Source organism: Podarcis muralis, chromosome 16 (genome assembly GCF_964188315.1).
Source record: "Podarcis muralis chromosome 16, rPodMur119.hap1.1, whole genome shotgun sequence".
Lineage (NCBI taxonomy): Eukaryota > Metazoa > Chordata > Lepidosauria > Squamata > Lacertidae > Podarcis > Podarcis muralis.
Genome location: NC_135670.1, coordinates 20,921,868 through 21,066,046, shown reverse-complemented (window position 1 = coordinate 21,066,046; position 144,179 = coordinate 20,921,868). Strand labels below are relative to the sequence as shown.

The following is a 144,179-nucleotide window of genomic DNA, read 5'->3' as shown; positions in this document are numbered from 1 at the left end:
AAAGCCAGGACTGTTGGGAAAGGGTTGTAGCTTGGCGGTAGAGTATCTGATTTGCAGGCACAAGGTCCCAGGTTCAGTCCGCAGCATTTCCAGGTAAGATGGAGAGCAACCCTTCTCTGAAACCCCAGAGAGTTGCTGCCAGTCAGTGTAGACAATGCTGAACTAGATGGACCGATGGTCTTACATGGTAGATGGCCCCTCCCTATGTTCAAGTGGTATAAAATATGCTTTAAAGCGGAACCCACAGATCATTTTTTTATGATCTTCTCAGCTTTTCAACCTGAGTCTCTAGAAAGAGCTTTATCTGATATCTTGGAGAGCTGCTGCCAGTCAGTGTTGACAATACTAGATGGGCCAATGATAAGACAGTTTCCTATGTCTTACAGGGAGGGCCATAGCTCAGTGACAGAGCCTCTGCTTTGCATGCAGAAGGTCCCAGGATCAATTCCCAACATACCTAGGTATGATATTTTTTGCATGAAATCCCGGACAGCTGCTGCCTGTCCGCGTTGACAATATTGAGCTAGATGAGCAAATGGCCTGACTCATTATAAGGCAGGTGCAGCTCCCTCTGTTCCTTTGCATTAAGTGAAGGGCTTATAGCTCAGAAACAGAGCAAGTGCTTTGCATGCAGAAAGCTCGAGGTTCAATCCCTGACTTGTCCTAGTAAATTAGGAACATCCCCTGCCTGAAACCCAACCGAGCTGCTGCCTGTCTGTGTAGACAATACTGGGCTGGATGGACCAGTGGTCTGACTTTGTGTAAGGCAGCTTCCTGGGTCCATTTAGGGGACCTTCTGCTGAGTCCGGGACATCAACCCCAAAGTTCTGCCCCAACAGCACCACCACTCAGTGGCATAAGGGGGGGGGGGGGTCACAGGGGCACAAAAATTCCACACCCAGTGCTCCCTCAATACATCTACGCATTGGTGGGCTCCGTTGAAAACTGGCTTCTCTGTGGGAACCAGGAAGTGACCTCTTCTCAGACAACAGAACAACTCTTCTTTTCTTATCTGTGACTGCAATCTCCTGGTTGATGCAGATGCCTTTAGGAAGTTGAATGTGCATGCGTATGCCGTTTCCCTCCTTCTACACAGCCCCAAGCACTGGCAACCCATGATACGCCACTGCCACTGCCTGAGTGTGCTCTACAGTCCACGAGCCTGGCACCTGCAGATGAGACTCTTAGCAGGAGGGTGGATGGAATTAGGAAGACTGCAACAAAATGTTGAAGCATGGAGTGCTTTGATCCAGGATACTCCAAAACAGATGCTCTAACCACTGAGCCACAGTCCTTCTCAAGCCTGCCTGGCTGCGATGGCAAAAACTCTTTATTACAGGCAAGAGTCCTACTGGCTTTTTTGTGTGTGTGCCATACTCCTCTGGAGTAAATGTGTTTTTGGAGAGCAGCTGTTGACAGAAGCGGCCCTGCGGTTAACGGTGAAGCGTGTGTACCTCTGCTCTTGCTGAGCTCAGAGGAGGGAGAGAGAGTTAAGCTTGAGCCTTGGAGGCCGCTCTGTGCGGAGATGTTAATAATCATTCACAGTTGCTCAGGCCTCCCTTGCAAAAGGGGAATAAAAAGCTCTGATTAATCGAGAATTTCAAGAGAAGCCCCTCCGCCCGCCCCCCTCCCAATGCCATCCTTCAAGCTCTTTAGATGTTTCTCTCTCCCCCCCCCTCTCTTTTTCTCTCCCTCCACTGACTTCCTTTCAAGGAATTCTGAACACATGAATGGAGAGAGAAACAGAATGAATGGGACACTTCAAAGAAAATGAAAACCATTACGAGGAAATCTGTTTATAGAGGGAATGAATGATTATGAGGGAAGATGCCGGCGGAGAGGGAGGGAGCCAATGGTTCACTTGCTGCACAGTTACTTAGCCTTGTGGTTCTCATCAATTGCTTTAGTGAAGTCTCCCCCCCCCCAATCCCGCGCCGCCCCCAAAAATCCTTTGTACATGCTGCATGTAGCCCCTTATCCATTTAGATGGCATCTAAACAGAGCCCTTTTCCAGCCCAAGCTGTACAATGGAGCCAGGAGTGACTGTAACTACCTTAAATATATGTTGGTGTCTGTGGTTTTCTAAATTATGGGGAGAAATGGGGGGGGGGTTAAAACTAAATTATCCAGCAAATTGTGCATTTGTCTGGCCTCATATTTTCTCTCTCCGCCCCCCCCCCCCGCATTCCCAATACTTGCTGTCATTTTGCGATGGCAGCATCCTAAGCAGCAGGGAGCTTGGGAAATGCAATTTCCCAAGGCAATGGGGAGAGGGGAAGTTACATTTCCCAGGGATACCAGTGTGCTATCATTTCAACAGGCACCAGGAAGGGAGGGAGGCAGGCAAGGCCTTCCTGCCAAGCAAGGTAGGTGGGAAGGTGGTGACGGAGGTAGCTACAGGGGCAGGCTTTGGAGAGAGGCATTTGTACCTAATCACATTCTTGATTATGCCCTCAGGAATGTGATGTGGTCTAAACTGGGCTCAGAATGCTGGGCATTCAACGGTCGATAGGAATCTAATGTATGAGCACAAGTAAAATTTTGGATCCAGACCATTGAGACATCTTAATAGGGTGCAGGTTGTACTAATGAAATGAGAGGCTTCAGTCCTCGTGGTTGACAGCGACTCTAGGCATCCTCTACCTGCAATCTATCTATGCTGAGTTATTTTTTCAAGGAGGAATGTGATTCAGTTCAGTGAAAGCTAGTTCATTTAGGCAAACAGAGTGCTGTCTCACTAAATGTCCTCATCCAGCCCTCACCTGTCTGCCTTCTTACTTCCAACCACTCCACTACAGTGGACACTCGGGTTGCGAACGTGATCTGTACGGGATGCACATTCACAACCCGCAGCGTTCACAACCGGCAGCGGCGCGTCTGCGCACGCGCGGGTTCCGATTCGGCACTTCTGCACATGAACAAAGCATGATTTAGCACTTCTGCGCATGCGCACCCGCGAAACCCGGAAGTAAACCATTCCGGTACTTCCAGGTTTCGGCGGGTCCGTAACCTGAAAAAACACAACCTGAAGCGTCTGTAACCCGAGGTATGACTGTACTTGTCAGCTTAGGACAGGGGTCAGCAAACTTTTTCAGCAGGGAGCCGGTCCACTGTCCCTCAGACCTTGTGGGGGGCCGGACTATATTTTTTGGGGGGAAATGAACGAATTCCTGTGCCCCACAAATAACCCAGAGATGCATTTTAAAAAGAAGGACACATTCTACTCATGTAAAAACATGCAGATTCCCGGACCGTCTGTGGGCTGGATTTAGCAGGCAATTGGGCTGGATCCGGCCCCCGGGCCTTAGTTTGCCTACCCATGGCTTTGGACAAAGATAGAACTTGTTGGCTCTGCCTGTCGTCGGCTCTGCTGCCACCTACTGTTGGCCTCCCTGCCTTCCACCCCACCAATGTAAGAGGAATGAGACATTGTGTTGACTTTTTCCACCTGCCTTGCCCTACTCTCTGGACCTAGGTGCCTTTCCCAGATCATTGCTTTAAGAACAGCAGAAGTCGCTAGGATGACAGATGAGGAGTTCCAGAACCTGGAAGTTTGTTACCGCGGCTGTATCTTTGCTCTCATTTGTGGCAGTAGAGAATAGCTTGTATATCACCTGCCAAATGTAACCACTAGAAACATGAGGAAGATGCCCCATGCCAAGTCAAACCTTGGGCCCACCTAGCTCAGCATTGTCTACACTGACTGGCAGCAGCTCTCTGGGGTTTCCAATAGGGAATCTCACCTGGCCCTACCTGGAGATGCTGGGGTCTGAAGCTGGGACCTTCTCAGTACTGGATTTACGTATAAGCTAAACAAGCTATAGGGAAGCAGATGGCGCTGTGGGTTAAACCACAGAGCCTAGGACTTGCCAATCAGAAAGTCAGCGGTTCGAATCCCCACGACGGGCTGAGCTCTCATTGCTCGGTCCCTGCTCCTGCCAACCTAGCAGTTTGAAAGCACTTCAAAGTACAAGTAGATAAATAGGTACCGCTCCAGCAAGAAGGTAAATGGCGTTTCCGTGCGCTCCTCTGGTTTGCCAGAAGCGGCTTAGTCCTGCTGTCCACATGACCCGGAAGCTGTACGCCGGCTCCCTCGGCCAATAAAGCGAGATGAGCACTGCAACCCCAGAGTCAGCCACGACTGGACCTAATGGTCAGGGTTCCTTTACCTTTTAAACAAGCTATATAGGGCCCCACTCTCTTGGGGGGCCCCAAAGAAATTAAAGGAAAAGCACTGGGTGTACATTTCCAAAGTATAAGATAAAAAACAAACAAAATAAAACCTACATACAGCAACAGTGTTTTGTTTTGTGTTGTGTAGGCACTGGCAGAGGAAGAAGCATGAGGGGGGAGTGCACTGCCCCCAGCAGCGCGATCCTGGTGGGGTGCTATCGTGGCTGCCCCCCCACCGCCCACACTGGGCACCACGCCCCTGGGACACGTGCCAGCCCCGCCACGCCTGCTCCCCACCCCCCAGTGCCCAAGTATGAAGCTTTGCCACTGTGTGTAGGCTCCTATGATGTAAGTAATGGGCCCCGCCTGTTAGCCTGCTCCCTAAAATATCACTGGTTTGCTCATTTCTATATATATGGTGCCTACATTCTGCATGTGCAAATGGCTTTAGATACCTATTAGGTCCATAAATTACCATATAGCATGCGTTCAACACAGAAAACAGCGACAATTTGTTGTTGACAAAGGACAGCTGGACATATAAAGGGCCCCATTACCTTCAGCAGCTTAGGGCCTCACCAAACCTAAACTCGGCCCTGGACCTTCTGCACGCCGAGCACATGCTCTGCCACTCAGCTGTGACTCTTCCACACTTGGGAGTGCTAACCTGGAACCTTCTGCATTCAAGGTACGCGTTCCACCCATCCTACTACAAAGATTTTCTTTCTAAGAAAAAATTGAGAAGGGGGGAAATCCTTTCCTTGGGCAGGCAGGATCCCTGCTCAACTGGCAGCGGGGGGGGGGGGGGGGGAGAGAGAGAATGAGGAGAGGCCTCCAAATGCAATAGGGGACTCATGGGTCTGTTGGGGGAGAGAGAGCGACAGCTAAATGGGGAAGGGAGAACTAACCCCTCGGAACAAACCAAAAATGTGTTTTGCATTCTGCTGGCACAGCCTCTGCCTCCCTTTGCAGGTAATAAAGAGGCCAGGTTTAAGAAAAAATTTTAAAGGAACACATCTTCTTTATATATGTTTATTAGACATGTGGAAAAGGAAAACATGTGGAGTGCAGATAACATTGCTCCCCCTAAATCTGCCCTCCTGCCGTCTCCTCTTCATTTCAGCCATCGATTAAGAAGGAAGGAGAAGGGTGAAAGGGGGAGCTTGTTATTGAGTCTGGAAATGAATGGGTTTTCTGGCGAAAATCTGGAAGGGGAGGATCCTAACTTTGGGGAGAAATGCTGGGTGCCTTTCCAACCCCCACCCTTTGGCTTCTCTGCATGCTTACTCATCAGTAAGCCTCATTGAGTTTGTTTATATATTTCTTTAAATTTATATATTACAATTAAATTAAATTAAATTGTATTTTAATCAACTTGTTTTTATTATTGGTTGTTAGCCGCCCTGAGCCCGGTGTAAAGGACAGCAGCCTTCTTATAGGGTTGCGTTAGTTCTGCAGCCATATGAACTTAACTGGGGATAAATGAAGAGGAGAAGATAGAAATGCAGTAGAGATAAATGTAAAAATATTAAGTTAAGCATGGGTCCTATTCCTACATACCTGGGAGTCAGTCCCACTGTACTCAGGGGTTTCTTACTTCTGAATAGATGTGTACAGCTGGTGTACATGGTTCTTCTCCTCCCCATTTCATCTTCACAACAACCCTGTGAGATAGGTTAGGCTGAGAGACAGGGACCAGCCCTAGGTCACCCCAGCACTTCATGGCTGAGTGAGGATTTGAATCCTGGTCTCCCAGGTCCTAGTCCACCACATACAGCTGTTGTTTGCCAAACTGAAGCTACATAAATCACAATTTCCTTTTTATCAGTTAAAAGCCTGGCCAGTTCATGTTCCTTTAACTGCAGCTTTGTGTACAGAAATCAGCATCTACGCCTTTCTGATACAGGGATAAAACAATATCGTTGGCCAATGGCAGTGGACAACGTGGCTCTTGAAGGCAGAGGAGCAAGAGTCAATTAAAAAGTTGGCAACCCTGCTCTCCTCATTCCATTCCTGCCCAGTGTCTAACAGGCCAGCCCACAAAATCCTTTCAGTGGCTCTGCCCCCAAAGCGTTATGCTTTTTGGTGGAGAATGAAATGTAAGCAAAGCCCTGACCTGATTAAACAGATCTTAGCTGATTAATCATATGAGTTTTAGCTCAATGCGGTCCAATCCTAGGATTTTTTTTTTTTTTACTCAGAAGTAAGTCCTGCTAAGTGGGACTTCCTCCTTAGTAAATGTATGAACAAATGTATCTATGTTCAATTAACTACTCAATCAAATCTGAACAAATTTGGGTGCTTGACTTGTGAAGAAATGTGTGCTTTTGAAGGAGGGAATTTTTGAAGATTCTCAGGCAAACTGGATAGAGAGGACCGCATTTTAAATGTAAGAGACGTTTAAAGTCCTGGGAAGCACATACTTGGTTTATGAAGAAAAGAACAAAATTGCAAAGCAGATAATTTAATTCTATGCATATATTTTTCTTTAAGGACATCTCGGCTGCCCCAATTTGATACACACACAGTCTATGGTGCTTACAATCTACAGTTTCCATGAGTATTCAATCTGCTTTTTCGTGAATCAAGACATTTTAACCATTTCCCATGCTAATGTTTACTCAACAGTAAGGCCCACTGTGTTCTATAGGACTTACTCCCAGGTAAGAACGTATGGGATTGCAACCTCAGCCTAAATGACTGAGCAGCAAACTTACCAGGGACTATATTCCCATGGATCTCAGTGAGTGGAGCTTACTTCCATGCAGACATGCAGTTAATGTTGCAGTCCTAAATTCTGGACTGTGCCCTTGAGTGTGTTGACTTATCACACCACACAGGTGTGCATTTTGACAGCTGAAACACAGTTCAGAAGGAGATTCTGCTTTTGAACTTAAGACTTTAGGGGAAGAGGGTTCAGATGCAATTTTAAAAATTCCAGAACCTAAAAGAAACAAACAAAAATAAAGTTATTGTTTGTTCATCCATGGACCAAAGTGCATTTGGTCAAGCAGTAATCATTAGTTGCAGGTAGACTATCTGGATTTTCCATCAGATGGGCATCAGGATTGTTTCCTTGGAAAAGGTATAATTTATTTCCTAATAATTGTCTAGTGCAGATCAAATCCAGAAGGTGTGTACTCAAATACAGTTTCTCTTACTTCCCACCAGAGGACTGATTCACTAGACTCCGTTCTGGATGAAAGGCACCACAATGAGTGTTCTGTTTTCGAACTTTTCTCATAAGGAAGGTGTCTCGGACTGCAAATAGAACCATTCTGACTTGAGAATTGTTGCTGTTGGTTTTTCCGAATGCATATTTTTAGATCTTGTGATTTATGTGGAAATTGTTCGATTTGGTTGTGCATTTTTTGATGTTTTATTTATTGCTTATGACTACTTTTGTTGTGTTGCAGTTATTTATTTATTTTGATGTTGTAAGCTGCCTTGTGCATGGTTTGAGCTGTGGAAGGGCAGCATACAAACAAAATTATGTATTATGTAGAGATGTACAATTTTGATCCTGACGCTCACCTATAGTCCTTGAGGTGGTTACAGTGCTGGATTTACGTATAAGCTAAACAAGCTAAAGCTTAAGGCCCCACTCTGTTGGGGGCCCCCCAAAAAAATTAAAGGAAAAAAACCTGGATGTACATTTCCATAATATAAGATAAAAAAGAAATAAAATAAAACCTACATGCAGCAACAGTGTTTTGTGTTGTGTAGGCGCCTATGATAATGGGCCCCACCTGCTAGGCTGCTCCCTAAAATACCACTGGTTTGTTCATTTCTATATATAGGGTGCCTACATTCTGCATGGACTGGTTGCATGGCAACATGTGCAAATGGCTTTAGACACCTATTAGGTCCATAAATTACCATATAGCATATATTCAACAACAAAAAACAGCAATAATGTGTTGTTGACAAAGGACAGCTGGACATATAAAGGGTCCCATTACCTTCAGTAGCTTAGGGCCTTATCAAACCTAAATCCAGCCTGGGATGGTTAGGACAAAAATAAATACTAATTAAAAGTTCTATTCTAAGCCCTAGAAGAAGGACCTTTTCCTGCATGAGAGGGTTGACCACTTTACTCAGTGACCCCTAGTCCCCTATGGCAATCCTAGGCAGGAAACCCCCATGGAACTCATTGCCACTTGATTGGGGAAGCGCCATAGCTCAGAGGTTAGAGCATCTGCTTCAAATGCTTCTGGTGGAACCTGAAATGGGAGGCTGTGTGTCTTTTTTTGGGAGGACGGGGGAGAAGCAGAGGCTGAACATTAGCAGATGGAAATGGGAAGGTTTGTAAGGAAAGTGGAATCATGCACTCCAGTCAAAACTCTGAGGTAGTTTGGGATTTTGCAGGCCCTGAGCAGAATTAATGATGTCTGGAAGGTTTGTTTTTTAAAAAAGAAACGAAAAAATTAAGGAACGGCCAATGACCAGTGTTTTATAAGAGTCATTATTTTCCAGCAAGTTCCGATTAACTCCGGCATAGCTGGAAGTCAATTTTTTTAGCAAAACAGAAATAAAAATGTGTCTGGACATCGTAGACATATGAAATATTTGTAGGGCCGGTTTTTATGGTTTCCATTCCTATACTTAAATATATTTAAATATATTCACTATTTAAATATTGGCTATGGGCGCGGGAACACCATATTTGGGAGGCCAAGCTCACCCAGGACTTTGAAATACTTCCTAAGACCAAGGGGGTTGCCTCCAGGTTTTTTGTCCCCTACTATCCAAATGGTTCATTGTCTCTGCCTCCTGTTTTATGAATTAACCCCTTTCCCACCGAAATCCCACCCCTTCCTCTGAAGAAGAAATAAAAGAGTTAAAATATTAGGAAGCAGTTGGACGGAATCTTGACTTCTTAAGAGTAGCTACTCCACAGCAACACCCAACCATTGGAACTCCCTGCCACTTGATATCAGGCAAGTAGTCGTCCTCTTTTTGAAGCCTTCAAAAAAATCTCTGTTTAGGCAAACCTACCCAGATATGTGTTTTAATTTGGTTTTTAGCTTATGGCTGATTTTAATTACTTTTTGAATGTTTTAAACAGCTGTTTTTAACTGACAAAAGCAGCATGCAATAGTACCCATCTCCATTTAGCCTGAGGACAGCAACAACCCTCTGAGGTAGGTAAGGCTGAGAGACGATGACTGTCTGAAAGCCACCTTTGAGAGTTCTCCAGGTGAGTGGGGATTTAAACCTTGGTCTCTCCCATCCAGGTTGGGGAGCCACGAAGGCTTGTTTCATAAAGAGTTTCCTTTGGGAGGACTAGAAATTGCAGGCTGCTTATTAAACAGGAGGAAATTTTAGTCCATCTTGAGATGTGGCGATGACCATTAGTTAAAGGTAAAGGTAAAGGGACCCCTGACCATTAGGTCCAGTCGTGGCCGACTCTGGGGTTGCGGTGCTCATCCTGCTTTATTGGCCGAGGGAGCCAGTGTACAGCTTCCGGGTCATGTGGCCAGCATGACTCAGCTGTTTCTGGCAAACCAGAGCAGTGCACAGAAACACCGTTTACCTTCCCACCAGAGCGGTACCTATTTATCTACTTGCACTTTGACGTGTTTTCGAACTGCTAGGTTGGCAGGAGCAGGGACTGAGCAACAGGAGCTAACCCCGTCACGGGGATTCGAACCACCGACCTTCTGATCGGCAAGTCCTAGGCTCTGTGGTTTAACCCACAGCGCCACCCGCGTCCCGACCATTAGTTAGATGGGTTTAAAAGCAGAGGCTGTGTTAATGAAGACTAGAAGTGCTGATTTAGTTAGCTGGAACCTCAATGTACAATAATCGGGAGTATTAAAGTGTTTGCATTTGATGCAGAAGGTCCCAGGTCCTATCTCCAGGTTAGAGATGGAAGAGACTCCTTCCTCAAACCCCTGAAGAGCTACTGCCTGTCAGTGTAGACACCACTGAGCTAGATGGTTTAACTTAATGCTGTGACTCATTATAGGCTAGTTACCCATGTTCCTATTTTACAGAGAGGGAGAGGTGCCTACAATTCCTGATCTATAGGGGCTGTCCATGTTTAGTCCCTGACTAAGCCAAAGCCACTCTGTGCATGCTCAGAGTTGCCTGTCTTCACTGTGATTTTGTGGGACGCAGCAGGACCTAGCCTTGAAGCTGGCAACGGGTTCCAGGACTTTGGCTGGGAAAGGGCCCATAGCTCAAGGGCAGAGCACCTGCTTTGCAGGCAGAATGTCCCAGGTTCGATCCCCAATGGCATCTCCAGGTAAGGTGGGGAGAAATCTCCTGGAGAGCTGCTGCCAGTCAGTGCTGACAACACTGAGCTAGATGGACCAAAGGTCTGAATCAGTAGAAAGCAGCTGTCGGATTCAGTTTGGCTGTAAAAAGAATGGCGTTTAGGAACAACAGAAGAGCCAGCAGGATCAGGCCAACAGGCCATCTAGTCAAGCACCTGGTTCTCACCATGACCAGCCAGATCCCTGGGAGAAACCAGCAAGCAGGACACAAGCACAAGGGCAGCTCTCCCCTCCTGCGCTTATTTCAGCAACTGGTATTCAGAAGCATCCATGCCTCCACAGTTGGAGGCAGAAAACAGCCATTGTGATAGCCTTCTCCTCCGTGAATTTGCCTGGTCCTCTTTTAAAGCCATCCAAATCTGTGGACATTACTGTCTCCTGCGGAAACCAGTTCCATAGTTTAACTGCACTCTGCAGAAGTACTTTATTTGGCGCTATGGGTTAGGAGCCTAGGACTTGCCGATCAGAAGGTCGGCGGTTCGAATCCCTGCGACGGGGTGAGCTCCTGATGCTCGGTCCCTGCTCCTGCCAACCTAGCAGTTCGAAAGCACGTCAAAGTGCAAGTAGATAAATAGGTACTGCTCCGGCGGGAAGGTAAACGGCGTTTCCGTGCGCTGCTCTGGTTCGCCAGAAGTGGCTTAGTCATGCTGGCCACATGACCTGGAAGCTGTATGCAGGCTCCCTCGGCCAATAAAGCGAGATGAGCACCGCAACCCCAGAGTCGGTCACGACTGGACCTAATGGTCAGGGGTCCCTTTACCTTTAATGTATAGGGAAGTCTTTAGTGCTTGATGTTGTCTTCATAGCTGTCAACATTTCCCTTTTCTTGTGAGGAATCCTATTCGGAATAAGGGGATTTCCCTTAAAAAAAGGGAAACGTTGACAGTTATGGTTGTCTTGGTTTTTTTTTGTTGGGAGCTGCCCAGAGTGGCTGAGGCAACCCAGTCAGATGGGAAGCATATAAATTTATTATTAATATTATTATTGTTGTTGTTGATGATGATGATAACCTTTAATCTGTCAAGATTCAACTTGGCTCTAAAAATAGTCACCAAGGTTTTAAACAATAGCAAGGTTTTAATAGCAAACAAACCAAACAAACCCTTATCCTCATAAAGGGTATTTGGTGGTGCTAAGAGCTGCAGATCTTCCGGTTAGTCTTAGCTGTTCAGGCTTGCATTTTTCCTCTCGGTTGCAAGAGGGCCTCATCCAGCTGATCTTCCGCCAGGGCTGCGGACCCAGATAAGGCCAGGCAGGCGGACCAGCCGCGCGCCCTTGAAAATAGGCCGCGAGTCAGTGTCAAGTGGCTGTTTCCTCCCGGTTCGGGTGTTCTTTCGCGGCCTGCGTTCGTCACTTTCGGAAGAAAGGCCATTGAGAGTGAGTGAGCTTGGTGGCGGCGGCGGCGGGGGTGTTGTTTAAATGTAAATTGAAGCCCCTTTTAAGGATCGCATTCCTGTTTGGCAAAAAAAAAAAAAAAAAAATTGCCCGGTTCCAAAACTGATGGGGATTTTAACGCGGGGAGAATGCAAGCTATTTTAAAAACAAGGACAATTTAGATATTACGGGTAGTGCGCTTGACAGTTTCAGCTCCCTTAAACATAGTTAAATATTGCTCATCCACCTGGGTGCTTAGCAGTCCTAGGACGGTTTTGCGTCGATCTAAGTAAGGTTTACTTCTAAATAAATGGATTAAAGGTTGCAGCTGCGGATGCTGAGGAAATATAGCTTTGTGCACAGCCAATAAAAAAAGGCATTTCTGTTGTTTTCCATAGGACTCTCCCTTCACCTCGATCAGAAGCCAAAATGGCCTTTAATTTAGCAAAATATACCATTTAGCAAAAAGTAAAGTGTCAACTTCTGGATTGCGGGGGCCGTGTTTTAAATTTACCTCTTTGCAACAATAAGGGAGTAAATTGGGCTGGATCGGGCGCAGCAAACAATCTCAGCGAAATCGGTTCTTATTTTGACGTCCAAAGAAACGCGTTTCAGGCCGTCGAGGACTTGGAAAGCGGTCCTAAGTCACTAGGGTGATTTTAGAAACCGATTTCAAGAAGTGGTTTTGCCATGCCATCACCAGTAATGTGCGCGCGCGCATTTCGCGCCCCCGCGCACGCCACAGCCGCGTTTACCCAAACACTTGAGTCAACACTGAAGTCAACGAGACTAAACACCCACTTTTTTTTTTAACACGCTTAGGGAGAAGTGTTTATTTTAGCGGAGGCCGCTTCCAAGGAAATGCGCGCGGGTCTCGGGGCCTTTGGCTGGAATCCAAAGCCCATTCACTCCCTTGACTCTATGAAACTCGAGGGGACGGCTCCAGGGTGCCGGTTTCTGTCCCGCTTCGGTTTATAGATCCAAACGCACCTGGCTGCGGTCGCGGAGTCTTTTATTTGGTCGGTAAAGGTAAAATAAAGTTTGCTAGGGCAAAGAGAGCGGGGCAGACAGGGAGCGCTTCTTTCTGTTGGTTGAGTGGTGCGTGCCTGCAATGTTATATATAATATTATATAATATATAAATATTATATATAATATTGTATGTTATAGAAATATTGTGTGTGTGATACATATGCGTAATAATAGGTGTATAATAATATGCACATAATAATGTGGGTAATGTTATACGTATATGTAATATATGTGCGTTATATCTATAATACATATGTGTAATATAGATATGCATGTATTTACATACAATACACGTGTGTGATAAAGATGTAATATGTCTGTGGCATATATGTGCATAATAATATGTGTGCAATATTATATGTATTATATATAGATTGTGTGTGTGATATATACTTGTGTGAAATATTCTTTGTAGGTATGTATAAAACTTATGTGTAATACAGACGTATATATGTCTCTATACATAATATGTGTTTGTAATATACATACGTGTGTGCGTTCTGTATATGTGTGTGTACGTATGTATACTTATGTATGTATGCATACATACATATATAAGCATTTATTCTTGTCTGTCTGTTACAAGCTCGCATCTCGCCCTTCCAAATCCAGCCACAGACGTCGGGGTTTTATATAAACTTTAAAGCGAAAAAAGATTTCTCGTCGCACTCCCAACCGCTGTCATGCCGGTTTTCGGCTAATCTTATTTCCCGTATTGTCAAAAAAGCTAATATTCTGGATGGGGCGGGGGAAGAAAGTGCCTGGCACCTTGATTTTCTTGTTAACAAACGGAATTCTCCTTCTTCCTGGGCGCTTTCGTACCCCACAGGTCCTTTTCTCTCCCCTCTACGTGGGAAAATAAAGCAGACCCACCCCACACCCCCTCCAAGCTCTCCCGGGCGCGGGGGAAGACTTGTAGGACGATCCGGAGCACGTTTGCTTAGACGTAAATCCCTCTGGGCTTGATGGGCTGACATCCGAGAAGACGGACGCTTTTTAACAGCTCTGTCTTGGGACGTGTCTCTCATTAGTCATTTTTTGCTTCCGAGGAAATGGACACAATATGGTTGCACCCTCTTCTAGAAGCTCACTCGTGGTTGGATCGGGCCCATTCCTTCTTCCTAGTAAATGGGCCTAGGATGACACTCTCTGAAAAGGCTTCAAACTATCCCTTAAAGCGAACCAGGTCGACTCAGAAGCATGTCTTATCTGAATTCAGTGGGGTTTACTCTAAATACGGTTAGAAGCACAACAACTACAATACAATACAATACAATACAATACAATACAATACAATACAATACAATACAATAGTGACAGCCTCAGGTAGATGCTCGGAAATAATCCCCCGTGGAATTCGATGCCTTTGGGACTTTTTAGCAGACGTACATAAAACGGGACTGTAAGTCTCCCTTTAGAACGGGCGGGATTTTAACACTGCTACACCCCATTCCCTCCGTGCACGCTTACCCGGGAGTCAATCCAGGGAAATTCAGCGGGTTTTATTTCTGAATTCCTATGGAAATGATGCACGGCCGACTGTCTCACGTAAATTGGGATTGTTGTCAGTGTTTATTAAGAAATAGCTGGAAATCGCTGAATCATAAAACTCTTTAAGCGGTGTGCCTAACAACAGCAACAATTCTTAGATTATTTTACGCGGTTTAGAGAGTTCTACGATTAGGCTGTTCTTTATTATTATTTTTAGAAATGTTTATAAACGGCCCAATCTTAGAACTTTCTAAGCAGCGTGTGTAATAGAATAATCAATTGCAATTAATATTATTATTTAGAGATGTTTATAAACAGCCTAATCGTAGATATCTCAAAGTAGGGCACCTAACAGAATAATCAATTATTATTAATATTAATATTATTATTATTTAGAGATGTTTATAAACAGCATAATCGCTCTCTAAGCACTGTTCGTAATAAAATATATTAGTATTAGTATTCCCAAAGGAATAGTGGGAATAAATAGACGCTGTGACGCCCCACGCATGAGGTTTACCTAAAAAAAAATCCAACCACCATTCCTTTCTGGCAGTACAAATTATCTGGGCTGAGAACAGTTACGTTCCGACATAATTTCAGAACTCCATAAAACGTAACCCAGCCGTCTACTCGGGAGTTTGCCAAAGCTGAAGAGGGGCTCTCCTCCAGCCAAGAGAGGGGAACGCCGATCCTCAGCATCGCAGGGGAACGGGGACGACTCTTGTAGTTTGTTGGTGGGAGGGGAATTATTAAAAAAGAGGGTTTGGTTTTATGGCAGCCGAACAGTAACAAAATATAGAGTGAGGGTTGACAAGGAGCCAGCACCGAGAAACAACACTTGTGTCTCTGGATCGTTTCCAGTGGAGCAAACGCTGCAGGGAGGGTTGTCTCCACCCCCCCCCCGCCCCGAAAGGGCTTCAAATTATTAGGAGAATTATGGTGTTCATATTGCAAAGTTGTTCCATAAACACGTGGCTCATAAGATGTTGCAGCGCGTTTCACTGGGGAAAGCCATTAGCTCAGGGGCAACGCATCTGCTTCGCGCGCAGAAAGCCCTGGGATCGGCCCCCGGCATCCCCTGTTGGAAGAGCTGCTGCCAGAGTGTCGGTAGTATTGAGCTTGGTCAGGGTTAGCCACTTTGAGGCTCTCCATCATCACCCCAAGCCAGCCATGGCATTGGCTCCTATAGTCAGGAGCGTGGGGCTGTGGCTGGCTGTGGAGCTGATGGAACGATCGGCATAGAGAAGGGACCTCACATAGGGAAGGCACCTCATTGGCTGCCCGGGAGCTGGGTGGACCAATGGCCTTCTGCCTTTGCAGAAAGCCACTTCCTGCGTCTCTGTAAAGGCAGCTGATTCGTGGTCACATACAGAGTGCTGTTTACTAGATAGTTAGTCCCACTCCAGGAAAATGGTATAGAACTTCTGAAGATTAGCATTGTGTTTAGCCATCGTGGCTAAAAGAATGGGATAAACCTTTTCATCTCAACCAGATTCCCTTTTCTAGATTCAGGTAGGTAGCGGTGTTGTTCTGACACAGTCAAAATAAAAATAAAAAAACTAAAAAATTGTCTAGTAGCAGTACACCTTATACACCAACTAGGTTTGTTCTGGTATAAGCTTTCCTGTGCATGCACACTTCTTCAGATTCACTGATTCCATTCAGATTCCCTTTTAACTCTGAAACTACAACTAATCCAGGATGCGGCAGCTAGACTGGTGACTGGGAGTGGCCACGGAGACCGTATAACACCCATCCTAAAGGATCTACACTGGCTCCCAGTATGTCTCTGAGCACAATTCAAAGAGTTGGTGCTGACCTTTAAAGCCCTAAATGGCCTCAGCCTAGTATACCTGAAGCAGCATCTCCGCCCCTATTGTTCAGTCTGGACACTGATGTCCAGTCCTGAGGGCCTTCTGGTGGTTTCCTCACTGCTAGAAGTGAGGTTACAGGGAACCAGGTAGAGGGCCTTCTTGGTAGTGGTGCCTGCCCTGTGGAACGCCCTCCCAGCAGATGTCAAGGCAATAAACAACTATTTTACTTTTAAAAGACAACTGAAGGCAGCCCTGTTTAGGGAAGTTTTTAATGACTGATGCTGTATTGTTTTTTATATTCGGTTGGAAGCCGCCCAGAGTGGCTGGGGAAACCCAGCCAGATGGGCGGGGTATAAACAATAAAGTATTATTATTATTATGTGTATTGGAAGGTTGGAGGGGACGGGTGAAAGGGGTGAGACACTTGTTTCAAAGGGAGCAGACAAGAGATTGGACATGCTGGCAGCTACACTCCCTGGCATGTGGTTGGTTTTTCAGGACTTTATCCTGCAAATTACCCACCTGTATGGAATTCCCCCCCCCCCCCGATTAATGACTAGGCAGGTGGTGCAGTTCAGTGACTTTAGACTCTGGGTAAGAACTGAAGAGGGACGTGGGTGGCGCTGTGGGTAAAAGCCTCAGCGCCTAGGGCTTGCCGATCAAAAGGTTGGCGGTTCGAATCCCCGCGGCGGGGTGCGCTCCCGTCGTTCGGTCCCAGCGCCTGCCAAACTAGCAGTTCGAAAGCACTCCCGGGTGCAAGTAGATAAATAGGGACCGCTTACTAGCGGGAAGGTAAACGGCGTTCCGTGTGCGGCTCTGGCTCGCCAGAGCAGCGATGTCACGCTGGCCACGTGACCCGGAAGTGTCTGCGGACAGCGCTGGCCCCCGGCCTATAGAGTGAGATGAGCGCACAACCCTAGAGTCTGTCAAGACGGGCCCGTATGGGCAGGGGTACCTTTACCTTTACCTTTAAGAACTGAAGAAGAGTTCTGTTGAATCAAGTAAAATGAATGCAATACCATTTACATCTGAGTAGGTCCATTACATTCTATGGGTCTACTCTCTGTATAACTTCATTTCATTTCACTTTTAATTTGTATCCTGCCTTTCTATATTACTCTGCAGTAACAAAATATACAACAGAGAACGCACACCTTGTGATAATCTGATCCAATACAAAAAGTCATAATAAAACATAACTTTAAAATGGAACGACTTCTAAATAAAGTAATATTCAATAATAGATTAGAATATAATAGTGCACAATAAAATTAACTCTCAAAACACCAGAGTGTAACAATTAAACAGAAATTCACTTTAAAATTACAATAAATAATTACTAAACCATGATCAATAAAAATAACTGCAAGTCGCTGTGCATAAGATACCATAATACAAAACCATGTAGAAGGATAAAACTGAGAAACAAAGACACACAATTTATAAACCTTTTTTAAAAAACAAAAAACTTAATTGGCTACAAGTCACCTTTGATACAACGTAATAGACTAGGGATAGTCTTCCTGTTGCTGTTGTTGGACTGTAACTCCCTTCGTATCTGCCCATTTTCCATGCAGGCTGTGGTTGATGAGAGTCAGAGTCCAACAATATTTGCAGGGGTTCAGGTTGGGAAAGGTCTCCTAGATCTATTATTCATTCATTTCATTTTAATATGTAACATCAAAACACAGTAAGAATCCCATAAAACATTAAGCAGAACATTAAAACAGGAATGCTGAAATTATGCCTGTGGGCTGTTAAAATGCTTTGTGGAAAGACAGAATGACCCGTGCTCACACGCTAAACTACAGCTTGTTGAAGCAATGCTTTGAAAAAAAGACATTGTGGCCCATGTCCACATCCAAAACTGTGGTCAATCTTAACTTCAGCTTATTGAAACAATGCTTTGGGTGACACAAGTGCAAACCTGAACTGCAGTTAATCTTATGTACTGTTTCTTGAAGCAAGGCAACTTCACAATTTGTGATTTGTAAGCAGGTAGAAACTTCCTGTGCTCCTTTCTTGAAAGGGAGTATTAAAGCCAATGCATGCAATACAGAGCTCTGCCACAGGCACAATTTTCTCTCTCCTGGCAGACTGCAGAGTCTTTGTGTAGAGCTCATGATGGCCATATGGAGCCCATGTCGCCCATCCGCAAAGGTCTGCCTGCCTCGGGCTCTGAGAGTCTGCCAAGGTCATTAAAATGTTCCCCAGCCCCCTAAGGGCGGACCTGTGCCTATCCACCAGCCTGCCTGCCTTTTATCTAGCCCATATACCAGGCTGTTTATACATTGCAGACTTCCTCCTTGCTCGAGCTGGGAAGGATGAAGGTCTGTTTCCACCCACGTTCTTACCAATGACCCTTTCCTAGATCAGAGGTTGGAAGTATAAAGCCAGGATAAAAAAAAAGGGGGGGGGGAATGTTGTGGCCTGTGGGCCTCTTAGATTTAGAGAAAAGGTAAGCAAGAGGTGACATGATAGATGTTTTTTAAAATAACGTATGGCGCGCAGAAAGCAGATAGGGAGAGATTTTTCTCCCTCACCATGCTTGAACTTTGGGACTTCCATTGAAGCTGAATGTTGGAAGGTTTCAGGAGAGATAAAAGAAAGACCCATTCATGCAGTGCATAGTTAAATTATGGAGCTTGCTCCGGCAGGAGGCAGTGATCCATCAACTTGGATGGCTTTAAAAGAGGATTGGACAAATTCATGGAGAGGAGAAGGCCACCATTGGCTACTAGGCAAGATGTCCATGCTCTGCCTCCATGGTTAGCTGCCTCCATGGAAGCAGAGCTTCCTCTGCTTCTGAATAACAGTTGCTGGAAATCTCAGAGGAGGGGAGAGGGCTCTTGTGTGTGTGGGATGTGAAGCACAAGAGCAGTCAAGTACAACATTCCTAGAGTGAACATGTTTACACATGGGGAGGAATGTTTGTCCAGCCAGCAGGTAAACTTCCTGTTTCCTTCTGGGCTGGGGCAGACTTCCTCTGCATGTGACTAGAGGTGGGTGTGGCCTCACCTGTGCAGGTAAAGACAAAAGCACAGGGCACGGCAGCCATCTCTCTCTCTCTGACTACACGCATCAAAGAAGCGACATCTGCTTAGCCAAAGATGCTCTCTTGGCTTCCAGCCAAGAGAGGACAAAGGGACTGTCTAATTATGAGATAGTTTCCAGGTGTATGTTACTTTTCTAAGCTACGTCTGCCTTCTGGGATCCGATTGTGAACAGAATGTGAGTAAACTCTTTTTATACTTTTATAGAAGACTGTGTCGTGTCTTATCTTTTATGAGGGAATAAGGGGGAAATAGGGATGCGGGTGGCACTGTGGGTAAAAGCCTCAGCGCCTAGGGCTTGCCGATCGAAAGGTCGGCGGTTCGAATCCCCGCGGCGGGGTGCACTCCCGTTGCTCGGTCCCAGCGGCTGCCAACCTAGCAGTTTGAAAGCACCCCCGGGTGCAAGTAGATAAATAGGGACCGCTTACTGGTGGGAAGGTAAACGGTGTTTCCGTGTGCTGCGCTGGCTCGCCAGATGCAGCTTTGTCACGCTGGCCACGTGACCCGGAAGTGTCTCTGGACAGCGCTGGCCCTCGGCCTCTTGAGTGAGATGGGCGCACAACCCTAGAGTCTGTCAAGACTGGCCCGTACGGGCAGGGGTACCTTTACCTTACCTTTAAGGGGGAAATACCAGAGCAGTTATTATAGAGGCTTTAGCGAGCCTGAGCGAACGCATCTGCTGTGAGCTTAAAAGGGGGAATGTTACTCTGCTAAACTGTGAACTTGTTTACACAAGTTGGAAAGGCTTTAATCAAACAATATATCCTCTCCTGCATCCCTGAACATCCTGCTTGCCGGTTTCCCACAGGCATCTTGTTGGTCACTGTGGGAACAGGATGCTGGACTAGGTGAGCCATTAACCTGATCCAGCAGCAGGTTCTTATTCTTATGTTCTTGAATATTTCTTTTAGGGGCTGTTCTGCCATCTATAACTCAAACCTAGAATAGGCTATCTCTGATAGAAAAAATGTATGGTGATTGGCTATCACTGAGAACATACCGTAATTCAGGCATCCCCAACCTGTGGCCCTCCAGATGTTTTGGCCTACAACTCCCATGATCCTTAGCTAACAGGACCAGTGGTCAGGGATGATGGGAATTGTAGTCTAGAACATCTGGAGGGCCGGAGGTTGGGGATGCCTGACATAATTCATAACTTAAAAGTGATAAAAGGAACAGAAAAAACTGGATATACTGTAGTTGATGCAATGTGGTTCCTAGAAATGAAACTACTCTTAAAAATACATTCTCCAGAGCAGCTTTGCAGATTTGACTATCCTGAACAGAATGGCTTGAACTATATTCTTTTCACTGGGAATGACTGTTCGTGATGGATAGAACAACCTTTTTGTTGTTGTTTGATGCTAGACATCAGGATAATTTGTGTGTGTTATTGCACACTATGTTGATTTAGAATGGGATACCTCTTAGGGGTGGGCGGAAATTATCTTAACGTTGCAGATTTTTGTAATTCTGTTTTAAAAGAAACAATCATAGCTATTAATAAAGATACCAGCCCAAACATTCCTTTAATTGGGTTGTGGGCTTTGGGGGTGGGGGAGAGGGAGGAAGGATCTCATTGATGGATGCAGTGTTGCCGTTTATCTCTCAGCGCTGTGCATACCAACAATTATTCAACCGTTCGCTCTAGTAAGTAGTTAGGAAGATGTTAAGAAGAGATAACCCTGAGCAACCCGTCTCCTTTTATTCTAATCCGATTTACTGAAATCAGGGGCGCTTTGACAGAGACCCAACTAGACATATCCATGAGCGTCTGTGTACCAAACGTTTGGACTGCTGGTTTTTTTTTAGGGTCGCCCGGGTCAGGTAAGTTCAAAGCATCACCTAACTTTCATCCAACTTCTGTCCGGCTCCACCATGCAATGAGACTTTCAAAACACCCTGATTCGAGGAAGGTTGTTTCCCCCAAAAAGCAGCTAATAATTATTTGGTGATAATACTCCCTTTCTAGGTACATGCTGCTCTTTCCGCTCCTACGATGTAAAAGAAACCCTCTGTTGTGATTAAACTCAATTTTTTGGGGTGGGGGGTGGGCTCTCATTTGCTGATATACCTTGTGGTCCAGCAATTTCAGACAGCAGCTTTTCTTTGAAGTGTTTTTGTTGGCAATATTGCTGCTTTGAGGCCAGCTGCAGGGGTTCCTGGGAGACTGAAATGCTCTCTGAGCAGACTATTTTAAAAAAATATATCAAATTAGTACACATTTATTCCCTCCTATAAGGAGACTTTACTTTTTCTTTTGCTGACAATAGCAGATCATTGTGTGCCATGCATTTCTTTATTTAAAACAGAGTTAGAGAACCTTGTTTGTTTCTGTTTGTTTGTTTGCTTGCTTTTCAAATTTATATTCCACCTTTTTTCAAAGGAGCTCAAGAAGGCAGTGACATACAGTGGTACCTCGGGTTAAGTACTTAATTCATTCCGGAGGTCCGTTCTTAACCTGAAACTGTTCTTAACCTGAAGCAACACTTTAGCTAATGGGGCCTCCTGCTGCTGCCAGGCCGCCGGAGCACGATTTCTGTTCTCATCCTGAAGCAAAGTTCTTAACCTGAAGCACTATCTCTGGGTTAGCGGAGTCTGTAACCTGAAGCGTATGTAACCCGAGGTACCACTGTAGTGTGGTGGGGGCAGAGAGGCAGTGGCTCTGGGCACAACACCTGAGAGGGACACAACCAGGTGCCCCCATAACATGCTCCCTCAATGTGGCTGAGCTCCTATCACTTTCTAGAGCTGCAGGAAGGCAAGCTGCACCTGGCCCAGACCTTCAGGGCTGGGACGGCGTCTCCTTCTTCATGTGGCCAGTGAAAGGACACTTGTGCCCCTGGGCTGGACAATGAAGCTGGGCTGGCTCACCCTTTCCTCCATGTGAGCTCTGAGTCCCCCCCCCACCTCCACTTCAGCCATCCAGTCTACCAGCGGGACATAACACTTGCTCTGCCCCAGGCACCAGCAACCCATGCTATGCCACTGCAAGGAGGCATACATGGTTCTCCTGGGCTCCTCATTTAATCCCCACAACAAACCTGCAGAGCAGGTTAGGCTGACGGACAGTGACTGGCCTGTTCACTCAGTGAGTTTCATTCATGGCTGAGTGGGGGTTTGAACCCTGGTCTCCCAGGTCCTGGTATGACACTTTGACTGCTACACCACACCATTTCTTAGTCGACATGCTGAGGAGCGTCCTGTTAGTTGGCTATCCCCCACCCCCAGATAAAGTGTCGTTTTCATTCATTAGAAATATAGATATCTATTTTTGCAGGTGCAAATTTATGCACAGTTACTAGGAAGTAATTCCCACTGTGTTCAATAAGACTCGCTCCCTAGAAAGTGTGTTTGGGACTGCAGACTGACACAGCACAATCTATACATGTGCATTCAGAAGTGAGTTCAACGGGCTTTACTCTTAGATAAGTGGATAAATGGCCTTAATCAGTTAAGACCCATAAGAAACATGCAGTGCTTAGACCGCTTTCTAAGAGAGAATACTACCACCATGTTAAGCCACAGCTGAAAGAATTGCACTGGCTGCCAATTACCGTAGCTGCTAGGCCAAGTTCAAGGTGTTGGCACTAGTGTATAAAACCTTATACAGCTCAGGACCAGGATACCTAAAATATAATCTCACCCCTTATACACCCAAGTTATCATTGTATTCTGCTGGAGAGGGCCTCGCACAGGTACAGTGGTGTGGTGGTCCAAGGTTGTGGAGTGTTCAAATACCCATTTCTATTTCTGCAGCAAGGTCCCTGCCTCCAGCTAGTAGCCATCGACAGCCCTCTCCTCCATGAAGATGTCTAATTCTCTTTTATTGCTGTCCATGTTGCTGCGGGATGTAATCCACTGGGAGCAGTAAAGTACAACATTCCTTGTTTTCCTAGAATGGACATGCAAGGGGATGTTTGGTCCAGCCAGTTAGAACTTCCTGTTTCTTCCTGGGCTGGAACATCCTTCTTTTTGCATGTGACTAGAGGTGGGTGTGACCTTACCTGTCCAGGTAACAAGGACAAGGCATACTGCCACACTCTCTCTTTTCCATCTTCCTTTTGCCGTGTGAACTGCTGTGACTGCCAGTCTGGGGTAGATCCACATGTACATCTTTATAACGAAGTCAGCCTTCAGGGATCACACTGTGCTCTGCCTGATTACTTACTCTTTTATTTACTTATGAATAAGACTGTGGTGTCTTTATTCTTTTAGGAGGGACTCAAGGGGTCTTACCAGGAAAATATTAGAACATATTTCAATCTGGACAAGCCAGATCAAATTGCATATAGTCAGAGGCTTACACAAGCCTGCAACCAGCTGTCTGCTGTGCATGTAAAAGGGGAATGTAAACTCTGCTAAGTAAAGAAACTTGCTAACGCAAGTTAGGAAGGATGTTAATAAACAATATATCCTCTCCTGCCTCCCTGAACATTCCCACAGTTGGTGGCCATCACCACCTTCTGTGGGAGTGAGTTCTAGTGTTCAATGATGCACCGCATGAAAAAGTGCTTGATTTGATCTGTCCTAAATCTTCCAACATTCAGCTTCACTGGATGTCCATGAGTTCTAGAATTATGAGGGAGGAAGAAAAAAGTTTTCTCCTTCCACTTTCTCTGTGTCGTGCATCATTTGATAAACTTCTATCACGTCACCTCTTACTTCCATTTTTGTCTGTGGGATGTAACCCATTGGAGCAGTCAAAATACAGTGATACCTCGGGTTAAGTACTTAATTCGTTCCGGAGGTCTGTACTTAACCTGAAACTGCTCTTAACCTGAAGCACCACTTTAGCTAATGGGGCCTCCCGCTGCTGCCGGAGTACGATTTCTGTTCTCATCCTGAAGGAAAGTTCTTAACCTGAAGCACTATTTCTGGGTTAGCGGAGTCTGTAACCTGAAGCGTATGTAACCCGAGGTACCACTGTACAACATTTCTTGTTTGCCTAGAGTGGACAGAGACAGGGGGATGATGATCCAGCCAGTTGAACTTCTTGTTACACCTGGGCTGGAGCATCTTCCCCCTGCATGTGACCAGGTAGGTGGGCGTGACCCTTGCAGATCCCACAATAGGTCCAGTCATGCAGCCACCTTCCTCTCTTGATGCTTCCTCTCTTTTGATGCCTTTTCTTCTCTTGGACTGCACTGCTGGGTCTCTGCCAGCAGCACATGGGCCCATCCTTACAAGGATGTAAGCAACACTGTATTTGTAACTGCAATCTAAAGCCTGCCTTCAGGGATCCATCTGTGAACTGAATGTGAGTAAACTTCTTGTTACTTTTAAAAGAAGCTTCTTGTGTCTTTATTCTTTTTAGGAGGGATAAAAGGGGTCTTACCAGGAACAAAATCCAATCTGAGCAAAGTCACATTGGATTGCTTAAGTATAGAGATTCAAACGAATCTACCAACCAGCTTCCTGCTATATATTGGGCGAATGAACTCTGCTGTATGACTCACTAGCGTGAATTGGGAAAGATAATATTGAATCAATATATCCTCTCCTAGTATCTACAACATTCCCACATTGTCTAAACTAAAAAGTCCCAAATGCTGCAACTTTTGTTGATTGGTTCCCCACAATGATAGATATCGTGTCCTTGTAGGACTCTGTCCACCAGGTCTATAAAGAGAGACATGGAAGAGTGTGGGTGCAAATCCTTCATCCTTGTCAATTTATGACAGCTAATCTAGGTGCACCAGTCTGGCAAGGGACAGACACACCATTTTTTACAAAAAGGACATCTGTGTGGATGAAATGGGCTTTCAGTAGCCTGGCATTCAGCACGTCAACAGATCTCTCTGTGTGTTGACCTTGTGGAGCAGCTGGTGGCTATGCCTTCACAACCAAAGCTGTCTCCCTTGACAGTGGGTGCCTTACCTGCCTCAGGCCTCAATTTGAGCAAACAGCTGACATGGTGCTGGTGTGTGGACAGGACCAGTCTGAGTGAGAACGTGCTGGCAGAACCCAAAGTCAAAAAATATCTGATCTAGAGAGACAACCCCTACTTTGAAATGCTCGTTTTTCTATCAGGAATTTACCCCTGATGACAGGCACAACTTAATACAGGTCTGTGACTGTGTCATAAATGACTGATGGACTGACTGACTGACTGACTGATTGATTGATTGATTGACTGATTGAAGCCATAACTATTTTGCTATCGAATCCAGGAAGAAAGGGCTCTTCTAGGTGACATGTTTATTGTGCATGCATGCTGTCTTGCTTCCACAAAGTTTGTGCAGAGGTTAGACTATGCCTGATCTTTATTGTGCTTTATGATTTGCTTGTGGGGAGGTTATACAGCAGTGAGTGTTCATCCTGAAACCATCACGATTTGCTTCCGGGGTGTTTATATGCTTTTGGATCATTTGTTCCTCCCCAACTTTTTGCTGCATCACTTTCCTAACAGCATAAAGTCTGTGTCTTTTTTTTTAAGTGGGCTTGTTGCACTAAGAAAACGGGCCACTTTTTAATGGTGAATTGTGCTAGCCTAAATTTATGGTATATGCTTGACTCTCCTCCATCAAAATAGCATGTGTTTATTGTTTGTTAGCTGCTTTGAGTCCCAGATGTGGTGGAAAGTGAGCTCTTTTTTTTAATGAATACATTTCCTTAGGGGGGCTTTGCAACAGGGCAAAGGGGGAAGTAATATCATTGATTTTGGAGAGTTGAAGAATTTGTGTTATCCAGACAAGATAGTCAAAAGGGTCTGGGGGACGCACTGCCCTCCTGCGACTGCGGAGCCTCCTCAGTCTTCTGAATAGGACACTGAACTTCCCCCTCCCCCCAAGTCCTGTCCTGACAGTAGGGCTGGGCCATATATGGTTTTCAACATCATGATACAGCACCAGCTAAACATTGTTATATACTGATATATCACAATGTCTGAAATAAGGATGGAACGATGTAGAGCCATTGGCTGGCTTCACATTTCCCCACGCATCATGATTTTTGCATCACACACACATATTACTATTGCTGGTTGTGTCCATCTTCTCTAGATTATGGTTTCCCATTTTATTTTTCATCAAATGCAACTCTGTGAAACAAAATACACTGAGAAGCAGAGAAGTTTCTCGAGAAAGAGAAAATGGAAAATATTATTCATCTGGTTAATTATGTGTTCAACTGAAATGATTTTTTTTTCCATCCCCAAAAACAAGTAGGCGGAGCAAAGAACAGCTCTTGGACCATTTTGTTCCTTCTTAGAACAAAAGGGCTGTTTTGAAAAATTTTGAATACATTTCAAGTGCACATCAAAGGATTCTGTACAGATGGTTTTGCAGAGTAAGATTACACCTCATGCACACCTCAAGCCACAATAAATCTGGGCACCTTAGTCTTTAAGGTGCCCCAAGACTCTTTGATGCTTGAGCTACAGCAGACTAAAGTTGCAAGCTAGCAACCCTATTCATATTTACGTAGGATTAAGTCCTGTTGGACTCAGTTGGACTTACTGGATTTACTTCAATGTGGATAAGATGAAGCAAAATGATAGGTATCCCTCTCCAAATCTATCAGGCTTTTGCAATGCCCTTTGTAATTATATGTGCTTACAAATATACAGATTGAGAAGGCATTATGGTGGCACAGTAAGAAGGACCCCTGACCATAAGGTCCAGTCGTGACCGACTCTGGGGTTGCGGCGCTCATCTCGCTTTATTGGCTGAGGGAGCCGGCGTACAGCTTCTGGGTCATGTGGCCAGCATGACTAAGCCGCTTCTGGCGAACCAGAGCAGTGCACTGAAACACTGTTTACCTTCCCGCTGGAGCAGTACCTATTTCTCTACTTGCACTTTGATGTGCTTTCGAACTGCTAGGTTGGCAAGAGCAGGGACTGAGCAACGGGAGTTCGCCCTGTCGCGGAGATTTGAACTGCCGACCTTTTGATTGGCAAGCCCTAGGCTCTGTGGTTTAACCCACAGCACCACCCGCGTCCCAACAGGGACTGAAGCAAGCACAAATATCCTCTCCTTGTTGGGTTTTCCTTGGGAAGCAATTCCATAAGCATGACTCCACCACAGAGAAGACCTTATTCTGTGTGACTCAGGAATGGAGGATTTCCGACATGAGTCTTTCCCTCTCTGAAGATATCATGCACTGACTAAAGATTTTCTGCATGTAAGGTTTATGCCCGTGGCTGAGCAAGGATTTGAATCTGGGTCTCTTTCTCTAAACTCTGATCATGGCATTACACTGGTTCTCAGAGGTCAGCAAGTGGGGAGATCATGTCTGAGAAAGTGTTCATTGACTCTTAGCTGCTTTTCCATTTACCGTAGATGGAAGAGAGGAGCTCTTCCCTGCTTTTAAAAAGCAGGTAGGCATTGCAATTCGTTTTTATTTACTTTTTAGGAAAAGGGTAAGGAAGAAGTGGCATGATAGAAATTTGTCAAACGTTGTATGGCATGGAAAAAGTGGATAGAGTAACGGTTTTCTCCCTCTCTCTTACCACAAGAACTTACGGTCACGCAATGAAATGGAAAGTTGGAAGATTCAGGACAGATAAAATAAATCACGTTTTTTCATGCAGCACATGGTTAAACAAAGGAACTTGCCAGTGGCGTAGCAAGGTCAGGTGGTACCCGGTGCGGAAAATTTCCAAATTGGAATTATTATTATTTGCCTGCAAAAATGGTTTGACTTTATTTCATATTTTCTTACAAAGGAATGTGGATTCTGGGCCTCTGATAACAAGTAGGCGACTGTGGATAGATACTTAAATCTACAGGATGGATTGTGTTTTGGCTTCTGTTATTTTATTTATAGCAAGGAGATTGCAATCTACCCCCACTATAAAAAAAAACCTGGCAGTGCTCTACCCATTGGATTGACCAAAGTTGTTGAGCTTTTTTGGGGGAGCCAAAGCTGTTGAGCGATGAGCAGTCCGCCCTACAGCTGAAGGGGAGCCAGCAGACAGACCGTTTTGGCAGCAGGAATACCGCATGCACCAAAGCCAAAGTGTCTCTCACAGACGTTTGCTGCACAGCATTTTGTCACCCCCCTCAGAGGTGACACCTGGGGCGAACTGCCCCCACCAACCCCACCTTGCTCCGCCCCTGGAACTTGCTCCTGCAGGAGGCACTAAGATGCACCAACTTGGATAGCTTCGAAAGAGGATTGGACAAATTGATGGAGGAGAGGGCTATTGATGGCTATGAGCCATGATGGTTATTCCCTGCCTCCATAGTTGGAGGCAGTATGCTTCTGAATACGAGTTGTTGGAAACCACAGGAAGGGAGCGTGATCTTGTGCCCAGCTTCTGTTTGTGGGCTTCCCATAGGTATCTGGTTGGCCAGATCCAGCAGGCTCTTCTTCTGTTCTTTTGGGGCCAGATCCTGGCCTCAGTGTCTCAGATTCCCAGTCTAAGTTCCCAATTAATTTACTCTTGCATTCTTCTATGCCCATCTCTTCCGCCCACCAATTTGCAAAATGGAGTGTATTGGTGATAATTGCCTATTCCCCTAAAGACATCACAAGGATTCCTATCATAAAGCTTCCTTGTGAATTATCAAGAAAGTTGGAAAGAGAACAGGGGGTGGAGTGATATTTGCCCCCCCCCCCATTTTGTGGCATTCGGGGCTAATGATTGCTCTGCTCAGATATTTTCATTACGGCCAACCACAATTGCGGTGTGTTGGTCGCTTCATAATGGGCCATTTGGAATTATTTAATCCCAGAATCTGGCAGGCTCTGGTTTCAAGGCATCCATCTAAGATGCCCAGCTCCTTCCAGCAAGCCTGCCCTATTAGCTCCATTTGTCTATAATAGCAACCAAATGTCTTCAAATACTCCAGTGCCATTTTTATTATTATTTCTTCTTCTTTTTTTCTTTTACAGCTCTTGCAATAAGCCTTTTACATGTTAACTTTTGGCCTCTCGGAGTAACCTCTTATTTAAAATCAGCTTAATTGACTTTACCAGACTTTGGCTATTTTTCATTTCTTCCTAGAGGGCTCATTACTAGAGATGGATGTTTATAAACTTGAATCACTTGTTCCCCCTGCTGCTTTCCTTGCTGCTCATGTGATCACACCCTCCTGCTAACTGCTAATAATGTTTGTTGCTCTTTTCTGAAACCTTCCCCAACTCTACAATATCCTTTTTGATGTGGTGACCAGAACATGAGATACAACCCATTATGTCTACGTGCTTTTAGACATTTTATTTCAATTTTTAAAAATTTCCTTATGAATACAGTGGTGCCTCGCAAGACGAAAATAATCCGTTCTGCGAGTCTCTTCGTCTAGCGGTTTTTTCGTCTTGCGAAGCAACCCTATTAGCGGATTAGCGGATTAGCGCTATTAGCGGTTTAGCGGCTATTAAAGGCTTAGTGGCTTAGCGGCTAAAAGGCTATTAGTGGCTTAGTGGCTTAGAAAAAAGGGGGGGGGGAGCGAAAAAAATCGCAAGCCCATAGGGAAATTCGTCTTGCGAAGCAGCTCAAAAACAGAAAACCCTTTCATCTAGCGGGTTTTTCGTCTTGCGAGGCATTCGTCTTGCGGGGCACCACTGTATTTTTATATTGTTTTAAGTAAAACCGTTTCATGGTATACAACCATTAAGCGGTAAATAATTACTGTTAAATAAATAAATAAACAGAATAAACAGTACAGTGGTACCTTGGTTCCCAAACGTAATCTGTTCCTGAAGTCTGTTCCAAAACCAAAGCGTTCTAAAATCAAGGCGTGCTTTCCCATAGAAAGTAATGCAAAATTAATCCGTTCCGGGCTTTTAAAAACAGCAATTTAACATTAATTGTACTATCTAATGAGACCACTGAGCCATGAAATGAAAGCAATAATCAATGTACTACACTATAAAATAAATAAGACAGTGTTGTAGATGATAAAAATTAAAATTATTATTATTTTCTTACGTGCACTGATGCTAGTCTCCATTTCTGCGGTCACACAGTCAATCAATCAATCAATCAGTAGCTGAACTGGGTTCCACACAGTCACAAAAACAAATCACAAAAACGAAGTCACAAGCCACAGTCACAAGCCAGTCCCATAAAACAAAGAACAAGTCACAGTCAAAAAACCGAAAAAGCCACACAAACAAAAACGCAAAAAAATAGCAAAAGTGAAAGCTCCAAATATCACCTCTGTCTTGCGCGGGTGCTCAGGACTCAATAGCCAACAGACTCAACAGGAAGCCTCTGATTAGCAGCGGAAGTCTCGATTTACAAATGGAACACACTCAACAGGAAGCGGAACATGTTCTGCTTCCAAGGCAAAGTTCACAAACCAAAACACCTACTTCCGGGTTTGCAGCGTTCTGTTTCCGAGTTGTTCATAAACTAAACTGTTCTAAAACCAAGGTACCACTGTAATTAATTAAAACATTTTAATGGCTTAAAAGTGTGGCCCAATAAATCACGCAGTAAATGATGATGATGAGTGGAAAGTGTGGAACTGGGGATGGAGGCAATATGCCAAGTGCTGGGAATCGCAGGTGTGTGGATACTGCCCTTGTGCCCTGGTCCTGTTTGCTGGTTTCCCACTGGTGTTTGGTTGGCCACTGTAAGAGCAAGTTGCGGGGAGGGAAACCCCTGGCGGCATAGAAAGTTTGCAAAATTCAATTTTAAAAGCTCTTTTTTATTATTCTTATTCAAACCATGTGTTGGCAGGGGTGTGCCTACCAGATGCTTGCTTTAGCAGATGATTAGCATATCGTTCACTATGTTGGGCACACTGCTATATAATGATGATGGTTATTTGTTATTTTTTAAATGTTAATTACAGTACAATAAAACGAACTTTAAATGGACCGAAAAGTGTCATTTGGCAAAAACGCTACAAACAGTTTCCAAGAAAACGTCAGTGTAAACAAATTTTTGGTTCTGACTTCATCAGAACTATTCGTAATGAACAATGTAAAGAAGCAGAGGAATGTAACCTGGTGCCAGATCTCCATCCTGGTGTTCGAAACTTGCTCCTAGAAAAGCAAGCATAGACCAGGGGTGTAGAACCTCAGGCCTCGTCCTCAGGACTAGAGAGCCAGTGTGGTGTAGTGGTTAAGAGCGGTAGTCTTGTAATCTGGGGAACCGGGTTCGCGTCTCCGCTCCTCCACATGCAGCTGCTGGGTGACCTTGGGCCAGTGTCACTTCTCTGAAGTCTCTCAGCCCCACTCACCTCACAGAGTGTTTGTTGTGGGGGAGGAAGGGAAAGGAGAATGTTAGCCGCTTTGAGACTCCTTAAAGGGAGTGAAAGGCAGGATATCAAATCCAAACTCCTCCTCCTCCTCCTCTTCTTCTTCTTCTTCTTCTTCTCCTTCTTCCCAGCTCATGGTCTTCACTGATCCTGCTCCCCATACCTTAGTAGTCAAATGGTTTTGCCTGGCTTCTGGAATATATCCTTGGACTGTGATCATTGTAATTACATCAGAGTCACGGGCTTTCTATAGGTAATTACGGCATGTGAATTAATATTTTGCAGTACTTCTTTCATTCCAGTTACAATAGCGGGCAGATTATTGTGAGCTTCTATCTGTTGCATTTGCATCCCTTCTGTTTCTCTAATGAGCTCAGGGTGGTGTGCGAATGGTTCTGCCCATCCCTACTTAATGCCCACAACAACCTTGTGAGGTAGGTGAGACAGAGAGACAGCGGCTGGCCCAAGCTCGCCCAAGGAGTTTCATGGCTGAGTGAGGATTTGAACCCCGGTCTCCCAGGTCCTAGTCCAACACTAACCACCACACCACACTGGCTCTCATATTGTGATGATGTTTCTTTTTAATTGATTCTTTCCCTCCCTATGTATACTGTAAATATGTATTTCTGTTCCTTTTCTCATTCCTTCCTTTCTGCCTATCTAGAAACTTCAGCCTCTTTTGCCATCTATTGATCTATTTTAAAATACAACTTATTAAAGTCGTCGTCGTCCCCATCCCCCAGCAAAAAAAGCAAATCCCAGATTCATCTATATGATGCTGGTCCAACCAAACTTCTAAGGAGAAAAATAGAAGACTTTCAAGCCTTTTGTCTGTATTGTCACTATAGTTCTTCAAGTGATAGGGGAGAAGGAAGGAAGGAAGGAAGGAAGGAGAGGAAGGAGGGAAGGAGAGAGAGAAGGGGAAGAAGAAGCGGAAGGAGGATGAGGAGGGGAAGGAGTGGAGGAAGGAGAGGGGGGATAGAGGAGGAGGAAGAAGAGGAGGAAGGAGAAGAGGAAGGAGGGAAGGAAGGGGAGGAAGGAGGGGAGGAGAGAGAGAAGAAGGGGAAGAAGAAGAGGAAGGAGGATGAGGAGGGGGAGGAGGAGGAGGAAGAAGAAGAGGAAGGAAAGAAGGAAAGAAGGAAAGAAAGAAAGAAAGAAAGAAAGAAAGAAAGAAAGAAAGAGGATTTCTGTTCACATAGAATTATTGGCCTGGTTGGCAGAAATCGGTTCCCAACCAGCAGCCCCTCCCCGCCGCCCAGAGCTCAGCAACCCCTCAGAAGGTGTGACTTGGAGCTCGGCGGTGGGGCGTCCAGCGCAACGAAGCTGGAATGCGGGCACTCGTGTGAAGTGATTGTTGCCAGAAGCGCCTCGACGTCTCCGTCCCGCTGTCCTGGAGCGGCGGCTCAGTGGTCCCGTGGTGGAGCTGCGCGGTCGCTGCAGGTCGCTAGGCTGAGAGAGGGGCTGGGAGACCCCCTTATCAGCCAAGACCTCCTCGGGCAGGGTCCCTGGTCGCTACAGCCGGAAGAGGGGCCGAAGGAAGGAGCGAGCCGGAGAGGCTGTCAGGAGGGGAAGCGGTGGGTCCTCCTTCACCTCGGCGTCGCGGGTCCGCGGTGCTTTCCTGTCCCGGAGGTAAAGCTCTCTCCGTCTTGGAAGGGGGCGTTGGGTCGCAGGCGAGGCGGGTCTGGACACCCGAGTCGCGGCTGAGGAGTGATGGCTTGTTGGCAGAAAGAAGACCCTGGAGACGGTTCCAGCCTAGGCTTTGACAGGCAGCGTGCTTGGTGGGGAGGGCAGTGGAGGGGCGGAGGAAGGGGGAGCATTCCTTGCAAGCCCCTAGTCCGCTGGGGGTCTGTGCGCCGCTGCCATCTGGGCTGCCTCCTGCCTGAAACCCTGGCGAGCTGCTGCCAGTCAGTGTAGGCAGAACTGCGCTAGATGGACCTGTGATCTGAGTCGGGAGAAGGCAGCTTCCTCTGGGCCTGTGGTCGGATTCGGCATGCGCTAAAGGTGCTGGTCACGGGCGTAGCCGGGATTTATTGGAGCGGCAGGCTTTATGGGGGGGTGAGGCAGAACCGAGTTACCCGCGAGACTGCGACACAATTGGTCAGTTAGTTAAGTATTTTTATTTATTTACAGTGGTACCTCGGGTTACAGACGCTTCAGGTTACAGACGCTTCAGGCTACAGACTCCGCTAACCCAGAAATAGTACCTCGGGTTAAGAACTTTGCTTCAGGATGAGAACAGAAATCATGCTCAGGCAGCGCAGTGGCAGCGGGAGGCCCCATTAGCTAAAGTGGTACCTCAGGTTAAGAACAGTTTCAGGTTAAGAACGGACCTCCGGAACGAATTAAGTTCTTAACCCGAGGTACCACTGTACTTGATTTAGGGGAGCAGATGTCCCCCTGTACGCCCATGGCACTGGTGTAGTTTGCTTGTTGCTAAAGCATCCATGACAGATGGCCATTCAGCCTCTGCCTAAAAACATCCAACGAAAGGGAGTCCACAACCCCCCGAGGGAGTCCATTCCAGTCCATTTTGCTGAGTTGGAGTCGTGAGGGTGTGGCGGTGTCTACGACAGAAAACATAAGCGCTTCGTTTGCATTCTTGTTGCATTTAAATCCGTGGTGTTAATTCGTGATCCTGTTGCTTCAGTCAAATTTTATTTGCTTACCCGGCCGGAGATCAGTCAAATGAATTTGCTGAGAGGAGGGATGTACATTGAAATAGAAAATGAATGTATATAACAGGCTCGCTACATTGAAAAGAGTGCACCGCCCACCAGCTGAGATGTGCGCCCGCGGACACACAAACACACACGCCTATCCAGAGGGTAGCTGGAAGGAAGGCTGGCGAGACGTTGCCAGTAAAATTGTTCCAGGGCTGATCTTCTACAAGAATAAGATGCGTGTGTTCCCATTTGCTATTATGTTGATGCTCAGATTACTGCTTGTGTTGGCGTAGAAACTCAGCAAGGCTCCATGCTTACCATCCAGCAAATATTAACTTAGGTAACGCGTGAAATCCCGATGTTTGGGGTTGAGCGTGAGAGAAGTGTTTTTTGCCCTACTGTGATCCTAAACTTGCTGCCTTATTTTATTCCCCACCATCTCTCAATCTGTATTTTTCTGTGAGAGATCTCTCTCTTCTTTCAAGAGCATCGCACTGGGTATTTTAAAAATATTTTTAAAGGGATCTGTAGCCTCCTCGGGGCATCCAACCAACCTGCCTGGGTTCATCTGGTTATCTACAGAATCATGCTATGACGATGATCAACCACAATAGCCTGCTTCGTATAAAAATGCGTTTGTATATCATACATATCATAAAGGTAAAGGTAAAGGTACCCCTACCCGTACGGGCCAGTCTTGACAGACTCTAGGGTTGTGCGCCCATCTCACTTAAGAGGCCGGGGGCCAGCACTGTCCGCAGACACTTTCCGGGTCACGTGGCCAGCGTGACGAAGCTGCTCTGGCGAGCCAGCGCAGCACACGGAAACGCCGTTTACCTTCCCGCTAGTAAGCGGTCCCTATTTATCTACTTGCACCCGAAGGTGCTTTTGAACTGCTAGGTTGGCAGGCGCTGGGACCAAGCAACGGGAGCGCACCCCGCCGCGGGGATTCGAACCGCCAACCTTTCGATCGGCAAGCCCTAGGCGCTGAGGCTTTTACCCACAGCACCACCCGCGTCCTAATACATATCATACATAATTATAAAGCAATGAAAGAGGCTTGCGACACCTTGAATAAATACTTATTATTTATCACATTCATATCCCACCTTTCCTCCAAGGAACTCAAGGTGGTGAACATAGTCCCCCTCCTAGAATCGTAGAGCTGTAGAGTTGGAAGGGACCCCAAGGGTCATCTAGTCCAACCCCCTGCAATGCAGGCATCTCAGCTAAAGCATCCATGACAGATGGCCATCCAGGCTCTGCCTAAAAACATCCAATGAAGGAGAGTCCACAATCCCCTGAGGGAGTCCATTCCAGTCCATTTTACCCTCACAACAACCCCGCAAGGCAACTTAGGCTGAGAGTGTGTGACTGGCCTGAGGTCACCAAGTGAGCTTCATCACTGAATGGGGATTTGAACCCTGGTCTCCCACGTCCTTGTCCAGCACTCTAACCCATGGGTAGGCAAACTAAGGCCTGGGGGGCAGATCCAGCCCAATTGCCTTCTAAACCTGGCCTGCAGACGGTCCAAGAATCAGTGTGTTTTTACATGAGTAGAATGTGCCCTTTTATTTAAAATGCATCTCTGAGCTATTTGTAGGGCATAGGAATTCGTGATAGATAGATAGATAGATGATAGATAGATAGATAGATAGATAGATAGATAGATAGATAGATCAGTGTTTCCCAACCACTGTTCCGCGGCACACTAGTGTGCCGCGAGATGTTGCCTGGTGTGCCATGGGGAAAATTCGAAAGATTTTTTTTTTTTTTTGTAAAAGTCAAATTAGGTCCTAATCTATCCCTCGAGCGCCTCTTGTCCGTTATTGTGACGCATGAAGCGTGTTCCCGCCCGCTCCCCGCCCTCCCTTGCTTCTCTCTCTCTCTCTGTGGCGTTCTCCGCCGCTTCCTGCTGGGCATGCGCAGCTCGCCTCGCGCTTCCATTCCGGCCCCTCCTTCCCCCGACTACCCCGCCGCTCCGTTCCTTTCTCTTTCTCGCGTGTCAGAGAGTGGCGGCGCGAGCGCGGCGGTTCCCTCAGGGCTGACGGAGGGCTCGAGAAGGAGGAGGCAGGACGTGGAGGCGGAGAAAGCGGCGGCGGCCACCCCCCACCTCCGGCTCGAGACCCGCGTAGAAAGCTGAGGGGGAGAGATAGATAGAGGTGGGCGGCGGCGGCGGCGACCACGGCCAACCGCCACAGTAGTTGTAGCGGTGGCGACGGCGAGCAGGGACTCCCGCTCTCTCTCCGTCGTCTCTCTCTCTCTCTCTCCCGGGCCCGTCCGTTGAGTCTCCCGCGCGCCTCGGCTACAAGATGAGCATCGAGATCCCGCCGGGTCTGACTGAGCTGCTGCAGGGCTACACGGTGGAGGTGCTGCGGCACCGGCCGCCGGACCTGCTGGCCTTCGCCACCGAGTACTTCGCCAAGCCGCGCTCTCCTTCCTGCCTCGCTTTGCTGCCTCCTCCCCCCCACCCCCAAAGCTTGGAGGTTCCCCGGCGCCGACCCGCAGGTTTGACCCCCTTCTCACACCTGTTCGCGCTCCTTGCATGGAATGGGGCGGATGGGGAGGAACGGGGCTCGCTGCTGCCTCCGCTCGCCCTCCCCCCCTCCGCCGGCGGTCCCGCGATTCTTGGCTTTTTGGCGGTTGGCACAGAAGGAAGGCAAGGGGGAGGGGGAAAAATTGAATCTTACACTTTCGTGCGTCCCTCCCGGCGTGACGCTGCGCGCTGACGTCACGGGGCTGTAATGGTGGTGTGCCTCGAGATTTTTTTCATGAAACAAGTGTGCCTTTGCCCAAAAAAGGTTGGGAAACACTGAGATAGATGATAGATAGATGATTGATTGATAGATAGATAGATGATAGATGGATAGATGATATAGATAGATAGATAGATAGATAGATAGATAGATAGATGATAGATAGATAGATAGATAGATAGATAGATAGATAGATAGATAGATAGATGATAGATAGATAGTCTGGCCCCCGACAAGGTCTGAGAGACAGTGGACCAGCCCCCTGCTGAAAAAGTTTGCTGACACCTGCTCTAACCATTGTACCACACTGGCTTTCATTGTGTGTTCCGCCTCTTATCTTACCGTACCTCACACGGTTGTTTTGAGGATAAAATGGGGAGATGGAAAACCATGACCCTTGTGCACCTGAGGAAAAAGGTGAGATATAAATGCAACAACAGTCCCCCTTGGTAGCTCCTCAGGGGAGGGGGGCGCAGACCAAGAAAGGACCTTCTCTGTGGTGGCCCCTAAGCTGTGGAACTACCTCCCTACAGAGGTGCATCTAGTACTTTCATTATAGAGCTTCCGGAGGAGGCTGAAGACACACCTCTTTACCTTGGCTTTTGACACTTGTGGTGCATGTTTTTGGGAGCAACCTTATTTTTACGTTTCCAAGTTTCTTTAACATGCTTTTAATATTGTGTTTTAATGTGCTGTAACGTGTTCTGGGACCTCAGGGTGAATGACAGGCCAATAATAATAATAATAATAATAGGTAAAAAGGTAAAGGTAAAGGACCCCTGGATGGTTAAGTCCAGTCAAAGGCCACTATGGGGTTGCGGCACTCATCTGCTTTTAGGCCGAGGGAGCCGGTGTTTATCCACAGACAGTTGTCTGGGTCATGCGGCCAGCATGACTAAACCGCTTCTGGTGCAACGGGACAACGGGACAGAAACCAGAGTGCACAGAAACACCGTTTACCTTCCTGCCACAGCAGTACCTATTTATCTACTTGCAGTGGCGTGCTTTTGAAATGCTAGGTTGGCAGGAGCTGGAACAGAGCAATGGGAGCTCACCCCATCACAGGGATTCGAACTGCCGACCTTCTGATTGGCAAGCCCAAGAGGACCAGTGGTTTAGACCACAGCACCACCCAAGTCCCTACAAAATAATAATAATAATAATAATAATAATAATAATAATATGCCCTTCCAAAAGGGGAAAGAAGTATATATTTTCTCATATTTGCATTAAAAAATGCTTTCGTTGTGATGTGGTGGGGCTGGTAATCTATAGCAGGTGTTCCTATTTGGAGAGAGGCAAATGTCTCATTTGGAGACTTCCCCCTTCCACACCCTCCCCAAATGGAGAGCAAGGATATTATGAATGGCCTTGCCTGTGCAACCCTTTCATTGAGGACAGCTCAGCTTCCCCTTCCTACCCAATAAGTCATCCTGAGTTTTGTAGGCTGGGTGGGGGAAACGGGTTGGGAAACACAGTCAGATTTTTTTCCACACAAGTGGGCCTTGTTGGTGGGGAGCCCGTGACGGTGTCCAGGGGCATTCTGAGAAGAGGGCTGTTTCTTATTTCATTTTCATTTTCCTTTCATTCCTCCTCCCGCCCCAACAATGAGAAGAGATAAAAGCCTCCCCTGAAACCTGCGGCGTATAAAATATCTTCGATTGGAATTCCAGAAGCGCCAGGATATTAATGGGAGGCTTGTGATTCTCAGGCATGAATGGTGTGTGTGCAAGACGTATGCAGAGCAATGTGGTTTTTCTATCAAGATCCAGAAGGGTAGCTGTCTCAGATTCCAGCAGTGCGAGAAGGAGGGCTCAGTGTGCGGCAGCGTGCCCTGATGAAGGAGCTTCTGGGAAAGGACCATTGCTCAAGGGTAGAACATCTGCTTTGCTTGTAGAAGGCCCCAGATTAAACCCCTAGCGTCTCCAGGTAGGGCTGGGAAAGGTGCCCTGCCTGAGACCCTGGAGAGCAGCTGCCATTCAGTGTAGGCAATACAGTGGTACCTTGGTTTGCAACCGTTTTGGATTACAACCACTTTGGATTACTACCACGTCAAACCCAGAAGCGTGTGTCCCTTTTTTTTTATTACAACCCATTTTTTTGGATTACAACCCATTTTTTTGGGGGGGGGGAGTCCCCATTGGTGAAAGCGCGCCTTGGGTTACAACCTGTTTTTGTTTGCAACTGGACCTCTGGAACGGATTATGGTTGCAAACCAAGGTACCACTGTACTGAGTTAGATGGACTGGTGGTCTGACTTAGTATAAGGCAGCTTCCCATAGGAGCCCAGGTTCCTTTGTCTCCCCCCCCCCAATAAAATATTTGAGGGGGCTGTACGCCCCAAGGTTGTTGGGCATTGCCATTCAAATGGTAATGTGCCACCAATCAAATGGTGCGTGTATTGTCAAATGAAATGTTACCTTCAGTTGGCTAATACCACACAGAGACACACAAGTGCAGGTTGGAGTGTGGGCCAGGATTGCAAACATTAAGGACAAAAGGCTACAAAGAGTCAGAGATCTGTTTGATGTTTCTGTGCACACAAAAAAAGAACAGTGATCAGGTTGTACAATCAAAGTGGATTTGGTGCTCTGGAGTCGTGTACAACAAACTCACTCTTCCTGCCCCCCACATGGACTTTTCGTGAGAAGGACAGTGATGGGAGGATACACCAGGAAGCATGAGATAATAATTGTGGTTTTTTCCACCAAACCTGTGGGAATGTTCAAGGTGGCAGGAGAGGATATCTTGTTTATTAATATCTTTCTTTACTTGCGCTAGCAAATTCCTTTATGTAGCAGAGTTACATTCCCCTTTATATATGCACAGCAGATAGCTGGTTGCAGGCTCGTGTAAGCCTCTCACTATTATACAATTCAATCTGACATCCAAGTTTCAAGATCTGGCCCTCCTTGAAAAAAGTTTGGACACCACTGAAACTTGTTTAGCTTATATGTAAATCCGGCACTCTGTGTACACATGAAGAGCACTGCTATTCTAGAATACACAGCATTAACATAAAACAACCAACAATTATGCGAGATAGGGCTTACCTGAGCCCCCACAATACGCAAGTTGGCGCCCCTGCAACTTCCTATATAAGCAGCAGCTGCCACCAGAAAGCAGTAGAGGTGTTTCTACAGCATCTGTGTCCCCTCCAGGTTGCTGCGATTTGGCATATGTGTGTGTTTAAGTTTTATTTATTCATTCATTTGTTGCATTTACATCCCACCTTTTTCTACAAAGAGCTCAAAGGCAGTGTCCATGGTTCCCTCGCTCTTCATTTAATCCCCACAACAACACTGCGAGGTAGGTCAGGCTGAGAAGCAGTGACTTGGGCCAAGGTCACCCAGTGAGCTTTGTAGCTGATTGGGGATTTGAACCCTGGTCTCCCAGGTCTCCTAGCATGACACTCTAACCACTATGCCACACTGGTTCTCATTGTGTATCCTGAAGCATGTCCAGCATCAATCCATCACTGATAGTGCATTAGTGATGGACTGATACTGGGCCATCTATGCAATTCTCTCCTTTGTTAGTTGTTCTGTGATGCTTCCCCAGTGTTACTGCTGTATTGCCACCTGGAAGGGGCACCCTTGCCTTCGTTAGGCATTATCATCATCATCATTTATTATTTGTACCCCACTCATCTGGCAGGTCTCCCCAGCCACTCTGGGCGGCTTCCAACAAAGATTAAAAATACATTAAAATGTCACACATTAAAAACTTCCCTAAACAGGGCTGCCTTCAGATGTCTTCTAAAAGTCTGGTAGTTGTTGTTCTCTTTCACATCTGATTGGGAGGGCGTTCCACAGGGCGGGTGCCACTATCGAGAAGGCCCTCTGCCTGGTTCCCTGTAGCTTTGGTTCTTGCAGTGAGGGAACTGCCAGAAGGCCCTCGTCATTGGACCTCAGTGTCCGGGCAGAACGATGGGGGTGGAGACGCACCAGGCAAAAATCTTCCTCTTTAATCAGGCCTTTGGCTGTTTGACACCCAGTGCCCTTTTAGAATGTGTTGGGGAGGGGAGTTTGTTGGGTTGTTTTTATTCTTATTGTGTATTTTGTGTTTTTATATTGTGTTTTTATGTTGTAACTGCCCTGAGACCTGTGGATATAGGGAGGTATACAATATTTAATAATAATAATAATAATAATAATAATAATAATAATAATAATAATAATGCAGAAGCAAGACTGAAATTTAAACTGGTACATTTGCTATATGAAGGGAAGGTTACAGGATTTCAGCAGGAAGCTACAGGGATATCAGCCCCCAAACCTTTGCAGCCACAGGCTTCACAGAGAGGTTGCATTTAATCACCCTAATATCATCATCATCATCATCATCAACATTTAATATTTGTACCCCACCCATCTGGCTGGGCCTCCCCAGCCACTCTGGACGGCTTCCAACAAAGATTAAAAATATATTAAAATGTCACATTAAAAACGTCCCTGAACAGGGCTGCCTTCAGATGTCTTCTAAATGTCAGGTAGTTGTTTATCTCTTTGACATCTGGTGGGAGGGTGGGTGCCACTACCAAGAAGGCCCTCTGCCTGGTTCCCTGTAGATTTGCTTTTTGCCGTGAGGGAACCTCCAGAAGGCCCTCTGCTCTGGACCTCAGCGTCTGGGCAGAATGATGGGGGTGCAGACACTCCTTCAGGTATACTGGGTCGAGGCCATTTAGGGCTTTAAAGGTCAGCATCAACACTTTCAATTGTGCTCAGAAATGTACATGAGCTCAAATAATCATGAATGCACAATGGAAAGGACATCTGGAGGGTTTCTCTTTTAGTAGTGCAGGGAACGTGGAGACAAGGCATATCAACAGCTGCTAGCCAAGCTGGCCATATTTTACCTCCATTATTGGAGACATTATGCTTCTGAATACCAGTTGCCGGGAATTGCAACTGGTTGCTATTGCAATGGTGTCCTACTTGCAGGATCCCTACAGGCATCTAGTTGGCCATGGTGATGACAGGATTCTGTAACAGATTGGTCATTGGCCTGATACAGCAGGCTCTTCTCATGTTCTTACTGTGGACTAGAGACATGTAGAAGCAGCAGCGGCAGGAGGAGTGGTGACATCAATGCACACATGCCTTGAAGGTGCAGTCCTAGCCACACCATCCATTTAAAGCACATCCAATGCAGATTTAAAGCACATGACTTCCCCCTCCCCAAAAAATCCTGGGAACTGTAGTTTGTTAAGGCTGGGAATTGTAGCACAGTGAGAGGGGGAATCACAGTTCCCAGGATTCTTTGGGCGAAGGATGAACTCAGTGGGACTGCTGTCATCCAAAGGCATTCCATCTGTTTCTAGGACCTGAGCATTTATCCCTCCAACACCTTGATTTGAGCAGAATGGACTTCTCTCTCTCTCTCTCTCTCTCTCTCTCTCTCTCTCTCTCTCTCTCTCTCTCCCTCTTATTTTTTCAAGATTTTTAAAATAACAGCATTTTCCCATTCATCTTAACACCAAATTCATCTTGTCTGACCCCACCCCCCGTTTTCCAATTTTTTTTACGTTTCTTCCCCTTGCATATAATTGATTTTCCAATTAATTTTCAGTTCTTATTTTTTCTCTAAGATATCCAGTTACCTCATAAATGGTACACCAATCCTGCTACAAATAATCTATACATTTTATCCAATCTTGCTTGAATTTCTTCCTGTCTTGATGCCTGATCTTCACGGTGATTTTTGCCATTTCGGCATAGTCTATCATCTTGTTTGTCCATTCTTCCTTCGTTGGTACACCATCTTCTTTCCACTTTGGGGCAAATAACGTTCTAGCAGCCATGGCCGCGTACATAAATAGTCTCTTTCCATTCTTTGGAATTTCTTCCCCCATTATTCCAAGCAAAAAAGGCTTCTGGTTTTTTTATGAAACGTTATCTTAAACATTGTTTTTAATTCATTATATATCGTTTCCCAGAAGTCTTTTGCTTTTTTACAAGTCCACCACATGTGAAAAAAGCACCTTCATTGTCTTTACATTCCCAACATATTTCGGAGGAATGGGCAGAATGGAGTTCTGGTCTCTATTAAAGTGCTAATTATGAACACAAAAACACAAAATGAGCCTGCTGGATCAGGCCAATGGCCAACTAGTCCAGCATCCTCTTGCAATGTCTACCTAAATGTCTATGGGAAACCTGCAAGTAGGACCTGAGCACAGGAGAATTCTCCAGCAGGTGATTTCCAGCAATTGGCACTCAGAAGCAATTGGTTGGAGACACAGCATAGCATTGTGGCTCATAGCCATGGGAAGCCCTCTCCTCCATGGATTTATCTAATCATCTTTTAAGGACATCCAAGTTGGTGGCCATCACTACCTCCGGTGGGAACGAGTCCCATTATTTCACTGCGTGAAGAAGTCCTTTCTTTTCTCTGTCTTGAATCTTCCAAGATTCAGCTGCAGCGGATGTCCACGAGTTCTAGTGTTACGACAGAGGGAGAAGAACTTTTTGTCTATCCACTTTCTCCATGCCGTGCATCACTGTATGAACTTCTATCATGTCGCCTCTTACTTGCCTTTGCTCTAAGCCAGTGTTACCCAAACTTGGGTGTCCAACTACAATTCCCATCATCCCTCACCACTGCTCCTGCTAGCTACGGATGATGGGAGTTGTAGTCCCCAAAAAACAGCTGGAGACCCAAGTTTGGAAAACACTGCTCTAAACTAACAAGTCCCAAACGCTTCAACCTTTCCCCATAGGGAAGTCGCTCCATTCCCTTGACCATGTTGGTAGCCCTTCTCTGAAATTTCCCCAAGTTCCAACTCTACAATATTATAGAGGCTTACTTGGGAGGAAGCGTCGCTGAATGGAGCCAGGCTCATTTCCAAGCGTGCTTAGGATGGCGACTTTTTTTTACTTTAGGATGGGGGCTTGTTTGCTTAGCAATTTGCTACGGGTGAGATCCGGGAGAAGAGCCGGCTTCGTTCTTCCCCTTTCACTCAACAGCCTCCATTTGCGTTAATTTTACAAATTTGAGAAACAGAAGAACAAGACCGCCCGGCTGAAACCTCTCCAAGGGCATTCTCCCAAGGCGCATAGCTGTCAACGTTTCCCTTTTTTTAAGGTAGATCCCCTTATTCCGAACAGGATTCCTCACAAGAAAAGGGAAAAGTTGACAGCTATGCCCAAGGGCTGCTCGCCGGAAGGGATTTTTCTGGACGTTGAACGTCGGGTTAGCAAAGAATGTCACCGGGTTATACAGATAATTCGTCTGGTTAAAGCATAATTTGGGGGCTGGGGCATTCCAGGGTTTCGACCCTTATAAGCACCATTACTTGAATATGAGTCCCACATGGAACCCAGTGGAACTGCTCAGATGAGACTAGCATTTTTACCCTGGTCTTTGGTACCTGAGATATTAGTTTGCAGGACCTACTCCTATTCCTGTGAATGTCATATTTTAACCGTTTTTAATTGATTTTTTAAAAATTGTCGTATTCTCTCTTGGGACATGCTGATGAACGGCGGGTAATAATGAAAATAGTAGTATATAATGATAATAATTATTATTTTTCCTGTACTTAGAAGGAAAGAAAGCCACCAGCTTACAAACTTGTGTTTCTGAACTCAGAGGAACTTGCTCCCGAGTAAATGTGCGTAGAATTGCGTTGCTGTTTCACTTCCCCTCTATTTCGTCATTCATTACTTATTTCAGATTTTCAGATTTCGTTTCCCTGCGCTTCATTTCAGAGGCTGCCTTCTTAGCACCCCTTTCCTGAAATCAGGGGAGCGTCCTAAAAGGCTAGGGAGAGCTAAAAATTCCTAATTACCCATTCTGTAGCAATCCAGGCACGTAGACCAGGTATACAGCGTCCAAACATTGCTGAGCCTGTGATCCTATGAGAGTGCGCTCCAACGGACGCAATGGGCTTTACTTCCGAGTAAACGTGTGCAGGATTTTGCGTCCCGAAAGTAGGAACGTTCTATCCACCCTGACTTTTAGGCGCTGTGCAAAATGACGACGACAGATTCGTGCAATTCATTTTTCCATCCTCTCTGCGATTTGCTTAAGCGCATTTGGAACAATTCCTGTAGCTGATATTAAAAGACAGAGATCATATAAATCGTCCCGAGTTTCCAGATGTGGAGGCAAACTTTTGTAGCGCGTATTGATTTAGTAGATTTATTGATTTAGTTGTTCTTTAAGCCCCCCCCCCCCCAATATTATCTGCGATGGGTATTGGGGGAGGAATGCCCATTATAGTAGCATACGTAGTTGAGGGCTGTGTTTTTGGGAGTTGGGGGAATTGTCATCAGAATTATGTCGAATCTTTTTTCTTTTTTTTAATGGTCCCGTTATCTATATGCGTATGACTCAGATGCAAGACTAAATTTGCAAAGGGTGGTGGGGAGAGAGCTCTGAATTACCGGTAGTTGGGTGATACTGTTCAGTAAACCCAGCAGAGCTGAATAACTCTAACAATCGAATTGTGTGTGCCAAGATGTTCTGCGTGCCATTAATGTGCAGGGCAGAAAGATATTCTATTTACCATTGCTTCGGTTTGACCTTTGCAAATTCTGCAAGTTTCCGTGTCTCTCTGTGTGTGTGTGTGCGCGCGCGCGCGCGCACTAGTAGCGGTTGCACCCCTGCTATTCTGCTCCCCAACCCCCTGCCACTCCCCCACATTAACCCCCTAGATTTTTCCCCTCCCACCCCATGCAACTACTAAGCTCGCTTTTCACCTTCCCGACACTGTTCCTGAAACTACTACTCTCTTGTGGTCTGCAGCCCTGCTTTGCTCCCCTCTTTTCACCTGCACCCCCATTCTCCCTGTCCTTTCATGTAAACACCTCTTGCGCATAAATCACCCCTGTAGCAACCTCCTGCGCGTACCTATGTGTGTATCTCGTATGTATTATCTGTAGTGATAAAACCTTAATTTTCTGCTTGAAATGACCACTTTTGTCCGTTAAGGCGAACGGGTTTTCGAGTCCCTAGAAATTAAACTCCCTTTCAGGGAGCTGAGAAAGGCACATGGGGGGGGGGGACACGACCATACCTGGCCCAGGGATTTCCTCCAATACATGTTCATCTCGCTCATTATGCGTGCTCGATTCATCCAGCTTTATTTCAGCGGCTCGTTCTATCATTGCCCATTATTACTATTAACATTACCATTCAACACCGTCGGCGTCTATAGCTCCTCCTGGTCGCGAGAAACTTCCAATCCTTATCGATCAGGCACACAGTTAAGACTCAGAAGTAGCTTCCCCCCAAGAATCCTGGGGCTTTGGGTATTGTAGCTCTGTGGGGGAACTACAGTTCCCAGAATGGTTTCTTGGGGGAATGCGTTTAAAAGTGCATTGGACATGCTTTAAATGATTGGCGTTGATCTGCCCATAGCTAAAGTGAAACATTCTTAAGAGGCAATCTAGTGGAAATGTCAAGCAAACATGAATGTGACCGCCGTACACTGGAATCACCGTCTTTCTCCTAGAAAATAACAAGTCCTTCAGTGGTGCTTCGGCCTGGGTAAGGGGACATTTAAGCCACAGAGTTAAAAGTGCATTAGTGAGCGTGGACAGTGCTGAAGAGCCGAAGGATGTGCAGGACATCTTTAGACAGCGTATTTTGCGGAACATCCTCCAAAACGGCTACCCTTCCCTATAGAACCTATATAGGATAACGGGTTCTATTGATTGATTGATTGATTGATTGATTGATAATAGGCACAGCCCATTCATGTCTAGCAGAAGGACATTCACCCGCGTAAGATTTTTATTTTCTTTTTCCTTAGAAGGGGGCCGCTGGCGAGGAAGAATAGCTACATTATTTATGTCAAAAATTCCCAGTGCATGTATGGAGGGGAAAGTATCCCCCAAATTCCCTATAACCTCCTCCCTGACCCCTGCATTCTTGAGCGCGAGCGCACAAAATATTAGACGGACAAAACCTTTCTCTTTTTTTGTACCCAGATTGAAAGCAGAACTTGTTCTATGGATATATTTTTTTTGGTTTTGAAAGGAAAATAATACGGCCTGGGGGGATTGTTGTATGATTTTATGAAGCCATAAATACTTGAATGCCCTCGTACACGACCAGAACTTCGGGATTACGTGTGTGGAGGGAAATGTGGGGCAGTGGCTGGTTTTGTAGTGGGAAAGGGGGGCTGGCGTAAAAAAAGGTTATCCTGTGTAGGCTATTAAATTGCAACTTGATCCGGGCAAGCGTCCTCTTCCCCCTCTCCAACCCGCCCCCACCTCCCTGACCGGGCTCAGTTCTCCGAGAAGTTCTCCTCCGCACGCCCTATTTAAATGAAGGCTCGGGGGAAAGTCCCGGCTCTTTTAATGAATGGGTTCCGCTTTCCGCCTCGCGTTCCTGCTTGCAGGGGCGCGCATCGACTCCCAAACCAAACCTATGCAAGTCCATTCGTTCATGCCATAGAATAATGCCCCCTGTTGTTGTTCTGCTTCTTCGTATTCTTCCCCCACCCCACTCCCAATTTATTACCAGCCCTTCACACTCGGGTCCCCTACGGTGGGTTACAACAATTAAAAACACAACGTGAATATTTAAACCCAGTGTGTTTACGCGATATGGATAACAGCTTAAAACAATTCAAAGGTACAAAAATAAGGTAGCATTTATACAGTGTAAGGTAGATTAAGGGCAGATAAAAGAAACGACTTCTTCGCACAGCCTGTGGAACTCTCTGCCACAGGAGGCAGTGGTGGCCACCAACTTGGATGGCTTTAAAAGAGGATGGGGAAAATTCATGGAGAAGTCCATCGGTGATGACCAGCCATAAGGGCTATGATCTGCTTTCGGAGCCAGAGGAAGTAATGCTTCTGAAAACCAGTTGTTGGAAACCACAGGAGGGGAAGAGTGCTTTTGTGCTTGGGTCTTGCCTGAGGTCGTCTGGTTGGCCACTGTGAGAACAGGATGCTGCACTAAATCGGCCATCGGCCTGATCCAGCAGCCTATTCTTTTCTTATTAGTAGCAGTATTTTACGTGTAGTATTAATAATAGTGGTATTAGTAGCATTATTTTAGGTGGTGAGGACTACGGTGGGAAAATCATAACCGAGATGGTGGGTCTCTTTTGTGAGAGTAATCTTCCCACACACACAAAAAAAATACCCCTCGGTGTATTATCGTTACTCTTGCACCTTCATATCACTATTAATATTCTCTTTGGATAGGCTTCAAAGAGCGGCAGCGGAGGGTGGGGGGGGGGGAGTTTGGTGGTGCCCCCTTCTTAATTCTCTTGTGAAATTCTCTCTTTGCATCCCGCGATGAAAGAAAGCCCCGCTTGTGTTTGACATCATGCAAAGCTGCTCGTTTGGATGGAGGCGGCGGTGGGGGGGGGGGTTGTTCTTTCTCTCGCCCCCCCCCAGCCTGTCACTATCACTTAGGTAATGTTTTTCCTCGCGATGGATTTCGCTGGAGATTAATTATTCCCTTCCAATCCGCCTTCCTCACCAGCTGGGGCGTTATCTGAAAGCAGTACGCAGCGTGTGTGTGCTGTGGGGGGCGGGGCGGGACGTTACCTCCCTCCCCGCAAGGAGAAATAAAATTTTGTTACTGAATGCTCCAAGACCCCTAAGGCCATATTCATGTTAGCCCTATGATAGAACTTTAAACAGTCATGCCTCCCCCTCAAAGAATTCTGGGAGCTGTAGTTTATTAAGGGTGCTGGGAGTTGCCTGCAAGCCCTTAATCCCCCTCACAGAACGACAATTCCCAGAATCCCATGGTAAGAGGCACAGGAGTCAACTCCTAGGGGCTGATAGTTCTTCGGGCCCCCCCCCCTTAAAATATTTGAGGGGAATGGACCCCTCCAAAGTTGATGGGCATTGCCATTCAAATGGTGTGCGTGTACCATCTCATGTGATCGATTATGTGGGGCAGGGCTTACCTCCCCCCCCCGCCCGCCATATTTTATTCAGGTTGGCACTTCTGGGAAGAGGAATAGGTTATTAAACCACTCTGAGAATTATAACTCTGTGAGGGGGAATAGGAGTCTCTCAGCACCATGGGCGTAGCCAAGGGGGTGGGGTAGAGGGGCAGTTGCCCCCCTAAATCAAGTATAGTGGTACCTCGGGTTACAGATGCTTCAGGTTACAGACGCTTCAGGTTACAGACGCTTCAGGTTACAGACTCCGCTAACCCAGAAATAGTACCTTGGGTTAAGAACTTTGTTTCAGGATGAGAACAGAAATCGTGCTCCGGCGGCGCGGTGGTGGCAGGACACCCCATTAGCTAAAGTGGTACCTCAGATTAAGAACAGTTTCAGGTTAAGAACGGACCTCCAGAACGAATTAAGTTCTTAACCCGAGGTACCACTGTAAATCAACAAAAATTCTTAACTAACTGAGGTTCTGCCCCCTAACTTAAAGCCTCCCTCCCCCCACATAAATCCTGGTTACGCCCATACTCAGCACCCATAGCAAACTACAACTCCCAGGATTCTTTGGAGGAAGCCATGGCTGTTTAAAGCCCTATCATTCCTGCCCAGAGGAGGCAAAGGAAGTGGCCGCGCACAGAGAGTCCTTTCTAGTAAGTTTAAGAACTCCCCTTATACTGTACTAGCAAAGCATGCATTTGTGATTCGGCTGCAAACCCCACACTCCTGAATGCTTTTTGCTTGGCTGGAATGCGTCCTTGAACCCTGATGGTGCTTCTAGATTGCCTGGATGGATGGAGGATAGAGAGGGTTGTCTGAGGGTATGTCGAAATTAACCTACTTATAACAAGGTAAGATCTATATGCATAAGATCTCCATCCACTTTTGCTCTGGCCCCGCCCACGAATCCCATGTGGCCCCCGTGAAGTTGCATAGAAGGAACTGTTGTGGGAAAGTTCAGGGTGGCAGGAGAGGATATATTGTTTATTAATATCCTTCCTAACTTGCGCTAGCAAGTTCCTTTACTTAGCAGAGCTTACATTCCCCTTTTTACATGCACAGCAGATAGCTGGTTGCAGGCTTGTGTAAGCCTCTCACTATTATACAATTCAATCTGCCTCAGATTGAATTGTACATTCTTGGTAAATTCCCTTGAATCCCTCTTAAAAGAATAAATAAGCCACAATATCATTCAAAGTCAATAAAAGAAGTTTACTCACATCAGTTCACAGTTGGATCCCTGAAGGCAGACTTAGTTACAAATATGTACATGTGGATCTACCCCATATGGGGGGATAATCCCAGTGCTTCTGCTAGCTGAGAGCTAACAGAGCAGTCCTAGCTAAAAGCTGGTCAAACAAGGAAGTAAAAAAGAGAGGTGTGCTCCGTGACTCGTCCTTTTGTTACCTGGACAGGTTAGGTCACACCCACCTTCTATCACATGCAACAGGAAGGATGCTCCAGCCAGGAGGAACAGGAAGTTTTGACTGGCTGGACCAAACATCCCCTCGCATGTCTTATCTAGAATTACCAGGAATGTTGTACTTGACTGCCTCTCATGGATCACATCCCACAACTATGGCCCTCAAGCTATAAGTAGCTTTCCCGATCTTGCTGTAAACCACCACCGCACAGGGGAATGAGGTTCGTTAATGGCAGAACTGATGTCACCCACCCCTTAAGCAAAATTAGTCCACCCACGGTGGGGGGAAAGAACAATTGTCTGAGCCAAGGACTCCTATTAATGACAGAGTGTCTTGGCACGTGTCTGGAAGGGCTCTGGCACATTCCGGTCCCTTTGATCACCTTTCAGATAACAGAATCCTAAATGGATGCCTTCCTTTGCACCGGGGAACAAAAGCATCAAAAGAGAAAAGAAGTAAAAATAAATGTATGCAGGACTCCCTCCATCCCCCCCCCCTTGCAGAGAATGTACCAGCTGTTCCTGTGCACTTTAAAAACAAAACAAAACAAAAACAGCCACTTTATTGAACTCACATATAAACCTCACCTCTGTTGCAAGGAGCACTTTTGCAATTTGAAGGGGGGGAACCAAAAATAATAGGCCTTGTGTCAGTTTCTTGGCTTCAAATCCAAGAAACTCTCGCTGTGTCTTTTCTAACCACATCTTGTACACTTGCCTTGGAAAAAGGGGAGAGGAGGGAGGAGTGTGGCTGGAGTCTGGAGGAATTAAAAGAGAAATGTTTATATCTGTTCTCTAATGTGGGCGGCCTCCTCTTAAGCTTGGGCCTTTGGTTTCTGCTCCTGCACCATTTGGGTTCTTTATCTCTGCCAAGATCTTACCTTTTCTGTGTTCTTGGTCAAACAAAACAAAAAACCCCCACACATGCATAAAAACATGAGAAACAGTCCTAGGACCTGGAAGGTAAAGGGTAAAGGGACCCCTGACCATTAGGTCCAGTTGTGGCCGACTCTGGGGTTGTGGCGCTCATCTCGCTTTATTGGCTGAGGGAGCTGGTGTACAGCTTCCGGGTCATGTGGCCAGCATGACTAAGCCGCTTCTGGTGAACCAGAGCAGCGCACGGAAATGCCGTTTACCTTCCCGCCTATTTATCTACTTGCACTTTGACGTGCTTTCGAACTGCTAGGTTGGCAGGAGCAGGGACTGAGCAACAAGAGCTCACCCCGTCACAGGGATTCGAACCGCCGACCTTCTGATCGGCAAGTCTTAGGCTCTGTGGTTTAACCCACAGCGCCACCCATGTCCCAGGACCTGGGAGACCAGGGTTCAAATCCCCACTCACTGGGGAGTGACCTTGGACAAGCTACTGTCTCTTAGTCCAACTCACCTCGCAAGGTTGTTGCAAGGATAAACCAGGGAGGCAGAATGTTGCGGTTTGCAGCCATGGTTAGCCTTCTCCTCTGTGCATTTGTCCAGCCCTCCATGTTGGTGGCAGTCACTGCCTCCTGTGGCTGTGAGTTCCATAGTTTAGCTGTGAGTTGCATGAAGAAGTACGGTATTTTGTTTTATCCGTCCTGAATATTCCAACATTCAGCTTTGCTTGAATTTCCATGATTCCTAGTGTCTTGAGGGCCACTTGCTGGGGAAGACTGGCTTAAGCTTGCATGGACCACAGTCCACGTCGTCTGATTCATGAAGCACAATCCTCCCTTTTGAAGGCTGTTCATGTAAACCAGGGGTGCCCAAACTTTTTTCATAGAGGGCCAGATTTGATGAAGTGAACATGCGTAAGGACCAACCAAAGTTGTTGAGCTTTTTTAAGGATTTCCCCCCAAAGTTGGTGAGGATATTGGGGACCAGATTAGGCCCCCAGAATGGACTTTGGACATGCCTGATGTAAACCAAGATAAACGAATGTCAAAGCTGAGAGTTGGATGTCTGAAACCCTGCAGAGTCGTTGCCAGCCAGTGTAGACAATATGGAGCTAGGAGGGCCAGTGGTGTGGGATGTATTATCACTGCAGCAGTCAAATACAACATTTCCTGTTGCCTAGAGTGGACACACAGGGGAATGTTGCTCCAAAGAGGGAGGACTTCCTGTCCTACCTGTTCTGGAGCATCCTCCTTCTATGTGTGACCAGGTAGATGGGTGTGACCATAGCAGACCCTATGAAAGGGTTAGTTACGCAGCCATCTTCCTCTTTGGCTCTTTTGCTGCTCTTTCCCTCTTTTTGCCTTTTTTTCATTTTCACCTTTCGGATTCCTCTCTGCTGGCTCTTAGCCAGTAGCACATGGCTCATCCTTACAGAGGATGGAAGCTACGAGGTAGAAAGTCTGAAGCCTAGCTCAGACTTCTTTTCTCTACAAATGTAACTGTAATCCACAAGATAAAGCCTTCCTTCGGGAAATAATAATAATAATAATAATATTAATAATAATAATAATAATAATAATTTATTTCTTCATACCCCGCCCATCTGGCTGGGTCTCCCAAGCCACTCTGGGCAGCTTCCAACAAAATATTAAAATACCGTAATGCATCAAACATTAATAGCTTCCCTATTCCCTATTCCCTTCAGATGTCTTCTAAAAGTCTGGTAGTTTTTGTTCTCTTTGACATCTGGTGGGAGGGTGTTCCACAGGGCAGGCGCCACTACTGTGAACTGAATGTAAGTAAAGTTTACCACTACTTTCAAAGAAGGCTGTCATGTTCTTATGATTTTTAACAGGGAAATATAGGGGAAATTTACCAGGAACAATCCAATCTGGACCAGCCAGACTGGTTTGTTCAACTTATATGATTCTAGCGAATCCATCAACTTGCTTCCAGACAAGGGAATGTGCTCTGCTACTTGCTCACTAGTGTGAGTGAAGAAGGATAATATTTAATCAATGTATCCTCTCCTACTTTCCTCAACATTCCCACAAATGGTCTGATTCATAGGAGCCAACTCCTAGGAGCTGAGGTCCCTTTGGTCCATTAATAAAATATTTGAGGGGGCAGGGCCCCCCAAAGTTGATGGGCATTGCTATTCAAACCGATCTTGTGATCAACTATGCAGGGCGAGGCTTACCTGCCCTCCCCACCAATATTTTATTCAGGTTGGTAGGCCTGGCCTGTTTCAGTATGAGATGGCTGCTTCTCATGTTTGTAATTCAGTGGGTAGAGCATCTGCTTTGCATGCAGAGAGTCCCAGGCTCAAGCCCCAGCATCTCTGGATAGGGCTGGGGACCCCCTCCCCCCGCCTCTCTTATTTTCATCCTCAATGTCTTAGTGTGGTTGCATTCAGGGAAAGGCATGGCGCTCTAAGCAGGGATTCATAGGTAAGCTCAGCTTTTGTTGATGCATATAACGCCTAATGCAATTGAAATAACTGCAGTCATAATGGGCTCTGCTGGACTATATGGAACTGGCGGAAATGACCGGCAGAATCCGAGACCAGGGAGAAGAGTCGGTGGAAGAAGATTGGAAAAAGTTTAAAGTCTACTTACAGAAATACTGTAATATTAATGAATGTTAGAATGATGTTGGATAAGAAGTTAAGTGGTTTTTAGCTATAATGCTATAAGGAATATGAAAAAATGGATTATTAACAGGTAAAAATTTAATGTTATAATATTTTGAGATTAAAGATTAGGATAAACAAAGAGGGAAAGGATTTGCTGAACTAACAAATTGAACTGGAATACAAAAAAGGGAGGTGTGAGGAGGTCCGGGAAACAAGCAAATGAAAGATAAGTAATGGAAAGATGGAATTGTTTTTAACTATTTTTATTTTGTATTTTTCTTTTTTCTTTTTTCATTTTGTAATACTTTGAAAATCTTAATAAATATCTCATAATGGGCTCTGCTATCCCCTGTTTCTTTTAGTAATGGAGCATAGAGAAATTCATAGAACCTAGAGACTTTCAGGATAATGTTAAATCTTATAAAAGGTTTGCATTACAGTGGTACCTCAGGTTACATATGCTTCAGGTTACATACACTTCAGGTTACAGACTTCCCATCCCAGAAAAAGTACCTTGGGTTAAGAACTTTGCTTCAGGATGAGAACAGAAATCGTGCCCCTGCGGCGTGGCAGCAGCAGGAGGCCCCATTAGCTAAAGTGGTCCTTCAGGTTAAGAACAGACCTCCAGAACGAATTAAGTCCTTAACCCGGGGTACCACTGTATTGTACACTGCCTTATTGTAAGTACTCACAGATAAGAAATTGACTTGCTTCCCTTGGTTGTAAGAGCACAACACACACAATTTTTTATTTTGCTACTTTTATTGTAAAAGTACTGTATAGCTTTGACATTCTCTGTCTCCTTTGGCTGTGGAATACAAAGCAGCAGACCTGCCTTGCGGGCAGAGCCCAGACTTCCTCTAACACATCCGATCTGGCTAGACGAGGGCCGGACCCTCATTCAGTCCCACCTCACTCCGGTCTTCCTCTTTCCTCGTTTTCCCCCTCTGGAGAAAAGAGGAGGGTTTGATGGATCCCCTGACCTGCCGCGGCCCGCAGGCATGAATCAAAAAGGTCTCAAAGAGCGGGTGGAAAGGTTAGCCTGACCCTTCCTACCCGGCAGGGCGCCCTCCTCCCCTTCCTCTTCTCCGCTTTGCCCCTGCAAACCCTCAGCCTTGTAATGGGCTTCTAATGAAGCCGGACTAGAAGCTTGATCTGTTTGGTATAACGTCACACCTCGCGTCGGTTTCCCTCGATGATGGGATGGGGGGCGCGGGGCTGTATGGGCTTCGTGTGCGGTTGAAGTTGGGGTCGTCCAGGAGAAGGGGAGGCCTCTCAACCTGTCTCAAAGCCTGTTTCCTCAGAAGTGTGTCCCAAGTGGGTAAAGTGGTAAATTGAATTCTAGAGGGCAGGAGAACTTCATGGAAACCTCCGTAGCAACGTCCCTTTTGAGACTAACACCGCAGAGAACTCTTAAGCCACTTAAGAGTTCTCTTAAGCCATGGCTTCTTTCCTGTAAAGAACCCTGGGAGCTGTAGATCAGGGGTCAGCAAACTTTATCAGCAGAGGGCCGGTCCACTGTCCCTCAGACCTAGTGGGGGGGCCGGACTATATTTTCAAAAAATAAAATTAAAAAATGAACGAATTCCTATGCCCCACAAATAACCCAGAGATGCCTTTTAAATAAAAGCACACATTCTACTCATGTAAAAACACCAGGCAGGCCCCACAAATATCCCAGAGATGTATTTTAAATAAAAGCACACATTCTACTTATGTAAAAACATGCTGATTCCCGGACCGTCTGCTGGCCGGATTGAGAAGGCGATTGGGCCGGATCCGGCCCCCGGGCCTTAGGTTGCCTACCCATGCTGTAGATTGTTAAGTGTGCATCTTACAGAGCATCTTACAATAAGACAGTCCTTGACCACAGGCTTGCCATCTAAAAGACACTATATGGAATTAAAGGGGATTAGGAGGAGCGGGGGGAACCCTCAGGTACTAGTTTGTTGTTTTGGAGTTTTTGTAATGGAATGCGTTCAAGGAGGATCTCGGTCTTGCAGTCCCCTCTTTCCACTATTCCCAATTCCATCAGGCTGCAGGGAAGGGAGTGAAGAAGAGCAGGGGCATCATTCACTGAAAGAACAGTCCCTTCAGGCTGTTCCTCTTTCAACTTTGACCTAGCAACAGGAATAATAATAATAATAATAATAATAATAATAATAATAATAATATTAATGTAATTATTAATTTAATATTATTAATTTATTATTTATACCCCACCCCTCTGGCTGGGCTTCCCCAGCTACTCTGGGCAGCTTCCAACAAAATACAGTGGTACCTCTGGTTACAAACACCTCAGGTTACAAACACTTCGGGTTACAGACTCCACTAACCTGGAAGTAGTACGTTGGGTTAAGAACTTTACTTCAGGATGAGAACAGCAATCGTGCACCAGTGGCACGGTGGCAGCAGGAGGCCCCTTTAGCTAAAGTGGTACCTCAGGTTAAGAACGGTTTCAGGTTAAGAACGGACCTCCAGAATGAATTAAGTTCATGACCAGAGGTACCACTGTATTAAAATACGGTAATGCATCAAACATTAAAAGCTTCACTAAACAGGGCTGCCTTAAGATATCTGGAAGAAAAGGGAAGCAGGGCCACTGCCACTCCATTGCCTTAAGGAAGTTCAACACATGTACTACACATCTGCTACCTGAGGCAGCTCTCTCCCTGTACTCAGTGATAGAGCCGGTCCTGTGCACCTGCATGTGTGTCACTGGATTTCTTTACAATCCAGCACTGGGCATTTGATGAGTGGCCTCAAATGCATCTTGTGCATTACGTCATTTGTGCCTTTAACAGAGGAGGTTGCAGGCAGGAGAAATTGTTTATGTGGTGTAGTGGTTAAGAGTGGTAGACTCGTAATCTGGCAAACCAGGTTCGCGTCTCCGCTCCTCCACATGCAGCTGCTGGGTGACCTTGGGCTAGTCACACTTCTCTGAAGTCTCTCAGCCTTACTCACCTCACAGAGTGTTTGTTGTGGGGGAGGAAAGCAAAGGAGATTGTTAGCCGCTTTGAGTCTCCTTAGGGTAGTGATAAAGCGGGATATCAAGTCCAAACTCCTCCTCTTATGCAAATGAAGCTGCTGGAAGTCAAAACAAACTGTAGCAGCCCCACCCCATCGGCCACGCCCCCTCACTGGACCAATGCAATCCCACTCCCTTTCAAATCAATGGGAGTTTGGACCATTTCATTCTATGGAAATAGGCCTCCGCCGTTGGCCAAAATTATACAAGTCTCCCAGAGTGCTTTCTAAGCAGTCAGGAAAAGCAAGGAGACTTCTCTGCACTCTGTTCCAATAGATTTCCTGCTTCCTACATGATGGTTTGGGAAATCAAACCATCTCAAAAGGCCATTTGTTTCTGTTCAGAAGCCAAACACCACGATTAGCCAGCAATTGCTGAATGAGTGCTCCTGAAAGCTTTGCTTCAGTTTTAAATGGAGCCAGAAAGATCAAAATGATGGACTGGGCAGAGGGCACAATTAATTCCTACATCCCACATTAAAATGTGGATTTAATCAGATGTCAACTCAAGTCCTTCCAGCTATCTATGTACACCAATTGATTCAAGATGGCTGTCTGTGCTAGGTCATCAGTACTTAAAAACATGGATATTTTGAAGGTTCTCCAAGGGTTACAACACAGGATCGTTCAAGTCTTGCCACTGAAGCGTGAATTGCATCTTCAGTATTGAAGTAATAGGGTGTTCACTGAGCATTATTATCCTAAAGAGGAGTTTGAGAGCAAACCCTGCCTACAAATCAATTGAACTTGTTTCAAAGGCCTAATAAGACTTACATTTATAGTCAACAAACCACTTTTCTGCTTCTGTTGTTATATATATATTTATGTTGGGCTTGTTTTAATTCATTCATGTCCCACATTTCTTCCATGATGGAAACCAAATCACAAGCATGTTTATTTTGAAGGGAGACCAAGAGAGTGCAATAGACCTTTCAAATAAGTATTCTTCAGTATTGGGTCCCCAGGTGTCATGGAATCATAGAATTGTAGAGGTGGAAGGGAAACTGAAGATCGTCTAGTCCGGCCCCCTACGATGCAAGAATATGCACCCGTCCCATACCAGGATCGAACCTGCAAACTTGGCGTTATCAGCTCCACACTCTAACCAACTGAGCTATCCAGTGGTGCCATTGGACTACAGCTCCCATCATCCTTGACCACTGGCTAAGCTGGCTGAGGATTATGGGAATTGCGGTCCAACAACCTCTGGGACACCAAGGTGGAAGAACACTGTTGAATCCAGACCTCTATGTTCAGGACTGCATGACTGTCTTCTAAATGCTTACTTGGAAGTACAGTGATACCTCAGTTTACGAACTTAATCCGTTTCGGAAGTCCGTTCTTAAACCAAAACCATTCTTAAACCAAGGCATGCTTTCCCTAATAAGGCTTCCCGCCGCAGGTGGCCTTCCGCCATTCGGATTCTATTCTTAGACCAGGGTAAAGGTCTCAAACCGGGACACTATTTCTGGTTTTGCAGAGTTCGTAAACCAAATCGTTCTTAAACCAGACTGTTCTTAAACTGAGGTCCCACTGTAAGGTCAATTCCAGGCATGCTTATCAGAGAGCCACTGTTGTGCAGTGAGAGAGGCTGTGTGGCTCTTACAGAGTTGTTGGGAGAGAAAAATTAGGAGGGGGAGAACCTTAGGCAGTATCCGCTCTCTGGATACTTGAGTATCATCAGTCTTTAGTGTCATCGGCCCAATTCTGTGGAATCTCCTGCCAACAGAGATTCAGTGAGCACCTTCTGTGCCAACTTTTGAATGCCTGCTAAAAACCTTTTTGTTCTCCCAGGCCTATGCAGGCAATTGCGAATACATACTCCACAAAGGCATGTTGATGTATTTAATTCCATTTTGCTTTTAATTTTGTTTTTAACTTTTTATGATGTCATTGCTTGGTTTGGTTTTTTTATGTTGCTGTAAACTGCCGTTTTTTATATATATGTATATGTATATATATATATATATGATGCAGTGGTATATAAATATTGTTATAAATAAATAAATAAATTCAGACAGACATGCACACGCAGAGCGTCAAAGATCAGGGGGAAAAGCTGAGCCAACAACATTTGATGAAAACTGTGCAATGAAGGTGATGATACCACACACACCTCTTGCAGGGGGCAGCAGTGTATTTCTACAACTTAATCTTCCATATAGATAAACTTTATCTTTCTGGAGATTGTTTTAAACAATTGTTTTTACCAAGCAATCTATACATTTTCTAAATAATACCATTCACCACCTTTATCTTATTTGAGGAAAAGTGGTATATACATATAACAAGTAAACATTGATTTCTTGCATTTATAGCTCACCTTTTTCTCCAGGGAGTTCCAAGGCGGCATAAAACCATCTCCCTCTTTTCAATTAATCCCCACAACAACCCTGTGAGGTAGGTAGTGACTGGCCCAAAATCACCCAGTAAAAGTTTCATGGCCCAGTGGGGGTTTGAACCTCTCCCAGGTCCTTGTCTGACCCTCTCACTATCATACCAGACTGCCTCTCTAAATAAACAAACAACCCTATTTAATCAAATGGGATATTTCCCAGTAAAGATACATAGGAGGTGGGTGGCTCTTAGCTGGGACATTTACAGTAACACTAACTCAAGTGATGTGTTGTGGGTTGTTGTTCTTTTTTAAAGTGGCTTGTGAAATGGGTTGCTCACCCTAAAATCATGTTTAAATGAGTGACCCAAGTGGGGAATCTGCACACCTCCAGATGTTGGATTCCATCTCCCATCTAATAATAATAATAATAATAATAATAATAATAATAATAATTTGTTGTTTATACCCCACTTATCTGACTGGGCTTTCCCCGCTAATCTGGGTGCCTCCAAACAGAATATTTAAATGATAAAATATCAGACATTAAAAACCTCCCAGTACAGGGTTGCCTTCAGATGTCTTCTAAAAGTCAGTTGTTTATTTCCGTGACAGCTGATGCGAGGGCATTCCACAGGGCAGGCGCCACTCCTGAGAAGGCCCTCTGCCTGGTTCCCTGTAACTTCACTTCCCGCAGTGAGGGAACCACCAGAAGGCCCTCAGAGCTGGACCTCAGTGGGGGTGGAGATTGTAGAATGATCCACATGTACATATTTGTAACGAAGTCTGCCTTCAGAAATCCAACTGCTGTGTACTGATGTGAGGAAACTTGTTTTAATGTCTTTAAATGAGATTGCTGTGTCTTTATTCTTTTAAGAGGGATTAAAGGGAATTTACCAGGAACTGTACAATTCAATCTGAGACAGACTGAATTGTACAGTAGTGAGAGGCTTACACAAGCCTGCAACCAGCTATCTGCTGTGCATGTAAAAGAGGAATGTAAACTCTGCTAAGTGAAGGAACTTGCTAAGGCAAGTTAGGAAGGATATTAATAAACAATATATCCTCTCCTGCCACCCTGAACATTCCCACAGACATGCTCCTTCAAAATTGTAATCCGACAACATCGGGGGGGGGGGGTGTTCACATGTCCCTCACACTGTCCTGTACACAAGAGTACATCTACTGCTTTGTATCCAGTAATATGCAATAACTCCTGCCAGAACTGAAATCCACATGGGATCTTTCTTTCAGACAGCTAATGCAAGAGTTGTTAAAGGCCAAACAAAACACAACCATTTTGATAAGGTATGGTCCCCATATATCAACTCTGTAAATAGATATGACATTAATGTAAGACCTCCAGCCACTCATGCTTACTTATGGAGAGGCTGTGTCACGGGTAGTTGAAGCTTTGGCAATGTATTCGATGATTCACTAATTGGACAGTGTCCTCACTCACATTTTTTCTTATACGTGACTGATATAAGCCTGTAGCATTGTTATCTTACTATATGTTATCTTACTATAAAATTAGATAAATTACATTTTAAAAAATCATCCCCCCAAAAAAAACCCCTCCATCCTACTCATAAACAACATTGCAAGTGAAAATAGTTTTATAATGAATGTGAAATATGCTGATGACGATATTATTAAAATGAATCATTTATTTAAATTGTCCCATTATGTTGTGGAATAGATTAGTATCAGACTGTGACTTGTAATGATATATTGGAACTGATTTTTGCTGTTGTGTTGTTGTTGTTGTGGACTACCCTGGGTACATTTCTGTGGGGAAGTGGCATACAAATTGTAACAACAACGACAACATTGGTACTTAGCTATTTTGAATTCCCAGGAGGAAAGGCAGGATGGAAACTCCTTAAATAGAAAAGTAGCAAATAACACTTCAGAAAAGCAGGTACAGAGATCATTCAGAGAAGGGAGTTGGGTTGCTTTTGTGATTCCAATGAAATGAACTGAGTTGGGAGCCAAGCTAGAATATTATCCCTCCTCTGTGGCTAGTAAATCCAGATGTAGATGCCTTGTAACGATTGTCAAAATTGCCTATTCATTTTGTAAAAAAAATGACATTCTGAGGGACCATAGAAATGACACAGTTTTTAGTAATATTACCTGGCAGGGTGCTGTGGAGCACACCCCAAAGGTGCGGAAAATTTCCCCCACCTGGGCTAGGACAAAACAAAGCAGGTTGGTTTGGCATCTGGAAGTAGTGTGCTTAAAAGCCTGAACATCTCAGATGTGGGATATCTAAAATAAGACAGTCAAAACCAAGTACTTCTGATTGCTAGAGAGGACACATAGAGGGAGGAAGTTGGATCTGACAGGGTCTACAGGAAGTCCTCCCTGTGAGAGCCACTCCTACTCTCCAGCCAGGTAAAGGGGCACAACCTGGTCAGTCGCCCGGCCTGTGCTCTCTCTCTCTCTCTCTCTCTCTCTCTCATATCCCTGCTATCCACTCTCTTCAATGCTTCATCAATGACTAGGGATTTGCTGAGTCTGAGTCACAGCTCAGACTCCAATTCTAATCTAATCTATAATATATGTCTGTAACTACTTTTTAAGCCTGCCTCAAGACTCCTACTCTGAAACTGAGTGAGTAAATCCATCTTTCCTTATAAGAAGACTGTTTTGCGTGTTTATTGTTTTAAGGGGGAGAAATGGGGGGAAATACCAGGAAATGCAGTCTGCAGTAAAGCACCCTGGCTTTCTTAAATTAAAAGGCTAAAGCTAGCTTATCAACAGCATCCTTATTTTTTGCTGACAAAGGGATGTACTGTGCTGAACTCACAAACGCGAGTAAGGAAGGATAACGTCTAAGAAATATATCCTCTCCTAGTTTCTATACACGTCCTTACAACTTTCCCCCACCTGGGCTAGGGAGAAACAAAGCAGGCGTTTTGGCGTCTGGAAATATTGTGCAAAAAAGCCTCTCAGAGACTGTGGGGGTGGGTGGGGGGTAGGGATGTCCAATTAGGGACCCTTGGGAAGAAGGAGGAGGGGGAGAGAAGAGAAACCCAGATAAGCTTGGCTTTATCAGCCTATAAAAATACCACTTTCACTTATCTGCAGAGCGCTTTTCTCTCTCTTGCTTTCTCCCTTCGCAGCTGCAACAAGCTGGGGCTTAGATTGCAGAAGGGGAAGAGGAAAGCTGGTGGGTGGGTCTGACCTGACCATCAGATGAAGGTCCCTCTCAACATCAGCCAGACTGGAAGTTCAGGAGTGGTTTTTAAGTCAGGGGATCTAATTAAGGCTACTATATAGTATGGCCAATGCACCTCAGGCCACATTTTTTGTTGTTGTTTAGTCGCTTAGTCGTGTCCGACTCTTCATGACCCCATGGACCAGAGCATGCCAGGCACTCCTGTCTTCCACTGCCTCCCGCAGTTTGGTCAAACTCATGCTGGTAGCTTCGAGAACACTGTCCAACCATCTCGTCCTCTGTCGTCCCCTTCTCCTTGTGCCCTCCATCTTTCCCAACATCAGGGTCTTTTCCAGGGACTCTTCTCTTCTCATGAGGTGGCCAAAGTATTGGAGCCTCAGCTTCAGGATCTGTCCTTCCAGTGAGCACTCAGGGCTAATTTCCCTAAGAATGGATAGGTTTGATCTTCTTGCAGTCCATCGGACTCTCAAGAGTCTCCTCCAGCACCATAATTCAAAAGCATCAATTCTTTGGCGATCAGCCTTCTTTATGGTCCAGCTCTCAGTTCCATACATCACTACTGGGAAAACCATAGCTTTAACTATACGGACCTTTGTTGGCAAGGTGATGTCTCTGCTTTTTAAGATGCTGAGGCCACATTTGCACCATGGATTTAAAGAGAGAGGAAGTGTGGTGTACTGGTTACACCTAACTCTTAAATTGTTCGTGATCAAGTTGAAAAGCACAGGAGAACTTCATTTATTCCTACTCTCGGCTTCCCGTTACCTAACCAAATTCCTGACTTCTCTTCTTATCCTATGACTGCTAAGCTTACTCAGGAATCCTTCCTGAGGTCTTTTGTCGAAAGCTTTTAGAAAGTCCAAGCCCAGGAAGCCAACCAGATCATCTTTATCAGTCTCAAACTTGTTTATCCTGCACCTTTTCCTACGGCCTCCATGTGGTTGATAGCAATGTCATCCCAAGGCCTTGGAAGTATGTGGTGGAGGAAATAATTGAGATCTGCTGCAGCCCCATCCTGTGCATGTTTACTCAGAAGGAAGCCCAGATGCAACCTAAAAAGAGAAGAGTTGAGCTTTCTCCTCCAAGTAAGACACATATTGGTTGGGTTGACAGGGACCCAGCTAGGCCCCTTAAGTGATTGTTGGAAACTTTTCAGTTACTGGTTTCAAAGTCTTTTTGGGAAAGGTAGATTCTCACCAGATGAATGAATGAATGGCTATTTATGCATGGAGAATATCATTCCTATATGCCCATTATCCAGTTGTGAAGCTTTATCGACACATAAAGCTGCACCAACCACGCACAGGTACCCACAGGTTTAAATCAAATGGCTTGAAACAACAGAGCAGCATTAAAACCAGCAAGGGGGGGTGGGTGGAAATGGCCCCGTTTTCAGGGGGAGAAGGAGAGGGGGAACTGTGTGTCTATAAAATATTGTGTGTGAAAGCAGTGTGTGTATATAAATAAATCAGTATACAATGCCTGATTGGTCAGGCACTTCAGCTGGCCTGCTTGGCACTTAGAAACTGCTGTAATTTTAATCCCTGCAAAATCCAAGTTTAAACAAATTGCCCTCGGACCCCCTTCGAATCCTCGACCAGTATGAATGCAGACCACTGGAGCACAACGGTTCACAGTCTTGTGTCTCCCTGTTTTCACACCCGTTGTGGCTCAGCAAAAGCGTTTTGGAGCTTGAAATTATTTTTTTAAAAAGTTTATTGTCGTTGTATTAGTGATTCATTAGAATGCAAATCTTGGGCAAGCAGTTATTCTCATCTCCCTTTTATTTTCAGTAGACAAGCAACCCGTTTTTCACCCCTTCTAAATATCTATTCCAGTAAGTCTTGGAATGCTCTTTCCTTCCACTTCGACCGAGCACCACAACCAGAAACTATTTTTTAAAAAGCAAGCAAACTGCTAACACCCCGATCCTGTCTAGGACCTTCCTCTTAGTTGCTGGAAGCATGAGAGAATTAATCCCCGCGCCGGTTTCATTTCAGAGTGGTCTTGGATGGCGTTGAGGACATCCGTCGTGCAAACCACTGCACGTTGAGGACAGGAAAATAAAATCGAGCTACTCTTTTTACGATCTTTGGCTCAGCTAACGTAGCTCCTTTCCCCTCCAGCACGGCCCATATCGCTTTAAGAAAGAAGGGGAAAATGTCGACAAACTTCCTTAAACTTTGCTTTTGGACGACTCTCATGGCGAGAGAAACTCTTCCATCGGGGGCTACTGTTCAACCCTGAAGAGCTAGATAATTATTTTACCAGTCCTTCGATCGCCGCTGCCATTTTATCCCCGTAGACCAGGCATAACTCTCTCCTACAGATGTTTTGGGACCACAACTCCCATCATCCCTGACCGCTGATCCTGTTAGCTAGGGATGATGGGAGTTGTAGTCCCAAAACATCTGGAGGGCCGAGTTTGCTGTAGACCGCCGAGATCCCTAATAATTTGGGTGATAGTGGAGATTTTGGGGGGGGGGGGGCAGTTGACCGGAAACCTTAGATTTCCGGGTATGTTATTTATCTGACAGGGATGAAATCGGCTCCCCTCTCCCCAGCGCCAAATATGGGCAGCTTGTGACTTTGAACTGGGGGGGGGGGGGTATTTAAAACAAAAAACCAAAAACTTGAGCACTTTCCATAGGTGACTGCTTTTATGTTGTATCCTGTTTAAAGAGGACAGATAGATGGGTGGATGGATGGATGGATGGATGGATGGATGGATACCAGCATAGCGTATTTTGGCATATGCCAGTAGATGTCTGCGGGAGGTAGGTTTCCCCTTCACCTTGTGGGTTTGGGGATCTTGTGGATTAGACTCCATGCTGGTATGGTGGGAGCTGGATCTCTCCAGAGTTTAGCTCCAGAACCCGATGTCCCTGCCAGTTTCAGTTTGTAAACGCCTCCGGGCAAAGACCTGCCTTCCTGAACGCTTGTCTTTCCTCCTCGTCGTCCTGTTCATCAAGCTCCAGGCGCAGCGAGGACGCTATATAAATAAGGACCCCTGGGCTGGGTTCAGGTGATGTGAATTGAGCCTTGGTCCTAATAAAAACCCATGATGAGGCGACGAGTTTCGCTGTGACTTCGTCTAAGCCCCCGTTGCTTTCCAGTGGCAACTGCGCTCGGCCACTTTACTCCGGGTGGAAACGCGTTCAACCCATAAAATCTGCAAACAAGGAAAGGAATAAAGCAAAGCCTCGCCCAACCAGGGCTTCAGGACTTGGGGTGGAGAAAGAGAGAGACAGGCTAACTATGAGGGTCTGAAGTTTTTTTACTTCCGGGGTGTCTTAGCAACTTTTATCCGTTTGAGGAACTGCACCCGGAGACCTAGCCTCTTTCTTGCTCTGTGAGAAAGAAGACGCTTTAAAACGCCTCTGCGAGCTCGCCCGCTAGACTAGCCTGCTCTCTGGGTCCTCCCCACCCCCGTCCAGCTTTCCTGGAAGGCCTTAGAAAATTCTTTTCCAAAATTAGCAACCCCAGGCAGCGACCTGCCCCCCTCCCTGCTTATTTCGTATATAAATAAGCAACATTCGGCGATCAGCAATTATGAAACTAATAGGAACCCCGACTGTCGTCATTGGGATCAACGGGCCACATTAGGCTCGTTCAAATTAGACCCTTAAATATTGCTACGTGTCAGTCAGGTTTATGACCTTTGCGAGATCTTTCCACCCTCCCAAGACACACACACACACATGCCTTTATGCGGTGCTCGGGCAAAGCCAGCTGTTGATAGGTATGTAGAACTCATTTAGAACCAGACTCGCGTTTCCCTTCAGGAATATGATTGCAAAGCGACCCGGAGAGGCCGCAGCATCCCCGTCGGGGCGGCCGGGAGCCGGTTTAACTTAGAAGCAGGGAAATGGGGCAGGCAGCATGGGTCGATGTGAGGAGGGGACAAGGAAGAGAGACGTGGCTTGCTCTTGAATTTTGGGTTGTAATTTGAATTTTTGTCCCCTGGACGGAATGGAGAGGGGAAGCTTTCCAGAAGGCTCCCGTCCCGTCGATGAAACATCGTACGTGTTGTGTGTAGGGGGGAGAATAAGAGAACATCAGCATTTGAAATCTGCCAGAATCGCACTATATTTTGGGTGTGAGCGACGCCCTCGGGTTTGTTTTTTTAACAGACGGTGTGTATGTGTGATTTGTAGTAGCCAAAGTTCCCATTCTCCCGTTTGAGCGTCATCTGCTCCACTTTTGCGCCCGATCCTAATGCTGTGATCAGCGAGGCAGGTTACCCCCGTAGGGCACAGGTTTGTCTAAAGCGCCGTAGGTTCTGTTCTTTTCTCCCATCTCCCCACTGCATCGAATTCTTGGATCGCACTTGTGGGGAAGGTCTCGGAGGTTTTTCATGCCGGAGGTTCTGGGTTCAAATCCTCGGTAGGCCCGGGAAAAGACACCTGCCTGAAACCCTGGGCAGGCGTTGGCAGTCAGTGTTGGAAACAGAGCGGCAGAGCTTTGTGAACTGCAGAGCCCCTAGCCATGCTTACTGGGATACAAGTCCCACTAAGTTCTGCATTTATTTGCCTTGACTTCAGTTGCGCTTAAACTACAATACCTTCTTGAACGCGGTTAGAGTCCCGCTAAGAGGCAGTGAAAAAATGGAGAGAGGGGTTCGAGTCTTCCTCTGGGCTACGACTTAGCTCAGTGAGGGGATCTTGGACCGATCTCTTCCCTTCCTTCTCTCTCTCTTTCCTCTACCCCACCTCGCAGGAGTGTTATGTGGATAAAAAGAGAGAGCGACTCAAGGACTCCTCAGTATAACATTGTATATTACACACATTGTTGCATATGTACTATTATTACATATGTAATATTGCATATTACACACACATATTGGCAGGTGTCCTTAGGTAGGTTCTGCTCGCTATCTGCATTAGGGGTGTGTATATTTGTGTGTGTGCGGTGATAATATTGCCTGCCATACCGGGTTTTTTAAAGGAGCGCTTTGGGGATGTTAGCTGCACCAGTGCCAGGCGTTATTTATTGCATTGGGGGCAAAATTATTTTATTCGTTGCTTAGAAACAATCTCCCTATTTAAATTAGTTCTGGGTCGGACTGGGGACTTGCAATATATAAAAGAAGCACAAATTATACCAGCAAGAACAACAACAGCACCACGAGGGAAATGCAAATTAGCACGAAATGTCGGTGGGTTCAGGATTTCTGTTCAGGACAACGTGAGAGGCTGCCGATTTCCCCTTTGCAAATGAAAGACATATAAAAAGCCCGTCCTAAATAAGTTGGGCCCAATCTGCCCGAGACGTTCTGCTGCGCAAGTCCTATTTGGGAAAGGGAGAGGAGCCGCCTGTTCACTTCAGTAGAGCTTGCGCAGGAGAACTCCCCGCTGGCTTGTTCGCCTTAGATCGCTCCCAGGGATTCTAGATCCAATTTTATTTCCAGCGATACATTCCAATTTACCACCCACGATTTGCCCCCAGCAGACAAAAATCCAATTTATTTTGTGTAACTAAGAGAGGAATTCCCGTCTCCCAATTCACAAATGCGGGGTGTGTGTGTGTGTGTGTGTGTGTGAACCCCAGTGATACCATCTTAAATCCATGGAAAACGCGGGGGGAGACCCCATACCTAAAAATGTTTTAACGGACTAAACCATAAATGCAATGTGATATACGTTTAAAAGTCTCTAATGCGCAGCTTACTGAGCAATAACGAAGAATACTGCCTGAAAACGCCAGCCCCCCCCCCCCCCCCCAGTGCCCAATAGCTTCATAAATAAAAGGATCATTTTATGCACAATGAAAATTTGCAAGATTTCTGCAGGCTGGCTATTCCCACTTTGTGTAGTTTTTAGGGAACGATCCAGAATTTTTTCACCACCCCATCATCGTGCCCTTGGGTCCTAGACGCGATATGAAAGCGCACCCCTTCGATTCAGTTAATTGACCCCTCGCCATTACAGCCCCCAGTCCCCGCCGCTCAGTCGAGTCCTCCTAATTTTCCGTAAATAAAAGTGCTCACTTTGGCCTCCTCGACCTTATGTTAAGAATCGGAAGGCAGAAACTCCAGTTCAAGGGTTAGGAAGAGAGGGAGCCACGTGTTTCTCCCGCGAGCAAGTAAGTATGGGTGCCAAAAACTGTCAGCCTTGACCGGAGAGACGGTCCAGGAGCCTTTCCTCAGAAACGCGTCCTGAGGTCGCAGTACAAGGACTTGGGAGGTTGCTTCCAGGTGGGTGGAAGAGCATCTCTTTTGCATGCAGAAGGTCCCAAGTTCAAAGCCCCGATGGCATCTCCAGGTAGGGCTGGGAGAGGATTCCTATCTGAAACCCTGGAGAGCTGCTGCCAGTCAGAACTAGATGCACCGAAGTTCCGACTCAGTATAAATTTGTCCCTAGAGTGAAATTTGCTTCCTGTGAAAACGCGCGCAGGATTTCGTTTGCACGTTTTCCAAAAGGAAGACAGATTTGTGAGTCTAAGAAATCGCTAAAACTCCCTCGAGATTAAAATAGGACAATGCCCCCCCCCCCCTTATCACATTTCCAAGACAGGTGGAAGCGTCCTGGGCTTCTGGGCTTCTAGAACACGATGATGCTGATGCAATGGTTGGAACTGAGGTTTAGGCTGCGATCTTCACCCCACTTTACGGGGGGGTGCCCCACTGAATTGAAGAGGACTTAACTTCCGAGTAGACGTGGTTAGGATCGCGCTGTTACTAACGCTTGCTGATTTGTGTAATACGTGCACCATTTTTCTTTGGTTTGATTGCTATGCTGCTCTTGCGCTGGGTCTGGAAAGCCGCCCCGTGCTCCAATCCGGAGGAAAGGCGTCCTATAAAAACTCTGAAACAAACAAACAAAAACAAGGGGCTCAAACCAGCTTTATACACATTGGGGGATATTTGGATGTTTAGTAACTTTGTGTGTTTGTGCAAGAGAGAGAGAGGTGCATTTTGTGTTCCAAAAGCCATAGTTTGGGATGGTGAAGACTGTGGACACCCTGAAAGCTTACTCAGTCATTTTGCTCGCGTGATAGCTCAACCGTCATATCAAAGCAGAACCGCTGAAACTGATTAATTCCAATGCATCAACTCATGACCAAAACCAAAATGAAAACTCACCCATAGTCCTAATTTGGATTCCCGTCTACCAGGGCTACTACATTTGCTATTTGACCATAAGGAAGAACCCTTTTCGGATTTCCCACATTTACACAGAAAGTTTGCTCCAGCCAGCAAATTTTCTCCGCGACTGACCGGGAGCGCGCGGGGGGGGGGGGGCGTGTGTGTGTGTTTTGGTACACAAACAGGACCTCGGTTATGTCTTTGAACCCCGACTTGGGGGTGCGCAAAGGCCGAGTCGATGGAAGTGGGGAGGCAGTTCTCGAAGTTTGGACGAGATTTCTGGGAACTCTTTTTGTTTTAAATGTTCGTGGGGGAGCAGCTTTATGACGACGATTATCTGCAAATGCCGACGTTATTAGCTTCTTATTATATAGGCAGATCGAGGCCAGCGTTGTTCCAATATGCAGACTAAAGCTTTTTGCAATTTCTTGTGTATATTATTTGTAAAGTGCGCCGAGGCAGGGGGGCTCTCTTCCTCAGATTTCAGCCCACCAAAAATCTTGGCCTGTCTAGCAAAAGTGTTGGCCATTCCAGGACCGGAGGGGTGGGGTGGGGGAGGGAGGGGAAGAGCAGAAGAGGAGGGGGAGGGGGAAATGGCGATTTCCCTTTTAAGCTGCTGGGTCTGGCTTTCTAGTGATTAAATTTTTCCTGATGTGGACTGGACTTATGGACAAATGATTGAGAACACTCCTTCGGGCGCCAAGCGAGAGCCGCCAGTGAGGGTCCGGGGTCTTTTATCCTCTAGAATGCTCCAGGGAGGAGGAGAAGGGGGGGGACACAGAGAACCCCTGGCACCCCCCCTCAGCAGCCTCCCCTCCCCTCAGCTTGCTCTGACTTTGCGAAGGGGGGGGGTTCTCCCCGCCCCCACGCTCTCTCCTCCCCCTCCTCATTTGCCCCGCATTTCCTGCTGAAGTCGTAAACTTTATTTGATTTACCGTGATTCAATGAACCTGCTTAAACTTAACATGTGTTCCGTCTTGTTCCCCCGGCCTATTAAAAACAAACCCTCCCCAAACCACCAGCGACTCGTGGGGGACCCCAAACAATCCCTTGTTGAGTGCGCTTTTAATAAGATGGAGAGAGAGGAGGAGAAGAAGAAAAAGCAAAACCAACAACAAAAAACCAACAGCCACTCAATATTGTCGAGAGGACTAGTAACCTGGCTGGCCTGCGGCAGAGATATTAAAAAATAAACAAGCAAGCGCTGGAATCAAAGAGTGTTTTGGTGTTTGGCTTATTAGCTTGTTTGGCTTTGGGTAGCAGCGATTACTCAGTGGGAAATGTTGACAAAACTCAGGCTGGTGGGGAAAAAGAGCCACGGTCGTGCTCCTGAAGTTCCCGCACCTCTCGCTCGCGGACACTAGGGGCGCCATTACAAGTTTCAGAAGAGAGGAATTGGGCGAGATCTATAGCAAGGTTCGAAGGCCCGATCTTGAATATATTCAAAACCTAACTTTTGTATTCCAAGGAATACAGCTTAATATATTCTGTGGTGGTTCCTATGGACACATGGACTCTTTTAAATTAGTCAGCCCCAGTTGGTAGAGCGTGAGACTCTTAATCTCAGGGCTGTGGGTTGGAGAAGATTGCAAAGGGTTGGCGTTTGTGGTTCCTTCCAACTCTACAATTCTATGAACGTGCACCGAGTCAGCCCATTGGTCTTTGCAGCCCAGTATGGTCTACAGTGGCTTTCCAGAGAGCTTCAGGCAGAGGGGCTGTTCCCAGCCCTACCATTGGGAGCTGAACCCAGGACCTTCTGCCTTCAAAGCAGATGCTCTACCGCAGAGCTACCGCCCTTCCCCCGTAGGAGGGAGAAAGGTATAAGTAATAACATTATGGTTATTATTGTCGCTTTGGGTTGCCTTGGGCAAGATAAAGACTAACAAATTTAATGAATGAAATAATAAAAATATGAGACGTCACGTGCACTCATGGTGCAGGAATAATAACAACTCATTGTAATCGGGTATATTCTCAATCCCAAAATAAGAATAATTCCACATGTTGGTCGTGGTGGGGGAAGAGAATCTCATTCTCTTGGCCTCGCTTTCTATGTTACACATACAAATTTGTCCATTTCTTTTTACCCTTTTAGAAAAAGGGAAGTGTCTAGGACACCAATCGTATTCAAGCCTCTTTTGGGATTAAGTCCTATTACACCGAAAGGGACCTACTTTCGAATACACAAACCTAAAATCGGGTCTCATCTCCGGAATCCCAGGATGGGAACGTGCAATTGAAATCATTGAACGCCGCCCCGGTTTTTTTTTTAATTTTGTTTTGCTTGGTTTTTCTTTATGAATTCTTTTTCAATGAAAATTCTGGTGATTGACTTCTCACAAATAAATAAATTATGAAATATCCGTAACGATAATAATGGAAATTCTGAGAAATTATGATTGACCTTAAGAGTGTTTTTATTAGAAATTCATATATGCGGCCTTGGCGGGAGAACGTGCCCTAGACGGTTTACAACAAAAGAAACAAATAGGAAATAAACTTTCTTTCTTTCTTTCTTTCTTTCTTTCTTTCTTTCTTTCTTTCTTTCTTTCTTTCTTTCTTTCTTTCTTTCTTTTCAGGAACTTTCGAAGGAAATCTAGTAAAAGCGTCCACCTTGAACCCAGTTCTAAACTAGGGAGCGATACCTGTGTCCAGCGCAGAGAGATCAAGTATTCATGTGGGCAGTGGATCCGTTTGGGTACCTTTGATTCGGGGTTGGTAGAGAGCTGGCTAGCTAAATCCCTCCGTAGGTTTGAAACCAGCCTCCTGGGAAGAATAATCCCATTTTGGAAAATGGGGTTGCGTTTAAGCAGCGGTAGAGGGAGCGATTCGGCCGGATCCAGCGAAGTTCAACGCTTTTAAGCGCCTGTTTAATTCGGTCATTTTAAATCTATGGGATTTTAAAAGATGTAAATCTTGGCTAGATGGGGGAGTAAAGATTCCTGACTAGGTCAAACAAATAGATCAACCTCGAGTCCTTATTTCACGGCGACTTGACTCGGGGTGCCAGGGATCCCCAAAAACCACCGCGGCTTGAGTTCTGGAGTTTCATTTGAGGGAGCTGATAGGCTCTTGTACTTTTATATCTTGAAGATTTAAGGGAAAGGGTGCAGGACAGATTCTGCCTAGTGGATCTCCAAGCACAGCCCCGGGCCTGTTTACTTCCACGAAAATTTGCACGGAATTCCACCCTGTCCCTAATAGTGAGACTAGTTGTTCGTTTTGTTTTTCTGATTCTTTAATCTTCTCATCTGCGAAAATCCCGCCCCCACCCCGTCCACATTTAAGGTTCCAGGGCCGCTCTCGTTTATTAAGACTTCGGGAGCAAAATTGCGGGCACACACATTTTTCTTTATCTTATCTCCAAGCCTCTGTTTACTCTCCTTGCTTTTAACCGATGGATTAACTGCCCAGTGAAGATAAAATAGAAGAATCAATTTAACCGCCTACCCCACGAAGCAGAGGATATTTTGGAAATATCTAAGGGAGAGAAGCGGTCGCCGTTGCCACAACGTCCCCCCACCCTCTCCCCCGTTAATAAAGACATAATTTAAAGATGGAAAAGTCCTTTTTCTACTTTTGAAAGAGATAACTCAGGCGAAGTTCGCAAAGAAGGATATTAGCTATGGACTCACTTCTCATCCTGAAATAGCGACAGTCTGGGAGCAACCCCAAGTACCAGATCTTTGCAATCCACATGTTCGCAATTTTTCGCTCTCTTGTGGATTATTTATTTATTTATTTATTTTTATTTCCAGGTATGCTTGAGATTTCAGTGCATATCGGGTATTCTAGCTATGCCTGTTCAGAAAGAACTGTTATTGAATTAAACGGGGCTTTCACCCAGGTAATCTGAGTTAGGATCGCAGCCTAAATTCTCTCAAGAGTGATCAAGCCCCATTAAGCCCAGAGGACCCTACTTTGTTTAGGATCCGACTGGAAAGAAAACTCGGGATGGTCTTAGGACGGTAACATTAACAACTTTATACGCTTGTATATTTCACTGAAGATCGAGGCATTTGCTTCTAAATATCAGAGCCGCAAAGACTGGCCGATTAATCGGCTGGGTTAATTGGTTTTAAAGCGAATCGACTAATGGGATGCTCCTAGAAATCGGACCAGAGACGCGGGGTGGAATTGGGACAGCAGCAGCAGCAACAACAAAATCTTAAGTACTTGCAAAACTTCAGGCAGCGAACACCATATTTAAAGGAGACACCGGCCCTTTCTCCTACGTCGGAAAGAAAGCATCTTTCAAAACTGTTTTCCACGATGCGCGTGCACAATCGACAGATCAGTTGATGGACACGATTGTATGAGGTTTATTTCACCAGGGGACACACCGCACTTCTAAATCTCTCTTTTGCGGACTGGAAAACTTTTTAGGATCGGGACGCCAGGGGGACAGAATGGCGAGAGCTGTTTCCTGCTACTCCATCCTTTGAAGGAGAGAACCTCATTGAATAAAGCGGGACTGACTTCCTAATAAACTTGCACAGGATTTCGCCGCGTAGCTAGCTATAAAAGGAACAAATAAGTTGTCCGCTTTTTTGTTTGTCCACCAGAACTCTTAAGAGAAATCCGTTATAATATTTATGAATTGTTTTCAGTCGCTGTTTACACACACACACACACACACACACACACACACACACACACACACACACGAGTTTACCCTATCAGTTCATAACGCCAGATCCGCTCCACAGCGATGTTCAACACAGGACGCCTGAAGTCTGGGCAGTTTAACGGGTGTCCCAAACGCTCTTAGAAAGCGCGTGTGAGATTGGGGAGGCCACGCTTGTTCTCTGTGAAGTTAGATCCGTGGTGGCCCGTTCACACGTGAAAGCCATCACTCGATCTTGTGGTCTTGGGGGGTGGGGGGATGGACGTGCCCGTGGGTGAACTAAGCCCTGCATGGCTGAAAGACAGGCAAAGTTATTTCTGGTCTTTCCCTCCCCCCACTCCTCGAATCTATTTCCTCCTAAATATTATCAGTTTCGACGTATATTTCGCCATCCGTGTTGGGGATCTTGTGGCCCTCCAGATGTGGTTGGATTCTGACTCCCATTATCCCTGATCACTGACCTGGGGCTGATGAACAAGTCAGAGTCCAGCAAACATCTGGAGGGCCAGTTACACCCACCCCGCTGCTTTAAAGGAGAGCAGCCTTTGTCCCCAGGAGGTTACAGCCTTAAACTCGCCCTAGGAGAAGGCCACAGAGGGGTGCGGAGAAAAAGCGAATCCCACAAGGGAGCAGTTCAGTGACATGTGCTTAGGACAGCCGTCTTCTTCCTTTGCCCTAGCAAGAGCCACCCCATCTATTGGTGAAGGGTAGTGGAATGGGCCTAACATCCCAGGGCTCGCTTTAGTTTGTTCACTATTATATTCCGCCTTTCTTCCAAGGAGCTGGAGGCGGTATACATACAATTTCCTCCTCCCCATCTTATCCTCACAACAACCCTGTGAGGTAGGGTAGGCTGACAGAAAGGGACTGTGGGCCAAGGTCACCCAAGGAACTTCCTGGCTGTGTGAGGACTAGGACCCCGGTATCTCAGGTCGTAGTCTAGCACTCTAACCACTACACTACACTGCCCCCCCCCCCCTCTCTCTCTCTCTCTCTCTCTCTCTTGAACGAAATAATCGCGACGGGGGAGCTTTTGCCTCACACCCAGGCCCCCTACCTACCCCTCCACCCAATGTCATTACAAGAGGACAGCTCAGTTGGTTAGAGCGTGGTGATATTAAGGCCAAGGTTGCAGGTTCGAGCCCCGTATGGGACGGCTCTATATTCCTGGATTGCAGGGGGTTGGGCTAGTCTACGTGATCCTCAGGGTCCCTTCCAACTCTACAGTTCTGTGAATGAAACTCTATGAATGAAGAGCGATTGCTTGTTGGAAAGGGAAAGGGAAGGCAAGCCCCGGCCTACACCCCTTTCATCTGAGTCCGCGAAGAAGGGGCTTATCTCGGCTTGGGTGGGGGGTTCTACCCCACCACCCTCTCTAGGTGGCGATCGGGCGTTGATTGACGCGATGTTTGGCAATTGCAGATTAGCATGGCCCTTCTGGCGTCAATGAGAGTTCTCTCGCCCATTAAGTAATTGATTAAGGAAGGTGCGCGAAGTGAGGGTGACGTTAGCGTGGGAAATTTGTTTGCTTATTTGTTCGCTCATTCATTTATGGTTTTGCCAGCTGAGCTCCATGCGAGACCAGTTGGCGTCCGGTTGAATCTGAAAGGATGCCGCTGTGGTGTACTGACCTAAGTGCCCGGAGAGCGGGGTTCGAATCCCCACTCAGCCACGAAGCTCACCGGGTGACCTTGGGCCACGGACGCTGCCTCTTAGCCTTGCTTGCATCGCAGGGGTGTTGTGAAGATAAAGTGGGGGGGGGGGAGAGAAACTTTGTACGTCACCCCGAGCCCCTTGGCTTGGAGGAAAGGTTGGGGTATCAATGCAAGCATAAATAATACAGTGGTACCTCGGGTTACATACGCTTCAGGTTACATACGCTTCAGGTTACAGACTCCGGTAACGCAGAAATAATACCTCGGGTTAAGAACTTTGCTTCAGGATGAGAACAGAAATCGTGCAGCGGCAGCAGGAGGCCCCATTAGCTAAAGTGGTGCTTCAGGTTAAGAGCATTTTCAAGTTAAGATCAGACCTCCAGAACGAATTAAGTACTTAACCCGAGGTACCACTGTAACGATGCAGGTTTTCTCGCTGTGTGGGAGGAGAGCAAGTTTTGGAGGCCAAGAAGGGGTAGCGAGGAAGAGCTCGGTGACACTCGAGAAAGTTCATCATCTGACACCGCCATTGGGACTTCCGCTTGCTTTGCTTCTTCCCTTGGCAAAGGGATGAACTGACCAAAATCCCACATTTTGAGGACACAACTTTTCTCCGGATTGAGTCACTGGAGGTTGTGTGGTCGTGGTCAAAAACCAAACCCAAAACACTCCATGAAAATGGAAGATTAGGTTGAACCCTGAGATGCTAGCTGTCTACCTACAAGGAGAAGTTGCTTCTCCCCTCTCAAAAAAATAACCCCTCGCCCCTGCAGGGTGGATTTTGTTGTTTTTTAAAACCTCTTTGTTCTGTTTTCCTAGTAGTATTAGAGTTTGCTCTGTTCTTTAAACAACAGAACATAGGAAGCTGGCTTGGGCGCACTCAGACCCTTGCTCCATCTTCACGGACTGGCAGAGGTTCTTCAGAGGACTGAACCTTCAGCATGCCAAGCGGACGCCCTAGTTAACTAGCTACCTCTCTTCACCCTTGGGCTCATCTAGTTCACTATCATTGGCCCTAACCGGCAGCGGCTCTGCAGGGCTTTCAAGGGATATTCCCACCCTCGTCTAGACATGGCGGGGATCGAACCAACGACCTTCTAGATGCTCTGCCACTACGGCCCATGGGGAACTTTGCAGGGGCTGTTCAACACTGGAGACCTGCAAAGTGAGGGGGCTTCATTTCAGTTCGTCCTAGACGAGCGCCGCAGAGGAGCTGGGGAAGAGACAACAGAAAATAGCAATCGTCCTTCTGCCTTTATGCCTGGGGGAGAAAGCGCTCAGCAACTTCTTCACGAGAAAGAGAACTAAGTTGTTTCTACTCCGCCTAAATACAATATGCTCTTTCTAAACGCAGGCGCTATTAAGGCCGCGCTGTTTGCCTTTCAATTTCGCGCAACCCTGAGGTGTGTGTGTGGGGGGGAGATTAATGGACTGCAAGAGAAAGGGGGGGGTGGATATTAAATGGGGTTTTCATCTAAGAAAAATAAAAAAGCACCTGAACTAGCTGTTTAAAAATAAATAACTTTTTTTTTAAAAAAAAATGTGTCCACCTGTTTGTGACTTTAGAAACTAGAGGCCGGGTAAACCTACCGCCCGGTTCTTGAGTCCCACAGCAATCCAGTTCAAAACCAGTGGGGTGGGGTATTTTTTGGGGGGCGTGTTAGGGTTAGAGGTGAGGGAGGTGAGGAGAAGAAATTCTCATTTCCTTCAAAGCAGCGTCTGACGTCAAACAGTTTCTGTGTTTATTTATTTGTGTGGTGTGGTGGGGGGGTGGGGAATAAAATAGCGACTGCAGTCAAACCCCACTTTTTAATGTGAACCCAGGGCCGACCTACCAACAGCACCGACCCCTGGGGAAAGCGATGGCCCCGATCCAGCTAAAAGCAGGCCTGTGTCTAAATCAATTCACAGGGAAGTAAAAGCCCCTTTAATAACGGGGCTTTCGACTCGAAGAGACCCTGTAGGATCAGGCCGGACGTCCCATCGATATCAATGGAACAAGATGACTTAGTCCGGCCCCGTTGGCTTCACCAGAACGGCGGAGGGATACCCTGAAGCGTCTTACTTTGCACGGCTATCTCAGGGCAGTTGGGTGAGTTTTGCTCCCTGTTGAGTGAGTGTTGGGTCTCGCTTCTAGGCGGGCCTGCTTTCAGCTGGATCGGGCCCACCAGTCGCCTGCTGAAACTCTTTCGGGTTCTCAGATGTCGCCTCTGGCTTGCATGGCATATAAAGAAAACTTCACGGCGATAAATATAAATCGAAATGCAGAACGAAAGAGAAGGACTCCCCCCCCCCCCCTTTGATTCCCTGACCAAGAAGTAAATCCCGCTGGTTTGAATGGAATTGATTTCCAACCAAGACGGCAACGCCCTTTTCATTTGAAAGCAAAGCCCCATTGAACTAACTGGGTACTACTTAACTCAGGCTGCAGGAACGCTAATAGGTGCAGTCCGCAATAGTTTCTGAGCAGTCTTAAAAGTCTCATTCAGCTCAGTAGCTCAGGGAATCCTAGAAGGGTAAATATTATTATTATATTCTTAATAATAAATATGGTTAGTTCATAATAATTAATTGATAATATTAATATTCTTTCTGAGCTTTGGGGATACATTGCAATCCATGATAATTATTTCCCCTTAAATTTCGAGTACAATATTTCCCTGTGTGTGATGCGTGTGTGTATATATATTAAGCGTTTTTGTAAATGCTGCCCATTGAGAAACAGCGGTGCTGCAGACTTTTTTTGTGGGTTCCAGGCAGAGTAAGAGGAAGTGAACCGCTGAGAGGGAATTTCTCTCTCTCCGCCCCCATATATTCACTTTCCTTTTAACAGCTTTGTACTTTTAACAAATGCAGATTTATTCACCCACCCACCCCAAAAAAGAGAGAGATAAACCTGTGTTACGAACTGAGTTTTCTCTAGCTGTTCGGTAGATTTAATGAAGCCTTCGCCGCTTTGCTATTTACTATAGTACGATGTGATGAGGGTTTCTCAGTCTGGGCAGGTACCTGAATCTGCAGGAAGGGGTGGAGAACAATAAGACCACATTTGTCAGCTGCGGTGAAAATTAATGGAACTGTTCGCAGCAATGAGGATCCTGGATCCAAGCCTCCTGTGCAGTAAAAGAAGATTCATTGCCAAAACATAAGGTGTTTTCTTTTTCCCCTTTAAAAAAAAATATTTGGAAGATTCTGAATCTTTCAGGTTCAGCGACAAAGCTCTAGGGTGCAAAGTGAAGGAAGAAAACCGGCGATATACTGAGGGCACACTAACTAGGGAACAATCCCCAGTGGGCCTGACTTTTGAGAAATAACTACCAGGGTTCTGCGGTTAAATGGCCCTATTTTAACAGATGTGGCTCTCCTCGTCTTGATGTCACTCCCCCCATTTTTATGTAGTCAAAACTGTATGGGTGGGATCCTCAACCCGGTTGCACGGATACGGTCCTCGTGGCAATTTCTCAGATGTTCAGTTCCGCCGATTTCGTTCCCCAGCACTCAGGCCACTGGGCAGGCGGAGAGAGGGGTCAGCAAGCCTGATATTGGAGTCGTCATGAGGACTGCTCCGAAGAACTGAGGTCGGCCTGAGCTGCCCTTTTGCCCATTCATCCACCGAAATAGGAAGGAATCCATCCAAGTCGCCCGGTGTCAAGGATCGGGAGCAATCCTGCAACCCCTTAAGAGCCAGCTCGCCTGGCGAAGGACTCCCCCCTCCACGAGAGCAATTCCAGCTGTCGAATATGTCGCCTTGTGCCCCCCCCCCACCTCGGAAAAAGTAAGCCCAACCGATTTCAAGGAGAGAGGATATGCTTCGGGTTGCAACTTTGCAAGATCGTCAACTGCTACAACGGTGGAGAGCAGAGGAGAATTAGAGCGGGCGGGGGGCACTGAAAGAAACCAGAAAATTTCTAGGAAGAGGAAATGAACCATCTGCTTTTTCCTCCTTCGGTGTTTCTTGGGACAGTCGCTTCTGCCCCAGAATTTGTCCTCTGGTTAGGCAAGGGGGATAAATTCTGCATGCTTTCCTCGGATTTTATGTTATTATCAATAGTTTCAATTCTTTCGTTTTAAGTCTAACCTCTGCCCTGTTGCTAACTTCTTTTTTTAAAGCGGTGTTTTGTTTTAACATTGCTGTAAACTGATTCGGGCTGTCTATTTTTGTCCCCCCCCCAAACCCCCCACAACCGCAGTATATATTTATCTGAAATAATTAAATAACCTGCACTTCAAATGAAAACTCATTTATCAGGACAAAAGTCAAAAGTTCACCTTTTAAATACAGTTTTATTTCTCTTTCACACACACGCCACCGTAAAAGCATTTCTTAAATGTAATTTCCCGCCCCCTTCGCCCCAAATAGATATCGATTGGGGAGGAAACAATACAGACGTACAATCACTGCAGGAAGCTATGTTGGTCCATTGTGTGTGAGAGAAGCCCGAACTTACAGCGCAATAAGTTACAAACATTTTCGCAGAAGTTAATTCTGTTGTGTCCTATAGGGCTTTATTCCAGGTGTGTGCTTCGGATTAAATTTTTTTAAAGATAATTATTGCCTTGGTTAGGAACAACCAATCGCAAGGTAATGAGAAGTCCAGGGTTTTTTTTGTTTGCTTTTTTACTAAATCCCTTCGGGCTGAGCGCATCCTAGAGTTTATGTCCCGTTGAACTCAAAGGGACTTCTGAGCCAGTATGTTTAGGATCGAGCTGAGTGCTTATTGGGCTGTTTAGCTAGGAGACCAGTCATCCACATATATTATCTAGTGTAGGTTTGCTTTAGAGTAAATGCTTTCGAGGGTTGCAATAAGAAACTCCCTTGTTTCGGGAGAATTCCTCAGAAGCAAGCCCCACAGAGCTCATCGAGGCTTAGTTCTGTTTGTGTTACGGATCCCAGCCATAGTTCTATGGATATTTGCCTGGGCAAATATGGCAATTTAATCAAAACTCACTTATATTAGATTTCTATTAAAGAACCCCTCGTCGTGATGTTCTGCCTACTTTACCAAATGAACACAGAGGACCCTCTCCGTTCAATGCTTTGCAACATGGAAAGCAGTAAAACATTTTCTTTATTTTCAGCCATAAGAAACTGGGGGGTTCTCTTTGCAATCAGGTGGGGGAAACGTTGGACACGATCTAGGTCCATTAAAGGGACCAAAGAAACACACAAACACACACAAATCGTCAGCCTAGAATATAAAGGTTGGCCCATCACATATGCAAGAGGAGGGGACCGGTCCCTAATTACTGGGATGACTTTGTTCTGAGAATTACCCAGGCCTCCAATTTTTAAAGGGCCCGCAGGAATATTTCTTTTTTAAAACACCCACCCACCCCACATCCTTATGAGTCAATTATCAACGGGATGGAATAGGAAGACAAGCATCCTTTGAAGCGAGGACACGCAGAGAGGAGACGGATTGCTCTCAGTCGCTCCTTGCGGCCGTTTTGTTTGGGGGGGTCTTCACCTGATGCCCATCTGCAACTCTGAGGTGCTTCACTCCCTCCGCCTACCGCTTCCCCCCAGCTCCACACCCCCAGCAGACTGGTACTCAAGCCCCTCTGATGGGCCTTGTCTCAAATTCTCAGCCGGAAGCCCCTGACTGGATCCAGCCGGCCAACAGAGGACATCAGCACCTCAAAGCCGGTCTGGAAATGGGGATCCCTCATGGATCCGACTTGGGATCCGGGACTAAGGAAGGGATTTCTTCCCACCTTACCCCGCTCTTACCTCCTAGCTAGATCCTGAAGCGGAATCTTCCAGTCTTCCCGGTGGACCTGGGTTCATCTCGTATTTTATTTTAGTCCCCGGCAACCATTTCTTGCACTCCCCAGCGCCCCCCCCCCCCAGTCTCAATTCCTGCTGGGGAAGGCATCGCATTTCTAGCAAGCTGTGCTGGCAAAAGGCGAACGATTGCCAAGGCCAGCTTGCGAAATATCTGCAAGAGAGGGGTTACAAAAATGTAGATGATAAAAAAAAGCAAAACGAAACAAAAATATTCCCCCGTCTCCATTGACAGTAAATTTGGGGATTGGGGACCAGGAAAGAAAGGAGGCTATAAGGTCAGTATTCTTGCTCCCCAGCCCCGGAGAGATCAAAGTGCCTGCGATGTCAGGTCTACCCAAATATCACTCTGTGTGTGTGTGTGTGTGTGTGTGTGTGTGTGTGTGTGAGAGAGAGAGAGAGAGAGAGAGAGAGAGAGAGAGAGAGAGAGGGAGATGGGCTCCTGAGATCGGATCTGCCCAGATCGCCTTTGCAAGATGCAGCTCTTCACGCTCCCTATAATATATAGAAACAGGACAAGCCATGCAGACGCATCATGCGGTTTAATTCCACCACAAGTGCGGTCTAGCGATACGGCCAGTTGGCCCTCCATCTAGTTCACGAGAATCTGGGTTTTCAGTCCTCCATATCTCCCCCCACCTTTTCTGCCCGCTTAGCACGCCCCCTCCTCCTTCCAAAAGGGCTACATTCCTCCCAATTGCAACCAGCACCCCCCCCCCCAGGAAAAAAAAATTCCAGAAGACGAAGAAGAAGAAGAGGGGGAAACTGACTGATGGGGATTTAAAGCAGAAGAACACAAATTAACCTTCCATTACTGCTGCGCTCAAGCATGACAAAGGGGCCGGCTGCGTGCGCGGTGACGTCTCCGTGTCCTATAGGTGCAGGCGCTGGTGAGATAGGAGCGATCGCCTCGAACCCGCTTTATTTTATTGGAGTATGGCTGGTAATAAACAGTAATATTTAATTTGTCAGAGGCCACAAATCGCTCGCGAGGCTGGGGAAGCCTGTCTCTCTCCTTGACAAGATCCTGGAAGGGCGCTACCTCCGCAGGAGATTCCCCACGAATCTTTTTGGTCTTGTTTGAACCTGGAGCAGCAGGGACAGAAATCGTCGTGGTCGTCTGCGGCGTCTTCAGGTCTGCTTCGGAGCCCTTGCATAGCTGGTTTGGGTTTCATAAGGTGAGAGATGGTCCTTTTAGCAGAGTTTTTTTTGGGGGGGTCGGTCTCTTCTATGCTGCAATGGTGAATTTTGGTGTGTGTGTGTGTGTGTGAGAGAGAGAGAGAGAGAGAGAGAGAGAGAGAATGTCGTATTGTTACTATTTTCAGGATGTCCGGTGGTTGATGATGGGACTGACCCGTGCCAAATGAACGGTCAGAATCCAGTCAGAATTGTAGCGCCCTGGATTCCCATGGATTGCAGTGGGGGCGAGATATAAACACGTAGTTTTGCCCCTCTGTCGGTATAGATGCCTCGAAACATCCTTCTCAGCGCCTCGATCGTGCCTATCGATTTTAAATATATACATATATAGATATTGTTTATTGATTTTAAAGATGGTCGTGCTTATACAGTAGATGTGTTGCATAGAGTCTAGTTTTGAGAAAGGAGCTCGTAGCTGGAGTCTCTGGAAGCAGCCTTTGGACTTGAAGTAGGTTTCAGCCGGGCCGAATATAGCTCAGGAAGGCAGGCCGTGTGCCTACGCGTGGTATTTTACTCAGTGTGCGTGCGTGTGCACCTCTATACCCATAATACACGTTCTCTGTTTGGGCTGTGATTTGGGTTGTCTTTGTTGAACGACAGCTGCTGGCCTCTGTTCTTTGTGGAACTTCGTGCACACAGTCGCCCGTGGTTTAAGTTATTTTTCCAGCTGCGGGGCTATCTGCAAGATTTGTAGGGTTTGCTGAAAGTTTGGAAGATATAAGCAAATCTCAGAAAGAGCCTCCTCTTTCAAAACTGAAGGAGGTTTGAAACATAGGCGCGCATACAAACGCACACCCGCACACCAACATAATAAAAATCCAAGGCATTTTGTATATTGAAAATGTGCTGTGGAAACAATACAGTAATCGATAATATCTATCTATCTATCTATCTATCTATCTATCTATCTATCTATCTATCTATCTATATCTATCTATCTATCTATCTATCTATCTATCTATCTATCTATCTATCTATATCTATCATCTATCATCTATCTATCTATCCATATATCTCTCCGGATATTTTTCATGAACAGAGAGGAAAGAAAGTTGGAGGTTGATTTAGTTTCTGCATCAAGCTCTAACTCGATAGGCTAAAATTCATTCCTCCAGAGTAATTCTGCCGCGAGCGGAGAAATAAAATCCCACTGATTTTCACCCGGATGTAATTAAAATATAGTCTACATAGAATCCATGGAATTTCCCCCGGACGAAACGTTGCCTGGGGTTTGGCCAAATGTTCGGGCGGTTTCTAAAATGTGCACTACATATACCAGTTTAGGATTCTCTTTCTAAGTCGTTGTTGCTGTTCTTGTGTGTTACACAAACCAACACAATATTAAGGTGGAGTTGTGGATTGTATACACACACATACGATCAATATACAATCATTTTTGCATACATATATACGCAAAACGTGAGTATTAAAAGCACAAACTCTATTATCAGGGGTACTAATCTATAATGATACCAATCTATAATGCATGATACACGAACGTATACGCACGCTTTGCAACATAATGAGTGTTAATACATGTGGTTCTGGTATATGATATTTTAACACATTAGAAGGTGAGCTGAGAAACGCATGGCAAAGTCTCTGCTTATGTGCCCGCAGAATAAAAACAAGAAGTGTGTATATTACATGCCTTACTCTCATGCTCAGGGTTTTTATTTTGCAAGGCATTATGTGGGTGCAGTATCCTGCAGCCCACGCTGCTTTTCCAAGGGATTACAAATGGGAAAGATTTGCAATCGGGTCCTAGCAAACTCCACAGAATTCCTCGCCCCTCGAGGCTTGACTGATCTCCACTTTCAGCCCCCCCAGCCCCCGCTTTTACCTCCAGCTCGAAAAGCGATCCAAGCAGATCGCGCCTTATTGGACGAGATGAACTTTCCAGCGCTAAGTTGAATCAGTGTTTGAATTGCAGCGAGGCTTACAGCGCAATCCTATGCCTGCTTCCTCAGAAGTAAGCCCCACTGACTCCAACGGGCCTTTCGCTCGCCTTGCCTAAACTGTAATGTTTACTCGGCAGGAAGCTCCACTTTGTTCCCTGAAGTTGACTTCTACCTAGGTGCGTGGCAACCTAATCCCCAATTTATCGGGGGAGAGAAAGTCCAACGGTCTGCAAATGGGGCACTCTTTGAGTTGGAGAGGCGCTGAAGCTCTCGGTAACCTCCAAATTCCATTTTAGAGAACGACATGGAATCATGCAAGAAAGCGGAGGCAGAGCTCAAAGAGTGCTAAATAAAGATCCTTTATACCAAACTCTTTTTTTTAAAAAAAAAATAGTAATAAAAAATGACCACACGTGGCTATTATCAACCTGGTACTCTTCAGATTCCAGAAAGAGCCAGGGAGGCTGTTTATCCTCGCTTTGACCTATTCAACTTTACCCTCAAAAATAATACATTTGAAAGAAAAAGAAAAGAAAGTTAAGATATAGAGAAGAGAAAGACAGATTACAAAAAATCACATCCTCAGCTCTCTTGACGGGTTGATTATTTTTAGTAAAGCCGGTTCTTGGAGCTTGTATATGTATATAGTCTCTCTCTCTCTCTCTCTCTCTCTCTCTCTCTCTCTCTCTCTCTCTCTGTCGTGTGTGTGTGTGTCCTATACATTCTTTATTTCTTTAGAAAAAGAGGGTGAGATTATTCGTAGGGAGGTGGAGGTCCTTAAAAAAAATAAACCTATGCAGTAAAAAATAATCATTGCTAGTAACAAGGAGATGACAATCAGATCAGATGTATTTATTTACACGGTGGTAGGACCCATGGCAAAATACATATGGAGGAGCAGATCCTCAAATAACCTGGGAGATCTCTCACACAGTACAACATGACAGTGGTCTTATTTCTCTCCCCATAAGAACAACCCGAAAGCTACCGCCGTGTAATTCGGTTTACAAAGTCAGCACCGCTTCCCTTTGAACAGATGCGTTTTTGTTTTTATTTTAAGAAATGATTTCCTTAGATATAATGCACGAGAGAAGTCAGGCTGGTTTGGAGACTGGAAGGCGAAGCGGAATGGTTTGTATTAGGTGTGGGTTTTTGTTTCTTTTTTTAAAAAAAGCCAACGGCTTTTCTTTTCTTTTCGAGGAAGAAAAAGGGGGAGGAAAGAGAGAAAGGGGATTTCTGAAGCTTTGAATTTTTCTTTCTGCTTAAGAAAGATGGATAGAAAGGAGGGAGGGGAGAGGAAGGAGGGGGGGAGGAGGCGAAGTGGGGAGGGAATCCAGAGAGATCCCTCCGACTGTCTTTGTGAGATTTTTTTTTCCTGTGGCCTGGGAGGGAAAAACAGGCTGGGAAAAAAGGAGAGGAAGAAGGGAGAGGGTAGGATAGGATAGGAGAAGGGGGGGGGGGAGAGAGAGAGCGAGCGAGAGAGCGCCAGCCTCCCGTTGCACCAGCGCAGCTGGTTGGCCAGAGCGAGCTGGGCGCTCGCTCGAGACGCTGCGCTCCCTTCGCCTCAACGCACTTGGTTAGAGACGCGCAGGGCTCCGTCTTCCTCAGCCGAGCTCGCTCTTTCCCGGCCTTAAAGAAGCGAACCTGCTCTTTAGGGGCTTCCTCCGCCATCGCTCCTACCCCGAACTTTTCCCTCCCAGCTCTCTTTCCGGGAATCTGTAAGCGTCCAGGGAGAGGACGGGGTTCTCGGCTGCGTGGAAGAGGAGGCGAGGACCCTTCTCATTCCTGAAGGCATCGCCCGGAGGGACTCGCTCCTCTGCGCGCTACCAGGAGTTGTGTCCGGGAGGCAGAGAAGGGACTGGACGGGTTTTCTTTCTTTGAGGGGAGGGGGAGAAGTAGGGGAAGGGGTCTTTTTCCTCCCCCCTTCGTCCTCTCTCGCCCTTCACATCATTTCATTGATGCTGCCTTGAGGAAAGGCTCGGTTTTTATTGCATTTGGAGCGGCGAGAATACGGCAAGGAGATGGCAATGGTGGCGGCGGCGGCGGCGGCAATGCTGCGTCCAGGCTGAGGGCTTTGTGAGTGAGATGCGGTGACTGCCCGGATCCGGGCAAAGCTAGAAGGTAACCAGGGCTGTTCTCGCGCTCCGGGTGCGCGATCGTGGGGGGTGGGGGCGCCCGAGGCTCAGAGAAGAGATTCGGACCTCTCGGTGTGTGGGTGACATACACACACGCACACACTGAGAGAGAGAGGGGGGGGGGAAGGAGGGAGAGAGAGAGAGAAGCGAGCCAGAAAACAAGGCCCCAGCAAGACAGCTGGGAGATGGTGTTTTGCTTTGAGGGGGAGAGATCTTCCAGTTAGTCCCTCGATCTTGCAGAGGGGGTGGCGATCCAGTTTGCAGGCACCTTGGTGTGTGTGTGTGTGTGTGTGTGTGTGTGTGTGTGTGTGTAGCGGTGCACCCCCCCCTTTCCATTTCATTCCTTCCCCGAAGCGCCTGGCCGAGCAGTTTCGGTTCCCTGCTCGGCTCGAGCTGGCTGGCTGCATTTTTCATCCAGCCGCGGCCTGGTTCTGTCAAGGCGGATTGCCTCTCTGCAACTCTCGGAGGGAGAAGCAGGAGGGTCTCATTCATATTTCTCTCTCTCCCCCCCCCCCCGTCTCTCTCTACCCGCCCGCGCCCCCCCCGCACCGCCAGCCTTCTTGGCCCAACTCTTCCACGAGAAAACCTTCTGTGCCGATTCCGAGAGCGATTTAAGGTTAGAAGAGGCGTTCCTCTCGCGCTTGTTTTCTTCACACACGCCTGATACGTTGCCACGTTTGTCTCTCCCAGTGCCCGGAGCTGGAGGGGGGGTTTTAGAGGAAATTACAGAAAATGAACAGGCAGTGATCTTGAGTCATTTGGCACCCTCCTCTCTGAGTCTAGAAATCTCTGAGGACCCTTCCTCTAATCTAGCCTCAGGCCAGCAGTTCAGTGAATTCAGCCTGACCTTGCTTTCTACCTCTGAATCACTTGCCTCCCGCTAACCCCACTTGGAACTTTAGCGTTTCCAAGGTGAGGTAGAGCAACGCCTCTGTTTCTCTAGAGCTGGGGCGCGAGCACGTCCCTTGTAATGATTCCTGCAGTCCAATTTTACCGTTGTTTATTCGGAAGTAAACCCCATAGACTTCCATGACTTTAACTCCCAAAACAGCCTGCCTAGGTTCAGCGGTTTGAAACTGGATGGTGTTGTTGTTTTTCCTATAAATCCCCCGCGAATTTAAAGCTATTTTCACACTGGGGCTAAATTCTCCTTTAAAGAAATTTTCTTAAATGCTGGTGAAAGGAGCTGATATATTAATTATTTTTATTAATTAAAAACTAACACAAAACGCTCGTTCTGGTTTCTCTAGAATTCGCGGGCTTTGTTTTGTTAAAGATGTAGGCGCGGGGAAACAGGGCAGTTGAATTATTTTAAATATCCAGTCTATGCTGTAATATTCTGGAAACTAGATTCAACATATGATATTTCCCCCCTTTATTTCTTTAAAACTAGAATGCTCTGCTCCCTTGAGTTGTACTAGCACCCCAACTTGAACTAATAGGAAATATTTCCCGTACATTTCAATTATTTTTCTTCTTCAAGCGGCTGTATTTTTGAAAGGCTGCAAACCTTTTTGATTTCGGTGGACATTTCTTAGAAAAATGTACTAAAGATTTAACTGAGGAGGGAAAAGCAGCAATGAAAAGTTAGGGGCCTATAGGTTCTAATCACTGATTCATTAGAAGACAAGACGCTTTGTGTTTCAGTTAGGTTTACTTCTAAGTAAGTAAGTGGGATCCGGACTGCAATTCTAGATACATGCTTAGCTGGGAGTAAGTTCTATTGAATTTAGTGGGGCTTGCTTTGGAGTAGAGATTTTTGTAGAGACCAGCTTGCACCGAGAGTCTTCCATTTCATTCCCGGTTACCTGGAAGGAAGCGCCAAGGAAATATCTTCCAAGTAAAATACATATATTAGGGTGTTGGTATGAGAAACTGATTTTTGATTTGCTGGAATTTCCTTCCTTCGTTATTTCTTACTGAACTTTAGGAGATGGCCTTTTAAAAAACAAAACAAAAACACGAATATTCCTCAAGACCAAAGCCGGAGGTGCATTTAATAAACGAGAACATATATGAAAATTATATAATTTCTCCTAAAAGTAAAGACAAGGCCTTGTCGTCGTCGTCATCATCAAGTAATGGCCATTTTCTTCGTAGCTTGCTATAGAGCAAATTGTACAGTCTCTAATTTTCTCATTTTATCAGAGGAAATATCCCCCTTTTCTTTGGGGGCAAAAAAGAAAGTCCACATTATTCAGTTCACATGGGTCCAGTCGTTGGCGCTTTTTAAACCTGCGAAGTATGTCGGGTTTTCATGAGGGATCTCTCCCCCTCCCCCAATATACCAGCATATTCAGTTGTAGATACGTACTGCTTTGTTTGGACGCAGAAATGAAAAATCATTGGGGGGGGGGCATGGATCGGTAATTGGCCTTTGCTGGAAATGTGCTTCCCAACTTTAGCAGTGCTGGGGGGGGGGGCTGGGGCTATTTTAGCAAGGAAATCTTGCCTGGGCCTTTTCGACATGAAATATTTCTGGGCCTTTTCTATATGAAATTGACAAACGCCTTCCAACGGAAGTCCATTGCTACGCTTCCTCGGCGACTCGACGTCTAAGGTCAATACCACTTTCTCTGTTGACCTCGCTGTCTCTGTGTGTACATAAATGTGTGCGCACGAATCTTTCTCTTTGTTTTACGCACGGGTTTATATACATATGCTTGCTTTAGGAGTACATGCAGAATATACATGTGTACACACGGAAGGTGCATATGCGTACATACCCATGCTTGTACGTGTACGTGTGTAATATTTTGGTTACTGTAGAATCTGTGTGTGTACCCAGATGTATGTATATGTATGTCTCTGTGTGCATATATTTGTGTACATATAGAATATGTGTACGTGTCAGTACACTTATGCTTTCGTGTGTGCATGTATATTTTGTGTACGTAAAGAATATGTATTTGTGCGCTAATCAACACACGTGCACACATTGTGCTTCTGCACATGTGTGAAGGGGAGGTTAGCAGACGCACTGACCCAACAAAACAAGTAGCGCAAGAATGTGTTGCAGTCTTGGACATCCTTACATGCCTTAAGCCCCACAGACTTCTCGGGTCTAGCAGCCCAGCAGCCTGAACCTGTGCAAATTTATTCAGAAATAAATCACATTCACTGGAAGGGGTCTCACTCCCCAGTAAGTATCCACGGGGTTATTGCAACCAAGGAAAGTTGTAAGAAAGCTTCATTGATCCAATATGCACACCCAATTTACACAAGGGCTTGTACACATAGGCACAGAATGCGATTGCGGTTGTGATGATTCACAGCTCCATACGCTCCATTAGCGTATGTACAACATTGTTCCTGGCACCTCACAGCTACGGGGAACAACGCTGAACTTACCTTTTTCTTGAATCTTCTGGAACTTATTTAAAAAACGAAAAACTGAGTCAATAATTTGTAAGAACCTAGTTAAATCTGATATTGCAAGTTCACTTTATTTCAGGTAATTTGTAAGTTTTCATGGCACTTTGTAAGTAATTGTCTCTTTCCCACATATTTGATAAATGGTGTAAAATTATTTTTGAACAACTGTGTGAACATTTGTGTATTAACGGCACAGGTTGCTTTTTTCTACCATTAGCGAATGTGGCATTTTACCTCGTATCATATAAGTTTTAAAAGTGTTTGTGTGTTGGGATGGCCTATGCACGGGAGATATACGCACAGCACAGACACGTTTCTGTCTGTCTGTAAGACTGGGAACCTGTCGATGTGAAAAGAAGGGAGACAGCAGGGATCCCCAAACAAGCCTCTCTTCTGGGGCCTGGTCTTTGAAGCGGGGGCAGGCGTAGGCCTTTGAGGAACGCGGGTATAACCGGCCTTGAATTGGCAGCCGTGGACCTTCTCTCTCTCGGCCTATCCGCCCATCATTCGGTCTCCCTCGCTCCAGGGCAGGGCCGGATTTAGGTTTGATGAGGCCCTAAGCTACTGAAGGCAATGGGGCCCTTTATATGTCCAGCTGTCCTTTGTCAACAACAAATTGTCGCCGTTTTTTGTGTTGAATATATGCTATATGGTAATTTATGGACCTAATAGGTATCTAAAGCCATTCGCACATAACAAAATATGTATTTTATCAAAGTGCATCCAGTTTTTTGGGGGCCCCCAAGAGAGTGTGGCCCTAAGCTATAGTTTGTTTGGCTTATAAATCCAGCACTGTTGCAGTGGCAAAGAGGGGACGCGACCGTGGGTCTCTTCTCGTTCTCTCCACCACCGCCAAGACTCACCACTCTCCTCTCTCTCTCTCTCTCTCTCTCTCTCTCTCTCTCTCTCTCTCTCTCTCTCGCTCTTGTACAGGAGTGGGGCGGGGGGGCTCAGCAGCCTAGAACATGGCGGATGCCGAAGAAGGCTTCGGGCTCCCAGCCACGCCGGTCGACTCAGACACGAAGGAGCTAGCGAGCGACGGGAAGCCGGAGAGTCAGCTGGGCGCCAGCAGCAAGCAACCTTCCTCGCCCCAGGCCGCCTTCACCCAACAGGTAAGCCGCCGCACTGGGCAGAAATGGGGGGAGACCGGGGGTGGGAATGCTAGGGGAAAGTGGGAACGAATGAGAGACAATCCCATTGCGCCTCCTCTGTTCTTTTAATTCATAATAATAATAATAATGGGTTGTGTATCCAAGGACAGTCCTACTCAGAGTAAGCCCATTAAAATCAGTAAATACAGTATGACGAGGGGGGGGGGGTCACTTCATTAGGTCTTCTTTGAGTAGGGCTAAGGTTTGATGAATGATAATAACAGGTTAGGTTGCAGTCGTAACCCCACTTACCTGGGAGTAGGCCCCATTTAATTCAAATGAGTTACTTCTGAGTAGACGTGGTTAAAACTGCGCTGAAAGGTAGTTTCATTTCATTTATTTATTATTCAGTGTCAATCCCACCTGTAAGGTTACAGTTGGAGAAAGATAATACAATGGAATAAGACAAATATAAACACCTCCACCCCCAAAATCACATACAATGAAATATATATTTGGAGAGATGGAGTCTGGAATGCGCTGATTCTGCTATGCAGAAAGGCGAGCACGGCTATTGACTGAGGGAGACCGTCCTTCGCAAGCAGGAAAATTTGGGGGTACCGTTAAAGGACGGGAAAAATATTCGTATTTGTAATGCCCATTCGGATTGATTTCCTGGCTCCCGCCTCAAATACCGTTTGTAGCAGACCTGGTTATGTAAGTCAGCCGGGCAGTCCGCGTCAATCGATCTCGGAATAAACTGCCACCGCCAGATACTTGCTCACAACCACAATAACCAAGGTCGCTTTGGATAGATTGCGCGGGCAGTAAAATGCAAATACATACGCAGGCGCGCTGCGTCCCACTCTTTCCTCACTGCGAGGGCGGCGTAAACGCCGCAGAAAAGGAAGTCGAAAGGGAACTGGGAATGAACCCGGTTTAAATGATCGTGAGGACGCTCCCCGAGATATACGTGTGTGGCGCTCGCACCGGCGAGATCCGCACGCGAATAAAGAATTAAGTACATTTATTTGCACCCAAACACCAGAGGTTGGAAGGAGAGATGTTTAGAAAATAAAAAAATTTAAAAGTTCGCGTGTGTAGGGAGTGCCTGAGCGTGCAATACATTTACGACCGCGAGGTTTCCAGCCTTGATCCTTCGGGCTGGGTCTTTCTCTCGTCGTCCCAACATCTGGTTTCTCGAAATCGACCCTCCCTCTCCCTCAAGCCCATTACTGCATATATATGTGCAGTATGCTCTTGGCTTGGCCAGGAGGACTTGAAATCTACCCTTGCTACGGCTGCTTCTAGCGAGTTGCTTCGCTGCCGTTTGTGAGGGGAGCGAGTCTTTGGTTTAGGATCTTAAAAAAAAACAACACGCATCCGGATCACGACGCAGAAGCGACCCCCGCGAAATGGGGTGTGCTCTTTTATTTATATTTAGGTTATTTTGTTTTTTTTAAAAACGATTTCTCTTTTAGGCATCACAAAACTGGGAAATCAGCATGGCTGCCTCATTCTCATTCTCTCCCTCCCTTCCACGTTATACATTTTAAAGCATGTCCCTCCGCTCCCAAAGGGAATTGTAGTTCACCCCAAAGGGAATTGTAGTTCACTCACTCGCAGACCTACAGGTCTCAGAACCCACAACAAACTGCAGCTCCCAGGATTCTTTGGAGGGGAGTGTGCTTTAAATGTACAGTGGCCTAATCTCTTAGGTCAAAGCAAGCCTCGTTAAGTACCATGGATGGCGCCCACCCCATTCCTACCGTGTTCAGTAGGGCTTACTCGTAGGTAAATGCGCGTATGCGGAGTCCCCGTGTTTACAAGTTAATGGCCAGTTTTTAAACACAAAAATTATGGGAGGGAAGGAGACTGGAAAGATTTCTGTGTAAACGGCATTGAGAACTTTTGCTGTTGGAAAAGTTCTGTATAGTACTGTATAAACATATTCCAAATAAAGAAATGACCCCGGTCGAGGTTCTAGGCACTTTTAAGGAGCGATCCTATCAGGAGTTCGGTGGGGCTTACTCGAGATCAAGTGGGTGTAGGATTGCAGTCTTTCTCAAGCGTTCGCCTCCTCGAACTAGTTTGGACTTACTTCTGAATAAATATGCGTAGGATCGCATTGTCGAGCTCTCCCGGCTTGTGATAGGGAATAAGCCAACGTTCCATTTGTCGAAACGATCCATCAGCACGAAGCTGATGCTCAGCACGGCTGCAACGGTCCAATCGGTTAATCAACTAAAGTGTAGGTTGATTAATCTGCTATTAATCGGCCGGGTCAAATTTTGAACGGTGGGCTCGAGAGCTAAGGGGAACCCTATCCCCTTCTCTCTTGTTTGGGAGGTCCAGTGTGCCAGGGAAACAAGGCTGATGGGCCAGGGGGCGGGGAAGACACTCTTGCAGGGCAATGCATGCAGGCACGCTCAGAAGTAAATCCCATTGATTCCAATGGGCCTCATAGGATTGCAGTTTTCGAGTTGAACTTTTGCTTCCTAAATGTTACATTTAACCCCCACCTTCGGTAAATCCCCAAATGCATTTCCGCTGTACCCCTCGGAAATGAGGAACCCAGGAGCGGCGCAGTCCTTTTGCACACTTACTAGGGAGTAAGTCCAGTTGAACAAAGAAAGTTTCTCCCGAGTAAACAGGGCTGCGGTCCTAGGCACTGGGTGGGATTCTCCTCTCTGTTGCTTTCCGCGGGCTTAGGCGTGCTCAGCTTTCAACAGGATCGCAATTTTTCAGCAAGGCAATCCTAAATGTGACTACTCAGAAGGAAAACCCCATTGAATTTAATGGGACTTATTCCCACGGATATGTGCATAGGATTGTAGTTTAATGGTGTTTTCAATTAAACTGCCTTGGAACCGCCTGGTGAAGGGCGGGTAAGGAAAGACAGACAAACTGGTTGAACACTGCCCTTAATGACTCGGACATATTATTATAATTATCCTTATTTTTTGGGTAGAGATGCAGATATGTAGATGAAGCTGTATCTGGGTAATGGAAATAATAAAATAGCGTGGATGATTATGACAACAGGCGTGTACGTACATAAGAAAGCCGCGGAGGCGAGTGCGTATTTACGCATTTGGACGTCTCAACCCAATGCACTTTCAACGTGACCTCTACCGAGTTGGCCTCGTTTCCCAGAACCTGAACCAGAAACGCAGTAGGATAGTGCCATGTAATCTCAGAGCCAGTGTGGGGTAGCGGTTAGAGCGTTGGACCAGGACCTGGGAGACGCGAGTTCAAATCCCCCGCTCAGCCCTGTGACGTTCACTTGGGTGACCTTGGGCGCAGCAGCCCGACGTACCTCACAGGGTTGCTGTGGGGATAAAATGTGGAGGGGGGCGGAAATCACGCAGGCCGCACTGAGCTGGGGTGGGGTGGTGGTGAGGGGGAATATAAATGCAACCAATAAAGGAAACTCTGGAAGGACGTAGGGATGGGCCCGTAAGTGACTGCAAGGCAGAGATAACCTCCTTCCCAGGGGTCAGCTTTTCATCCTCCTCCTCCTCACCCCTCCTTTTTCTCTGCTCTCTCTTCCCCCATCCCACCCCGCTGCTTTTTTTCTCAGGAAAACCTTCCTCGCCTCCGATCCTATTATAGCGCCTGCTATTTTGATGCTCTTGGCTCGGAGCCTATCAGGCCGGCTCCTATCAGAAAAGTTCCAAGCGGCTCTCATGGCCGCTGGCGCTGGGCAGATCTCCGGCCTGGAGCGGCGAAGCGTCTTTGAACATGAGCCGGACTGTCCCGTCTCTCGCTCATACCCTCCCTCCCTCCCTCCTCCCCCTCCCGCCTCGCCATTTCGGGAGATAAAAACCACAAGCCTAGTTTAGGCAAGCCTCTATTCACTGAGAAGGGATAACAGCCGTCGTGGAGTGCAGCCAAGTCCGCTAGCACTCTCTCTTTCTCTCGCTCTGGAGGTCGTTTCACACGTTACACAGTCAGAAACTCGGGTTTGCCACCGAGGAGGTACTCTCAGCAGGAGCCACAGCCAACCCCGTCTCCTGGCCGCGTGTGCCTGGAAGAAGCACGCGTCTCTCCCCCGTTTCCACGTTCACTGTTGGCATTTTAGGAACACCCGTGTAACCCGAGCCTATGCGTATACTAGGGAACAAGCCACCTTGAAACCAGTGGGATTTGCTCCCAAATCAATCGAAGTTTATCATCATCATCATCATCATCAGTAAAGCGGTGGGGGATATACACTTAAAAAGGTGTGGCGTGAAAAAGACATGCCATCAGCTATCGATGGGCTCGGGAATAAACACCCTTGATATCCCCGTGATTTGGGGAACGGGTACGTCACATTGCATGCTGAAGATCCCGGGTTCGATTCTCAGCCTCTCCAGATAGGGACTGGGATGTCTCCTGCCTGGAAACCTAGATATCTGCTTCTAGTCAGGGTAGACAACACTGAGATAGATGGACTGCTGGTCTGATTCAGTCTAAGGCGCCTTCCCGCGTTCTCACCTGCCTCTGCTGCATAATGATTTGCCTGTTGCCATTTGCTCTCCTTTCCAGGGCATGGAGGGAATCAAAGTGTTCTTACACGAGCGAGAATTATGGCTCAAATTTCATGACGTGGGGACCGAAATGATTATAACCAAAGCTGGAAGGTAAGAATCCAGATATTTCTCTTTTTGGGGGATCAGAATGTGGGCGATGGAGCTGGTGGGGAAAGACTCATTATCACTAGATGTGTGCGTGTGTCATGTGCGTAGCCAATATTTTTTTTTTTTTTGGGGGGGGCAGACTTTATAATGGGGTGGTGGGGTGGTAGAAGCGAGTTATCTGCGATGCAGTTGGTCAGTTACTTAAGTATTTTTATTTATTAACTTGACGCCCATGGTGTGTATTTTAAATTTATTCTCTATATCCTCTTGCCTTTGTGGTTTTCCACCGAGGTTGCGTATTGTAGTCTTACCACAATGTTGTAAGCCGCCTCGAGGGTTTTTCTTTTGGTCAAAAGGCGGGGTATGGATATTTTTTAGGTAAGTTAATGGCTCTGTGGAGAAATAAATAAATGAAATTTCGGCCTGCTTCCCTAAAAGACGAAGAAACACGATTCATTTGCAGGGCTGTGTGTGTCCTCGGAGGGAGGGGGAGTTCCTTTGCGAACCCCATTGAAATGAAAAGAAGCATTTCCGGGTGAGTTATAGGAGCCCGGACGTTCCTTGAAGGTTTCTGGCCAGTGAAAAATACGCGGATCTGATGTCGCATAAAATGCAATATCAGGAGTGACACCGGAGCTCTCGGAATAGATTTCCTGGCAGGAATATTTCGAAGAATTGATCTTAAGGTTTGTGGATGCGATAATTAGGGCGATGCGAGCACTATATAGAAGGCAGGCGAGTTTGGCCAACGTCAAGCACATCTTGGGTTGCAATGCCTGGCCCGTTTACTTGGGAGTAAGTCCTAATGAACGTAGTGAGGTTGACTTCTGAGTAGACGGGGGTGCATAGAACAGACTGGGGCTGGAGAGTTCTCTTCTGGAAAGTGTTTGGCTTTGATCCACCGGGTGGTGGTGGGGAAATGAGAAGTTTTGTTTCTCCTGAGATTGTCCCCCCCCCCTTTTAAAACAAGTTTAGGTGCTGCAGCAACTCTTCCAGTTATTTTCGCAGGGTAACCATTGCAATAATCGAGACAAAATGAAACCATTTAAAGGCCCACCACTTTCGGTGGCACAATCTTGACCATGTCAATTCAGAAGTACGTCCTACTCTGAGTAGATCCACAGAAATGAATAAACTTAGGTTAGTCATTTCCCTCTGAATAGGACTTAGTGTTTCAACCCAAAGTGTTTCCCCTTTTCTTAATGTGTTTGTGTGTGTGTCATAAAAGCATAAACAACTTCACTCAAGCTTGCTCTGGTTTTGTTAATTAGTTATTTATGTTGGGACAGGTGAATGTTTGAAATTAGCACAGTGAATACTATGTATACCATTAGACTGCGATTCTGCGCGCAATTACTTGCGAGTAAGTTCCACAGAACTTCCGAGTAAACATGCATAGGATCGTACTACGGGGTTCCATTGCGCTTCTCAGTTTTGCGCCCGCGTTATAGACACAGTAAGAGATTTGACATATTATATATATGCGCAAATCTAGAACCAATGACATCAAAACAATCAGATCTGAACAGGGTCCTTCATAAACTATTTGGCCTCCTCACCTCTATATTTATTATGGTATAACTTGGAAGCGCTATCTCTACCTCTCTGTGTTGAGGAATAAACTGTGTTCTGATCCCGCCTCCAATTATGGTGTTCCCAAAACACTCTCCACCACAAGCGCTGGAGGTTATGCTTTAAGGTTCAATTTTTACTCCAGCTTTGAAATTAGTCCTGTTGAAATGAATGGCAGGGTCTGACTGGAAGATTCTGCGTTTGAGGAGTTTAGGATTTGCTGCAATTTATTCTGTTTCCGTTTCAGAACACAATGTTGCTTCTCCCCCTCCCCCTTGTATAAACATATTATATTATATTATATTATATTATATTATATTATATTATATTATATTATATTATATTATATTATATTATATTATATTATATTATATTATATTATATTATTATATTATATTATATTATATTATATTATATTATATTATATTATATTATATTATATATGACTGCTATAAGAATGCTTTAGAATTAAGATGGATAACTATAATCACTATTGGTTACTAGCCACCCTGGCTATGTTGTACCTCCACCGCTAGAGGCAGTATGCTCCAGGTACTAGTTTCTGGAAACGATAGGCGGGGAGAGTACTGTTGCGCTCAGATCCTGCATGTAAGCTCCCCATGGGCGTCTTGCTTCCCCCTGTTATAATTTATTACATTTTCAAAAAAATCCCATATACATTCCAATACATAATATTTTTTTCTGTTGTTTTGCCGACTTCCCACCCCATTTTCCATTATGTTTTTTTTATTGCTCCCCCTTGCTGCACCCTATCAACTCTCTCTTATATCATAACAACAACGCAATAATCTTTAATTCCTTCTGTTGCTCATAGTTCAAATCCTGCTTGCAAATTCATCATACTATAATATTTCTTTTAAAAGTCCGAAAAAAGGCTTCCATTCTTCCAAAAAACAGTTACCATTAGGTTCTCTTATTTTAGCTGTTAACTTTGCTAATTCCATGTTGTCCATCACTTTACTTATCCATTCTTCTTGGGCGGGAACTTTTTCCTTCCAAATTTGTGCATAGAGGATCCTGGCTGCTGCTGGTTGTATTTTTTATGTTGTGAACTGCCCTGTGATCTTCGGATGAATGCAATTTTAATAAATAAATAAATAAATAAATAAAGTAATAGATAGGCCATTGCCTGATCCACTAGGATTCTTCATACATTCTTACGTATAAGCATTCATTAGCGAATGGAGCATTGATTAGTTCACATCCGTTGCATCAGCCGCAGGAGGAAGAAGAGAGCAAAGTTCTGCTGCAGTTTTGATGACACTGCTGCCACTCACTTCTAAGTTTTGAGGATGCAAAGAACTGCTTAGTGGCACAAACAGTTTGTCTTAGCAAACAGGATTTTCAGGCACCCCTCCCTGCTTTTTATACACAATGACTGCCACTGGTTCCCCACTGCCTTAGCATGTCCATTTAAATTTCCATCTCAAAAGCAGTTCAGGAACATAGGAAGTGGTCCTCTATTGAATCAAACCCTTGGTCCACCAAGCTCTGTATTTTCTACATGGGTAGGAAATGATTCAATTCAAGATGTCAGGTGGGGGACATTCCAGATCCTACCTGGAGATGCTGGGGATTGAACCTGGGACCTTTTGGATGCAAGGTAAATGCTCTACCACTAAGCTACAGCCCTTATCCATGTGGGCTGCACCGTGTGGTGCAGTGTATAAGCCTTTGTGGAGGAGAAGCAGAGTCTAAGGAACTCTTATACCTGTCTACCTGGAAGTAAATCTGATTTGGTTCAGTTGGACTCACTTCCAGGTACAGGATTGCAGCCTTTGGTTCCTTCCATTTCTAGATTTATTGTTAATTGGATACTGGCCTAGAATTGAAATAGAAAAAAGAGACAATTATACAGTTTCAAACAAGTTTATTCCTGTGGTTCTTTTGGAGGTACCTTACAGACAAGTTGTGTTGTGTTGTGTGTGTATATGGGGATTATTGGGTTGTTGTTTTTATTTTGATTATGTAATTTGTGGTTTTGCATTTTGATTTTGTTCTGTGAACAGCCCTGAGACCTCCAGGTATAGGACAGTATATAAATTCAGTTAATAATAATAATAATAATAATAATAATAACAACAACAACAACAACAACAACAACAACAACAAGTACTCATATATACTCAATGTCATGTATGTATAATGCATATAATTGTTATGCAGTGAAGTATATTTTATAGAAATAGTTTATATATGCAAATGTACATGCACACATGCAAACATATAATTATATCCATAGGTCTGTTGCAGCAAGAGTCTTAAAGACATTTAAATTTAAAAAGGAAGAGCGTTTATAAAGTATGTTTTAGAAGTGTGATTTTATTCAGTAAAATTTTGGATGCCACAGAAGTGTTTTAAAGTCTCTTGCTTGTGTGGATTGATATTGTAATAGATCTGTGGTGCTAAGACGTTTAAGTATAGTAAATGTTAGGATTTAATTAGAACTTGTATGCTATAACTCGGATATGTTATAAGGCAGTCTCAATGTGTATTAGAAAGGAAGTTATGGAAGGGGGTTGAGGTGTTTAAATTGTGCTTATGTTTAAAGACTGTGCTTGGACTTTGAGAATGTAATCATGATCCATGCGCATTGGAATGTGTGTTCCTACTTCTGAGCACCAGCAATTAGCGTGTGAAGAGTTAATTAACCTATGTAAATGTCCTAGGGATGCGGGTGGCGCTGTGGGTTAAACCACAGAGCCTAGGACTTGCCGATCAGAAGGTCGGCGGTTCAAATCCCCGTGATGGGGTGAGCTCCCATTGCTTGGTCCCTGCTCCTGCCAACCGAGCAGTTTGAAAGCATGTCAAAGTGCAAGTAGATAAATAGGTACCGCTCCAGCGGGAAGGTAAATGGCGTTTCCATGCGCTGCTCTGGTTCGTCAGAAGTGGCTTAGTCATGCTGGCCACATGACCCAGAAGCTGTACGCTGGCTCTCTTGGCTAATAAAGTGAGATGAGCACTGCAACCCCAGAGTTGGTCACAACTGGACCTAATGGTCAGGGGTCCCTTTACCTTAAATGTCCTAAGTGTGTACCAGTCTTTAACTGTAGTCAATCAACAAGTGCTGATGGTCAGGAGAACTCCTTTGTTAGTTGACACCTGAGGGGGTTAATCATTAGTATTTCAAAGCATCAAAAGAACTGACCATTAGAATGCAATAATAATAAAGGAATAAAGGAGGCTTAGTGTTTAGGAGCAGCAGAATGATGAGATGCCTTAGACTGGAGTGCCCCACTGCAGTGGGGAGAAAACCGCTCTTGAGATGACCATGCTGTAAGAACTGGACTCCCTCCATGCAGACTAAAGGAGTAAATATGTGAATGTATAGTATTTCTTAAAGCTGTGACAGTCTCTGTCATGTCTTCAATTCTCCAAAGGAGCCCAATGGGCTCTTGCCTCTGCTTGGCAGAGAGAGGGGCAGGCACCCAACTTTTGTAAACAATATAAACATAACTGTTAATCTCGGGGTCGTGGGTTCGAGTCCCACATTGGGTGAAAGATTCTTGCATTGTAGGGGGTTGAACTAGTTGACCCCTGTGGTCCCTTCCAACTCTACAAATCTATGTTTCTGTGAATCTGTTAGTCTTTAATGCTTAACAAGACTTCTTGTTGTTTTCCACGTAGTTTTTTAAAAGTTATTTTTACAGCACTACACTTACAAAATACAATTGCAAATACAATTGCAGAGCAGCTTACAGAAATCAGTAGTAAGACAGGCATGCAATCTGAAAGACACAACACACAAGGAAAAATGGAGAGAGACGAAGGAAGAAAAAAACAAACAAGCTCCACCAGTAGCTCTTAAAATTCCAGTCCTCCTCCTCCTCCTGCTCCCCAACTGCTAAGGAGGACATCTGTCTAAACCCCTGAGAATTGCTGCCAGTTAGTGTGTTGACAATAATGAGCTAGATGGGCCAATGGTCTTACTCATAATAAGGCAGCTTCCTATGTCTTAGGGACATGGCCGTAGCTTAGTGGTAGAGCATCTGCTTTATGTGCAGAAGGTCCCAGGTTCGATCCCTGGGACCTCCTGTAGGTTTAAGGACACCTGCCTGGAACGCTTGAGAGTTGCTGCCAGTCAGTGGGTGTAGATAATGCTGAGCTAGATGACCAATAACCCAACTTGGTAAAAAGCAGTTTCCTGTCCTCCTACCCTTCCTTGTGAGTTGCATTGCCTTGTAAGGACCACCCAGAGACCTTCATGTTGAACACTCTGAACCAGGGATTGGGAAGCTAGGGCTCCAATTCCCACCAAGTCCAGCCAGCATGGCCAGTGGTCATTTTATAGCCCAGCAACATCTTGGAGGCCACAAGCTCCCCACCTCTGATCGCTCTTTGTTCTATTTTGGAAACTGTATGATAGCATTTTGTTTTCACTCGGTTTTGCTTTGGGCTCTTTCAATTACTTTGCGACTTTTACTCGGGATTTAGAAGTGCTGCATTCTGGTTGGAGAGTGCTATAGATTACATAGATGCAAGGGTGAGAAATTATTTAAAGGCGTCAGATATTGGATGACTTCTTTTGAAAAAAGAGAGGGAGGAAGCAGAAAGGAGAGATTGGAATCTTAAGCAAATTCATTTGAAGTAAGCCAACCTGGAAGTAGCAGGGTATACTTCTGAGTAAATGCTTAAGATTGCAGCTGTAAGGGGTGGATCATACCCCTTAATGATAACAGGACCTCATATGAAACGTTTACTTTCTGGTTCTCAATCTTGGTTATACTATGAAAGAATGTAATCGCAATTTGTTCCAGAACAAATGTTTTCAGATCAATGCATCTGTCCGCTAATATTTACATGTCTTTTTCTTTCCTTCTTAGGCGCATGTTCCCCAGCTACAAGGTGAAAGTGACGGGACTCAACCCCAAAACAAAGTACATCCTGTTAATGGATATTGTCCCCTCTGATGACCACAGATACAAATTTGCAGATAATAAATGGTATGCAGCCTAATTCTGTTTTGGAGATAGGGCAAAAACCATGCAAGATTAAAGGGTTGGGGGAAAAAATCTATCCAGAGCAAAGTCAAAAGAGGCAATTGCTCTTTGGTGTGGCGTGGGATACCCTGCTCCTTGGACTAAGAATATTTGTCTATACATTAAAGCAGAGTTGAAGAAACCACAGGCTGAGGGTGGCCCTTCAGGCCTCTCTATCTGGCCCTTGGAACTCCTCACAGTCCCCACCCATTACTGGCTCCGCATTGCACCTTGAGTGGTTTTCCTTGGCTGGAAGATGTGCTCTCATAATGCCTCTCATTTGCCTGGCTGGAGCATAGAGCAGTACAAAGCGAAACAGTCCAGAATTCAGCCATTTTGCATTGTGTGTAGAGACAGCTCTAAATACTGGGTGGCACACAGCTGAATGACACTATTGGGTAGGTCTGTACCACTCCAGACTTCAGGTAGGACAATACCATTCTTGTCATCTTTCAAACCCACCAGACTTTGCACATTCAAGGATGTGATTCCTTCAGCTGTAGCACGTAATAGGGCAGTCTGTTCTGTCAATGGAGGTGAGTCCATTAGGGCAAGCCTTACAATCAGCCTCATGGGTAGTGCTGGCTGTCAGCGTCCTCCTCCTTAGTCTCATAAAATTGAGCAGGGAGTATGGTGTGGACAAAACCAGAATGAATTGGCTTTACCTATCATAGACCAGGGGGACGCGGGTGGTGCTGTGGGTTAAATCACAGAGCCTAGGACTTGCAGATCAGAAGGTCGGTGATTCAAATCCACGCGACAGGGTGAGATACCGTTGCTCGGTCCCTGCTCCTGTCAACCTAGCAGTTCGAAAGCACATCAAAGTGCAAGTAGATAAATAGGTACTGCTACGGTGGGAAGGTAAACGGCATTTCCGTGCACTGCCCTGGTTCACCAGAAGCGGCTTAGTCATGCTGGCCACATGACCCGGAAGCTGTACGCCGGCTCCCTCGGCCAATAAAACGAGATGAGCGCTGCAACCCCAGAGTTGGTCACAACTGGACCTAATGGTCAGGGGTCCCTTTACCGTTACCTTTATCATATACCAGGCATAGGCAAACTTGGCCCTCCAGATGTTTTGGGACTACAATTCCCATCATCCCTGACCACTGGTCCTGTTAGCTAGGGATGATGGGAGTTGTAGTCCCAAAATATCTGGAGGGCCGAGTTTGCCTATGCCTGTCATAGACCAATCAGTAACTCCACCAGGCATTTTCTCTGGCTCCCTCTGCTGTTGGCCTCCATGCCTTCCATCCTACTAGTCCCAATCAGCAGCAGTCTCTACTGCATTCCATGACTTCAGGACTCTATCACCCCTCTCTGCTGCACATTTTCATTATCATTATTGTCATCTGCAATGTGGTACAGTCTATTGTGCCACCTCCAGACTCTACCACTTTAGCTATTGCAAAATTAATGAAGGGATGGGGCATGTTTGAGGAATAGAACTGGGAGGAATAGAACATTTTGCCCCACTCTTTCCTGGCACAGATTTGTGCTTAAAAGCTCTGTGTCCAAGCAGTTGCTGTTGGTTTTTGCCCTGGAGCTTTCCCTGCAAAAACTTTAAAAAGTGGGGTTTCATGGGGAAATCTCTGGAGCAAAAAAGAAAAGAAAAAAAAGGGGCACTTGGACACATACCTTTAAAGCATGGGCCATGCCTGGAAAGAATGGAGGAAAGATAAGTGTGGATAAGCTGTTCTTCCCTCCTCTGATTTGCAGCCTTTTTCTGATTTTCTAACATAGTTGAGAGAATAAAACAAAACACCAAACCCACTGTGTTGATTTTGGTTAGGTCAGTGACTGGGAAAGCTGAGCCTGCTATGCCGGGAAGATTATATGTGCACCCGGACTCACCAGCCACTGGGGCCCATTGGATGAGGCAGCTGGTCTCCTTCCAAAAGCTCAAGCTGACCAACAACCATCTTGACCCATTTGGCCATGTAAGTACCTGGCAGATTTAATTTCATATTGGCTGATACAGACTGACATTGGAGCTCTCGTCAAAACAAAACAAACTCCAGCTTTTCAATCAGAGCTTAATTGGATCCATACATATACACCACAATAGGATTTAGCAATCTTAAGATCCTGTTATACGATATCACGGATGGTGACTCTAAGCACCTGCAGAGTGCCTTTCATTTGTCACCGTGGAATTGCAGCCATTCCCAGTAACAGGGGAGAGATGGAGAAGCTGCGACCTAGCTGTTGTTAAGTCTACAACTCCCATCAGGCCAAGGTAGCGAGATGAAAGGTCAGGGACCATGGGAGTTGTAGTCCAATGACACCCAGAGGGTCACAGGTTTCCCCCATCCCTGGTTTAGGGGTAAAAACTCCCAGGCAGCCTTGCATACCCAACAACTCTTCTTCTCATTTTAGAAAGTAGACATTTTGGGCCATGATCCAATGGCAACAACAGAGAAGGTGCATATAAACTTTCACTTGATTTCACTTTGTGCCAGATTGCAGCCTAGATTATGGGTCAAAACAAAAAAAATTCCTTCCAGTAGCACCTTAAAGACCAACTAAGTTAGTTCTTGGTATGAGCTTTCGTGTGCATGCACACTTCTTCAGATACACTGAAACAGAAGTTGCCACATCCTTCTATATAGTTGGCTACCTATCTGTAACTAGATTATGGGTGGATATCCTGTGACCTTCCAGATGCTGATGGTCTAAAACTCTCGCCACGCTGGCAGGGACTGATGGGATTTGAAGTCTGACAACATCTGGAGGTCCACAGGCTCTCCACTCCTTGCCAAGATAGATAAATCGATGGAGAGGAAACCCCAATGAATTCTCAGTTGAGTAGCTTGGGTGCTGTGTAAAGGCATGTGCATGTTGTGGTTTAGACTGTGTACATCCTGTATCTTTAAAGCGCATTTGAAGCACAGTCTCATCCTTAAACAATTCTGGGCTCTATAGTTTACCCCTCGCAGAGTTACAATTCCTAGCAACCCTTCATAAACTATGGTGCCCAGAATACTTTGAGGGGTAAAACATACTTTGAAGCTAGGGTGTATATGCAGCGCTTGTGAAGGAAAATGAGGAAAGAGGTTTTTTAATTAAAAAAACTACCTTTATTTCAGAATTGCAACTAATATTTCTGCTGGTGAGAGGGATATGGGTCAAGGAGTGCTCTGTTTGCAAAAAAGGGAAGCATAAGACTACATATGCTAACAAGATGTCGTATGTAATAAAGCTGACATTATGCATATTGTATTATTTATGGGATTTGGAGTTTATAAAATAATGAAGTAGAAATAATGTAGAAAATTATTGTTTTATATGTTCACTTGGTAAGAAAGTATCTTGATTTATCTGTGCTTCCACTGCTCTGTTGTTCTCTTTCATGTACACCTCTACACATATTGCTTGAAGTCTGATTTCTCAAAGGGGAATAATAGAATCATAGAATTGTAGAGCTGGAAGGGACCATGGGGGTCATCTAGTCCAACCCCTGCAATGTTTGAATCTTTTGCCCAATGTGGGGTTCAGACCCACAACCATGAGATTAAGAGTCTCATGCGTTACCAACTGAGCTATCCCAGAAGCATGTTCTAAGCCTCCAAATGCCCTGGGAATTATTCTTATGCTCAAGCCTCAACCTAGGGATGGGGGTGGGGGTGGGGAGAGAGAAATTGAACTGCACTCTCATTTAAAGGGGAACTGACTTAATTCACCCTTTCTGACATGAGACACAGCCATCCTCCAAAATTTGCACTTTTCTGAACGTTGAGATGTTCTAGCCAATATTTGCATATCTAGCATCTATTTGGGTAAGGCATATGGAAGAATGCATCATGTTAGTGAAAAATAACATGCAGCAATGCATTACATTTGGGAATGCTGTTTTGCAAAAGTGTGTCTTTTAACCAAAATTGCATACAAACATTAGGATAAATTCACACAAAAATGCTGATACATTTTCTGACATTAAAAAAATATCTCAAAGTGATGTGGAGAACTGAATTTAAATTTAAAAAAGGAGAGAGACAAACAGAGAAACTGAAATTGACAGATTCACCCACTCCCTACCTAAAACGCAGCTCTCTTCTAATCTCAGATGGGTGAAGGCAGAGGCAGTGGCGTAGTGTGGGGGGTGCAGGGGGGGCCGGCCGCACCGGGCGCAACATCTGGGGGTTAGGGTTAGGGGGCGCAAATCCATGGGTTAGGGGGCGCAAATCCATGGGTTAGGGGGCGCAAATTACTTGCCTTGCTCCGGGTGCTGACAACCCACGCTACGCCCCTGGGCAGAGGGAGACTGTGATATTTTTCAACAATGAGAGAAAGCTCCTCTGTGTATGATCAGAGACAGCCTGTACTGCATTCTTATCATCCAACCATATATTGATTACTGTCCTTTCCCAGCACTGAAAACAGGTTGCTGTGGACAGAGGCGTAGCAAGGTCAGGTGGTACCCGGTACACGGGGGGGGGGGGGGGGGGAGAAGGCTGATCGCTGGCAATATTTGCATGATCAGTGGCCGTATTTTTGTGATGGTTGTGCCAATCGCGAAAATCCGCCCGCCGGGCGTGGGGAGTTTGTCACCCCCCTAGGCATGACACACAGGGCGGACCGCACCCCCCTTGCGACACCACTGGCTGTGGAGTTGTGGCCTGTGGAATCACAAAATAACAGAATTGGAAGGGGGCCTCCAAACTAGTACAGTGGTACCTCGGGTTACAGACGCTTCGGGTTACAGACTCCGCTAACCCAGAAATATTACCTCGGGTTAAGAACTTTGCTTCAGGATGAGAACAGAAATCGCGTGGCAGCAGCAGGAGGCCCCATTAGCTAAAGTGGTACCTCAGGTTAAGAGCAGTTTCAGGTTAAGAACGGACCTCCAGAACGAATTGAGTTCTTAACCTGAGGTACCACTGTACTCCAGTCTGGTGCCCTGATTAAGTACAGGACCTGTTATTCAAGATACAGCTGCAGCAGCTCTGACAGCTGGTGGTCCAGCATCTTCTGAAATATCCTCAGCGAAGGAGAGCCCACTGTCTCCTGAGGAGGTCTGTTCTGCTGTGGAACCACTCTTCCTGCTAGGAGACTTCTGCTGATGCTCAGCTAAAATCCCCTGCAGTTCTAGTCTCTCCCTCTAGAGCAGGCTTCCTCAACCTCGGCCCTCCAGATGTTTTGGGACTACAGTTCCCATCATCCCTGACCACTGGTCCTGCTAGCTAGGGATGATGGGAGTTGTAGTCCCAAAACATCTGGAGGGCCGAGGTTGAGGAAGCCTGCTCTAGCGTAACGGAGGGCATTTTTCAATTGAGGTCTACATGCTTTTGCTGCCTACTGTAGACTGACTGCTAGAGCAGCAGCAGCAGAGAGAGAGCATTAATGCTCAAATTCTTTCCACTAAGCTGAGGCTGTCAGCTGAAATGCCAAGGGATGGGCGGCTGGGAAGCCTGAGCCAGGAAGGTGTTTAGCAGTGAATAAAGTTGGTCTTAATTTGATGGAAGTGTGCTTGATGCATCTTGGTGGCAGCCGCGCCCTGTCAACAGTTGGCTCTAATTGAGCTCCGGCTGCACAAGTGGTGCCTGCAGACACGTGGAGGGGAGATGTGAGATGAAATGGGAGACAGCAGCGCCTTGTAAACAAGGATCTGTACAATGTGCTAACTGATCTAGTAACCTAGATTGAAGTGCAGCCGCCCAGCCCAGGTTACAGTTTGAATTAATCCTCATGCCTCACTGGACTGACATCACACACACAAATACGCACACACACACAGAGTATTCTAGTCCGGGATTAATTTTAGCGGTGCATGTCTTGGACTTAGCTTCAGAACCTATTTTTGGTGTTAGTCCTTAAGGAGGAATCAGAGCATGTACAGAATGCCTCCTCTGCTCCTCCTCCTCTTCTTTTTTAAGGGTTGCAATCCTAAACTTATTTATGAAAGGATTAAGGTCTATTGTACACAATGGGAATTGTTTCTGTGCAAACATGCATGGGAATGTGTTGTGATTAATTATAACTTGCTTCTAAATTATCTTCGACTAAAGGCAGCATTTTCTAGTTAGTTGTATGCTGTGCCTTCTCTTGTTATAACCTTGAGCAGTGCAATCCTATAATGTCCTTTCAGAAGTCTGACCTACTGCCTGACCCAGAGACTTACGTGCAAGCAAGCAAATGTGTATAGGATTGCAACCTTTTTTTAAAACGCTTTGAGGTTTTTGAAGTTTTCCCCTAACAATCAAGCAGTGTATAAATCTTATGAAAGAAAGAAACAAACCCAAAACATTGAAGAATCTTGTGGCACCTTTAAGACAAATGTATTATAGAATAATAATAATAATAATAATAATAATAATAATAATAATAATAATAATAATAAAAAATTTGTTAGCCGTAAACATGTGACAAAACCTTTCACTGGCTTTGCTGCAATAGACGAGGATGAAATCTACACACATATAAAAAATGTTGTGAAAATGTTGGTTTTTTAAAAAATTTTGAAAAATATATTGAATTTCCCATAGCTCACTGTCGCCATCAAGTGTCACGTTTGCATATTGCACTTTACAGCACACTTAAAATGTTTTATTTGCAGCTGTATAGCTGAGTCCTAAAGCAGCTAGCCCTCTGGAAACAGTTACAACCTTAGCCTTAAACATTTAATAGCTAAATGGCATGTTTGCGTGTGAAAGACTACAGTTAAGGAAGCGTGATCCTTCTTTTAAAATATTTAGATATCGCTGTCAGTCAGAATAGATTCCAGGGCAGACAGCAAACCTTTACAACTATATCAACCAGACAAAAACACAAACTAGAAACAAGCTGTAGATTCATGATAGAAAGAACAGAAATACTTAAATTGCTTGAGGTTTGACTTGGTAGCCACTGCAAATGTATCTCTCTATACGAGGTGTGGGGAACCTGTGACCAGTGGAAGCCAGTCCATTAGGACACATGAAGAACTGCCCCCCCCACAGCCCCATTCTGCCCTCAGCCACTCTCCATCTGCTTTCCTTGCTGGTTATACCCAGATCAGGCCCAGGGCATGCCTGTCAGCTTCATCTTCCACCTTAAGTCTCAGTGTTGCCTTTGCAGAACTGAGCAGGGAAGAGGACGGGGTCAAAAATGGACTTAGTTGGCTCTGCCTGTTACTGGCTGTGGCACCACCTACAGGTGGGCTCCTTGTCTTCTGCCCTACCAGTCCCAATGAGCACCAGCCACCACTGCCTGTGGTGTTCTGGATGCCGTTGGAGAACAAATCCCACCAGCCCCAGGCAGCATAGAGTTGTAGCTCGACAATACCTATATCCTCCAACTCTTCCTGAGGACACCACTTCATGTTGTAGGAGAGAGGTTTGACATGTTCAGTGCTTTCATCTCCTGGAGACAAGAACAAAACAACCTTCCAGTGTGGTCTAGTGGTTAAGAGCAGTGGACTCGTAATCTGGTGAACCAGGTTCGCTTCCCCGCTCCTCCACCTGCAGCTGCTGGGTGACCTTGGGCTAGTCATACTTCAAAGAAGTCTCTCAGCCCCACTCACCTCACAGAGTGTTTGTTGTGGGGGAATAAGGGAAAGGAGAATGTTAGCTGCTTTGAGACTCCTTCGGGTAGTGATAAAGCGGGATATCAAATCCAAACTCTTCTTCTTCCCTGCACATAGAAAGCTAGCATGTCCTGGTGAGGGACGTTCTTCCTGAATGTGGCAGTTTTCTTTGTGCAATGAGACTGATAGTAGGCTAAGTTGGCTAAGGGATGCTGGGAGTCCATCAGCTGAAGATCATTGATGTAGTTAATACTAAGCTAGATGGACCAATCGTCTGACTCAGTATAAGGCAATTTCATACGATCTTCACTAGGGTGTGAAGCATATTTGAAGAAGGGCCATAGCTCACACATCTAGCAATTCCTTGGCATGCAGTCTCTTCAACTGGTGGGCTGTGGCCTGATTCAAGGTGGGTCACAGCAGGAGTGCTACCACCATGCAAATGTATGGTGAAAGATTAAGAAATTGGTACTCACTGGTGGAGGAAGAGGCGTGCAGGGTTGAAGACTTTGATAATCTTTGGTTTCCCTTTCTGGAATCACATTAGCCGTGATTCCTGCATCGCAGGGGGTTGGACTAGATGACCCCTGAGGGTCCCTTCCAACTCCATGATCATTTCTCTCTCTCTCCCCCCTCAACTCCTAGCTTAGGCTGTGGTGGGGGATGTGCAAAAGGCTGTTTCTTGAAGAATTTTATATGGGCATGGATAGCTCAGCTCGTTAAAGCATGGTTCTGATAACGCCGAGGTTGCAGGTTCGATCCCCATACGGGACGGCAGCATATTCCTGCATGGCAGGGGGTTGGACTAGATGATCCTCAGGGTCCCTTCCAACTCTACAAATCTATTAGTCTTTCTCCCCCTCCCAACTCTGCTCTCTCTCTCTCTCTCACACACACACACACACACACACACAAGAGAGAGAGAGACTCCTGGCTTGGGGTGGGGGACGCGCAAAGGGCAATGGGCGCTCCGACTGGGACGCCCCTTCCCACTGGGCCCAACCGTCTCCCTCCCTGCCAAGCGGAGCCCGCGCTCCACAACAATGGGAAGCGGGGAGGCGCGCGGGCGGCCCCCTCAATTAGGAGAGCCGTAATGAAATTAAAAACCATTAGATCGTTCACCGTTGATGTCTGCGGCTCTCCGGGATGTCAGAGCCGATTTGGCTAAACCCCCCGGATGAGAGGGGCTTTGCGAGCAGCCCTGACGTCCCGAGGCCCCTGGCTGGCGCAGGCCCCGCGGGGCAGCCTGCGTCTCCCTGTCGCCAGAATCGACGGCAATCATTGTCAGGAGGGAGGAGGCGAAGGGACGGGCGGGCGGGACCGATACGCTCCCCGTCTCCTCCTCCTCGCCCCTGGAGATTAGGCTTTGGGGAGCGCCGGAGATCTGCGGGACTTGGGTCGGCTTGGAAGGCTGGGGCCGGGTGGGGAGAGGCGCTCGGGAGGTCCTTCCGACGGGCACCCCCCCCTCCTTCGGCATTCCTTTCAAAGGACAATGGGGAGATGGAGGGGAAGGATGGGAGGAAGAGATGGGGTCAGGCGCCCTGGCGCATTCGTTAACCCCATGCCAAATGCCCATCCTGCGTTCTGGCCTTCGCTCTCCTTTGGTCAATTTCCCCCTGTTCTGTTTTGTATGTGTGTGAGAGAGTTATTGTTGTTACTATTATTTTAACACGGAAGCAAAAAATTGTAAAGCAACTACCTAGGAAGAAAGAAATGAAAACAGAAGCCTTTAGCAAATTGTTGTTGTTTTCGATTTTTTAAATATTGTGTTTCAATATTAATGCTGCATTTTAATTGTTGCAACCCACCCTAGGACCTTAGGCAATAAATAGTAATACTGATGATGATGATGATGATGATAAAAATACTGTTTTTTATTATATGTTTTGTGTTTTTATCTTGTATTTTTATGCTGTGAACCACCCTGAAATCTGAGGATGAAGGGTGGAATACAAATTTATAATAATAATAATAATAATAATAATAATAATAATAATAGGTTATATCTAATGTTGGTCCTGCTCTGAAATGTAACGGAATGAATGACTAACTTAGGTTTATTAATTCCAGTGGCTCCAGCTGAGTAGAGCTTAAACTGAATACAACACAGTGTAGAAGAATAATAATACAAGCAACCACAAGCATGTATTCTGATCCAGTTACATACCAGGAGACAAAGATAAACAGAAGCCTTTAGGACATATATTTATGTATTACTCAGACATATTCACAAGCAAACACTTTGATGCAACAATGTACCAAGAAAGAAATGAAAGCAAGGCTTTAGGAATCCCCTTAAAGTAAATGCCTGTAGGTGGTATTCAGTGCCAATCTTACTCAGAGTAGACTCATTCAGGTTAGTGGACATGGCTGGTTTAGGCTCATTAATTTTGATGGATTTACTCAGAATAGGACTTAGTTGAATACAATCCTGGGTAAACAGGAGTGATTTCAGACTCCATTGCCTGATGATGTCAATGGGAGTTGCTAACTAGTTACTACTTAGGCAAGTATTTACTATTATTTATTTGTTTCTTTACTCATACAAATGGCCCAGAGCAACTCATGAACACCATAACAGTAGTTCCCAAATCTCACCCCCCCCCACAAACCACTTGAAGATTTCCTAGGGTCTTAGCAGACTGCTTGATGATTTTTCTGCCTGTTCTAGCAATTGTGCTAGATGCTGTATGGCTTTTAATTTCATCTTAGTTGTTTCTTATAAATTATATTTTGATTTTACTACACTAGGAATCCCACAGAACTCCAACTGTAACACAATACAGGAAAGAAAAGAGCCAATCAAAATGCAATTAAAAACCACTGTGATTATTTTTTTAACTGGGAAGACATGCTGTCTCCCATTTTCTGCTATGAATCCAGGCAGACCCTCTGAATGATAGCTGGTGGTCTGTGGGCCACAGTTTGGAAAACCCTGGTTTATCAAATAATGCCATTAATGGTGGCTTTCTGCATGGAGTTTCTTCACAGGGTAACTTGTTTTGCAACCCCCCCCCACCCCAGAATTTGCTGCATTTCCAATTCCCAGTGTGGAGCCACACGAGAGCCAGTGTGGTGTAGTGGTTAAGAGCACTAGTCTCGTAATCTGGGGAGCCGGGTTCGCGTCTCCGCTCCTCCACATGCAGCTGCTGGGTGACCTTGGGCCAGTCATACTTCACTGAAGTCTCTCAGCCCCACTCACCTCACAGAGTGTTTGTTGTGGGGGAGGAAGGGAAAGGAGAATGTTAGCCGCTTTGAGACTCCTGAAGGGGAGTGAAAGGCGGGATATCAAATCCAAACTCCTCCTCCTCTTCTTCTTCTTCTTCTTCTTCTTCTTCTTCTTCTTCTTCTTCTTCTTCTTCTTCCCCAATGTATCCCCAATTAGGGTATTTGTTGTGCTCTGTCTGATGCCAGAAGAGAAGACTATTGATGGCTACTAATTCAGCCAGCTAGCCCTGGTGATTATCTAATGCTTATTAGATGGATTTCCCCTAAATTTATTTCTGAACTTTGAATTTTATTGTTATTTATGTTTTTATACTGTATTTATGCTGCTTCTACAATTAAGTGTTTTAAATTTGTTGTTAGCTGCCCTGAGCCCGGTTTTTGAACCGGGAAGGGTGGGGTATAAGTAAAAATTTATTATTATTACTAGGCATGGCTATGCTCTGCCTCCACAATACCAGTTGCTGGAAACTGTGGAAGGGGGGAAATAATAGAACTGTAGAGTTGGAAGGGACCCTGAGGATCATCTAGTCCAACCCCTTGCAATGCAGGAATATGCAGCTGTCCTGTAAGGGGATCAAACCTCCAACCCTTGCGTTATCAGCACCATTCTCTAACCAGCTGAGCTATCTTGCTTACTGGTTTCCCACAGGCATGTGGTTGGCCTCTATGGCAACAGGATGCTGGGCTATATGGGCCATTGGCCTCACCCAGCAGGTTCTTCTTATGTTCTTACAATGTTTCCTCCTCCTCCCCTTCTAGATCATCCTCAACTCCATGCACAAATACCAGCCCAGACTCCATATCGTCAAGGCGGATGAGAACAATGGGTTTGGCTCAAAAAACACAGCCTTCTGCACCCACGTCTTTCCAGAGACGGCCTTTATCGCTGTGACGTCCTACCAGAATCACAAGGTAAATGATGGTGCCTTTGGAAATAGTAAAGGTAAAGGTACTCCTGCCCGTACGGGCCAGTCTTGACAGACTCTAGGGTTGTGCGCCCATCTCACTCAAGAGGCCGGGGGCCAGCGCTGTCCGGAGACACTTCCGGGTCACGTGGCCAGCGTGCACAAGCTGCATCTGGCGAGCCAGAGCCACACACGGAAACGCCGTTTACCTTCCCTCTGGTAAGCGGTCCCTATTTATCTACTTGCACCAGAAGGTGCTTTCGAACTGCTAGGTTGGCAGGCGCTGGGACCAAACGACGGGAGCGCACCCCGCCGTGGGGATTCGAACCGCCGACCTTTTGATCGGCAAGCCCTAGGCGCTGAGGCTTTTACCCACAGCGCCACCCGCGTCCCTTTGGAAATATCTTCTTGGAAATTGGAGCATGGCTGAGGCAGAGTCCAGCATCCTCTTCTCATGATGGCCAACCAGATACCCCAATGGGAAGCCCAAGCAGGACCCAAGCCCAAGAGCATGCTTCCTTGCTGTGATTTCCAGCAACTGCTATTCAGAAGTATTACTTTCTCCATCTGTGGAGCAGAGCATAATCATCATGGCCATCAGTATCCTTGCCCTTCATAATTTTTTCTGCCTTGAATGTTCCAGCATTCAGCTTCAGCGAATGCACATGATTGCACATTCTCACAATATGTGATGCTGCAATGCATGATTGTTTTTGTTTTAAGAAGGCTTCCTTTTTGTTTTTAGGACAATCTCTTTGGCCCAGGTGATGGATTGTCATCATCATCATTTTTTATTATTTGTACCCCGCCCATCTGGCCGGGCCTCCCCAGCCACTCTGGGTGGCTTCCAACAAAGATTAAAAATACATTAAAATGTCACACATTAAAAACTTCCCTGAAGAGGGCTGCCTTCAGATGTTTTCTAAATCTCAGGTAGTAGTTTATCTCTTTGACATCTGATGAGAGGGTATTCCACAGGGCAGGTGCCACTACTGAGAAGGCCCTCTGCCTGGTTCCCCGTAGCTTTGCTTCTCACAGTGAGGGAACTGCCAGAAGGCACTGGACCTCAGTGTCTGGGCAGAACAATGGGGGTGGAGACGCTCCTTCAGGTATACTGGGCCGAGGCCGTTTAGGGCTTTAAAGGTCAGCACCAACACTTTGAATTGTGCTCGGAAATGTACTGGGAGCCAACGTAGGTCTTTCAGGACCGGTGTTATATGGTCTTGGTGGCCGCTCCCAGTCACTGGTCTAGCTGCGGCATTCTGGATTAGTTGTAGTTTCTGGGTCACCTTCAAAGGTAGCCCCACGTACAGCGCATTGCAGTAGTCCAAGAATGAAGAAAGCCCCACCCCCCAACTATCCTCTTTCTGATTTCTCTTTTCAGATCACCCAGCTCAAGATCGAAAACAACCCCTTTGCGAAAGGGTTTCGAGGCAGCGATGATATGGAGCTTCATAGAATGTCGAGGATGCAAAGGTAAACATTTTCACAGTGTATAATGAGCTGGGAACCCTAGTCAGCCTGAGGTCACATTGCTCCCTGAGCCAGCTTCTGAGGGTCACATGTCTGTGGTGGGTTGGGCCAGAGGGAAAAGGGGGCGGAGCCAATAGGTTAGGGCAGTGCTTCTTTTCTAAAAAAAAAATGTTTAAGGGTACTCTCATTTTTCTACACATATTGAAATGCTGCCCCTCAATGAGGCCAAACTTAGATTCACAAAATGTTTAGGGGTATGCGTACCGCTGTGTCCCCCCAGAAAAAAAGCACTGGGTTAGGGTCCACCCACACTTCTGCTTGCCCCATGCCTGGTCTGGAAAACCCCTCTATAGTGCTAAATTGGTGCGAACCCAAGTTGCCCTTTGTTCCGATTGACCGCTAAAGAGCTGTTTCCACTGGGTGAAAGCAGAGGGACAACAGGAAGTCTGGACAAGCCCTTAGCTTCTACAGATGCTATATCCTGCATCTAGGAAAGCAAGAGGCATTGTCGGAGTGGAAGGATGCATCCCAGCCAGACAAACACATTTGCTGAAAAGAGCCTGCTGGATCAGATCAGTGGCCCACCTGGTCCAGCATCCTGTTCTCACAGCCAGTAGCCATTGACAGCCTGATCTTCCATGAGGTTGTTTCTTTCTCTTTCAAAGACATCCAAGGTGGCAGTCATCATTGCTACCTCTTGCGGAAGTGAGTTCCATAGTTTGACTATGCACTGCAATGGAGAAGTCCTCTGTTGTACAGTGGTACCTCGGGATAAGAACTAAATTCGTTCTGGAGGTCCGTTCTTAACCTGAAACTGTTCTTAACCTGAGGTACCACTTTAGCTAATGGGGCCTCCAGCTGCTGCCGTACCGCCAGAGCACAATTTCTGTTCTCATCCTGAAGCAAAGTTCTTAACCCGAGGTACTATTTCTGGGTTAGCGGAGTCTGTAACCTGAAGCGTCTGTAACCTGAAGCGTCTGTAACCCGAGGTACCACTGTATCTGTCCTGATTCTTTCAACATGCAGCTTCATTTGAATGTCTGTGTTCTCATGGTATGAGAGAGGGAGAAAAAAACCTTTTCTCTATCTTCTTTCTCCATGCCATGCACAATTCTATCATGTCGCCTCTTTCTTGCCTTCTCTCTAAACTGAAAAGTCCCCAATGCCGTGGCCTTTCTTCAAAGGGTGCCACTAGATCCCCTTGATCATTTGGAAGAATATCCCTTCGATAGTCAACTAAGTTTCCTTTTCTTCATAAATTGGAGACAGAATTCATTGTGACTTAATTGGACACACAATTCTGCCTTTACAAATCTCTCTCTCTGTGTATGTATGTAATGGATAAGGCTCCTAAAATATGAACAGTTGTTTAAAAAATTATGAACAGGTGGTCATCTCCAACTTCAACTCACTGCCGACAAATGTAACAATGAGATTCTGGATGCGACATGTAAAGGCAGCCAGGAGTCTTGGCTCTCAGACTGTGCCTCTTTTTCTCAGACAGAGAAGAGCACATGTTTCTAATCGGCGTAAATGCTCTGTCTTCCCTTGTATATATATTTATAGGTCCCGATCATTTCCCTTTTCTGAGAGGGATGTTTTTGTGAGATGATAGCCATGCTCCGGACTTTGTCAGCACAGCTGGGAAACGTATGAGGAGAACCTCCTTTCCCCTCACCGACTAATTCTGCTAAATATGCCTTGAGCGCAGTCATGGGGAAGGGCCATAGCTCAGCAGTAGAGAATCTGCCTTGCATGCGGAAGGTTGCAGGTTCAATCCTTGGCATTTCCTGGTAGAGCTTGGAAAGTCTTCCTGTCTGAAATTCTGGGAAGCCTCGGCCTGTCATTGTAGACCAGGGTTTCCTCCAACTCTCAGCATCCTTAGCTAGCAGTACCAGTGGTCAGGGATGATGGGGGCAGCAGTCCAAAAACAGCTGGAGACCCATGTTTGGGAAACCCTGGTGTGGACAGTACTCAGCTAGATGGGTCAAAAGTCTGACTCAGCACAGGGCAGCTGCCTATTTATTTCAGTCCTTTACTCAGAACAATGTGTACTAGGATCTGACATTAGTTTTTGGGGAAGGAGGCGATAATGTACAGTGGTACCTTGGGCTAAGAACGTACCGTATTTTTCGCTCTATAGGACGCACCAGAACACAAGACGCACCTAGTTTTTGAAGGAGGAAAACAAGAAAAAAAATATTCTGAATCTCAGAAGCCAGAACAGCAAGAGGGATCGCTACGCAGTGAAATAAGCAATCCCTGTTGCTGTTCTGGCTTCTGGGATAGCTGCGCAGCCTGCATTCACTCCATAAGACGCACACACATTTCCCCTTACTTTTTAAGAGGGAAAAAGTGAGTCTTATAGAGCAAAAAATATGGTAATTCGTTCCGGAGGTCCATTCTTAACCTGAAACTCTTCTTAACCTGAAGTACCACTTTAGCTAATGGGGCCTCCCGCTGCTGCTGCACCGCTGCCACACGATTTCTGTTCTCATCCTGAAGCAAATTTCTTAACCCAAGGTACTATTTCTGGGTTAGCAGAGTCTGCAACCTGAAGCGTCTGTAATCTGAAGCATCTGTAACCCGAGGTACCACTGTAATGAGTAGAACACCTGCTTTGCGTTCAGCAGGTCCCCAGTTGAAGCCACAGCATCTCCAGGCATGACCATGTGCGTTCTCTGGAGAGCTGCTGCCATTCAGTGTCGACAGTCCTGAGCTGGAAGGCCTGACTCTGGCAGCTTCTCCCACCACTAGGGCATGGCCTTTGCTTCTAGAAAGCTGCCATATTACCAGGCATGCCATCTTGCCCCAGCAGTTGGAGGGGCTGGCACCACACGACATGCGACGGGTCACACACATGCTGCACTGCTTGCGCGAGTGACATGTGCACATATCACTGCAGATTATTGAGGGCCCTGCCCCCTCCTGGAAAAAAATTGGGGGTCCTTGGTCCCACCCTAGATGGTACCCTTGCATATTACTGACTCAGTCCCATTAGTATGTTTAGCTCAGTATTCTTGACACTGACTGGCAGCAACTACCTGGGATTTCAGGCAGGGTTTCATTCCCAGCCCTGCCTTCAGCTGATGGAGATTGAAGCTTCAACCTTCTGCATACCAAAGCGGATGCTCTGTCACTGAGCTGGAGCTATTCCCAAAATAAAAACCTAAGTAAAATTTGAAAAAGGAACTTAGGAAGCTAACTCACACAGACTCAAGCCTATTTAGTTCAGTACTTCCAACACTGACTGGAGTGGCCACGCAGTGTTTCAGGTGAGGAATTTCCCCCCACCGTACCTGGAGATGCTGGGGATTGAACCTGGGACCTCCTGCATGCAAAGCAGGTGCCCTGCCACTGAGCCACAGCCCTTCCCTGCCTCTTGGCAAGAGACCTGCCACTATGCCCTGAGCCACGTGGATCTCAGATGGGACCTAGTATTGGCAGGCGGGCAGGCCCACTGTCCATATGGGACCGCTTACTCAAATATAACACCCCCGTCCAATGTGGGGGAGCCCTAGCAGGCTTACCTGAGGGTAAGCAGTGGGCCTGGGGATAGCAGCACTATTGAGTGGTTGGGAACCACCATTTCTATTTCCCACAATCCCCTCAAGCCATTTATCTTCCTGAGTGGAAGGACAAGATGGCACCATGACGATCCCATGTACAGAACCTGAGCAGACTGGCAGATGAATCTTGTTGCTGTATGCACAATGGGCTTGTGTCCCCCACCTCATCTGAAGATGGCATTGTAGGACAGGCACACATAGCTCTGACCTCCTAGGGAATGATACAGCCAAGAGGCCACCGCCTACCGCCCCTGCCACCTGAAGCAGTTGCCTCACACTACCTAATGGTAGAGCTGGCCGTTTATGGGACATTTCAGTGGTGGCTTCCAGATGCAGCTGCCTGCTACTGATTGAAACACTGTATTACTACTACTACTGCTACTACTGCTACTACTGCTACTACTATATCATAGAAACGTTGAGTTGGAAGGGACTAGAAGGAATCTTTTGCACAATGTGTATCAAGCCACTTTAAACAACCCTGGTTTTTCCTGAATTATGTTCACAGTGGTTTAATATTCAATCCCTTTTCCCAGGGAGCTCTGGGAATTATAGCTCTGGGAGGGGAACAGGCACCCCCCAAATAACTCTCAGCACCCTTTTTAAAATATATAATTTTAATTAATTTTTTCTAATTTACATTTCAAAATATTCATTTAGACAACCTTAAATCAATGACTTCCCTTCTTCTCTTCCGGTGGTTCATTTTGCATACCATACACCCCTGCATATTTTAAATGAACTATACGATTCAGTAATCCATTGCTACATCCTTCAAAACTTATTTACACTGTTGAGTTTATCTTAATGCTACCAGTGTTTTTAAATAAACACAATTTTCACCCATATATTCAGTAAAACATTTTCCAGTCTTCTTTAAACGTATGTTCTTCTTGTTCTCTTATTCTATATGTTAAATCTGCAGGCTGTGTGTATTCCATCCATTTATGTTGCCATTCTTCTTTGGTTGGGACCTCACTCATTTTCTATTTTTTGGCTAGCAGAACACGGGCCGCAGTAGTAGCATACATTAATAATCTTTTTTGATACCTGGGAATTTCGCTCTGAATTATCCCCAACAAAAAAGACTCTGGTTTTTGTTTTTTTTGGAAAGATACTTTTAAACATTCTCCCCCCCCAATTCATTAAATATCATTTCCCAATACTCTTTTACCCTTTTACAAGTCTACCACATATGGTAAAACGTACCCTCAACCTCATTACATCTCCAGCACTCACCTGATTCAGACTTATACATTTTAGCAAATCTACTTGGAGTTAAATGCCATCTATAAATGAATTAAAATGATAACTCTCAGCACCCTTAACAAGCTATATCGTTCCCAGGATCCTTTGAAGGAAGCCATGACCATTTAAAGTGGAATCATAGTGCTTTAAAGGTATAGTGCAGACAGGGCTGGATTTAGGTTTGATGAGGCCCTAAGCCACTGAAGGTAATGGGGCCCTTTATATGTCCAGCTGTCCTTTGTCAACAACAAATTATCGCTGCTTTTTTGTGTTGAATATATGCTATATGGTAATTTACGGGCTTAATGCTGTTTTAGGGGTTGTTTTTAAAAGTCTGGAACGGATTTTGCATTACTTTTTGCATTACTTTCTATGGTATCCATTTTGTATTACTTTCTTTGGAAAAGCACCGCCTTGGTTTTGGAAGGCTTTGGTTTTGGAACAGATTTCCGGAACGGATTAAGTTTGAGAACCAAGGTACCACTTTATATAGAAATGAGCAAACCAGTGATATTTTAGGGAGCAGGCTAGCAGGCGGGGCCCATTACTTACATCATAGGAGCCTACACAACACAAAACACTGTTGATATATGTAGGTTTTGTTTTATTTTGTTTTTAGCTTATATTTTGGAAATGTACATCCAGTTGTTTTCCCTTTAATTTTTTGGGGGGTTCCCAAGAGAGTGGGGCCCCAAGCTATAGCTTGTTTAGCTTATACGTAAATCCGGCACTGTAAGCTTACTATAAGCCAATCCAGAAGTAGCAGGGTATACTGAGTGCAGATAGAGCATAAGTAACTGATGAAAACATTGCCTGTGTTTTCAGCAAGGAATACCCAGTGGTTCCCAGAAGCACCGTCCGGCAGAAGGTGGCTTCCAACCACAGCCCTTTCAGCGGTGAGAACCGGGCGCTGCCTGCCTCTTCCAACCTCGGGTCTCAGTTCCAGTGTGAGAACGGCGTTTCCAGCACTTCGCAGGACCTGCTACCAGCTGCCAACTCGTACCCCGTGTCGCAGGACCACGGCCAGATTTACCACTGCACCAAGAGAAAAGGTCAGGCCCTTTGAGCAAGAGAAATTAGGTTCGCTTTCCCTTTAGAGGCAAATCTATCCAATTGGCACTCCCCCAAACAATACAGGAATCAACTCGCAGTTGCCCTTTCAGAGCCGTACTTCTCTGAATTTTGCGACACAGATTCCCCAAGCAAACAGTGTTCACAAAGATTAGGGGAAAGTACTCAAAACAAGGAATATTTTATGGAAAATAACATACAAAAAGGCATTACATTAGGGGAAACTGCTTGCGAAAACCTGTACGTTACTCAAAGATGCATGCCAAAATTAAATTATCTACTGTATTATTTTATTATTTGTTAATCTTATTAGTAGCTCTTTTTTTTTTTACAAAAGTAATTCAAAGTGACTCACAACAAGAAATATGCAACATACCGACATCAAAACCAGCGTGAAGAAAAACAGAGAAAAACACAAAAATGTGTTTATTAGGAGAACTTCTCACTAAAAGGGCGAATTTCCATGAGGATTTCTTAAATATAGTAAACAAGTTGCAAATTAATGCAGGAATGTAGAGAAAATCCAATATTAGGAAAAAAATGAGAAACCAATAAAGACTGAAATGGGTAGATCCCTCCTTCTTTGGGTGGCAGAAAGTCCTTGGCATTTATTTATTTCTTGAGTCCATGTTACGAATCTCTTCTCCCTGTTTAATGACTACAGGGATGGCTCATGATGGCTAAGAACAGGAGGAGAAATTTGGTTTGGTTTGTCCTTTGAAATGAACCTATCTAATTTGTGCTTCTTGGAACAGTATGCAAACTGAAAATTCACACTTCTCTGAATTTTGCAGTGCCGTTTCCCAAGCAGTGGTACCTCAGTTTAAGAACAGTCCTCTTTAAGAACGATTTGGTTTACGAACTCTGCAAAACCGGAAGTAGTGTCCCGGTTTGCAAACTTTACCTTGGTCTAAGAACAGAATCCGAACGGTGGAAGGTCACTGGTGGTGGGAGACCTCATTAGGGAAAGCGTGCCTTGGTTTAAGAACAGTTTCGGTTTAAGAACGGATTTCCAGAACAGATTAAGTTCGTAAACTGAGGTACCACTGTACTGTGTGCAAAAAATGTGTGTTTTACGGAAAAGTGTGCGTACAAGTGCACACATATCAGGGAAGATAATGTACAAAAATGCATTTTGTTAGAGGCTATATCGCCTGTCAAAATGTTTTTGTTAGGGAAAATTGCGGGCGGATTGCATAGCAAAACAATAATTGCATACAAAATTCCATACAATTCCCAAACTCCATACAATTCCGACCCATCCCAAAATTTCCCATTGCATGTCATTCTAAAATTCCACGCAGTTGCATACAGTTCTTTGGAAGTTCCTTTGCATACAAAAGCCTACCCTTCCGATGGGTAGGCAAATTGTGTACAAAAAGGTGTATTAGGAGGGATGGACTCTGAAATGCTGGTGGATTATTGTGAGACCTTAAAAAAACACGGGTGCAGAAATGCGGTAAACATAATTTCAGACTGGGGAAAAAGAGAAATGGAAAGAAATCAGAATGGACAGGCTTGACTGCCTCCCGCACCCCCCGCCCTCTGTAGCATGCACTAGAATACATGTATTTGCAACAGAAACAAGACATCATTCTGACTCCCTCATCCTCCCGCCAACCAGTGCTTCATTTCTCCAATTTGAACTTTAGTCCATCTCCATAGGAAGCTGCCTTAGTCCATCTAGCATGGTCTACCAAGAAGCAACAGCCATGACCCAGTTGTGGGCAAATGCAGAACGCCAGTAATTTATCCAACCAGAGAAGCATAGGAAGCTGCCTGAGTCAGACCACTGGTCCATCTAGCTCAGTGCGGTTGACACTGACTGGCAGCGGCTCTGCAGAGTTTCAGGCAAGGGAGCCTCTCCCCACCCTATCTGGCGATGTCGGAGACTGGACCCAGGACCTTCTGCCTGCAAGCAGACGCTTAACCGTGGAGCTACTGGCCTCCACTTTCCCCTTCTCCCCCACTCTTTCCATTTCTCAGGCTGCTTTTCCCATTGGCCGCTATTCCGGCAATTTCAGTCTGCATTATTGAAGAGCAGCATAGATGAAACCCAGAGAGATGGCCGCATAGTTCTATAGAAGCTGAATCCACATCCAGGGAGATAGCTGGTGCCTGGGATAAAGATAGCTTATCAGGCCAGGAGGCCTCTGAAAAGGATTCGGGATTAATACAAACGCTTAAATAGCTGATGCAAGGTTATACCGAGGGGTGAAATTTACTGCTATTTCAAGAGACTACACAGGCTCTTTTGACCACTAGCTCACATGGGATTTGAGAGCAATGTTTTGACATTGGGCCATTCATTTATTTTCTTTAACAACTTGAAAGTTCCCAGTATTCGTGTGTTTTTTTATGAAGTAGATTTATTATTATTAAAATAATAAAAACATTAATATCCAGTGTTACAGACAATCAGTTCAAAGAAACAAAGTTCCAGCAATCCCATACACCCTTACTAAGCTAGGAATAGATCTAGACCTCCTTCTGAGCAGATAATATAGGTACAATTACAACATAAGCATATATTCAATTTAACTGTTTCCTTTTATACATTTGTATTTTAAAATAGATTTATACGTTAGTTGACCAAATAACTTCCTAAGCATTGTACACAGTAATTAAACACAGCTAAAATCCACATCGCTATTCAAAAGAAAATTGGCATAAAATAATTATCATGAAAAAACAGGATTTAAATCAGTGAACCTTTTAAAATGACAATATTGATGGCAAGTCTGGGTAGGCTTGTTGTAATAAAAAAATGGTTTTCAGCAGGCATCTTAAACAGTGAGGGCACCTGCCTAATGTTGATTGCTGTTTTCAAAAACCCACGAATTTTGCAGCAACAGCATAAGAACAGAAGAAGACCCTGCTGGATCAGGCCAATGGCCCATCCAGTCCAGCTTCCTATAGACAACCAGATGACTATAGGAGACCTACAAGCAGGACCCAAGCACAGGAGCATTCCCCCCGTGGTTTCCAGCAACGGGCCTTCAGAAGCATTGCTGCCTCCAACTGTGAAGGCAGAGCAGAGCCATCATGGCTACCAGCAATTTATATCTTCCATGAATTTGTTCAATCCTCTTTTCAAGGCATCCAAGTTGGTGGCCATTGCTGCCTCCTGGGGAAGGCAGTTCCATGAGAAGGCTATCCATGGCTCCAAGGCATGATGACTCTGCTTTGCTTCCACAGGATGCTTCTGAATACCAGTTTCTGGAAACCATGCAGGGAGGGGGGTGAATTCAGATTCTGCTTGCAGGCATCCCACAGACATCTGGTTGTCCACTGTGAGAATTGAATGCTGGGCGAGGTGGGCCATTGGGCTGATCCAGGAGGCTCTTCTCATGTTTTTATGAGTATGAATGGGGTGCTGGGACGGATGGACATTGGAGTCAGAAACAAATGGAGGGTGGCAGGTTGGCAAAGGACAGTTTGGGGCAGTTGAGGCCTGCCCTTTCATTGAGTGCTCCACACCCAAGGAAGCATGGGCCTGCATACACACTATCTCTGTAATGGTTGTGACTTCCCCCAAAGAACTGTAGCCGGCTCTTTCCTGAACTACATTATTATTATTATTATTATTATTATTATTATTATTACCCCACCCATGTGACTGTGTTGCCCCAGCCACTCTGGGCAGCTTCCAACATATATAAAAACATTCAACATTACACATTAAAAAGCTTCCCTATACAGGGCTGCCTTCAGATGTCTTCTAAAGGTTATATAGTTACTCATCTCCTTGACATCTGATGGGAGGGCGTTCCACAGGGCGGGTGCCACTACCAAGAAGGCCCTCTGCCTGGTTCCCTGTAACTTCACTTCCCATGCCAGAAAGCCCTCTGAGCTGAATCTCGGTGTCTGGACTGAACGATGGGGTGGAAACACTCCTTCAACTATACAGGGCCGAGGCCGTTTAGGACTTTGAATTGTGCTCCCTCAACAAACTACAGTTCCCGGGTTTCCTGGGGAGAAGCCACGTGCTTTAACTGTGTGGTGTGTGCACCCACCCAGCCATCGTCTACAGAATATCATGCTGTGGCAAACCTATTCCACTTAAACGGTCCCACTTGACGGTCTCCATATATCCAGTTACAGATGGGTAGCCGTGTTGGTCTGCCATAGTCAAAACAAAAAAAATTCCTTCCAGTAGCACCTTAAAGACCAACTAAGTTAGTTCTTGGTATGAGCTTTTGGTATCTGAAGAAGTGTGCATGCACACGAAAGCTCATACCAAGAACTAACTTAGTTGGTCTCCATATAGATATGCAACACAACCCTGCCTTATCCACTGTCTGCTGCCCTTCCCCAAAAAAGCATCCCAAACCGAGCCGTAACAGCAAAGAGGATGGCCCAAACTCTGATTACGGCCCTGGTCACAGGGAGGCAATCCATCATCTGTCTCCCAACATGGCAGCGTGATAAAGAATCAACAAAGTTTTCCTTCCAGGGTTGGGATTCCCACTGAGTGGGTGGCTCTTTGTGGCTCCCTTCCTCTCCCCTCTCCCGCTTTATCTAATTTCCTCATATTGTCACAGGCAGGAGGACTATCTCTCCCATGGTGTTCTCTCCCCCCCCCACTCCAAAGCCTCTTTCAGCATGCCCAGCTCAGTGAGATGACCGAGGGAGGGGTGTGTGCGTGCAGGGGAGAGCCTTGTCTCCTTCCTATCTCCCCAATAGCTCAAGCTTGATGGGCAGAGGAGGGCTCATTTATCAAAGCTGCCACATGCTTTGATCGCTGACAAGAGACCTTCCAGCACAGTCTGGAAATCAGGATGGGGCATCTCCAGGGCGTAAGCTGGCTTCTCCTGGCTGAAATTTTTGACTTTGCTGGATCAAAAGCAATCCACTACATTGGCAAGCGGGACATAGGCACATAGGAAGCTGATGAGGATATTTATATTTATTTATTATTCTTATTGTTGTTGTTGCTGCTGTTGCTGCTATTTACTACCTGCCCTCCACTGTAAAGCCCCAGGATGAGTTGCCACATTTAAAACCCAACGCTGAAAACAATTTAAACTTACAATCACAAAAATTAAATACAGGGTGCAAAATACATTGCTTGAAATAGAACATGTTCTTTCATATCCACACCAAGGAAATTTTACTGAATCAGGCCACTGGTCTGTGCAGCTCAGTATTGTCTGTACGAAGGGCAGGGAACCATTTTTTGGCCCAAGGGCTCCATCCCCTTCTAGGCAACCTTCTGGGGGCCACATGTGCAGGGTGGGTGGGGCCAGAGGCAAAAGTAAGTGGAGCAATGCAGGCCAAATTTACCTTTGGCCAGTCTGGGATAAACACCCTATCTAGGGAAGGAAGACGCATTATCAGAGTTCAAGGATGTATTCCAGCCAGGGGGAAAGCGCTCAGGGAGTGTGTGAAGGAAAGGTGGTGAGGGGTGTGTGGCCTGTGGAGACCTCCCAAGGGCCAGGCAAAGACCTGGAGGGGCTACATTCAGGGGCGTAGCAAGAGAGGTGCAATAGGTGCAGCCTGGCCCAGGTGTCCCCACTGAGGTGGGTGACAAAATGGTGGGCTGCACTCACCGCAGGGTCTACAGCACGCCCAAGCCACGCGTCTCTCCTAGGAGAGACGCAGTGGCTTGAGCACCCAGAGGCTCCGTGCTGCCCCAAACAGTCTGCCTGTTGCCTCCCCCTCAGCTGTAGGGCGGCTGAGTGGGAGGAGGTAGGCAGACTCCTCAGAGGCCTCAGGTGTCCCCTTGGGTGGCTGGCCCCGCCCCTGGCGCAGGGCACGCATGCTGCCCCAGGCGCCTGATCAGCTTGCTCTGCCACTGAGGTTCTACACAGACTAGCAGCAGCCCTCCATGATTTTAAGCAGGGGGTCTCTCCCATCCCTACCTGGAGATTGAATCTGGAAGACCTTATGTGTACAGAGCAGTTGCTCTAACCACTGAACAACACTGCAGCATATCATAACCATCCCTATGTAAAAAGGGCTTGCGCCTTTGCATAGCAAGGTCTGGAGGCTCAGTTCCTTTTTTTAAAGTTAAAGGATCTCAGGTAGCCACATTGGGAAAGGCGTGCTATAAGTCAAAGAAAGCAGTACAGTGGTACCTCGGGTTAAGTACCTAATTCGTTCCGGAGGTCTGTTCTTAACCTGAAACTGTTCTTAACCTGAAGCACCACTTTAGCTAATGGGGCCTCCTGCTGCCGCTGCGCCGCCAGAGCCCGATTTCTGTTCTTACCCTGAAGCAAAGTTCTTAACCTGAAGCACTATTTCTGGCTTAGTGGAGTGTGTAACCTGAAGTGCATGTAACCTGAAGCTTATGTAACCCAAGGTACCACTGTATAGTGGTACCTTGGTTTGGAACTGCTTTGGATTACAACCGTTTTGGATTACAATCACGTCAAACCCGGAAGTGTGTGTCCCTTTTTGGGGGATTACAACGCATTTTTTTTATTACAATCAATTTGGGGGGGGGGGAGGCTCCATTGGCGAAAGCATGCCTTGGGTTACAACCTGTTTAGGTTTACAACTGGAACGGATTATGGTTGTAAACCAAGGTACCACTGTAATGAGAGGGATCAGCTATGATCATATATGTTCACACAGGGATGTATGTACAGTGGTACCTCGGGTTAAGAACTTAATTCGTTCTGGAGGTCCGTTCTTAACCTGAAACTGTTCTTAACCTGAGGTATCACTTTAGCTAATGGCCCTCCCGCTGCCACCACACCACCACCGCACGATTTCTGTTCTCATCCTGAAGCAAAGTTCATAACCCGAGGTACTATTTCTGGGTTAGTGGAGTCTGTAACCTGAAGCATCTGTAACCCGAGGTACCACTGTAGGCAGTATCCAGGAAAAAAAAAATCTGCAGCAAGGTATCCCCAATTCAACATGGATCCAGTTAGTGCCGTCTTGTGACCGTAACATGGTTTCCATGCAGTGAATAGTTAAACTATGGAACTCACTGCCAAAGGAAGCAGTGATAGCCACCATAATGGTAAAGGTAAAGGGACCCCTAACCATTAGGTCCAGTCATGGCCGACTCTGGGGTTGCGGCGCTCATCTCGCTTTATTGGCCGAGGGAGCCGGCAAACAGCTTCTGGGTCATGTGGCCAGCATGACTAAATCGCTTCTGGCAAACCAGAGCAGCGCACGGAAACGCCATTTACCTTCCTGCCGGAGTGGAACCTATTTATCTACTTGCACTTTGACGTGCTTTCGAACTGCTTGGTTGGCAGGAGCTGGGACTGAGCAATGGGAGCTCACCCCATCGCGGGGATTCAAACCACTGACCTTCTGATCAGCAAGTCCTAGGCTCTGTGGTTTAACCCACAGTGCCACCCGCATCCCTGATAGCCACCATAGTGGATGGCTTTTGAGAGCAACTAGCCATGATAGCTGTGCTCTGACTTCACTCTCTGACGCAGTCCTGTTTCTGGATACCAGTTGCTGGTAACAACAGGAGGGGAGAGGGCTCTTGTGCTCAGGTCCAGCTTGCAGGCTGCCCATTGAGGTATCTGGTTGGTCACTGTTGAGGACAGGATGCTGGAATAGGTGTGCCATTGGCCTGTTCCAAGAGGCTTGTCTTATGTTATATATTAACATGGGATGCTGCCTTATACTGAGTTAAACCCTTCGGTCCATTGAGCTCAGTATTATCTGCACTGACTGGCAGCAGCTCTTCAGGCTTGAACCTGCAGGTGCTGGGGACCTTCCGCGTGCAAAGCAGATTCTCTGCTGCTGAGCTACAGCTTTATCCTCTTGCCCAACGAAAGAGAAATCCATCCTCCTCCTCCAGTTCCTTCTTCTCCTTTGTCTGTTCTGCACAGTTCCCAATGTGCATCCCCTCCCACATGCACACAGTTCCTTCACAGGCTTCCCTTTTGCTCTGCAGACAATGCCTGCCCTATACTGTGTTGTTATTTGTGTATTATGACAGCATCTATTATCATCACCATTATAGACCGCAAGCTAGACTGGGGCGTCTCCGATGCGGGAGCCTGCCTGACTTCCATCCAAAGAGCTGGGGGAAAGGAGATACGCTCCTCTCTCTAATCTTGCTGCTGTTGTTTCCACTGCCCCTTCCAGCAGTCAGACACTTATTTTGCGTCGAGGTCTCAGCAGGGGTGCAATTTAATGGAGGGCATTAAAAAACTGGATCGTACACTCTCTCACACACATACCGTGCGTCAGACAATATGTTGCTATTCCTGCGGAGCATTTACATTTCTGCCCAGCTCACATCTTCTGCATCTAAGAGGCGTTTTGCAGGATCAGGCCAAAGGGGTCCCATATAGCCCAGCATGCTGTTCTCAGAGTGGGCAAGCAGACCTCCCGACGGGAAGGCAGAAAGGAAAATCTGAGCACAACGGCAGTGCTCTTCTCATTTGTGATTCCCAGCTGGTAAGCAGAAGGATTTCAATCCTGTGTGGTGCTGGTTGTTTCTCCTTCATGAGCAGTTTCCATGTGTGCCCCCCATGTGGGCAGCCATCTCCCCCACCCCACCAGAAGGTCCAGCTCTGGCTTCATTCCCTACAAAATAGGGACGGAAAGAATTCCTTGATCATCCTCAATTCCCCATCACTGAATGTAAGAAGAGCTTGGCTGCTGGATTAGGGTAAAGGACCACAAAGCCCAACATCCTGCTCTTAGATTGGTTAACCAGACACCAAAATGGAAAGTCCAGAAGCAGGACTTGAGTATAACTGCAGGGATTTCTGCACTTGTCATTGTGAGATCAGGTGACTGACAGGTGGGTGGCTCCACCCACCTGCCAACTTGGCCTGTGTGTATGTTGGGGGCAGTGTTAGAAACTCATATATAATAATAATAATAATAATAATAATAATAATAATAATAATAATAATAATAATAATAATAATAATTTTTTATTATTTATACCCCGCCCATCTGGCTGAGTTTCCCCAGCCACTCTGGGCGGTTCCCAATCGAGTGTTAAAAACAATACAGAATTAAATATTAAAAACGTCCCTTAACAGGGCTGCCTTCAGATGTCTTCTAAAAGTCAAATAGTTGTTTATTTCCTTGAAATCTGATGGGAGGGTGTTCCACAGGGTGGGCGCCACTACCGAGAAAGCCCTCTGTCAGGTTCCCTGTAACCTCACTTCTTGCAATGAGGGAACCGCCAGAAGGCCCTCGGCGCTGGATCTCAGTGTCCGGGCTGAACGACAGGGGTGGAGACGCGCCTTCAGGTATACAGGACCAAATGGCTCCTAAAATCAAGGTTACAGTCGGCCAAATGGAATATCTAGTTGCCATTTTGGGGTCAAAACAGCTCTGAAGCCTTATTTTCCAAAGGATGGACTGATTGTGTTTGATTCTCATTTAAACATCTGGCTAGTTCAGATGACAACCTTGAGCTAGGTTAAGAATTTTCAGAACTTAAAGAAGAAAAGTCACTTGACCCAGGGACAGTCCACATACTTATTAGCCTATTCCGACCTCTTTTTCTAAATGGTGACTGCTTCTGCTCAGACTCCACAGAAAAAGCGTTTTGCTTCCAGAAATTCATTTCGATTGTGCAGAAAAAATAGAACTGATGGAATTCTACAGGGTGGGGTATTAGTGTGTGAAAACAGCCCAGATCCAATGATGCCCAGGCATGCGCCTTCAGATGGTTGAGATACCTGCCCAGGTATCTTCACTTGGTTGCAAGTGGCCGAAAACCAGGTGCAGAATGCACCTGGTGCCTGGTTATTTTTGAACATTGGGGTGGGGAAGAGATAAGGATCCAGCATAGACTCAGTTCCTGATATGGGCCTTTGGTCTGATCCAGCAGGACATCATAGATGTCTCACCGTGTTCCTCATTTCATTCATTGTGTTTTTTTTTTTTGTCTCTTCATCAGATGAAGAATGTTCCACCACAGAACATCCTTACAAAAAGCCCTACATGGAGACGTCTCCTCCAGAAGAAGACCCTTTCTATCGCTCCACCTACTCCCAGCAGCAGGGACTCAATACCAGTGCATACAGGACTGAGTCTGCTCAGCGCCAAGCCTGCATGTACGCCAGCTCTGCGCCCCCTACGGAACCGGTGCCCAGCCTAGAAGACATCAGCTGCAACACGTGGTCTGCTGTGCCGTCCTACAGCAGCTGCACAGTGACTGCCATGCAGCCGATGGACAGGCTGCCTTACCAGCACTTCTCTGCCCATTTCACTTCTGGCCCCCTCATGCCCCGGCTTGCCACAGTCGCCAACCATACCTCATCGCAGATCGGGGAGACGCATGCTATGTTCCAGCACCAGACCTCCGTCCCTCACCAGCCAATTGTCCGGCAATGTGGACCTCAGACAAGCATACAGTCGCCTCCCAGCAGCCTACAGCCAGCAGAGTTCCTTTATTCTCATGGGGTACCCCGAACCCTCTCCCCCCACCAGTACCATTCCGTGCATGGGGTGGGCATGGTGCCAGAATGGAGCGAGAACAGCTAACAAGGCAATCAAGGGAGAGGATTGCTGGAGAGATTTCACTGCAAACTAAGAGTGGTGTTTGTTTGTTTGTTTTCAAGACTCGTTTTAACTGAATGTTAATATCTAAGCACTCGAGAGATGGACAGCGTCCTATCCTCTGGGCAGACCATGGTATTGTATCTCCTGGCTTTCCTTTCTTGCGACCAATGACAAACTGATCCATGCTGTTCCGCCCTGCCCCACGCCATACAGTCCCCCCCCCCCATGCCCAGACATAGCCACACTGAGTTTGCATTGCTTCCACACCAACTTGTGCCCTTGCACAACATTATAGTTTGGTTTTGTTTTCAGGTGAAACACGGGAGTTTTGCTACCTTTCTTGACACGCGGAGAGTGCTCATACAAGACGATCAGAATATGTCGTGTTTTCTTTTCTCCTCTCTCTCTCTTTCGCTTTCTCTCTTTCTTTTTTTTGGTGTTGATATTGACATTGTTATATAATAAATGATAATATATATCTATCTATCTACATCTATCTATATATTCCTTGGAGTCTCGCGAAAAGAACCTGTCCCTTTTCACAGAGACTTAAAAAGGGTGGGGAGGGGATTTGAGGTTGAAGGTTTCTTTTTAAAGGGGTGGAAGTAATTCACAGGTAAAACTCTTTGGTACCTACCTCTGACAGGCACTTCAACTTTGAAAAGTTTCTGGCCTGATTTCGCTCCATTTTCATGCCTGGTCTATTTTGTAATGTGCCGCCGTCTAAAAATGGACCAAGATAGCTCACAGCAAATGAGCATCCGCACTCAACTTGATCGTTTTGCCTTCTCTTTGTCTACCTCTGTTATAACTAGGGATGGGGGAGAAATTCCATTCCATTCACACTTTTGAAAATAGCATATGAAGTGAAATGCCCTCATCCTTCAAAATCTTCATGTTTACTAATTTTGCAGTGCAGTTCTCCAGCCAATTCATGTGCACAGAAATGCATATGGTAGGGTTATGTGTGCATAAAAATGCACATATTAAGGAAAACATTGCACAACAATGCATGGCATTACAGAAAACAGTTTTGCAAAGAGGAAGAAGAAGAGTATATTAGACAAAATCACATACAAAAATGTGTATATTAGAAAATCACACTAAACAGATCTGGAAATGTGGAGAACTGAACTTAAAGTTAGAAAACAGAGAAATGCAGAGAAACCAATATTGACAGGTTCACCCACCCCTAGTTATAAGAGAGTTGATTTTGTATGGCACAGATATTCTGTTTTAAATCACAAACAGGTTTGTTGTAGCATAAGATTTTGTGCAGTAAGACAGACAGGAAGCCTGTTTCCTTCCTGATGTCATTGGACTATAGTTCCCTCATCCCTGAGCATTGGCCATCCTGTGTGGGGCTGATGGGAGGTGCAGTCTGACAACATCTGGAAAGCCACCATTTCCCCATCCCTGGACTAAACAGTCTACTTCATCAGATTCTTCAAGCCAAATTAGAAGTTATGCTAATGGCAGCCACGCATCTGGTGCTCTGCTCCTGCTAAAGTCAGAATGGTGGGCCATTGCCCTCCAGATGTTGCCGGACCAGCTCTCATCATCCCTGAACATGGCAATGATGGCTGGGGGTGATGGAGTCTAACAACAACTGAGGTTTTCCCATCTCTACTGCAATGTCTGCTAAAACGTATCCATGATTCAGCATAATAATGTTTTCTCTACATCACACCATTAGCAGTCATGAATAGAGGCAGTGAGAAAGCATGAAAACAGGACACGGGAAAGTACTGCTGGGTCTTATATACAGTGAGGAAGAAAAATAGTATATTGGTTGCCCTTTTTGGTAGAATTCAAAAGAAGATCAGCACTCACACCATTTTCTAGCACGCGGTGGGGAACCTGTGGCCCTCAAGATGTTGCTAGACTCCAGCTTCTGTCACCTCTGTTCATTGATCATGGTGGCTGAGGCTGATAGGAGTTGGAGTCCAACCGCACGTCCGCCAACCCTGTCACTATTGGGAGAGATTGATGGTGCTGTGTTTTTGCATAGCAAGCACATCACCCAGCAAATCATGATGTTCTCATGCCTCTAATCTATGTCTTGTCTTGAAAAAGGACCTCTCCATCTTCCACCTCCCCCAGCAGATTTACTAATTGCCTTTGCACTTTGAGCTTGCTCATCCCTGGTGACAGAGGTCCTTCTATTTAGGGCAGGAGTAGTCAAGCTGTGGCCCTCCAGATGTTGTCAGACTCCAGATCCCCCCAGGCCCAGCCAGCATTGCCAGTTGCAGCCCAGCAACATCCAGAGGGTGGCAAGTTCCCCATCATTTAAGATTGAGACTGAGATGCTGCAGAGCAGAAAATCCAGCTCAAGTGCACTTTTGTCAGCATCACTTCTTTGTCCCAGGACAACAACAAAAATGTGGCCACCACATCAATTGAATTTTTAGGTGTTTTGATGAAGTTACAGGTAGGTTCTCTAGCCTCCATTAGATTATGGGCACCAGCTTACCATGAAAGAAACTCAAACTTTTTTTATTTTTGGAATTAGCACAACTGAGGTCCATGTTCTCGAATGACAATCAGGTTAGGAATCCCCCCAGATGTTGTTGGAGTCCAAGTCCATCAGCCCCAACTAGGATGATAAGTGATCAGTGATGATGGGACTTGGACTCCAACTTGGGATGATGGGACTTGGCGGGTCCTTGACTTCTTGTCCATCCTGGTCCTCTGCTACAACCCCCAAAGTATTCTGGGAAGAGGTATAAGAAGTTCATGGCTGCTGTGCAAATATGACACCTGTTTCTTATCCATTTCCTTAATGCCCATGAGCAAGTGGTTATGTAGAGGTCCATTAAAAAAATGTTTCCTATGGAACCAAATCACTGTCTGGAATGACACATCATGTGTGGTTGTCCTTCTGTCACCAGCTCTGCTAAAGTCTATGGTGGAACAATGGGGTTGTATCCAACCAAATTCTACTCAAATAAAACTCATTGAGATTAATGTACCTGCTAGTTATGACCCTGCTAGTTGCTCTGAATGCAATGAAAATTACACACAGTTTAATGACAGGAGCCTTATCAGCAAAGCAAGTTCCTCCAGGTTAAATATGGCTTGATTTGGATGCAGTTACTACAGGGGGACAATATAAATTAGTCTGTACTAATGATGGTGTCAAAGATCTGGCAGTTTGGATTTGGGGGGCATTGAATATATCAAATTTGTAAGGGTTGATTTTTTTTTTTGGCCATCAAAACCCTTCACAGCATTATTTTCTTGGGTCCTTTGCTGTGCATAGAATTCACTTAATCCTGACATTTTCAACAGTCCCTCAGCATCTTGCCACATACACTTCTTGGATCAGATCATGTCTGGTCTCGCCTCGCCTTTCCCTTGAATTGTCCAGTATCATAATTTCTCCTACTTCCTGGTTTCGCCTCCTTTTTAAATTAGGCAAAAATGAGGTTGATCCCATCCAGTCATACTGGATATCACATCTTATATTCTTGAACACCAATAAGTAAATTCACGTGACCTGAACACTTCAGAATGTCATTGAGGGCAAATGAGGGCAACAGAGAGTAAAAACTAGTGAGGGCAATAGAAAGAAGCATTGCCACTGAGGGATTTGTCAGCAGTGAGGAAAACCATAATGCACAGTTGTGCACTGTTTAGTTTCTTTCCTTCTGTACGTGTCCATTTTTTAAACCTATTAATCACTTTTACCACTTCTTTTTTAAAGTTGTCCCTCTAAAGTAATGTTGGCCCTCACATTTTAATGAAATCCAGTATTTTGAATCCACCCAGAAAAATACCTGAAACTAAGTTTGATGTGGGGGAAAAAAATTCTGTGCGTTTAGTAACAACCGAAAAACCAAATTTGTAAAAAATGATCACTCTATTTGTCTTCCTGTATAATTTTTCTTTTTTTTCTTTTTTTGACATATCTGCTTATGTTAACATGGGACGTTAAACAAAATCTGTGTTTAGAAAGTGCTGAGAAAGGTTGGCAGTTGTGTGTAGGTAAAACAAAATCTAATTGCAGGGTTCTTTGGATGTAATTATTTTATTAGTACTATTTATTGATAAATAGGTATTCTGCTAAGGCATAAGAGGTAATAAATTCAGCCACACAGCTGGTCAGAAACTTTTAAATTTTATTTTGTTGATACTTCATTGGCAAGCTTGAATTCCTTTTCCTCTCTTCCTTTCCAAACTGTACTTTAAAAAAAATACAAATGACCCTAATTATGAAAATGGAATAAATATGTATGCACGGGAAAGAAAATGAATGACTGTCCACATGCATGGGAGACTGAGGTCACAAATACGTTTGTGTGTCTGTTTCTAAAGGGGTGGGAAGAACCTTTACCTATCTAATCTTTCCATATTTTTGTGTGACAATTTATGTCTAATAAATACCAGGTGCTCTGAAGTACAAGGTATCTGAATACCTGTTTTCCCCTGTGTCTGTGATGGATACCTGTGTCTCTGGTAGAGGAATGGGTCCTTCGAAAACCCTGATGGGAAGAAAGTTGTATGGCAACCTTTTACGTTCACCCTCATTCCTCACTGGTTCCTTTTTAAAAAGAAATGTTGGAGCTAATGGAATAGAAAATAACGACAGTGGTTTCAGGGCTGGAGTAGTTTCATTCCCATTCAAGAGGTGAGCAGCTGAGGCTGGTCCATTAGCGCAAATGGGACACTGCTTCAGAGACTGAAGGCTACTGTTGGCCATTCCTCACGAGCATGACGTCTTGCATGCTGGCATCATTCCACAGATAGCAGCTGGTATAAGGCCCTCCTAGCCCTGCACAAAGGGGTTTTGGGTTGTTCTACCTGGGACGCGGGTGGCGTTGTGGTCTAAACCACAGAGCCTAGGGCTTGTCGATCAGAAGGTTGGCGGTTTGAATCCCCGCAACGGGATGAGCTCCTGTTGCTCAGTCCCTGCTCCTGCCAACCTAGCAGTTCAAAAGCACACCAAAGTGCAAGTCAGGGGTCCCTTTACCTTTACTAGTCAATTAGGGATGCAGGTGGTGCTGTGGTCTAAACCACTGAGCCTCTTGGGCTTGCCGATCAGAAGGTCGGCGGTTCGAATCCCCTCGACAGGGTGAGCTCCTGTTGCTCGGTCCCAGCTCCTGTCAACCTAGCAGTTTGAAAGCACGCCCCAAAGTGCAAGTGGATAAATAGGTACTGCTCCAGCACGAAGGTAAACGGCATTTCCATGGACTGCTCTGGTTTCGGTGTTCTGTTGCGCCAGAAGTGGCTACTCATGCTGGCCACATGACCCGGAAAAACTGTCTGCAGACAAATGTCGGCTCCCTTGGCCTGTAAAACGAGATGAGCGCTACAACCCCAGAGTCATTCACAACTGGACTTAACTGTCCGGGGTCCTTTACCTTTACCTTACTAATCAATTAATCAACAGGCAAAGAAAATAGTTCCCAAGCAAAAACTATGCGACAAGCCAACCCTGCTACATAGAAGAATAGAACTGCAGGGTTGGAATGGACCCTGAGGCTCATCTAATTCAATCTCCTGCAAATGCAGGAATTTCAACTAAAACATCCATGACAGATGGCCATCCAACCTGTGCTTTAAAACCTCCAATGAATGAAAATTCACAACCTCCGGAGGGAGTCCATTCCACTGTGAAACAGCTCTTCTTGCCAGAAGGTTCTTCCTGATGTTTAGTTGAAATCTTTCTTGTAGCTTGCTCCTCTAGAGAAGGAGAAAACAAGCCTTCTCCATTTCCCCTGTGACAGCCCTTTAGATATTTGGAGACGGCTGTTGTGTCTCCTCTCATTCTCCTCCTAGCCAGGCTAAACATACCCAACTCCCTCAACCATTCCTCATAAGGCTTGGTTTCCAGATAAGGGCCACTCCAAAGTCTACCTGGATGCCACCTGTTATGTACTGAGTTGAATAGGATCCAAACTGCAGCAGTCTGATTGGTCCTAGAACAATAGGATCCAAATTGCAGCAGTCTGATTGGTCCTAGAACAATAGGATTCAGAATGCAGCAGTCTGATTGGCCCTAGAACAATGCAGCAGTATGATTGGTTGGCAGGAACCACCCAATCATGCTCCAGATATAAGTGAATCCACAACCTGATTGGCTTACAGTAGAATTCCAGAATTAGCCAATCATGTGCAGCCCATTGTGTAAATAATGTATATAAAGTAGATACTTTGAGGGGACATTCATTCATTCCTTCTCACCACTATGAGCTGAATAAAGAGCATGAAATCACTTTGCGACTCTGAGTATATTTCACCACCACTACCTGTAACACTAAGAGCACACATTAAGGGATTGTGGAGAGGAATGGAGTTGTTGCAGAAAGCAGGAACTGCTGGTCTTTAGATTCAAACATTAGCAGCATCTGCCTGGGAGAGGAAGCAGAAGACTCCAGATTGCTAGAGAACCGTGATGCAGAATTGGATGCCCTATCAAACACTAGGTGGTGGATAGCTGTTTGACTGTGTTTCCAGGAGGGGAATGACCCTGCCTCCCCTTTGACCTTAGAAGCCTTCCCACATCTGATTTCTTTAAGAATTACATCTATGTTGGTTAGTGTCAATGTCAGAGGGGATGAGAGAATCTTTCACTTATTTCAACTGAAACAGAAACATGCTTGTTAACCTCAGCGCATAAGACCAGCCCTGATGGATCAGCTCAAAGGCCCATCTAGTCCGGCCTCCTGTTCTCACAGTGGTGAAGCAGATACCCACGAGAAGCCCACAACTAGAATCTGAACACAAGAGCACTCTCTTCTCATTTGTGATTCTCAGGTATTCAGAGGCATACTGTCTCCAAAAGTAGACACAACCATTGTGGCTGGTAGACACCAACAGTCCTTATCTCCATGAATTTGTCTAATTCCATGTCATCCAGGTTGGTGGCCACCACTAACTCTTGGTGGGAGCAGATTCCCTCATCTAGCTATGCACTGGGTATGCGTGTGGCAACATCACACAAGGACCGAGCTTCTACAGAGGGAAGACTTGCCTCCAGTCATAATGCTGCATTTGAGATACAGGGTGATACAGAAAAAAATCTGCCTTAAAAATTTGGATTGGACAGTTTCAAGAATGCTACAATGATTACCCGTCCAAATTTGGGCCCCGTAAAGTATCTGTGCCAAAGATTTGGCTTGAAAAACTTCTAGGGCTGCTGGGATGTATTTGCCGCCCTTCGGATGGAAAAAATGGGACAGCATCTTAGCACTTTGGGCTGCTTTTTCTTTAACACATTTTTGGTGTACATCCCATGACCCCGATGACTGGAAGACTATGGCCAGGTATTTAAAGGCTTTAACCTGCTCAATTGGGTGATTGTCCATGCTCCAGCTATGTGATCTATGTTTCCTTGAGAAAACCATGACTTTCGTTTTCTGATAGTTTACCACCAGCTATTCTCTCTCAACATCACACACTTACACACAACACACTCCCTCAGCTCACTGGACTAAAGCAGATGCACAACTTGAAAAAGGGTCTTACCTCACACCTTTGGAGGTGGGGATATATATGTGGGTCACAGCAGTGGACTTGCAGCACTTCACTTTTCAGGAGGTAGAACTACATACTGTATATTTGAAAACCAAGTGTATTATTCAACCCAGTTCAAGGTGCGCATGTTAGTGTTTAAATCCCTAAATACACTTTTGGGCAGTAAGATCAGCTGAGGTGGACCCTCTTGGCTGTTCCACCTCCCCTCAGAAGCCTGGGGAGGTGGCCCATGAGAGGTCATTCTTTGTGGCTGCCCGTAAGCTGTGGAACTCTGGAGTTTGGGTATACAGTGGTACCTCAGGTTAAGAACTTAATTTGTTCTGGAGGTCCGTTCTTTACCTGAAGCTGTTCTTAACCTGAAGCACCACTTTAGCTAATGGAGCCTCCCGCTGGCGCCGCACTGCTGCTGCGCGATTTCTGTTCTCATCCTGAAGCAAAGTTCTTAACCCGAGGTACTATTTCTGGGTTAGTGGAGTCTGTAACCGGAAGCGTCTGTAACCTGAAGCGTCTGTAACCTGAAGCGTCTGTAACCAGAGGTACCACTGTATTTAGCATGGAGAAGTGAAGGTGGAGAAGTGACATGATACCCATCTTCACATATCTAGAGCTGTTGTATGGAAGACAGAGCAAGCTTGTTTTCTGCTGCTCCAGGGAAGAGGACCCGAACCAATGGATTCAAATGACAAGGAAGGCAGTTCTGATGAAAGATTGAGAAGAACTTTCTGACGGTAAGAGCTGTTTGAGATAGTGGAAGGGACTACCTGGACTCTCCTTCATTGGAGGTTTTTGAACAGAGGTTGGATAGCCATATGTCCGGAATTGGTCAGTTGTGATTCCTGCATTGCAGAGGGTTGAACTAGATGGCTGTTGCAGGATGCTTCCAACTGCAGTTTTATGATTCTGTAACTCCTCCCCACAAACATGCATCTGGCATTTTTATGGTACAGCTTCCAGGAAATGCTGAATATAGACTTAAGGTGTATATTTTAGGACCCACCTTATGTATACCTGAAGGAGCGTCTCCACCACCATCGTTCTGCCCGGACGCTGAGGTCCAGTGCCGAGGGCTTTCTGGCAGTTCCCTCATGGCAAGAAGCAAAGCTACAGGGAACCAGGCAGAGGGCCTTCTCGGTAGTGGCGCCCGCCCTGTGTAACGCCCTCCCACCAGATGTCAAAGCGATAAACAACTACCTGACATTCAGAAGACATCTGAAGGCAGCCCTGTTCAGGGAAGTTTTTAATGTGTGACATTTTAGTGTATTTTTGGTCTCTGTGGAAGCCGCCCAGAGTGGCTGGGGAAACCCAGGCAGATGGAGATGGGTGGGGTACAAATAATAAATTATTATTATTATTATTATTATTATTATTATTATTATTATTATTATTATTAGATTCTGAGTTGATCTAAACTGTTTTTAATAGTGTATTTTCATTGTTGGAACCCACCCTGGGACCTTAGGGTGAAGGGCTAAAGAATAGTAATAATAATAATAGTAGCAACAACAACAACGATCATATCCCCGTCCCCTTCATTTTCAGCGATATAACAGCAAGGTCTTTCCGCAGGCTATTCTGTTTCTTAAAAGTGAGCAAAGGGCCTACGCAGGATGAGGAGGGGAATGATCTTTTCAAGGCCACAATTTCCACCCTATAAAAGCGCCTGCTTGAGAATAAATCCATTTTTCTTCCTCACAGTATTAAGGCTCAAGAAATTCCATGGAAAATAATTTGTCAAGATTTCTGGCTGATCAAAGAAGCGTATAAAAAGCCCCCGTTTCTTTCTTTCTTTTTTTTAAACCCCCCAAAATAAATAAAAATGGCTAAAGAAACCCCCCTCCGAGCTCAGAACGAATTGGCCATCCATTTACCCAACTGTCAGGCAGGGGTAGCGCAATCCTTAACGTGTCTTTAGCAGGAGCTGGAGCCAGAAGGAAGCAATTCTGTGGCCACTGTGTGTCCATGCATGGGGTATGTTAATGATTAGAATATCTCGGCCCAGGGGATTCGGTAAGATATGACTCAGATTTGCAAAAGCCCCATAAATCTCCCTTCTTCTTATACAAAATGTGTGCTTTATAGCTTTTTCTTGGCCGATGGCATACATACATAACAGAGCACGGTGGGTTTGCATCTGAGCTCCCCAAACGAGTGTTTTTCGTCTTTGGGCCCAAGCCATGAAGAACAGACTCTTCTCTGTGCGATTGCTACTATTTCCTGGCTCAAGGTGAATGCGGACAATGGCTGGTAACTTACTACGGGGGCGTCTCTTACAATTAGGGATGCAGGTTGCTGCTGGTATAATAATAATAATAATAATAATAATAATAATAATAATAATAATACAATAAAAAATAATAAAAATAAATAAATAAAATAAATAAAATAAAAATAGAATGTGGAATCGGCAAAGTTAACAGCTAAACTAAGATGACCTACTGATGATTGTTTTGTGGAAGAATGGAAGCCTTTTTCAAATTATTTAAAGAAATACTATAGCAGGATCAATTTGCGAGCAGGATTTGAACTATGAGCCACTGAAGGAATTAGAGATTATTGTATTGCTGTTATGATTCAAGAGAGAGAAGGCAGGGTGCAGCAAGGGGGAGAAATGAAAATGAAAATTCACCATAAGGCCAATAGCATCCTATTTTCACAGCAGTCAACCAAGCTGCCTGTGTGGTGTAGTGGTTAAGAGCAGTAGACTCGTAATCTGGTGAACCGGGTTCGCTTCCCCGCTCCTCCATATGCAGCTGCTGGGTGACTTTGGGCCAATCACACTTCTTTGAAGTCTCTCAGCCCCACTCACCTCACAGAGTGTTTGTTGTGGGGGAGGAAGGGAAAGGAGAATGTTAGCCGCTTTGAGACTCCTTAGGGTAGTGATAAAGCAGGATATCAAATCCAAACTCTCTTCTTCTGTGTGTAGGGTTGCCATATTTCAAAAAGTAAAAACCTGCAAAGTTGACAAGCCTACCTGTGTGAATTCTGAACAACATCTGAGTGCAAAGTTCTCCTGATACGCACATTCCTAGATGCAATTTCTCCTAATATAATACAATTTTGTTTGTTATTTTCATTAATATATTCAGTTTATATGCACCCTAGTGCATTCGTATTTGAACAACATGAATTGGTGAGCTGCAGGGCAAAATTCAGAGAGGTGAGATTGTCGAAGAATGGCTGCATTTTGGTTCATGTATTGTTTCCAGAAATGAAAACTGGGTAAATTTTCCTTTAAATGTGAAATGAATCTAATTTCTCCACCATCTGTAGTTGCAATGCACCTTGGGAAAGATAAATCATGAGAACTACAAGCACCACAATGCACTGGGTGCCTCTGAAAACACCCCAGCTATCATTAATGCAATCCAATCAAATTTCAGTTGTATGGGCCATTTCTGAGGATTGCTTGGGCTACTACCATGTTAAAATCACAGAGAGTATTTTTTTTTTAGTACATCAGATAATTAGAAACTAATCAAAATCCCAGCCCACAAGGAAGGCCTCAGTGGGTTTCTGGTAGGAACACCTGGAAAAGATTGATCAAGACGTGGTCGGTGGAAGGAGATGATTTATGAGGAGTAAGCCTTGCTTAAGTAGGAGTTCTTTGGAAATATTGCTGCGGCAACTCTGGAGGGGGAAAAGCCCAGGGTTCTTCTTGAGTTACCAGTTTGTCAAGAAAAATCACTTGATATGGTTCCATGATAAAAAATTATTGCTCTTGATTTGCCATCCGCAAAGCTCTCCATCAGGGAAAGCCCTGCTCACTTCAATGGGATTGAGTCAAGATGGTGCCAGGAGATTTCAGGTTGCTGTTTATGACGGAACAAGGTGAAGAGTTGCAGGCCAGCTGAAGTCACTTCCCTAGAATTCAGTTCTAGCTAGAATCGTAGAGTTGGAAGGGACCACAAGGATCATCTAGTCTAACTCACTGCAAGGCAGGAATCTTTTGCCCAACGTGGGGCTAGAACCCACGTCCCTGCGATTAAGAGACGCATGCTCTACCAACTGAGCTACCCCAGCTGGAACAAACTCCAGACCAATTTCCACATTATGGGTCGTAGCCTACTCACTTCTGTTCATGAGTGGGCAGTAAAATGGCAAGTGTGATTCTATGTAAACAAGAGTAAAATGATGCACATCTCCAACATATAGGTGATCTGTTCTTATCCATTTTAGCAAGTTTTTTCTGGAGTTTGGTGCCATGTATACATCATCTTCATTGTGTTTTCCCTGAGATTGCAGCAGGCCGTGAATTTTATGTCTTCCCGCCATAATTTTCCCCATTGTTCCATGTAAATATTATAACCCAAATCTTGCGCCCATCTCACCATTACAGCTTTCACTTGTTCTTCCTTTACCTCCCATTCCAATAGGTCGTATACTCGTGAGATATATTTTCCTTTACTTGTGTTCAATACCAGGAGTATAGATGATGATTATTATATTAATCTTCTTATATATTATAGTGTGGTGGTTTGTTTGATTTTTCTGCTATTTATTTGTTTGTTTGTATGTTTGTTTATGTCTGTTTTTCATATATGTATTTATTTTAAATTAATAAAGATATACAGTGGTACCTCGGGTTACATATGCTTCAGGTTACAGACGCTTCAGGTTACAGGCTCCGCTAACCCAGAAATAGTACCTCGGGTTAAGAACTTTGCTTCAGGATGAGAACAGAAATCGTGCTCCGGCAGCGCGGCGGCAGCAGGAGGCCCCATTAGCTAAAGTGATGCTTCAGGTTAAGAACAGTTTCAGGTTAAGAATGAACCTCTGGAATGAATTAAGTTCTTAACCCGAGGTACCACTACATATATATTGAGGCATAAGAACATTAGAAGAGCTCACTGGATCCGGCCAATGGCCCAACTAATCCATCATCTTGCTCTCACATTGGCCTGCCAAATGCCTGTGGGAAGCCAGCAAGCAAGATTCAAGTACAAGAGCCTTCTCCCTTCCCATGATTTCCAGCAATTTTTAATTTATGCTTTATTATCCATACATGCACCCATACATTAAAGACAATCATCCTTATTCTGCATAAATCAATTTTTTCC

At 45.7% G+C, this 144,179-nt stretch overlaps 1 protein-coding gene and 1 non-coding gene across 4 annotated transcripts; both read left to right on the top strand.

The window, feature by feature from the left end:
* Positions 1 to 32,792: 32,792 nt before the first annotated feature.
* Positions 32,793 to 136,058, top strand: TBX5 (T-box transcription factor 5). 3 transcript variants are annotated; one of them, XM_028709725.2, is made up of 9 exons: positions 32,793 to 33,004; positions 90,842 to 91,020; positions 95,533 to 95,627; positions 102,041 to 102,160; positions 103,989 to 104,136; positions 113,688 to 113,840; positions 115,218 to 115,309; positions 120,949 to 121,175; positions 131,039 to 136,058. In XM_028709725.2, the coding sequence occupies exons 2-9, from the start codon at positions 90,874 to 90,876 to the stop codon at positions 131,623 to 131,625; spliced, it is 1,569 nt and encodes a 522-aa protein (XP_028565558.2). In that variant the 5' UTR covers positions 32,793 to 33,004; positions 90,842 to 90,873; the 3' UTR covers positions 131,626 to 136,058. The 3 variants fall into 3 exon arrangements, with proteins under 3 accessions (XP_028565558.2, XP_028565557.2, XP_028565556.2); XM_028709724.2 differs by lacking the exon at positions 32,793 to 33,004 and adding an exon at positions 82,176 to 82,475; XM_028709723.2 differs by lacking the exon at positions 32,793 to 33,004 and adding an exon at positions 85,901 to 86,519.
* TRNAI-UAU (transfer RNA isoleucine (anticodon UAU)) lies at positions 101,183 to 101,252 on the top strand. Its single transcript has one exon. It is a non-coding gene; the product is annotated as a tRNA-Ile (tRNA).
* Positions 136,059 to 144,179: the final 8,121 nt, after the last annotated feature.

Coding starts and splice junctions, on each gene's coding strand:
- TBX5 (XM_028709725.2), top strand. CDS start 90,874: ATGGCGGATGCCGAAGAAGGCTTCGGGCTCCCAGCCACGCCGGTCGAC. Junction 91,021..95,532: donor AGGCCGCCTTCACCCAACAG/GTAAGCCGCCGC, acceptor TCTCCTTTCCAG/GGCATGGAGGGAATCAAAGT. Junction 95,628..102,040: donor ATTATAACCAAAGCTGGAAG/GTAAGAATCCAG, acceptor TTTCCTTCTTAG/GCGCATGTTCCCCAGCTACA.